General features: G+C 42.0%; 1 protein-coding gene across 1 annotated transcript; it reads right to left on the bottom strand.

Moving 5' to 3' along the window:
• Window positions 1–9,727: 9,727 nt before the first annotated feature.
• Window positions 9,728–104,898, bottom strand: LOC107188398 (LIM/homeobox protein Lhx9). The gene is made up of 4 exons (XM_015576682.1): window positions 104,413–104,898; window positions 94,144–94,352; window positions 12,486–12,629; window positions 9,728–10,102 (listed from the first exon to the last, which is right to left on the bottom strand). Exons 1-4 carry the CDS (start codon window positions 104,779–104,781, stop codon window positions 9,943–9,945), a joined length of 882 nt encoding a protein of 293 aa, XP_015432168.1. The 5' UTR covers window positions 104,782–104,898; the 3' UTR covers window positions 9,728–9,942.
• Window positions 104,899–144,179: the final 39,281 nt, after the last annotated feature.

The raw sequence follows: 144,179 nt of genomic DNA on the forward strand, positions 1-144,179 counted from the left end.
CGTTGAAAATTTAAATTGGGCGGTTTCGTGGTACGTAATTAATTTGACGAAGCCTTTAAAGGTCGAACATTCGAATAAACTCGGTATTCATAACGAGTAAACGTTTAACTAATTATTTCGAAGAAGGTAATATTCTTATCCTCGTGAATAGAACCCTTCTAATGAATGAACTTTATTTTTTTTTGTATACACATGATTATTATGGTATGAAAATTATTTATTATAATATAGTCATGATGCTAGCAGAACTATGTTTATGTTAATTTTGTTGTAATTTCTTAGTGTAATTCGAAAGGGTTTATTGACCGACGATGTATCCTTGTCGGTAAGGTCGGAAACTGTCACTATTATCCAACTGGATTGGGATCTATTTTAGTGGGCTACAATAACGAAGAAAGTGGAAATGTGTTATTTTTCCTGGCATTAATATATAACAGTTGCTAATATCAGTAACGTAATCTTATGCATAAAACAGACTTGATAACGAAAAATTGAATATCTCAGTCGATAATGCATCGGAAAAAATTACAGAAAATCTATATTCCTCATCTTTGAATTGTTCGTTGTCTGACATCACCCACAACTACAACTACTACTACGACTAAATTGTCGATTGTAAATTATAATTCTGATCAATGTTCTACCATGTTCGTCACTGTTCCGACACGTTTCTCATTGTATACCAAATGAGCATTATCGCGCAACTATTATCGAAGACGAAATAAACACACAAATCACTAAATTCGTTTGCAAACAATTGAACGCTTTAATTATTTGGAAGAATTCTGAACGAATACCTCTACATCAAACCCACTGACGACAGTCAGGTACAGCAGCCATAACGATCAACGTATTAATCCTTAATCTCTCTAACCATACTCTAACCGAATTAACCCTTTCGTTACAGCGGATTTTGCATCCATTATACTACAATTATTGGCCCTTTTATTCAACTCATTTCAAATTAATACACAACAAATCCCAAACAAGTGCAATCACCTTCAGAACACAAGAAGCGTTCACCAGTGAGTGATCTGTAGTCACCTTCAGGATGCATAGACCGCTAGATATTGGGGTGACAATAGTTTGGCAATGAAAGGGTTACATACCCAACAATCTCCCCCAAACGTGTTGATGACACTGTCCACAATGCGACCACCGCAAAAAGTTAACGCAAGTTTAGCGAATACGAGAACCAGCAGAGAGATAGTACGCCACCTAAAACTTCCACGCCAGAGACTGTCACTCGGTCGACGAAGTGAAGTGAGGCGAGTATTGTCCCGTAAATCGAATACGTCGTTCGAGGAATGCTCGCCGCCGTCCAGTCCTTCGGTTCCGCGAAAGTAACACGGTTCTTATGCTGTTTTACACACCGTGCGTTTCTCATTAGCGGGACCAAAAGGGGATGGAGGAGAATCAGTTAGTCCCGGTGACAGTTCGCAATAACCAGCGAAAGAGGACGAAAGAGGATGATACGCGTTGCTCGGTGTTCAACGCGTCACGGACGGTTCTCTCTTCGTTCTTCGATGTTTCTTCTTTTTTTATTAAAATTCCCGTGGCTAGCCATGAAATTCGATATTCGATAGGACGCTACCCCCATTCAACCGGCCCGCGAGCAATGCCCGCCACGGTCTCGATAAAATGTTTGTTTACCTTTTATTCGCGGCGACACGCGAGAAACCGTCATCGCTGCTTTATAGCCTGAGTTTTCCACGAAACGAAGTGAAACGATACAACGTTAAGTCGCCATTCCGATGGCCACTGGTTATATTAACCGTACGTTCGTTGCGGTACACGGAAATTAACCGGTTAACCGTGAAGCATTCATCGATCGAAAAAACGTAAACCCTGTGCGTGCAGTTCGAAGTCTGGAGGGACGAGATCATTTAATCAACACGTGTTTGCAGCTTTGTTAGAAAAATGTTGCAACTCGGAAAACGTGTTTGCAGAAACATTGGTAGACTAGTCGTGAAATCTTTAATCTTTTTAGATTCGTAAGTTGGCTGGCAGAGAGCTTTATGTCACTGTTCGAAGTCAGATTGTAATGTGTGACAGTCCTATGCATTTTTTTTTTTTTTTTTTTGGAAAAATAATATTTTCGAGTTCTGTCACTTTTGTAACAAGCGTGCTATATGACAATGTAAATATGATGGTTGCATAGTGGGATTAAAAAACAAGCGATGTATATTGATTTGAACTTTTTTTGTAACGTTTCAATTCGTCTTACAACATTTATATAATTCCTGACCGGGGAATGCCAAAAGTTAAGCAAGACTTGTGAATTTTATGAATGCATGCATTATAAAAGTTTTTGTAACAGGGCGAAGCAATAAAAAAAATAAAATAACTCTACGACAATTTTTAATTAACGAACTAAAGAGTAATAAATTTCTGTTCTATTCCGGTTTTTCGAAATAGTACTTAGAAATGAGAATTTAGTGAATAAACCTTCTATACAAAATATGTTAGGCGTACCGATAAGTGATCCACAATTTTTTTTCAATATATTAGTACCACGGTTTAAGTTTAGAACATTCCACATACATTTTTCTTTTTTCAAAATGGCGTCGAACATCCAAGAACGAGGACAAATAGCATTAAGACAGCATACACTTGTGATTTCCTCGATAGTTAGTATTAAATTCTACATGACTGCACAACAACACTTGAATGCATATATTTACCGACCCTCCAAGATTGTAGAGCGTACTCGTCTCATTTCACTCCCGTCATACGATTACACGAAGTTCACTGTTCATTTTCATTTTCACTGTAACTTTTTTATACAAAAGGGCTAGTATCCGTTTACACACATTAAATAAGTAAATAAATGGATTTAACAAAATATAGTGGATCACTTATTGGTATATCTGATCATATAAATAAATGTGTTAGAATGTTATCGATAATAATACTTTTAATAAACAACAAAACGAAACTTGGTTATTCGAAAGACTCACAAGATGTTTCTTCCAAGGCGGTTCCGGGGTAACTAATATTTGGATCCAACACTGTCCCTTTATTCATCGAAACGACCCCCACTCCGAGCTCAGAATTTTCAGGTACAATATCCTTATTTTCCAAACAACGTCTGGCTGCTTGCCACGTCTAACCTTCCATTAAAATTTTCTAATGCTCTAAAATTAATAACTTTTTTTCACCGTAGCCCACCAGAAGGGCTGTTTGGTCACGTGTACCCTCTTTCAAGATTGCACGTGCATTGACAAAGGAACACAAGGAAGTGACAATCACCGATTTTCATGCAACTCTGTGAAAAAATAATTCTCCTAAAAATATTTGACACGTATATTTATTTTTAGTTGCTATCATCCATATCGAAGAGTGAAGTTAGTTAAAGTCAGCTACCGTTTAGGGCTGTTTTCACCCCTTCATTATGGACGATAGCAGTTAAACAAAGATACGCGTTAAATATTTTTATGAGAATTATTTTCTCACAGAGTTGCATGAATATCGGTGATTCTCATTTCGACATGTTCCCGTCATGAATGTTTCGAAATCTAAATAGCGACGACCCAATTTCATTTTCTAACTCACTGAAAACGGTCTATCCCGAAAACACCAACACATTTTCTATATCCTAATTCGCATCGATCTTGAATAAAGTTGTATATGAAATAACCTAACATTCAAGGAGTTATTGCAATTAATATCTTCGATGTTCCAGACGCGCGTTTCGTTTTAGAATGATTGCGTGACCTTGAAACGTCGTCGCCACTTTCATCCAACAGAAATTGCTACCGTCTCGCGACGCCAAAACAACCTCCGCCTCGAGAAGTTTTCTGCTATCCGCGAAAATGGGGCGCGGATCAATTCGGATGAGTAGTATGAAAAGTTTCGGAAAGCTCGCTCATTAATCTCGCCCGGCGGACTGCAATCGTGAAATTCAATTTCTTAAATTGCCACGGGAAAGGGGTTGGAGGGCGGGGCAACACTCTTACTTCGACGTCAATCCGAAACGTCGCTGGGAAAGCTAGGAGAAAATGTTGCGTCTCGTGAAATTGGGGACATTTTTCCACGATTCATTAGCACTATACGACTTTTAATGATTCGAGTGGTTCATAAATAGATTCAGTGATCACATGAAAATAGTAACGGCAATCGAATAAACGTAGACTAATTAATAGAATAGAAATTTTAAGAGACATTCGTGACGATTTTTACCTTGGTTGTAGTTTAAGGATCCTCTTAGTTGATGAAGTCAATTCCTCTTCTATGGCCTTCTTGTTTTCCTATTTGCGAGAATAACCTCTTTTTTTAAGAACTTATTATCTGTACCAGGTAAGTAGTCCACCTTAGAAGATCTTTGCATTCTCCGCCACTTTGGGTAGGCGAAAGATCGAAAAGCTATTCTGAACTTTAATCTACATTTCCAACATATCGACACCATAGTGGATTATGTATTGGTACATCTAACATATGATTCCGTAGAAGTCATCGTATTTTTTTTAAACTTGATTATCATTTTTTGGACATCATTGGCCACACCAGCAACCTGGACGAACGCGTAATTCGTTGAGCACGGACGAATAAAGTGAAAAGAAACGAAGGCAGGACGATCAGAGTGTGATTTTCTAAAAACTTGTGATTTTTATTAATTAATAAACGTGTTTTGTATGTGTGTCCGTGTATTTTGTATTTTACAAGAGGCCCGCGAAACCGTTTCACAGATGTCGGGGTCCCGGATAAGAAGTCGAGATTAAACCAAATAACAAAATTAACTAAACGCGGCCGCGGACCGTGGATGGATCCGGGGCCCGCGTGTACGCTCCAACTGAGGACCGTTCGCTCTACGTTCCCAGCTCCACTGGATGCGCAAGGCGTGCACCAAACGTAACATTTTAGTCGCGAACCATTCGAACGCAGTTGTGTTCTCTCGCTCTCGTGCCTCGTTCCATTCTCGCGAGAGAAGAAAAGAACAGAAAGGGAAATTGAAGAAAAGAATGGGAAATTAAAGAAAAGAAATGGAAATTAAAGAAAAGAAATGGAAATTGAAGGAAAGAAATGGAAATTGAAGAAAAGAAAGGGAAATTAAAGAAAAGAAACAGATCTCGCGCGCTCGTATTAACAAAAATCGTAACATTTACAGGCGACGCTGAAACACTTCGAAACGAAGTAGATCCATCATTTAAATCAAAGCTGCGCGCCACTGATTGCTTACGAGCAGCAGCGGCTCGAACTTCTCCTTCCTAGTTTACCCCCACTATGGTCGACAGATTGCCTCGCCCGAGTCTCCCCACCATTGGTCTTCCCGCCACGACTCGAGCCAATCAATTTGAGGATCATAGTGGGGGGTAACCCGGGAGGCGAAGATCAAAGCGTTAGCTGCTCGTGAGCAATAAGATCCGCAGCTGTGGTTCACAGTATTCGATCGAACGAGAAAACAACCGTTTTTAACCGTACAAAATAGAAATCAGACGGGAACATTACGAACTTTAATAACGCCTTTAAATGATCATTCCGACGATTGGCCAGAAATTCGTTCGTAGATTCGCTCGAATCGTAAAACGAAAATTTAATAACCGATCCACACCACGCTCTGACATCCAGTGGTCCTGGGTTCTCGAGAAACTATCGCGAACGCGCGCACGCGCGCTCGAAGTCCCAATCGCCGCATTTAATAGTAAATACATAACCATTTATATCACACAAACTTTTAACAATATACAAAATGTACCCTATGTACAAGATTAAATTACACGATCCATCAGCGCCGATTCTCTCACTCTCTCCCTCTATATTCCTCCAATCGGTTTTCTTTCACTCTGTATCGCAGTTTTTTCGGCCTGTACACGCTGAGCGTAAAGCGCGCGAAGTCGATGGAAGGACGAGGTGGGATCGACAGGATGGATCGACGTAGATCCCTTGCCCCGTTAGTGATCGTCTCGTCGAGCACCAATAATGCGTGTGAATCGGCTTCGCGCTGCTTCGCGCTCGTGCATTGCAAAATCGTCGGATATATTGCTCTCCTGATTTCTCGCCTCGGATCCTCGTAAGCGCGCGGTGGCGGTCAGTGAGACAAAGGTTCAGCTAAGAACGAGACGAGTAAACGAGTAACGATCATGTTGCACGGAGCGGAGCCGGTCGTTCGGTCGCTTTAAGTCGAGATCGGTGATCTTGTCGATTCTCTTTCGGAGAATTTACGATAATGATCGTTTATTGTGATCTATTGTAGTAACAAGGCTGCTTCGATTGGCTTCTAGGATCCTACGAATCCTTTATTTTGTCTAGTTGTGCCTGTAAACTTTTTCCGCCGAGTACACATAATCGGGGACATGTCGATTTTTCTAGGAGGAATCAGTTGGTCCTGTTTAGGCTTCATTAAAGAGAGATGCAAAATATGCTTTAGATAGGTCTGTTCGAACCTCTAATAATTGAAAACCAATTCTGGGATATAATTATGTGAAATCTGGTTAAAATATGTAACTATGGACAGGGAACCGTTACTTAGGCCAAAGTTTTTAGTCCTCAAACAGGAGAGGCTGATTGAGAATTTAATCCGGTTTGTAACTCTGAATCCTTCATTTACCTCATTTCGTATCTCAGCGACACGAGTATATAAATAATTCTTACGGTAATAATCGAAATCTATGTATGATTTGAAATTACAGCGCCTAAGATATTCAAAAGCATGATCGTGGAACACCAGGAATGTATTTATGAGGACGTTGTCCCCCTCAGAAAAGAAACTCAATATAAATTTTTTTACCTTCGTGTTCATGTGACTCTCCATTCCCATCAGAATCGACAAGAGAGACTCCACCGTCGTAAAGCGAACCGAGGAGAGCCAATCTCCGCGTGATTTACACCCAAAACATGTGTCTTTAGTTTCGCATTGAGCTTCGAACGTGCCCGAGCCACCGTGTCGTTTCTCGTTCCTCCCGCGATCTTCCGACTTCCGGGACTGCACACCGGAAACAGGAAAAGAGCCAGAGAGAGAGAGAGAGAGAGAGAGAGAGGGGGGGGGGGAGAGCGCGCGTTTGTACAATCTACGGGGGATGAGGAGCCGGGAGAGGGCCGCGGATCGAGAACGACATCGGGGGCCCGGACGATAGTAGATACATCGTAACGTGTTCACGATTATACATTTACGTAAATGTTTATTGCGGATGTCGAAGACCCTGCCACTTAGAAAAAGAGTATGTTACACACGCTCCATCGTTGCCTTGTTAAAACGCAATTACCCGGCGCAGACCCGGTGTATTCTCGTATATTCGTCGCAACGACAGTTTCCCCGGTTGCTGCTCGAGGGGCTCGATTCACATTTCTCGATCGCGAGAGTCCGTCGTCAATTACTTTGCTGGAAAGATTGTGATGTTCGTGATCGATCACGAAAGACGGACCCATCGATGGTTCGTTAGGTTCGCGATCGACGCTCGGGAGACAGACGTCGACGGATAAATCGTCGAATCGATCGAACGCACTTCGTTCGTCGTTGCCGCCATCTTGCCGCTCGCAGCGCCATCTTATCGCTCGAAGACGGCGGGAACCGTTCTCTGTCCTTGTGATATGGCGACACGATACACGCGCGTGGACCGACGTTCGTTGTTCAACGAATTCGCGTAATGAACCGTACCGTGTCGTGGTGTTTCACTCTCGTTTTCAAGATGGCGGACCACGTAGCGTCACGGAAAGAAAAGGGACGACACGGAGCGTTAACAAGGCGGATTCGAATGATAATTTTGCTGGTTCGATGGTTTCACCTTGGGCCGGCTGGCTTTTTTTTTATTCCGTGGCGAGAGAGACTCGATTAACGATCGCGGGAACAACGAACGCTTAATGAGTTTACGGAGCCGGTGGTGGCCCTCCTCCCCTTGGCTCGACGCGACGAAGGGACCGGTAATTTTCAAAGAAAGATAATTTTCTAAGGGCCAGGCAAGGGGGGGCAGACCTGACGCGGGCCACCGCTTCAATCGACGAATTATCCGACCCGGTCGACGCAATTTTCTTGCTTCATACGTGACAAGTTTTTCGGACCCTCGGACTGCAACGTCCGCGGCCAGGTCCCGCCGATCTCGCCGCTTCCACGGTTTTTCGACACGGTAGACTGTTGGATCGGTGGCGTGCACGGAAAAATCAGATTCACAAAATTATATCGATCTTCTTGCCAAATGGTGTTTATGAGATTCTTTTACTCTCCTTTAACATTTAGGCTAACGAAAATTCTAGATTTTGACAGGACAAATTTTTTTTTGCTGGAATTGTTACGTAGAACTCCTTTTTTTAAAAAGTAAATGCTCGAACACAAAATGAAAACGCACTGGCGAAACGGTTCATAGAATATAGAAAATACTATGGGGTTTACCAATTACGGTAATCTTTTTTCTTTGTTTTGTATGATCGTCAGACTTCTTTAACAGAATCTTCTACTAAAGTTCCAAAATATACGTAACGAATGAACGAACCAATTATCGCTAATCGTGTCGTTATTCCTTAGAAAACGATATTTCTCCTGCGCCGAACCAACACACCTGTGGAACATTCGCCCACCCACAATTTCGAAAGATTGCTATAATTTCGTTAACTGCTTCGACGGTGAAATCAAAATCGTCGTTACATCACCCGATAAAATGACCATAATGAAATCCGAAAAAAGAACGTATCAAAAAGATCGTCGTGTCGTCTGAACAATATCATCGGTTCGATCTCTCGCGACAAGTGTGACGCCCGCGCATCCATTAATTAAGAAGAATAACGCGAAAATACGTCGAGGGTTCTGTCTAACATGCGATTAACCGGATCAGCCGCGGTCCGATAATTGAGCGGTGATGAGCATATATCAAAGAATCGAACGAAGCCATGGGAAAAACTGCCGTGTTCACCTGTGACGGCTACGCGACCGACAGCTAAGCACGCGGGATAGGGAACGGCCGGTTGCATTCAGAGACGCTTCGATTATCCTCGATTCTCCGTGATTGAGCAAAGATTATTGATTAAAGGGAGGACCAGTGAAGACACAACAACGACAGCGTGTTGCTGATCTGGCCCGCGGTGCTATCGGGCGCGGGCTACTCAAAACGGAGAGTTACATGCTAGTATCGAAGTTCGTCTCGATCGTCTTCGTGGTGATCGGGGAGGGGGAAGTGGGGTAGGATCGATCGACGGCCCCGCGCGCACACACGCACAAGAAAAATCCTTTCCCTTCGACCAGACAAGGGACACACGTCGAGAACGTTCACCCATAAAGTGATTGTTTTAATCCAGAAAAAAAAAAAAGAAAAAACAAATTCATTCACCATTTCATCCCAGCGGACTATCTTGGTCCCCGTTCATCGGGAATCCATAAGATATATATGTATATCTGTGCATGCACAACACACGTAGCGTCTCTTTCACAGACAAGACATGTCGAGTCCACGCGATCCAGTCGCGATCGTGGGACCGCTGCAAAAGACCACCATTACAGTCATTGTTTCACCGTGACCGGATATGACGACCGAGGGTTGATCGGGGAGAGGGGCCACATGGTTTTGTTCTGGTAATTTTTTTCTGCGAACTAGATGACATTAGCGGTCATCGCTGCTGGGTCGTAGGTCCTCTCCCATCTTCCCTGGTGTCCATAACACGATGCTCAGCCATTCAGACGGCGCTCTGACACACCTCTCGAGCACACTGGTTCGAGACGAGGGTGGCGGCCGGTACCGTTCAGTCGCAGGTGTCCTGTGCCCACGGAGACCAGTCCTGATAGGTCGAGGGCTGCAGGTGTGTCTGCTGTACCGCCAGTCCCGGATGTACGAGGCCCATCTGATGGTGATGGTGATGGTGGTGATGATGATGGTGGTACTGCTGATGACCCGGCGGTGGCGGCGAATAGGGATCCCCACCGACGGCGACGTCCGCAACGTCTACCTGGGACGGTACGACGGCGGGCGTCGGCTGCGGGGAGGCTTGTACCTTCTTCGGGCGACCGACCGGGTTGCCGCCTCATTCGCGGCTCCTTCGAGGCCGACCGACCTTACCTTTTCTGACGGGCGCGCCACCGTTACCGGCCGCCGCCGCGGCGGCTGCGACAGCCACGCTCGAGGACTTGACGATTTTGTGCCAGTCCGTCTCGCAGACCGGTGATCCCGACAGTAGGTAGTACCTGGTCGAAACAGAATGAAAATTGATTAGATTTTTGAGGGGACTGATGGCAATAATAGGAGAGAATAGGGGGGGGGGGGTAATGACGGTCAGTATTGTTACAGTAAAGGCTCCATGAGAGTTGATTAGGAAGTTCTTCGTGAGAGTTTCTTAATTATCCCCACCACTGGGAGAGCAGTGGAATCTGAGGTGCACCGTGAAAGTTCTGTAGCGTTCCCGAGTTTCAAACTCTTATCGAGCCTTTACTGTAATGGGAAATTAAATGTCTAAGGCGTGCAATTTTGATGTTTAGGGTAACGTGACATTTTCTGCTGCACGTCTAGACGGAGTAGGTAAATTTTTGCTACGCAATTCGAGAATAGCAAGCGTTTTTTGTTTTTACGAATGAAAAACGACTAGTAAATGCCCAAATTACTGCCAGTGTCCCTAATGCTGTTACTAAACTTATTTTACTTAATAAAAATGGAGCATATGAAGAAGTTGTACAGAATATTGTATTATTAAATTGGGATTCTGATTTACATGAAAACAAAAAAATATATGTAGGTACTTGTATGTATCTGGTATTTAAGAATTAATGGTGACAAATGAAAGTGCAATTTAAGATGACGGGGAAATAATACTAGAATTGTAATTTTACTATTCAACTTATATCTAGTGTACAAAGTGAACTGTTAACGTACATAATAATTACTTTAGTTTTTAAGGTGACAGTTATAGGGACACTGGGATTGCTCGCAGATTTTAATTATAGATTAATTCGTCATGTTTAATGTATGAAACTATTTCTTTTTAATGAAAAAGATGACAAATAATATTATCTTCCAAAGTGAAATGATCTTTATGTTGAACAACACGTAAAATGATTAACTGAAGTTACGCTACAATCTTAAGGTGGTAGTAATTTTCACATCTACTCTAAATTCAGTATCTGAAGTTTAATTTATGAACATCAAATGGTCTGTCCATGTTACAGTTGCTTTTAAAAGACTCTAATTTTAAAGAATATACAAAGAAAGACGTAATAAGATCCTATTGGTACGACAACGAACCGAGGTTCTTCAAATTGATTCTATTGTCGACTCAATTTGTAGATCCCCTATCACTGTCGATTCTGTCAGATTAAATTTGGAATTCGAGAATTGCCGTAAACACGATTCACGAACAAAGAAAAAGGATTCGCAACGTCGAACAAAGTCCCATAATCAATCGGTAACGCGATTCCGTCGATGCGACAGGATATATACGGAGATCGATGCCCATAAACAAGTTTGCTTCATTACAGACCCGGAATAATTGTTTCCCTCCTCCTTTATTACAAAATCCCCAATTGTAGCCCCCGCACCAATTAACCGCCGGCGGCACGCCTCTTTTCGAACCCTTTAATTGCCGCATTTCCTCTCTCGTACCACTGGATTCCCTTTTGCATCCCCGGCCGATTCAACCGATTTCCCTCGTATCGAAACTCCCCTCCGCCTCTGTCCGCGAAACAACTCTGTTTTCCCCTTCTCTTGGAACCAAAGATACTCGAGACATTTTTTTCAATTGCGTGTACTCGTGTGTAACATGCACAATCATTGAAAACGATACTAATAAGGTCGTAAAATCGATCGAATATTCTAGCTATAAATTCTAAAGAAATTCGAATCATTTCGAATACGTACATGTGACAAACAATTCGAATCACTTCAACACTTATGATCATAAAATATGATTCGAAACTTGAAACACTTGAAAGTCTCGATGATTCAATACTTAAACTCTTGGAAGTCTCAAGAAATTTTGGATGATAATGCTTGATTAGTCTTGAGTGTTTAGGCCCTGAAAGTTTCGGAAGTTTCGGTAAGTCCTGAAAGCTTGGTGAATATTCAGTGTCCTGTCAAAGCATTCAAAAAGCATCAGATTTCGTAGATGCTGAATATTCACCAAGCTTGCAAGACCTATTGAAACTTTAATGACTGGTATTAAGACTCTTGATTTGCTTGACTCTTTCTTCACTCTTCAATTTATCAAACATCAAGGCATCAGTTTATCAAGCATCAAGACTTTCTTGATTGACTTATCAAGACATCAATTTATCAGACATCAAGATTTTCTTGATTGACTTATCAAGATTTCAATTTATCAAACATCGATTCTTTCTTGATTGACTTATCGATGCTTCAACTTACCAGGTATCAAGACCTTCAAGAGTTTCAAGCACCGAAACATATTCGACGCGATTCGAATTTTGCATTGTATTGAAAAACTATGAATCACATCGAAATCGAATCGAAATTGAACATTTAAATTTACAACATTACCACATCGTTTGCGTGGTCTATAGTAATCTATACGAAACAGTCGTGGTATACTAGCTTATTAGATCGCGATCATGATCTTACCTGTCGCCGGAGACGAGTTGACTGCCGCATTTACTGCATGTAAAGCATTTCTGGTGAAACACCGATCCGCCCGCCCTCATCACCAGCTCGCTGGCAGGTATCGCGTTGCTGCAGCCCGCGCAGGCACCGCTGCTTCCGAACATCCTGAAACAATTACGAATACCATGGATTAATTAGTCTGCATACATCATTCCCGTGATATTGTCGTCGTGGAATACAAAGAAATAACATCGACCAAAACGTGTTCATTCCTCTGTTCGATTGCTACTTCATTATATTTAAATAATATTATATTTTAAACCCTTGCCCTATAACATTGTCTCAGACTCGTGTTGACAATTTTAAAGTTGATTCAATAAAGAAGAATATTATTCGATTTTCTTTGAGTCGAAGTGAAATGCAACGTTGCTGGCATTAATATTAAATTTTACAGTAAAAATACAGTTGCGATAACTACAGAAGTTTCTGGGAAACTAACGACAACAATGTAATTCTGGAGCCTGCAGACGTCAAGAAAATCGTAGGGCAAGGGGTTAATTATATTTAAAATTTATTTGAATGCTTGTAACTTATAAAATCATTTACAAGGGAGGTGGGTGGGGGTAAAGTCGTTTTTCGAGAAGAAGAATCATCAAACACGATTAAATTGATTTGAAATTAGAGAATTAAATATTCGTTCGGGTTAATGTGCGAGTCTTGTAAACGATAAGATCTACAGCGAAATATTAATAATCGGACGGTATTAATCCGCGGAAATAAATTATTCCCGGTTTTATCGATGGTTCGTCGCATTATATACATATATAGCAGGGCAGCTGGTATATTCTAATGAGTCCAGATTTATGTCAGGCGCGTATTATGAATTCGTTAATGTTGACTGAAAGCTTGTATCACCGCAAAAACGTAAATGGACGTGTATGCTAAACAGATATTAAATATATATTATCCGCATTATCGGGCACCGCCGATAAAGCAGCTTCCATCCCCCTCCTACCTACCTACCCCTCGAAAGTGATGTGTTTATTAACCTGTCCGATCGATATACCGGTACTTGTTATGACTCATTGAGAGGGTGTACCGTATTTTCGCGGATGTCACCTAACCGTGTGTGCGTGTGTGTGTTTCGAGTATATTAAAATTTTACAGTTGAATATTATTCCGGATAATTGCGTAAAATAGTATATACTTAACGAATGAAACGCTGACTTAATAATACACTCGCGGCCGCGAATCGGGACGCATCATCCGTCCATTTGCAACTTTATAAATATGCAACCAGGGGGAGGAGTGGCAGGTGCAACCTGTTCGGTGAAACACGTTTTTTGTTTTTCATCCGATTCGCTAATCGGTATACGTCTGGTTATAACGTCTCTTCATAAATCGTGTTGTGGACAGAACGTATTAAAATGGATTGAAATGGCCGTCGTCCAACTGATTCTCGGTGGATCTTGGATGGTGACATTCGCACCGTCTTACGAGCGGCCCAGAATCAAAATTCATCGGTTGGTGGAGCTCAAGCAACGATAAATTTTTAATCTTATAGTTTTATTGTGGTACAAGTATACAAATGAATAAATTACTAATATCGAAAAAGATTTCTAATGATTTTTCGGGTATTTTTGTCCCCTATTTTTCATTGAGATTAAAGAAGGTGTTGAGAAGAACAATAATGCATGGGAACCAATCTTCCATAATAATAAGTTTGTTGCGAGTGTTTTTCGAGAATAAAAGAAATCTCATTTTTACCATTTAAACTGCTAAGTTTTGATTCTGCAATAATGAATAGCAAATATTTACTTAATATTCAGCAATCAGTCAGTATATATTTCTATCGATAAATTGTTTTCGTTACAATTCGCGAAACCACCCCTCGAAATTTCGACCCGAGCGTACTACCTCGAAAACCACAGGAAATACATGAAAACTTCTAATGAACGAGGTTCGCGGTCTTTTACGTAGAATAATACGGCGCTAACAAATTATCCAAAATATAATTTGTTTATAACAAAAAACTTCGAGGGATGGTTTCACCCCTTAAAGTCGCGTCTCAGTCGATAAAAAAAAAATACGTGTCCCTTACTTTTTACTGCTCAACAGACATACAAAGTTTCATCAAAATCGAAGCTGAACACTTCCGTGCCTTAAGTAGCTATCGATGCATTTCTTCCGATAAAAGTTACGAGTAAAAGTATCGATACCTTGACGGTATCAGTTGCACTTAATGCAGCCATCGTAACACCATCGAACAGAAAGACACCGTGTAGTGCACACTGTTGACAACGTTCCAAAAAGAACTCGCCGGAACAAGATCCATAAAACTGGACCGGGTCTGCGCTATTAATCCTTATACATACATACAAATACATCAGAGGGGGGATGGTGGTAACGAAACGACTCCGTGAGGTGAGACACGTTTACGTGTGTGTGAAAAGGGGGTCGTCGGAAAGCCCTATAGCGGATGGAGCGAGAAAGGCGACCAATTACTGGGCGAGCAGCGACGGAGGGCTCGGAGAGGATGACATTCTCGGGAGCGGTTTCAGTACGACGACGACGACGGCGGCGAGCCCGGAGAGCGATAGACACGAGGCGTTTCCAATTAAATCTTGCACCGGTCTCGTCGCGCAAACACTTTCTAACTAAATGAGGTTAGGCCAGTAACAGAGGAAGCCCCCGTTGCGGCGGCCGCGTAGAATCCTATATTCAAACCGGGGACACGGGGGTGTGTGTACTCCTTTCTTCTTTTCTCCCTTATTATGCCCAGACCGTAACCGGGTGGTGCCCCCACCGCCATCGTCGTCGTTTCCAGCTGCTTTAAACGAGCACCTCTGCGCCGCCACCGATTATAATAAGGCGTCGCGTATAATTGTCGCGGCGTCTTCGCCAGGTAACACGCGTACACACGCAACCCCGACGCACACACCTGTCCTCTTCCTCCTACTTTTACCTTCCTAAACGGTCTCCGAGTCTAGCCGCGGGACAGAGAAAAAAAGAAAACGAACGGAAAGAAATAACAAACAGCACAAACGGACCACGATGTATGAAGAAGTTCGCGGGGCTTTCAACCGACGAGGACGACGACTTCATTTTTCCGTTGCGTTTTCGTATGAAATATTACGCTCGTGTTACGGTGACACGAGAATGTACTGTGGGTTTTAATAGTCTGTAATACACTGCGCGGTGTAAACGTAAAAGCACCTTAAACGTTTCAATTTTTATGTATTCTGGTTAACATAAAAATGAATCTAGTATGCCATGTTTGAGGTTCTTCAATGTTTCTTTAGAAAAGGATAGATTGTGTTCACTTGAGAAAAGTGGTTCGTTTTTATTTTAATAACAATATGTAAGGATTGAAAATTTTAGGGTGGTTTTGTAGTTGTGCCACGCTGTGTATCGGATGAGATTTCTTTTCGATGGTGGTTAGATTTATTATTTTCGGTGGTTTGTCATTCACGATTGTGGGTCAGTGTTAACCCACTGACGACCGTGTGTTTTTAACACTTTAATTATTGGATAACGATTTGAGGAAATATTGCACTAGATATATTGAACTATCGCTCAGAATTTACCAAAAAAACTGATCGGACCCCACTATAGAAATTAATGGTAGTTGCGTCCATGGGCGTAGCATGGCACGTAGCCCCCTCGCCCTTACAGGGAAAAAAGTGTCCTTGGCTCTACCCTAAAAGAAACGAATTGGACCCCCCCCCCTTCAAAAAAGAAAAATTAATACTATATATGCAAAAATAAATCTAAAATCCACTTAACCTAAAATTATAAAATTTGCCTTAAAATAAATTTGGCCCTCTCCCCGACTGCTAACCTGGCTTGATGTTTTCTTTTTTGCATATACGTGCATATTCTTTTCCCTTGCGTACTGTAGCTGACGTTAAACGTGTTCAGAGATGTATAACGACCTTGAACTGAACTTTAAATCCTAAAATTAATATTCCTAAATACACTATTTAGTTTTCTTTTTAGATTAAGAAACATCCTCTCTTCCAACTCGAATTTCCTCGAAACACAACCCGCTCTGGGCGAACAATCGCGAATCATACTTCCACGGAGAACAATTTCCCTCGTTTCTCAGTGAACCGACCCAACGACGTGCCACCCTATCCTTTCAGTTTTTCAGGAACGCTCGAAGGGCGCGCGAACCTGCGTCAAAAAGACGACTACGATGTCAGAAAGGGTGGATTAACGTAAGGAGAGACACTACGAACTTTCATCCATCGAGAACAATGATTCGTTACTACTGCAAAACGCATTATGAACGTCTGCAGAAGATCGAATGAACCGGAAGACTCAGCACATCGGACTGAGTTTCGAATTCTAGAATGGTTTTCGCGCCCGTTCTCTGTCTCCTTGAACACGAAACGGAATGAGACCAGTGGACCTCAGAGGCGGTATCTCGAGAGATGCCCGAATAATCGGCTTTGTAAAATTTTCTTCCCCACCCCCCATCCAGTTTAAAGCTTTATAGGTTCCTATAATCTTTAAATGTATGCTTCCTCCCCGGAACGCGAAAATGTATGCGCGCGCAAGACGCCTGCGCGTCGTGGTGATTGCGACTGTGTGTCATTAAAATTCCACGCTTTATGATCAGCAGTCTTTTCTGAAATGGTTATTAATAGTCTCGTGACTCGTAGCAATTAAAAAAAATAATCAATGTAAATATTTGGGTAGCGCGCGTGTGAACGGTAGGAACGTCCAGAAACTCTCTCGACGCACGATCGCGCCCGATGAAAAATCAGGTTATATTCTGTCCTCGAATTAATCGGGCGAATTGTCCATCGTGACTAGAAAAATAAAAATCACTTTCGTTTCCCAGATATATATGTCTTCCATTGTTTGGAGACTCTCATGCCGCCATTTGTATTTCCCGCCGACGATATATCGCGGGAATTCCGTGAACATTGACAAAGAACGAATTGGAATCGGTTAAAAAAATCGAACCTAATCACACAAATATATTGTCTATTAAACTACCTAGCAAGAAATTAGTAATCAAAGGCATGCAAACTTCCAAAACATAACGAAATATGAATTATCGAACGTTTTATATTACGAAATCTAAAAGAGAAGTGAGCTCAGTCGTTCAGATCCGCCATTTTGAACGCAGTTTCTCTTCAGTGTATCCTCGATTATTGTCCCAGCATGGAAATCCTTCCAGCATAATTAGCCGCATCATCAATATGGAATCCTTCGCGAAAAAGCACGTCGGTCAGAGCCGGTGTTGTGTTTATCGTCGATGCGTCGAGGATGCTAGAGAGCTTTTTCCCGTATTGGCAGAACTGACAACCGAGCGGAGGCCATCTTTTCGCTTCTGCCCGCCTCCCTCAACCTCCTCCGATATCCCCGGGATTAGTTAAAATGTATTCGCCACGGTCAAATTAATATCCATCCATTAGCATTATGCGCGCCGCTATCTCGGGCCAATTTCCTGGAATGTTCGCGTCAGGTGTTCGATTACGGCCCACGTTGTGGAGGGGGGAGGGGGGCGATCTTAACATTTTAGTCGTTCCCCCTTGACATTGCGGATCTCCCTTGGCCGCGGACGCATCAATACCGCGGGCTTATATCTTCGTTAATGGCGGCTAATGTTTGCCGAGCGTTGTCAGCGGTATACCGGTGCCTCGTAAAGTCCGCTGTTTATACCGCAATTAGCCAATGTAACGATACACGTAGGTATGTCGAATCGAGGCGCGACCCGTTGGCCTTACACACGATCCCACGGGGACGTGTTTCGGGTGAGTCTTCACTAACGGGATCGACGAACCCGCCCCCCCCCCCCCCTCCGCCAAGCAATTAATTCGTTTGGACTTATCGATCCACAGAACGGACGATTCCGTTAAACCGACTAGCTGTAGGTAGTTAATCCAGGATGATACCGAATCGATACTGTCGATACCAGCCCGTGGATTACGATACCGGGTCGAATAGTATCAAACGTAAACGATACCGTCTGATACTTCTACGAAAATATCGATACCATCTGATAGTTCTTCGAAAATATCGATACCCGTTCGATACTTCTTCGAAACTATCGATATACGTTTAATACTTTGTAAACTTCGATACGATGACAGAATTATTTATACGGGGACCGTAATTTTTTTATTGCGACAGTCCGATTCAACCCTTAATTAGAAGACAATGATTATTTGCGACACTTTTAATAAACAACTGAACCTTATTTCTCCATTACCGTTACGGAAATAGTGTGTCACTCTTAAGCTGCGTCCCTATTACGCCGATCGGCCTATTTTGTGTCCCCATTATGCCACGCGGCCTGTTGGGCATAATGGGGACGCAGCTTTAGGTGCTCTCAGTCGAAGGTACCTACTGAAAATTAGAGCTTGAAAATGTATCCACCAAGATGTGATAGTGAAATAAAAATTCAGACTCGTCTCTGTAATTGAGAGTTAACCTGTGTTCTATGAATTTTCGAAGTTTAAAATAAGATGTCATTAGAAACGCAAACAGAATAATTCCCTCTGAGAAACGACACTTTAGCCCGTGTCGTTCACTCGATAGGTCAATGTTGGTTCCGATTCAGGCATAGATAACGAGCAAGTCATACTCTTTAATTAAACGGTTTTACTTGCTGAGGTATCGTGGTTGATTGATGCCGTCTTAAGGTACTTGCACTGGAACGGCTTCGTCGTGAAACGCGTTCGATTTTAATGAGGTAAAAAAGGTAAATCGTTAAATTGCATAGGAGTATGTAATTAAGCCCCCGAAGACGATCAATCTTTCGTGTATTCTATTGAAGATAAGTAAAAACTCGCTGCGGAAATGAGGACCAATTTTTTCCCGCGTTTAATTCACACTTTTAAACACCCTATACATGTATATATGTGCAACTGAACACAATTAACTTTTTAGTCATTATTTCCGATTTCCTACGCGATTCGTTTAATTTGTCTATGGTGATCGATAAACTCTTTCACGGACCTTAAACTCCAACCCGTCTAGTTTTTCTTCGACCAGAAATGATACAATTTCACTCTTCGTTCAACATTCGATTTTTACAACGAAACCCAATTACATTTATCGACGACACAAAACACCGGCGAGAGAACCTTTCCTTCTTTCTCTTTCCAACGGTTCGAGACGGCGTCGGCTCTATTCCGACCGGATTATTTATGCCCGGACGAACAGGGAAGTGAAAATGAGAAAGCGTGCAAGGAGAAAATGAAACAAAGTTCTTGCGTATGGAATATGGCCTCGGGAGAGTGGTTTGTGCGTTTAATTGCATCAGGTACAGCGACAGGGGCCCAGGTTTGCATACAGTCGGAGATCCACGATCGAGGAGAGAACGAAGAAAAGAAGAGGGGTGGGGGAGGGGGTAAAAACTAACGGAGGGGAAGACGGATACTGAAATCTTGACACGGTTGACTTTGCTCCTTCTCCCCCTTCTTCCGTGTTTTCTTTTTAACCCTCTTACATAGAGTGGAGTAAGATGTTCGTGTCAAGAATTAAACAACTTCAATACAGAATGCAGAAAGACTCGAGGGAACTTTTTATTTTGTCTCTAAAGAAGAATGTGAATGAAGAATTCGATACCAAAGTATTGCATAAGAAGTATCGAAAAGTATCGTATTTGTAGGTTTTCGGTACCAATGTTCGATACTTATACTTCTTGACAGCGATACCAAAACCGATACAAGTGCAATATTCGTTTGATACTTCGGGAAGGTATCGATACCCTGTTCGATACTTTACGAAATTCTCGATACATATTTGATGTTTCACCGAAATACTGATGTCTGTCTGATAGTACTTCGAAAGTATCGATACGACGGGTACTACAAAAATGTCGTACATATTTCCAAGATCGATCGTATACCTCAAAATAACGAAATCATGGAAGCAATACAAAATTTTCTCGTGATTAACCATCTTCACGACTCTCTTTCGTCTAATCGATGCGATGTAACTTCTTTGGTGTCTATAATTTCTGAAGGTATCGACTGGGTATCGCAAGGTATCGATATTTTCGTAGAAGCGTCAAACAGGTATCATAATCTTCGGTCTGGAATCGATACTCTTGATTCGATTATCATTTCGATCACTAACTATGCAGTCTACTCGATCATCAAAAACGTCCGTTCTTTAAACGATACACGCAACGGGGGTTAATAATTCGCGATAAAAGAAACACCTGTGATCGTTTTATGGGAACGGCGCATTATGCATTGTCGAAACGGACTTTTTTTTTCTCCCGGGCGGTGAGCAAAGCAAAACGCCTTGCTGAGCAAATTTTCTCCGGAATGTGAAAGGCCTCCCACATTTATATCCGCGCGTGTGTTTGTGTGCGCGCGCGCGCGTAAACCGTTCTACCTTTGAGGCGGACAGGTAAATACACGGCGCAACGATATTGTCCTGTGGAAACCAAAGAAAATCAAAGAAAGTAGCTGAAGTTATCGCGGTCCATGTCGATTTTTCGATAGATTCGAGAGAGATTAATTTAGATGGCATGGGTTCGTTGATTCTTTTTCGCGATGATTGATACATATTTTGTTGAGAACATATGATCGTCCGTTTGAGATTTCACTGGAGAACAAGTGTCTCGAGTGTATATCCGACTGTTTTTTTTTTAAATAAAATTGGAGTACCGATAAGTGAACCACTATTTTAAAAAAATTATGATACACTTGAGATTTCACTGGAGAAGAAGTATCTCGAGTGTATATCCGAATGTTTTTTTTTTTTAAATAAAATTGGAGTACCGATAAGTGAACCACTATTTTAAAAAAATTATGATACGATATATTCTGAGTTGAAAATATTTCCCTAATTTTGCACTCGGTAACAATGTTGCAGGGTGTTTAAGAAATCATTACGAATGTAAATGAAACCGTGAAAATCCTTGATTTTCATACAGACGAATACCAATTTGCGATATAGTTGCGCAGATTTCCCCAGTAACGTACGAGCAAACTCAGCTTCCGCTAGGGGAAAAAGTGGCCTAGGAAAATGACCCCCAACCACTTAATAAATTTATTTCTGGTATTGAAATAAATGTTAAAGCAAAAAATTAATTTGAAATAAACTTCAGTAATTCCTGAAATCAAGTGCTAGGTGACCCTACGCCAATTTTTCCCTAGCGGAGGTCGAGTTTGCACGTCAGTGTACATTCCTCACAACAACCTCGGCTTCCACTAGGAGAAAAAGTAACGTAGGGAAACAGCCACCTATCACTTTGTAAATTTATTTCAGGTACTGAAACAAATGTTAAATCGAATATTAATTTAGCATACATTTCAGTAATTCCAAATACCAAATGGTAGGAGGCCCTTTCCTTACGTTACTTTTTCCTCTAGTGGAAGCCGAGTTTGCACGTCAGTGTACATTCCTCAGAACAATCTCGTTCGGTATGATATTTCCGTTATTAGTACCATCGTTCAGGTTAAAACGAATGGTAAATTCGGTCCCGATTCAGTGAAACGACGACGCACCCGAGCATTTTCCATCTCGTACACCCGGAACACGTGGTTCTGGGGCTCTCTACTCTCTCTCTCCCGGTGCATGCAAGATCGTATCCGTTCAAGCGTAACGACTTGGTCACAGATACTGCACCTGTATGCACGCGCAGCGCCGCATACCGCGAGATACTTTATCGGACAGAATATATAGGCCGGCTACAGGTTGGCTCAGAAACGGGGAACGTGGAGACGAAAGGGGATCAAACCTGTTGATCGCGTTGACGCTCGAAATTCGACGACTTACGTGAATGGGGAAAAATGTCTTACGATTTTCTTCCGTCGATGGAATATTAATGTTGCAATTTGGTTGCATTTGGCGATGGAAGGAACCGTGACTGGGTGGACGAGCAACCTTTTCATCGACTCTTCGACGAATTTCGATTAACACTTTGACTGCCACGTCACCTAAATATGGATGACGCGTATATTGCAAACAAGCTGGATTATTTAAAGACTGTTACAAAATTTTTGCGCAAAATTAATATCGCAGTAGATTAACAGCCTCTGTTAACTAAACTCATATTTTTGAGGATTTATGACTTTAAAAAACAAATATAGTGTGTCTGACTACGCACGGCCTTTTTCACTGTGGCTGTCAAAGTATTAATTGTTGTTCATGACCTAATCTCTTAAATATGTGTTATACTCTGTAGTGTTATATCAAGTGATACATTAAAATATCGAAAACATAGTACTAACACAAATGAAATTACGATTTTGTAATTAGTTGATGAACACGAATATTATTCATGAAATTTTTCATCACGAAAAGATAGGTTAAGAATGACATATAGTTACAAGTTTTATTGTTGGTTATATAGTTGGTATAATACTGGTTACACTACTGATCGAGTTAATCGTTGATGAAAGTTAATCGATGTTGTTCGAAGTGACCCTAAAGGCTCTAATTCAGGGTTGAGTCCCCTCACGCGCCTACTTCCACGTCCAATCCTACTTTTGCGCCGTGTGCCTCCGTATCGTTCATCAACGAACCACATTGCCTACGGAGGAGTCGAATCACATTAAGATTATATTAACCAGCGGCAAGTTACCGTTGAATCTCATTCCGTCGCCTTGCACACGTAGAATCGATGAACGAAGAAACACCTATCCCACATGTAAATTTTATGTTACCTGAAACTGGTACTAGGAAGACATATCTCATACATTACACTTCGATATTTTCATTACAGGAACAGAAATACCATCGAAGTCAACTTTCTTATAATCAATCTTCTGAATCCCCCCAATAATTATTTCCATCCTCTTATAGAACAAAATACTATCCACCATAATATTTATAAACAATTATCATACAGCCTTTCTCCACGCGTCGGTGAACGAAAGAGACCATGGAAGTCGAGGAGGCGAGAGCTCGTGACGAGGGAGGAGATAACTAAAAGCCCAGACGAAACAGACGGCAAGGCAACGGGAGCAAAACGAAACCGTAAATATCGCGATAGAGGAAACGAAGGCCGCGAAGCGCAGGAGTAAAATTGTCTGCAATTTCTGACAGCCTTCAAAACGGCCCGCACACACGCCTGTATGTATGCATATGTATGTATATATCGATCAAGTGCAAGGGAACAGAGAGAAAAAGAGAGAAAGTGAGAGAGCACGAAAGGTTGCTAGGACGGATCGGATTGGATTCGAGGTTTCTCGTTATTAATTTAATTACCGTTTGACAGTTCCATAATTAAATTGCTAATTTATCTGTCCAGGATCTGGCCGATCGCGCGCGGGTGCGAGCGCGCGCCAGGCAACTCGATGATTGCTCGCGGAATGACGTTTCAATTCTTCCTCCAATTTTCTTCCTTTTTTTCCCCCTCTTCCTAACCAGTCGACTCTCCCTCTCTCTTTCACTGATGTTGTTTTCTCTCTCACACTGAGGATCACCGTTGCGCGCCTTTTTCGCGTTGTTTCTCGTCCGAGGCTCGTTCGACCGGTGATCGTTATAAACACGCCGATTTGTTTCGACGAAGAAACATAGAGAAGAAAGTATTATGTTATTGAAAAAATTGAAATTAAAAATAACAAAGTACATTTTTATCTTTTATTCGTTATTCGATAGTTTTTATTTAGATAATGAATTTGCCCATCTCATCCTGTACACCTATCCGTTAATCATTGTGAATTTATCTCGAACAAAAATATAATTTCTCATCGATATTCCCTCCAACCAGAGATGGGCAAATTCGTTATCGAAATAAAACATGTCGAATAACGAATAAAAGGTAAAAGTGTACTTCGCCATTTTTAATTTAAAACATAATATTTTCTTCTCGAATGAGTAGACATTTGACAAACAATTATTTAATCTCATTAACTGTTTTCACGAATAAAATTGTGCACAACTATGCCTCCAACTTCATCGATATCGCCTGAAGCATAACACACAGAAAAAAAAATGAGTTTATTCCCTCGAAACGAAAAGGGGCACGTGAAATCGCCATAACGTACCGTGTACGTAACTGCTTTCTGCCCAGAACTGTTTAATCATGCCCCCATTACATGCCCAATCGCGTTTTCATCGGATTCAATTCGCCGAGGGCCCCGCAACACGCAGAAGAAGTCGCCGATCGGGAAGCGATCCGAGGCACCGTAAACGTTATTATCCGATATCGCGTCGCCGCGTCTTTCGATTCCGACAAATACACACGCGACGACGTGGTCCGTTCCTCTAACGGGGCCGGCAATTTCCGGGGACCGTTATAACGCCACGTGAGAATCGGTCGATCGGTTGGTCGAAACGCGATTAATTATATCGAGGAGCTCGGGAAAAGGCGTGGAATGCTGATCGAACGCCACTAAGAAGATCCACCTAAGCTACTCGATGTATTCGTTCGGTAACGCCTCGTTACTAATGTGACGAATCTTACGATTCGGTTAATGCGCGACGATTTGAGATCGTTGATGGGAATCGTTTGTGATTTTAGCGGATGCGCATAACGGTGCGAACAATGGGAATCTGACGTAGAATGCAATTTTCGGTGACAGAGGTAAAAGAAAGAGGTAGAGATCATGTAACGGTTTGGGTATTTGTATTTGTTATATATCTTTTGTATATGTGATAGTGCAATAGGTTTTGGGTTACCAGAAAAAAATTGGTACATTGTGTTTTTGTTACACCTAGGGAAACGAATTGGAATTGTCTTGGGAATTCTTGTTAGAAATGTTATTCAATAGTATTCTCTATAAATCTCTATAAATCTCATTGCAATTTCCGGCTCATTGTATATCCACTATATCAGTGCATCGCTCTTGACGACAGACAGAAGGAGATAGCATCCTAATGATTCTGGAAATATCTGTAGACCGCGGTTTTTGTTGATCTTTTAACCCTGGAACGCAACCTTGGAGTTACCGTCGACCCCGCAAAATTTGAATCTTGTCTACAGACGTGAAAATAAACATTAAAACATTCAGAAATTCTTAACCTTCCCTTTATTTATTTCTTAACAGAAATCACACTTTGCAGTTATTATTTTCTAAGACGTTTAAAGAAGAATTAACACTAGAACTACAAACGATAAACGCATAACCATGAATTTTGTGGGAACAAAATCTTGCCAACACAAAACTCGCATAGAAATTTAATTGCTAGCTACTATATTTCCATCGAGACAAGGTTCGCCGTAACCTAAAATTAGAATCCCAACGGAACAGAAGGGAAAATCTAACGAGAAACATCATAAATCTGCAAGGGTCTCGAATGAATCTCGAATAAGTAAATGTTTACCGTATAATTAATGAAACACACGGCGATAAAACCGACGCGACAGAAGTAAAAATTGTTGACAGGACATTTATAACTAGACACACACCGTCGATCTGTCCATCCCACCCCGGAAAAACGATCCGGGGTTAACGAAGACACGGGGGCAGATTGATTAATGGAAAATACACGAGTCTCGGGGAAATTCATTCGGGCGTGAGCCTCGTATCAAGGTTAAATACAGATTCTATACGGAGCGAAGGGACGAGGAACGTTTAATAATTTTAACGAGCAAAGTTCAGATGTGCGCGCGCGCGCGCGTGGCTTACTTAAGGAAGTAATTGGTGATTACAGCCGGCGGGTCGATCTTTAACGAGCAATCCGCGCTATTTCTAATTAGTTGATTTCACTAATAATAACGCGAAACGCTTCGTACCGCTCCACCCCCTCCGCCCCTATCCTAGCACTCGTTGGAAACCCGCCTATTCGACGCAACACCCAGCAGCGTCATTCGTCCTGACGCATAGTGGTATAGAACGCCTATTTAGAAGTTCAGAAGCTTAATTTGGGTGTAAAAATCGGAATTTCAAAACCGAACTTGGTAAGCATGTATTTAATGTTCATATTTACTAAACAAAAATATAAAATTAATAAGTAGGGTCATTTAATAATAATTTGGATTAACAGAACTTGTGATTGACAATGATAACTCTGTACAAAAAGGAAGTTTTTATTTTGTTTATGAAAAAATTATTATTAAAAAACATTACTTATTAATTTTCTATGTTTTCAATAAATATGAAGATTAAATATATGCTTACCAAGTTTGCTTCCGAAATTCCCATTTTTACACCCAAATTAAGCTCCTGAACTCCTAAATAGGCGTTCTGTACCACTGTGCGATGCACGGAATTTATTTCTTTTAAGAGTAAACTATTTTATTACAGATTTTAACCTAGTAGACTGTCTAAATGATATTGTCGTTTGAAAAAAATGTTTATATGTCCTATAGTTTTGTAGATATTAAACATACACCACGTGTGTACATTGGGACTCAAGTATCGCATGAAGGGAGCACAAATGAAAGAACGTGAAAAAATTCAAATTTATAAGGAAAATACATAAACATAGAAATATAAACACCTTTCGGAGAACTTGGCATCCCTTTTTAAACCTAAGTAGTGGGGGTGAGATTCTGGAGTCTCTTCTATATTAGAAAGAGATAGCAAGTCCTCCGAAAGTAACCCGTGTCTTTCTAAAGTTTGGACGCCGGCCAAGCCTGACACGCAGTCTATATTTCTATGTCTATGGGAAAATATGGATCTGCAAGACACTAAGGCTGTAATTGTACGAAACAGTTTCTTTCCCCTTGAAGACACAAGTGCACTTTACACTTCCTGCGGTGAATCTTTAAACGGCCAGGACATTTTAGGAACTTGCAGCGACTTGGAGGTCCAACATTAAGACAAATGGTCAATATCGTATTGTATTCCTTCGGCAGAGTGTGTTTGAATTACCGAAACATTCATCCTCATCGAAGTATCGGCGTAGAAACTTCGTGTACACAAACGTGACCACCAGGTCTGAAAGGGTTAATTATTTCCGATACGGTGTCAATCTCGCCGTTGTTAACGACAATTACCGGAACGGTTTGTCGCGGGTCGCTAATTAATACGATCGATTTACATACATGGAACGATCGGCGGGGAAAAAAGGATCGATCGACAGGGGGTGTGTATTTGCGCGCGAGAATCCAGGCCACGGGAACAAAGCTCATAAATTAGGAGCACCGGGTCGTTGGCGCTTTAAATAACTGATGATGTTGGTTGGGGAGATGGCTTGCGAATCCAGGAAGCCGCTGGGAATAGTTTAGAATCTTGCGGAATTTCTAGGGCCTTGTGCCTAGGGGATGAGGAGATCAAGCGCGAGTGTATTTCACCTGGCTTTAGGTATTTCATCTGTAATATTATGTTTGTTAATATTGACGGTTTATTAAGACCTGTCCTGTCCTCAATTCTCTGTGGTTCTGGTGGCTGTCGTTCTGCGTGAAATAGGAGTTTAGTATTTATGTTTCATTCTACAGGATGGTTAATAAAAATGGGGGTGAGTTTCACGTGGGGCGGTTTCTCCATGCCAGACTGAGACGAAAATCAAGAATGACGAAATTGCGTTCGAGGCTTCGTTCACGAGTTATTAATTGTTGAAAATACGGACGAAATACGTGTGACGCGATGGGGTGTTCTACTTGGGAGCCGCGTTTTTTAACTGCTTAAAGAATTAGTTATTTTCAATAATTAATAACTCGAAAATGAAACCATGAACACCATTTCGTCATTCTTGATTTTCGTCTTAGTTTGGCTGCATTAGGTGTACTCCTTTTATTTACGAAAAACCAAAATAAAGTCTGGTCTTGGAAATATTCCCCATTATTTTCTACAGATTTTGAACGAAAACAAAATGCAGAAAGGTATTTTAAATTATTTCAACTGTGTTACCGGTTTACCAACAAAAACAAAGAAATGCTGGATTACTTATTGGTATGGCTAATAGATATTGGAACGTTGCTCCGAGGATATAATAAACAAAATTGGTAATCTCATCTCAGATTGTTCCAGTTCTTTCCTAAACGTAATCTATTCCGTGCTGCCCCCCTTCGCCTCCCTAAATCGGAGCGATTGTACGATCCGTAATAGCCGTAATTACGCCGAAGCCGGGGCCCCATCTGCCACGCAAGACAATTAATAATCTAATCAGACGGGAGTGATTAACACGTTAGACACGGACAAATGCCGAGCGGAGGAACGGCCCCGAGATGAAAAGGCGCCGTGCCAGGGAGCCTCTTTGTACGTCTCGACGGCTAACCGAGAGCCCGAGATCGCTTCCCAAGGAAATCGATTGCTCCGAGAGAAAGCACGTTGAAAATCCCGAATCTAATTTCCAAAACTTGATTCACACAAGAAAACCAATTAGATACAACTTTTCGTGGCAGCAAAAAAAAAAAGATAAAATAGAATTCTCATTGTACATCAAATGGATACTTTGTCCGATTATATACACGTGTTATATATAAAAGAATAGATCTATTCTGAACTTGTAGTATTTATTATCTACTAGAAATTGTTAAACGACCTCTTTCGGACCAAGACCGTTGTAGGAACGCGAAATTCTAAGCACCAAAGTCTCAGAAATACTAATATTAAGTTCAACCGTGTAGTTCCTCACCCGCTTTAATTATCCTTTCATAAAATCTCATCGACTCTCGCCCTCGTTCATCCAAATCCATCCTACGGAAGTTTGAGCGTAATACAGTCTCGAGGTGAATCACAATAGCAAAAAGGGGACAAACGAGGCGAGAATTTAAGTCTTACCAAAACGTGAATAGAATTTTCGCTAGGAAACGGTTCGTCCGCATTGAATCGTTCCTTTCTCCCTTTTGATCCTTTCGCGCAACACAACTCTGCCAGAACTAATGGAAAAATCTATGAAAATTCCCACGGAGCCACTAAGCATGGAGAATTATTCGTTTCGAGTCGTTCTACCATTCGCGCGTTCTATCAAGATCTCACGGAACCGATTTCGACACGATCCTCTATTTGTTGGTTGGCCTGGCTGGCCATTCCGGCGTTTAATTAGGAGTCGAAAGAAATAGGAAAAAGCATAATAACGGCAGAATCGAGAGACGGTGAAAGCAAAAAGGTGGCACGCGGAGGACGATGGGAACGATGGGCGAACGATGGAAGATGTGGCCAACGAAGATTTTTATGCGCGATCCCAAGCGGTCGGGCCCACGGTCTGTGTAATTTCTTCTACTCGTTCTAGCCGATCGACGCGACGGTCGGGGCCTCTCTAATTAGTAATTAAGGAGAAATCGAAAATGGAGCGATTCGGTCAAGCGGCTCGCATCTCCTCGCTCATTACGCCGCAAAGGACGGGACGCGGCGGCGGCCTTACCGATCCTGCCGGTCAAACGTCCGACAGAGAGAACACGGCTCTCGATAAGGTCGGAGCAATTAAAAGTTGCCACGTCGATTTCGTTCGTACCAGGCGCTTTCGAACCACCCACTTTGATTAGGATTTTACTTGATACGGGAAACGATAAATATCCGGAAGAATTCGGATCGTTCAGCTGTCGAAACGGTGCTTGATATACAATTTTGTGCGACGTATCGAAAGGATACGAAACGTTGGAGATTCAGATTTGTCTGATACGAGTACTGCCTTCTTTAGTTAAAATGTCCGTAATAACAAATGATCGTTTTTCAAGATTTTTCGGAACATTTGAAGCCCCATACGTTTTAGTTAAAGCTAGAATACTTAGGGCCTTAGAAGCAGCCTTGTTTATTTCTCCTAAGTGGGTTTCAAATGACTTTGACCGTTTATATTGTTGTATGTAAGATTAAATAAATTAGGTAGTCCTAAGGTATGACTAGACTGCGGATTTTATACATTTATAGCCTATAGGTCTATGTGAAATACAATGGAGGACGAAACTTTCGTCAGATGCAACGAATTTTCTTTTTTTCTTTGAACCCAATAAGGAAGAAAGAAGAAAGAAATTTCTACTTTTATTTTTGTCTTGATGAACAACCTTCTAAAATTTGAATTTGCTTGAAAATCCGCAGTCTAGTTATGACTTATGTATATGTTTCAATTATTTATGTTCAAGGTACGTGTAAAAAAGTAAAATAAAAATGATTTAAATCGTTTTCTATGTATATGTATATGTTTCAATTATTTATGTTCAAGGTACGTGTAAAAAAGTAAAATAAAAATGATTTAAATCGTTTTCTATATTAAAATGTTCTATGACGAAAAACAAGGAGGAAACAAGGAAAATTATGAAACCTGATTTTTCTCGGATGTCTGAATATGTCGGTTAGAACAATTGAGCTAATGAGGGCAGACTAATAGAACTATTAGATCGGTGCATAATAAATGTAATTTCTGAATTCCAGAGCTTCAACGATTACGACTTATCGCGACTTAAAACTTTAACATATTCGCTACCATCGTATGTTTTCGAAAACGTTCGTTACATACCACTTTATAAACAGAGATAATAATAACATAAAGTACAGGTGAATATTGCAAAATACTTGCTTCGATCAAATGAAGTTTGCTGATATAGAAATTGGAGCGTCCACGCATGTGCGACGCTTGGTAGGAAACGTTGTATTTTATGCAGCTTTGAATGTTCCATCTGAATATATATTAAACACTAAATTAAAAAATATAAAACATTCAAAAATAATAAAAATAAAACAAAGAGAAAGAATAGTAACTTTTTAGTCCGCCATTGTACAAGCGAAGAAATTCGTTAATTTATCGTTCCGTGTATTTTTCACCAAGCTGTCCCTTTCACCAACGTGACAGAAATAGAAAAGCACGTTCATTTCCGGTGTAGTTCTAATGTTAACACGAGTAATCTGTATGTACAATTGAAAGTCTTGTTTCTATTTCAAGATGGCAATGGTGGCCGAGAAAAATCACAGAGCTTTCTCCTCCACGGTTCCGTTTTGTCGCGTATAAAAACGACGACGCTAATAACCATTATGTAAATATAACGCCAAAGTGAAATCATATTTCGGGCGAAAATGACTGAACGACATCGAGCGCGCGCGCGACTTTATCCATATTGTATCCACGCGTATGTTATACTATTACGGGCAATTTGAGCTTCCTATTATTACTGGCACGTTCGCCGTGTAATAATATGGCATTAAATCAAATTGCACCGCTGGGACACACCGGTGCGTTTCCTGCAAAAAGTCCCTTTTCTAATTGAAATTTGATTGCATCTGCTGAGAGAGAAAGAGAGAAAGAAGGGGGGAACGTATTTAATTAAGTGCCTCTGAAATGGGGGCTCTCTTCCATCTACGCGTGAAATTCCTCCATTGTGTTATTAAACAGCCTTACGATTAAGGAACACTCTTTTTCACGATTATCCTTTTATCCTCCTCCCCCATGGGGACACATTCATCGCTGAAATTGAAATCGTGCTGTTGATCGGCATCGCGAGAAATTACGCGATCTAGGCTTGTGTAACCTTTATCGCTGGAGCAATTCTAAACACGAAATTGAAAGGAGATAAATACGGAGATATTAAGAGTGAAACGAATAAAACATGACATAAAAAATATAGAGGGTGAAATTTGTATACAATTCGTGCTCGTTCTAAAATAACAAGCCTCTAGATATGGAACGATGTCAAAATTTAAAAAACGAAAAGATATGAATGCATGGCTAAAAACGATGAAATACAATATTTGTAGGATAATATGAGAAAGGAATAATGAAATTTTTAATCGTTCGATCGTAATGTACGAAGGAAGGGGTTTCTTCGAACGTCGCAAAAGTTTTGCGCGAATTCGAACAAACCGATGAATATTTCATGTTCCCCTTTCCCCGTTTAGGGATCGAGAAAATTGAATAGCGAATTATTACATTCCATAGTGGGGAAAATGAGTACCCCCGCTTTCAATGACGGCCGACCTGGGCGCTGGGCGGGGGCTGCGTGTAAAAGGAGGGGAGGCCCGGAGGGGGTTGAGTTAGAACGTAATTCCAATTAATTCGGGCAGACTGTCTGCGGCAACTATTCAGCCCCGTTATATACAGGATGTTTCGAAAATTACGTAAGAAAATTAGTCGAATATCTTGACAGGCATAAATTCATGGACTTCCTTAGCTTTTGTGATACAATCTTCGGGATTTCTAATGGGAATACACCTGTTCGTTACTAATCCTTTTGAGACGGATTTTTTGCTTGTTTGACGAGGAACTTGATAATATAATGGTACGGGTTATACATATACTTAAATATGAAAAACAACGTAAGTTAAGAAATGGTTTTGAAAATGGAGTAGTATATGTATATGTAGTAATAAGAAGTTAGTTTTTGAATGAGGAAGGTCACTCGAGATCTGTAATTTACAACTTTCTCGAAATTTATAACACTTGGGTTATAGTTATAAATATATGTTCCTTTTGTAAATAAAAGCAAGTTTACTTGGAATGTTAGATGTAGTAGATTTGAATTTGTGCTGTACAATCGAGAGTAAAACCTACATTTTCTTCGGAGAGACCGAAATTCCGTGAATCTTCATTCCCGAAGAGTTCTTTAATCGTGCCTCGATTTTTGTAAACGTTTCGCTCAGTAATCAGAGAATCTACTTGAGTGGCTTCATCGATAAAGAAGATTGCAGTGTTCTGGATGCTCCGTCGGTCTATAATATTCAAGCGTTCGATAAAACTGTTAACTTGGCTCAATCGCGTTCCTTAATTGTCCGGAAACTCGATCCCCTAATTCCGTCGAGCACCCCTTGTGGAACGACGATGAAACAAATCGCGACGAGACGACAACGATTTCTATAAATACACGTTCCCTCTCGATTCGATTTATTGGCCCGAGTTACGCGCAAAACACTTTGGCTTCTTACCCAGAAACTCTTTATAATTCTTCGATACTCGGTGGGGGGGGGGGGGGGAATTTCTGTTCTGTTCTCTTAATCTTCTTTCTTCAGCGTAATTGGCAAATGGTATTTGTTATAGCGTTCCTTCTATCACAATAATCAGGCCTGAAGGTTACACTCAGGATAGCAATTCGCTATATAGTGCTTGAAGAAGCGATCTTACAAAGGGGGAACACCACACAGTAGAAGAATCTTGTTATAATACTTGCAGCAAATCAATAGCGTTCAATCAAGAAACACCCAAAAATCACAGATTGTACTCTTGAAGAAACTACCTCACCGTTAACCATAGATCACTAAACTACCCTGTGACTTACGTTTATTACTAACCATTCGCGAAAACCACAACCGTAAGAAGAAAAATATTATTTTTATCAAAATTATTATAAACCCACGTTATAAATATTTATAATAGACTTGAGAATAATGAAAAACTATTCCAACCTTGACACATGATAACCTTGACGGCACGGTGCCAATTTTTGACAATCCCCAATTCGAAATCTTAATCGTTCCCCAACATAATCCACGATGAAAGAGGCTCACCTGATACTTGCACGCAAATCTCACTATATCAGCACGTATTCTTTAACTCCCCGTTTTCACGAACGGGCTCTGTTCGACCTTACCGGCGGATCAGGTAAAATCGCGTCGGTAACGAAGAGGCACAAGTCCCAGGTATGACCGCGGCGAAACATCGGGGAACACTGGTTGCAACAGTCGCGCGGCTATTCATTAAACGTAACGTGGACCGTGTCCCGTAACGAGTATAACGGTCGTACCCTATAAAATCCAGAGGGTGGGGGGTCGGTTGGCAAATTGGAGAAGTCCGTAGAGGCGGTAAACCCGTGCCCCTCTACCGACCCCTGGGTTCCGTGAACTCGGATTTTTAATCGCGCGAAGTACTAACGAATCTATTTAGACGCCGTGGCGCACGGTGGAGAGGGATGGGACCGGCGGTGGGCTCAGTCCCGGGCAATCCTCCTCATCCTCTACCTCCACTCTGGTCTCTCGCTCGATACAGGGATCTTGGATAAACGGACAAACGAACCAAATAATTACGCTAATTAAAGCCGCCCAATTTGCGCTTTAGACAATTAAAGTGGCGAGGGTAAGGTGGTCTAACTCATTAACAGCCCGCCGGCGCAGCCCCCTTGCCGTGTGTGCTCTGCATGCACACAGCCACGTACACGTGCGCGCGTGAGCTCACCATTGGGAATGCGTGTGTGTGTGTGTGTGTGTGTGTGTGTGTGTGTGTGTGTGTGTGTGTGTGTGAATGCGTTCATTTCCAACGCGCCCGCGCGTTTCCATGTTTCCCTCTTATTCCCTCTTGTTAGCGACTGGGGCTGCTGATCTCGCCACCCCTGTCGCGTTTCCAGCTCCGAGGAAAGGGAGGAACAGACGGACGGACGGATGGATGGAACAGTGGTGACCGAAGGGGGGAGGGGAGATGGAGGGGGTGAGCCAAGTTGTTTCGTACATGCCGTGAAACAAGAGAACCCGTACCAGAGAGAGACTTTGTCGGGTTTAGTATATTTCGCGGGAGATCTTTCTGATTCTTTATGCACAGTCCAGCGTGATATGGTCGCGTGAAGTATGGAGGAACGAATTTGGGTCGTGGGAGAGAAAGTATATAACTTACTTTGATTTTAGAGACATGAATGAATTGTATGTTTCTTGTTTGGTTAGGAATTGCAGTACTCCGACGGCTGGTCTATGAATATGTACTTTAGAGATTTGTACGTGTATGAGTTAAGTAATTGATCATTGTCCTTCAGAAGTGGCTGGATCTCTTTAACCCCTTGGGTACGTTTTACGACTGAGACTCGTCGTGCACTTGTTTTGCCTAAGTGCACAATGAGTCTAACTCGTTATTAAAGTTGAGAAAATATTTAACATATCTATTGTTGTTCACTTCAGAGTAGTTTGTATCTGTTGTAGAAAAAAATTAAATCTGTTCGATATGCAACATTTTTTTCCGGTAAATCCGTACGCGAAGGGGTAATGTTGTGGTAGTAACTTGTGCTTAATTTCTTTTGTATATTTTTAGTGGACGATTGTCAATTAAAAATGATCCACTTTACAAAATCATGGTACGTATTGGGATTGTATTTCTACGCAAACAGAAAAGAAACATATTTTTCGTACTGTGACTCTAATAATTTCAACGTCCACTATATGTTATCCCTCCTTCACAAATTATTATAATTACTATTATTATTACTCACCAGCTGTTATTTAATAGGTGTTTCAGTCGCATTAGCGAATTAAATTCATGAAAACTATCAAGGTACTCGAATAACGTAACAATTTCCTCGTTAACCCTGATCTAAGGGTAAATGAATAGAATCCTTATCCATAAATACCGAAAATTAAAAGTCTATTAATAGGCTACCGATCAGTAAAGTGCCAACAGCGAACGTGGTTCGAATTCCGTGAGGATCTTCTTCGAATCGCCCCTAAGCGGAGTCATGGGCGAATATCTAATTAGCGACTCATTTTATATTTCGCCCGAGCGATAACGCCGCTCGAATAAACGGGCGCTCTGTTCCAGAGCGGCGCGTAATTGAAACAACCGGTCCGATGTTTTCCTCGAAACGAAGTGTATTTCCGGTTCCAGCGTGCCAGAAGAAGAAGAAACGACGGGGGCTTCCGCGCTGGTAATTAAAGACACGGTGTATACATCGACGGGACTACGTATTCGTTGATTCTCGTGTTTCAGATCGAGCCCATTCACGATAGGCCCCCCCTCCCTTGATCGTCGTGTGGAGGGGCTAAACGGGTTAATTCCCCCCGAGATAAAACGGAGGCGATTTCGGGCGTCCGTCGAATTTTCGCCGTGTAACGCGATACGGTTCTATAAATTTCGATCGCGCCCACCATCCCAGCAATTTAGTTAATCTCCATATAATTGCCGCGATATATAGCCGGCGAACGGCTGTCGAATGTAATCCAGCTACTTGCCACTTTGACCGTGAACTGAAGACGCCTGGAGGAGATACAAACATTACATTGGAAGCTTTGTTAGACATGGGAACAGTAATTTAAGCGAGCAATTGTTTATATTAATTCGAATGGAAGGAAAGTCAATTTACATAGAAATTTGTTCAAAGTTGCGATTATACGGAATGATGCACGAGGGTCTAAACGGACCCACGCCACCAAGACCATCCGTCATTGAAGAGTTAACCCCTTGACTTAGAACATCGAGTCAGACACGTGATAACAATTTTAAATTGAATTTAGTGAACATGTATATTATTCATTTTTTTTTAGTCGACGTGAATTACTGTTTCGCTGATATTAATATTTAAGGCTCAGAATAAATGTAATGCCACAAGAATAAAATTCCTTTGGGAAAATATTATCGATAAAGTAATTCTTGAGAGTAAAGTCGTAAGAGAAATCGTATGCCAAGGGGTTAATCACCCTAAAAATGTACACCAATACTGTCTCCCATTGGCTTGGAAACAAAGACGCGAATGGTATTAACCAACAATCCCCGCAAATATCGATATTAATAATCGACAGAACAAAAAGAGGACGCGATAAAGGGGTGTAGGTTCTCCTAATTTAAACCGCGGAATTCCATTCCGGAGCGGGGTGGCGCATTAATGCAATCACAAGGCCGAATTTTTCCGGACCCAGGGGAATCATATTAATACGGCAAACAGAGTGGACGACAGGTGAATAAAAGCTGCAGCAACGTGGAAAAACGCCGGCGTCGGCACGGATGGAGGTTGTGAAGGAAGGAAGGGATAGAGAGAGACAGAGAGTGAGCAGTTGGCGTGTGTACGAACGACGGCGGGGCAGAAAGAGCTTAAATGAGGAGGAAATTAAATACCGAGGAGCGACTGCAATCGTGCTAATTTAACTACAAGAAAATTACGCCGCCAATTCTACGAAATCCCGTTCATTCCAATACCGCTAAACAAACCAGTTGAAATATGCGTGCGCAATTCCACGTACTTACGTATGTATCTTGGCGACGGTCTGCAACAGGGGGGTGAGTGGAGGGGAGTAGGCTAATTGCGCAACCGGAAAGCGTCTTCGAGTATGTGCCCGAGTTTTTTTCTTTTTTTTTCTCCCCCCACCTCCACGGCATAATAACGATTAATCGTGGAGCTCCCATACCCGGGACACCAGGGTTTAATTAAAAAGCGACACGGCGTATGACGAACCAGCTCTACCATCCCCTCCGCCACCGACATTTTGTCCCATCCCACGGATTCGTTCTCGTCCGTCCTTCTTCTTCCACCGCGACGAAACGGCCGACCGACGAATTAAATCGAAATTGACTAGGTCTGATAATGAGACAGGTGCCTAGCCCCGTTGAGCTCGCGTCCCAGAAAATGAGTTCCGACTTAACAACAAATTGCCCCGGTGAACTCTTCCTTCCCGTAGCCCTCCTCCTCCTCTCCATCCCACCTGAGTCCCACCCTCTCGACACCATTTCGTCGATCGAGCCAATCCCCCCCCCCCCAAAAGCCTGCCGAATTTCCAATAACTATTTAATTCAGTCAATCAAAATTCCTATTAGCTCCCGAGCGCAATTTGGCCGGATATACCGAACATCGCGCTCATATTAGAAGTTCGCTGAGATATTGGACGGCGGCTAGCGATGGCTACGAGTCGGCCGCGGGGTTGAATTAATTCTCCGTTTCGCGTTTACATCGCCTAGGGAAAGGACGTAATATATGTTTCTTCCTATCGAGCATGGATTGTCGCGATGTTGCTCGTCTGTTTGTTAATGGTTCCATACAAGTCATACTTTGTATGGAATTCTTAAAGAAATTACGTGATTTCTCAGAGACATTACGAATTCCTGAAAGTGAATAAATTACGTGATTTCTGAGAGACATTACGAATTCGTGGAAGTCAAGAAATTACAATAGAATTCCTGAACTCGATTCGATCTGGAATAATATGCGATCAACACTACTCTGATCTTTGCTACTTCCGTCGACATCGCTATATGACTTTCGTTCGCGAACTTTGTATCTCTTTTCGCGTACAATTTCGTTCCATCCAAGTCGGCCTCCTCCCACGTGAAATCGCCATTTCCCTTCGACGGCCCGTTAATACTTTCTCAATCTACCGAATCGCGATTTTACAGCCGACCCCATAAAGTCCAAATCGATCATAATATCGCTCGTGAAATAATTCTATCGCGGGCGACTCGCCTTCGAATTTTCAGCACGCGTCCGAATTTTTCCTGCGAGATGCCTTTCGTTGGAGAAGACGTGTTGTTTCTCTTGTTAGGTTCTATTAGAGGTTCAGCTTCTCGAACGTCGCTCGAGGCCATCGTCAGGCAATTCTGATTGGTCTGATCTTCGACTCATTTTAATGTAATTAACGTTTTGATTGCATGCTTTGTTTCCTCGTCTAACCTTCCTCTCTCCGCTCCGTTCGTCCACCCGCTCCACTGCCCCCCTTGCCCGCGCGCAGTCGAATCCACCCCCGTAACAAGGGGACCGTGCACCAGGAGGATCGATCAGTCGTGACTGGCATTCCGTACATGTGTCCATGTATGTGTGTGGACTGCGCACACACACAAAGAACACGGTACCGTCCGCACAATTTCACTTTCCTATAGTTGTCACTCTACACTTTCGAACGGAATGCCTTCGATCCCTACGTATCTTCGAATGTGTTCCGAGTTAATACTCGAATTCGAGATGTTTGCTAGGGTAGATTTTAATTTAGGATTGTACAAAATATGTCTCTGATTGAGAATAACACGGAAATGTTATAGATAATCGATTGAAATTTGGAAAATTGGACCTACAATGAGAAGCACGATATGGAGTCTAGAAGTAAAGTGGGTATAAAAATTGAAGTTATTGATTATGCTAAGTTAGATCCCAATGTATCTTCGACTGTGTTCGGAATTGATACTCGAATTCGAGATGTTTGCTAGTGTAGATGTTAATTTTGGATTGTACAAAATGTGTCTCTGATTAAGAATAACATGGAATTGTTATAGATAAACGATTGAAATTTGGAAAATTGTACTTACAATGAGAAGCACGATATAGAGTCTAGAAGTAAAGTGGGTATAAAAATTGAATGATCTGATGCATTAAGCGATTCAGTATGTCAAGAAAGTTTTCTTTGCTTGTTTGTGCATAGACTTACTCGAGGGGATTGTTGTCAACAACGGGGATTAAGTCGGACGTCGAAGGAACAGGCGTCCTTCTGTCGGAAGGAACCGGCTAATTTAAATGGATTAATTAACTTGAACCGGAGACTTTCCAAGGTTTTACGAAGTCGAGCAATTATTGCCGGCGCAGGACATCTGTCGCTCCACGTTTCCATAGGAATCGATTTCACGTTGAACAGATTTGAAGGAGGAAAAAGTGCAGGATTTTCGATGGTTATCACGATTCGATCACGATATCGAGACTCTTATACCGTATCGAATCCAAATTTATTAACAACTGATTAAATAGATTTTGATCGATAACACAAGGTACGACGTGATTAAAAATGTTTTAATTAATGTGTTTACCTGAACACACAGCTCGTTTGTCGATGTACAGTATTTTTTTCGTGAGAGTCTCCGGTTCCCTCGAATTCCTTCGCGGTATCGCGTGCAGACTGTACATATATCACGGCCGCTGGCCAGAAAGTGAAAGAAATAAAAGTGAAAGAATAGCCGTTGCTTTGCGCACACAATGTGAAACGTGTATCGAGCAATCTTCATGTCTAACACGTGCGTTCGGGAGAATTAATCGCTTTGCCAATTCGAATCACCGATTTGTTTATCGAGCTATTACTACCCTGTGAATTCACTAAACGGTGGTTTCCTTCTTTCTTTCTTGTAGGAAACCTCGGAAACGGTCAATCTTTAAGCAAATAGAACGTGAAAATTTATAACTCTGAAACATAGAACAATTTTCAAAATTTAAGCAAATTAGAGCTTGTAAAAATTTGAATACAGATTGTTTATTGAAGTATTATTGCACTATTTCAGTTCGTTAAGGGTGGCTTTATTCTTTCTCTCCTGAAAAAACCTCGAAAGCTGCGAAATTCAAAGTAAATAGAATATAAAAATTTGTTACTTTGAAACTCAGATGAATTTTGGAAGTTTCAACATTTCGAAATTTGACAATATGACGCTAACAATTCTCTCCATTAGTTCCCCCTTTTGAATCAAACTTTTCTTTCTCTGATTTTGTGTACGGTCAGGATGATCGCGACTTTGGAACCGCGAATCGCGCGAAAACGCGTCGGAGCAATCAAAATCGAGTTCATTAAATCGCGTGGCCCGACCACGTTTAAAAATCGTTGCCCGCACGATAAATCTGACCCCGCACACGCAGCCGCAAATATTTGTAAACGAATAACGTCCCATAGTTCGCGGCCAGGCCGCGCAAACTCGTTAAATGATTCGAAACAGCGCTCAAGGCGATCGTTTAACCGTTGCAAACGCAACGACGCGAACGCAATCGTGCCGCAATTAATACGTCTTGATTAATTCGACGACAATCTGTACACATTTCTGCGCGATTCTGTCATCCTTGGAAAATCCATAAACGCCGTGACAGCGCGTAATTACTCGAAATAACGATCTCGCGTGCCGATAGGACAATTAAAATATTTTACGAGGATATACATTCTAGTACCGTTCGAATATTAGGTACACCAAAAATAAGTGATCTACTATTTTTTAAATTTGTTTAACGATATTTGTAAATTATCTTCTTCATCTTGAGTAACAATGATGTAGCTGGAAAATAATTGTGAATATGAATTAAATAGTATAGGTCCTTGATTTCTATAGAAACTATCTATTCTGTAGTTCAATCTTCCGAGGGTTGATTAACCACGAATTATTTACAATATGTGGTGATCACTAGACTGCGGATTTTTATGCAAAATAATGTTGTCTGAAGCAATTCATAGAGAGGAGAGTAAATTTAGGAATTTCTTTCTTTTCTCGAGTATCGTATTGAGTTTCGAATAAACTAGAAAGCTTATTGGGTCTGATGAAAGTTTTGTTCTTTACTATATTTTACAGACTCCTGATCATATTTGTCCACTAAGGAAAGGAAGTCCACCGGTTTAGTTTTTCTTTTACCGGTCATCCGTAACCTCCGCCGCTTTCTCTGCTATGGTAAAGGTCAATTGTCGGTTCCAGAGTCGTTCTATTTCCCCACATCTACAGGTTGATCAAGAAACGAGGGTTTTAAGACTTCGGGGACATATAGTACTCACCGAGAGTAGTAAAAAATATGCTTAATCAACATAGGTCCTGAAATCACTCCTTTCAGAAGACAAAGTACAAAACTTTTTCACTTTTTTTTACAGATTGTTCCATATGTCATCTATTTCAATACAAAACTCACATTCACGGATCATAGATCAATGTATATTTTCAAATATTCCTTCCGTATTGCCTATACATACTAACTTTTCCATTTACATTCAACGTGTTCTAAATTGTTTCACATAGATATTAAACGCTCATAAATATAAAAAATTAATTTTCCACCGAAATAATCGATTTTAGGACCTATGTCGATTAGACGTTTTCTCACCCTCTCAGAAAGTATTACATCAGCTGCTAAAAAATCTTAAACCATCATTCTTTTTAATCACCCTGTATACGCCGGGGGGAGAGTAAACCGTATTCTGTCCGATCGAACACGATTGCTCGGCGCATCGCGCGCTAATTGGCGTTGTTTATTGCGAGCGGATTATCGAGCTCGAGAGGCCGCGGTCGACTAACGAATTTACTTACTCGTTGGTGGCCGATTTTTTCCACCGGTTAACGGGCAGGGGGGATAGTAAATAATTTTGCCGTCGTGGATTAACTTCGTTCCGCGTATGAATTCAAATCGGCGAGAAACGGTATTTTTCGTTACCGATCAAAAAACTGTGCGTGCCACTTAAGCCCAACTGGTCGTGATCTGACCTTACCTTTGACAATCGTCGATTGCCAATAGAAAATATTCAAATGTTAGGACCTTTCGAATTGTTCATTATGTGGTGGTAGTGAAATAAAAAATCAGATCCATCGCTAAACTTTACAAAGGAAGTCAAGTCACTTGAGTTTAAAAAAGTTGTTCTGTTTTTAAAGGGTGTGCGAATATTTTCTTCAGCCACTGCACATTACTAAATGCACTAATATGAACGATTCTATACACGAGAAACAAAATCATTTAGGTATGAAATTTTTTCCCACGAAAGTATTTATTCTTGGAAAAGTGAGTTAGTATGTATATAGGCTAGACGGACGCCACACTGAATGCACAATTTTTTTCACGGCGGTCAGTAAACTATACCTGAGTGCTTTTATACGTAGCCAATATTCTCAGTTAACTCCTAAAAAAAATTGCCTTTATGGAATGATTTCATTTTGCACAGGTTACTTCGCTTGCACTCTGACAAGATTTCGTCGGTAACGAGAGCAATACGTTCTAAAAAAACTATTTTCCATTGACATCGGAACAAAAATATAACGATATTTCAAATATTAATACAACATTTGATAGAACAATCAATAAGATCTGCCAGGGATTACGACCCTAATAGCAACGTCAAATACTGACATATCGTGCACGATTTATTCCGTTCAGGTACTGTGCAAAGTGTATAACGAGGAATAAGGTAATTTATAGGGCCAATCAAGCAACAAGATAACGAGGGACGTAACATCTTCGTGTTACACGGGCGCGTAAATCGCGTATTTTTGGAACTTTCCTACGGACGCGTGGCAGCTCGGAGGCTAAACAGCGATAACAGATTTCAGTCAGACCAAGCAGATTGAACTCTTCGCCCGCCACGGGGAACACGATGCACGCTATTTTTCAGCAGAAATTGAAGGTAACTGGAGAGCATCGAGGTCGACGCCAGCGCGCTCGATATTACGATGAACACATGCTTTCCTTGCGCGCCGGGGGTGGAGTACTATGCATGACTCCCTCCGTTTAAAACGCTTCTAGCTTCGCAATAATAAAGACGCCCGTGGATTTAATATCTGTTATTTATATACAAAATGAAATTCAATCCGAACCCTTTGTGATCTACACGCACGCATTCAGCGCGAAACGATACGCGGGCACGAGGAACGTAAGCGATTCAATATTACATTTCGATTTCTTTCCAACTTTTCTGTCTAGCTTATTCGATCCCATACTTTCCATGTGCCGTTCTCAAATGGAAACAACATGGTCCATCCGATTGTATTAAACGTAGTTTTGTTAATAATTATCTGTACTTGATAGAGGCTTTTGTCTATTTACGTGTTTAATCTTTCGTCAGACTTTCGTCTCTGTTCTGAATGTTTATATTGGAGTTATAAATTTATGTAGACCGATTTATAAACATTGGAATGTAATCGCTGTGTTGGAAGGATTCTTTGGGGTTCCAAATGCAATTGAACTAATATTAAACTTACTATGGCCAGCTTCTGGAAATCATTTAAACGACAAATGGGTTGTATTGTATACAGTGCAGGGTGTACTATTTAAATCGATCCACTCGAATATCCTGGAAACTATCAATGATACTAGAAAATACTTCAGTTACAAAACTATGATTAATATATAGGAGATACTTTTAAATTTTTAATTAAAATAACTCCTAAACTAACGGCTTTTTGCTAAAAATGGCTTAGTAATTTTCTATAGAGAATGACAAGCTACATCAATTCGTTCGATAAAAAATATACAATGTCATTGAAAAAATCAAAGTTGACCTTTATGTGTCCTCTACACATCACCTTACGTGCTCTTCTAAACCCTTCAATTTCAGTCTTAAATATTTTTTAATATCATCAAAAGTTTCCAAGATATTCGAGTGGGTCGATTTAGATGGGACACCCTTTATAACTAGAATAAAATTAATCTAAGCTATCTAATATTTCTAAATACGAACATTTTATCAAGATACCTCCTAGATTGTTCAATTTCACATACCCTTCGCAACAACACTTTACCGTTACATTCGAGTGCTTTTCATAATTTTCAATTATTACATCGCGATCGATCGAACTCGTAAACATACGTCTTTTGACACACCGTATCTGCTACACGTTTAAATTTTTCCCTCGCAATATCGAAAATCGTCGCCCGTTGGCGCGCCACTCGACCGAGATCGCGATACACGTCAAGCAAGAAAACGGCCGGAAAGAGTTAAACCGTTGCGAAAACGGTAATAATAATAACAACCGCAAACGGTCACGGCGCGGACTGTGCCTTTCGTTTATCTTAATCGTAAGTGGCGTCAGTCCTTCGCGAACCGCAAATAGGACAACATCATCGAAACGAAACGAGCCCGGCGTTTCACTTATCTCTCCTCCACCTCCTCTTCGTGTCTTTCCCTCGTCGTTTTCAGCGATCCACTTATTTCTCGAGTGAAAACGGTTCCGGGGCGAGAGAGAAACATGCGAGCCGCAGATATCGATCTGTTCTATTAAGTGAATTTTCTCATGGACACCCCCACCCCTCTTCCCATTGCTTCAGGAGTCCATCTTAAAAGCAATCGAAGAACCGTGTAGCTTTCCCGGGATTTGATGGGGTGTCGCGGGGGCGGCTGGACCAAAGGACACTCCGGAAGATCCGCCAGACTCGATTTCACGACACAGAGAGAATCAGATTATCGTTGTCGGTCGCGACGGAATCTTCGTTGATTCACGTAGATTTAAAACAACCTAAGCAACACCATCGAAACGGCCTAGGGAATGTTTTTTCGATGTATCGTGGAGCTGTAGGAAATAAAATTCAATTGTTAGATAATGAAATCTTTCAATAGAATAGGCTGTTCTTGTGGTTTGCACGACCGTGAAAGGTTTATGATCACTGGGACATTTATAGAATATTGTGATTGTTTGAGTATTCAGCGGAGTAAAATGTTTAAGGGAATAGTACGCAGGTCTTTTTTTGCTTGTCGAATGTAACAGGACCGTTAAGATACGATGATATGCAACAAATGGATACGCACATTGAGGTGTACACGTAGCCTGCAGACTTTAACAATTCTAAAACGATTTCCTAATTTTTACAGGCTCACGGTGATTTTTGTATGCCTCGAAATTACAAGGTGTTCCAGGTGTCCAAAGGAGAATTCGAGTAGTTAAGTCAGTGCCTAAAGCGCTCCTACACGCCCAGTTATTCCAGCATCCAACAAATATTCATTGCCGCGTAGCCTTCGAATTATTTCTCCGACACTCGTTTCCCGCCTGTAAACCACGTTCTGTACAAACAACGACAAACGGTACGAAAAGAAAATAGACTAAAGCTCGCTCATGAACACCGTCGCGTCTCACGGTTCCCCAAACTCCACCGCATTTCTTCCAAGCAACACGTATACACATATAATACGTAGCTATATGTAGAGATATATATCGAGAAGAGCAACCTGCGCCCGTCTCGTAAGATCGTCCCTGTGTCCCTCCTCCACCCCTGACCAATAAATTCGCCCAGTAAGAACTGAAATCCCTGGATACCAGCATAGAGGATTGCGCACGTGAAAAGATGGGGGACCAGACCAAGGATGGTGCTCCGGTCGTCGTACGGAAGATAGGTCGCTGGAACAACAGGGTCGTGTGGGGGGTGGGAAGGGGTGGTAGTAGCTAGCAACAAAAGTTTCTAAACGGTACGGTAATAACAATAATAACTTTTGTAACTCTGGCACGCCAGGAGGAGGCAGTAGCGCGCGCGCGCACCCCACGAACGTAGATGGGGGTGGTAGGGGGTGGGTTCGAGGAAACGTTCTCGGGCGGGCTCACCAACGCGTAAATTGAACGTCCAACTTGTATTTATATGATAATAAGCGCGTTTAAATATACCCGGTGTACCAGAACTCGGTACTTAAATATCGGAACGATTACCGGGGACCGTGACTTTCCTCCGACTTCTTCTTTATTCGCGGGGGCTTGGGCACGCTGGGCAACGTACACGTAATAACATTCACTCTGGCCCTCATATTTACATATTTACAGAGCCCACGAGTTCGCGTAAGTTTCAGTTAAACCTGCCTTTATCCGGACGGAAAAGTGTGTATCCTCCCCCCACCCCTGTTGCCCGAGCAGCAACGTCTTGGTTCGCCAGGTCTTCCTCCTCCTATTCGTTCTGTTTCGCGATCAGACTGGGAACCAACCGGTATACCGTCGCGGATGGGGGTAGTTTCGAACTGCGATGACCGTATGAACAAAAGCTTCTATATCACTTTCCGCTTTCTTCTTTCGGGGAAGTTTTTAATATTCTTGGACGCGTGACGGGGGGGACGGTTTATTCGGAATATATTGACGATCACTGTTTAACGAATCATTGTTTTGGGATTGCGGTTTGAGGAGAAAGTAAGTGGAACGGTTTCGTTGTATGCTTGATTCAACTGGGAAGTTCAGATGTAGCAGTCTACCGTACTTTGTGCCTGGAAATGGATTGCTCGAGGAACTCCTCTTGTCTCTTTAGCCTCTGTAGAACTATTGTGTTCCAGACCCTATTTTATTTCAGTTCGCGACACGGCAATCTCGTGACTGTATTCCTTCTTTTGTAGTGTTAGTAACTTGTTATTGATCGTTCTATTATGTACTGTTACCTCTAACTTTACCAAAAACATTGCTGCTCGTTAACCCCTTGCCTTACGATTTTTTTAACGACTGTACGCTCAAAAATTAGTTTACCTTTAACAATTTCCGAGATTCAAAAAGAATTTTATTCTTAGGACAAGTGTAACATTTACTCTGAATCTTAAATATTAATTCCAATGAAACAGAATTTCACTTCGACTCAGAGATAATTAATAGTATACATGTTTATTAAATCCAGTTTGAAACCGTCATCGCGTGTCTGACTCGATGTTATAAGGCAAGGAGTTAAGGCGGATTAAAATTAAATTATTCAAAACAATATCCCTTCCACAGTTTCCTCACCGACAGACAACAAGTGACTTCAGGAAAATTCTTTGCAAAAATCACCTCCGATTCCATCCCTCGTGGCGTTCTTCCCCAAAAACCGTAGATGTCCGATTAAGCGGGAGAGAGAGACAGCGACTGCGAGCGATTCTGGGGCGGCGAGCGGCCCCGAGCGAAAAAGGGGAGGTTATACGGAACAGGGACGAGCGCTCCGGGGATGGATGGCGATACTACGATGGTGACGGGCTATGGAAGGACCGGGGCGGTGGTGATACAGGAGGTTGGTTATAATTTTAATGACGGCGTGTCCGCGCGCAGACTATTAAGAATACGCGTCGCTAGAAACTTTTAACGAGACGCTGCCTCCTCCCTCTCTCTCTTGCTCAAGCTCCCAGCGTGCAACGGGGAGGATGCAAGGCAGAGAGCAACCGTCTGCCGGTCGGAGGCAGGCAGAGGGAAGCACCGTCGTGAAGCCTGGAACCGGTGTGCACCCGCAGAGAAAACGAGAAGGAAAGTAGCGAGTTCGACCGAAGTAGTGGGGGTAGTGGAACGCAAAACCAGGTGAGGGAGTAGGGGGTGGGGCGGGAGGACGGTAGTAGGCGACTCGGCATTATGTATTTTATAATGATCTCACAACAAAATTGCAATTTGCAGCAGGCGATGTCGCACACCCTCCCCCTCCCTCCCTCTCTCCAGCGCCTACTGCACGCTCGTTTTCTCCGCTTAGTACATACACTTTCTCTACGTCCCTCCCTCCCTTCCTAACCGTTTCTCTCTATCCTCCTCCGTGTCTCTCAATCTTTATCCTCCCTCTTTCTTCAGCTGTGTTCTCGGTCCTTCGTATATACCAGTCGAGTCTCACAGTCGGTGCACCGGCGCACACCTGCAAAACCTTCGCTTACCTCCGATTCAAAAGACCTCCTTTTCTTCCAACCTCCCCCCCCCCTCATCTCCCTGAAACAGCCTTTCCCTCCTCTCTCTCCTTCATCGACAGTGTCTCCCGACTTCCTCGTGGCCGCTGAACACCATCCTCGTCGCTCTTCTCCGCGGAATACGAGCCTTTCTTTCTTTCTTTCTCTCTGGATAGACCTTTGCCCGCGCTGTTTCCTACTCCACCTCCTTCTCCTTCCTCTCCCCCCTTTTTTCGGTGCATCGTTATATACTCGTTTAACGCGGCGTGCTCGCGGAATGCCTCGGATCAACTATCGCGTGCGCCTAATGGCGCGGATTCGAGGAGAGAGTGATTATCGCGCGGAGCGCCGCCGCTCGGTTGCTACCCTCCGCGTTGGACGTTGGAGAACGAGATTCCGAGGATGCTGATGAATTTTTGGGTAGAAATTTTTGTTTTTAATTTGTGTTTTATCTGATTAATTATGTCGGTAAGGTAGGGAATGATACACAAATAGTAAAAAACTTTTTTTCGAGTCGCCAAAAATCCTTCTCGCAATCATCATTTTTGTCAAAAAGCAACCTATTTTGAAAATTTCATCTAATTCGGAGCATGGGGGTTCTCCGAAGTTTAGCCCATTTTTCTAACTGCTTCGAAGTACACGATAACTGTTGCACCTATGAACTTCAAGTGTCTAATCTACAAATTATATTATTCAATGTCTGAAGACATACAGTTACATCTTTCAGTTATTGTTTAATATTATCGACAGGGTGATCACAGAGGGAATGTTCGCGCGGGACACCCGTTAGATCAGACTCGCCATAGTACTTCCCCATATTGTTCCCGCGGTCGTGGAGGAGGGACGCTGCGTCGCCCAGGGAATGAACGGGAGGCTAAATGAAGGTTGCGAAACAAAAGTGCGTTGTCAGTACGCGTCATTACTGGAACATTTGCATGATGTTAACAGTTTTCCCCGGCTAAACAGAGTTTGGCGACGTTAATTATTCGCGCGTCGCGTTTACACCGGCGGCCGTTCCTGATTAATAAACCCCGTTAATTGCATATTACACGGCCGGGTAAATTGGCGGTAATTGATCGAGTCACGGGGAAAATAGAACAAATCCCCCGCCCGGAAAATCACTCGAAAACCATCGCGTCTGGAGGTAGCAATATCTTTTTGCATCTTCGAGGTATATTAAACATTTTAATAGATCCACTGGTCTAATTAATATCTTACGGGTATGTCTCATATCATGGCGAGAAAACGTGTTTCTACAGTGATATCGGAGGAAATTTACTTGAAGACCGCTTTCCACTGGTTTCGTTCTTAATTTTCATTTTGCTTTTATCGATCACTTTTTCTCTCTTCAAGTATGGCTTCTGTGGACATTACAGAGTGTACGTGTGTGTTTTCTGATTATTATCTATTCGGTCTAGCAAGACCTCGATCTTTCGACCGTGACGAAGAACCCGAATGGAATACTTTAATCCCGATAAGTGGACTTCGAATGAGCTTTCTCCGCCACATACAGAATACGCATAGATATTTAATCTTACATCACTTAACGACTACCGTATTAATTTACAGGAATAAAAATTTTCTAATATCACCCCCATATCCTGCCAAACACAAATGTGATCTCACCCGTCGTTTCGAAAAATCGAGTCGTCCCCTAAACGATCGCGTGTCCATCAAGCGGCGAAAACGAGCGTGGCACAATCATAGAAACAGGGTGGCGATGGTGCCAGTGTCGGATTTATTATCGCTAAAACTAAAAACCGGAGCCAGAGCGTTACATATTCCAATGACATCGTCAACCTCCTGCCCGAGGGCGCAGCCCATTACGATTCACAACCCTTAAGCAACGTTCTTCGAGCCTTCCCCTCCTTCCCCTTTCCGACCCCCCTCTTTCAAGCCACCGTTGAAACCCCTAACCGAGATAACGACTCCGCTTTATCTCTGCGCCAGCCGCCGAGCATAATACTCACTCGACGCCGAGTATTATATAAACGAGTGCAGACTCGCGAAAACCACGTGAATCCAGGGGCCTGATACCACGGTTGCCTCTGCGTTTCCTAACCTGTCGGTGTGTGCCGTGATAATTTATACGGTACACCTCCCCCATCCCCCCTTCGTGGTGTATATCTGGGCTTTTCGTTTTTACGCGGAAACCGACAGGATAATGGCGCCGTAGTCTTTCATAGCTGACGGCCCAGCTTCCCGCCATTTTGGGGATTTTTGACCGTCAAAGCGCAGACCATTTTCGTGGCCGAACGGAATATTCTTTGTGGGTTGTATATATTGAGGTTTTAATCTCTCGTAGTTGCTCTAGTTGCGTTTCGATGGTCACGGAAATCGAACATGCTGGCGATACCTGTCGGGAACCAAGCGGATGGTATGGATGGAAACTGGTGGTGTACACTAACCTACAAACACGGGCGTTAAGGAAAGAAGTAGCGTAGGAGAGGCCTCTTCTACTATTTGGTAAATTTATTTCAAGTGTTGAAATAAATTTTAAATTGAATGTTAATTTAACAGAAAGTTCATTAACTCTTTCATATCGACTCACCCTGTATATTAACAGTTCAATGGCGGAAGGGTTTATGTGCTTGCAAATACACAACTTCAGGAGCACGGAAAATATTTAGAAACTACTATTTAACTTTCATTCGTCGAACTTTACATACTAGAAAATTAATTTTTCCCTATATTGTACGATTTTAGTTTTCATTCAAGAAAGACGTAGTACTACGTCAACCGACATCAGAATGTTAATTAAAAAAATCGGCCGTATGTATTAAAAGAAAAAGAAATCAAACAAGCGTTTTTTATACTGTATCTGTCGGACAAGTCGTTGGTAGTTGTGCGTTATCTTCGCCGCATTCGTCCGGCTTCAACCCCCCACCCCCCAACGAACGGCGAACCGGGGACGGGGTTTTAAAAAGAAGGGTGGAAACACCACGGTAGAAGGGAAGAAAGGGTGTGCTTGCCAGTCGGGGGATCGCGGTAATGAGGGAATGCGTGCCACCCTTCTGATAAGGGTGTATATCTCGCGGCGGCACTGCACTCGTGTTTACATCGCGACGCACCGTGCGTTACGTAATTGCGCGCGCGTTTCTGGCCCTGTCGCCGCGAGTCATTCTGATTTATTTCTGTTTGATCGGCGTGCGTCGCCCATGGGAATCCGCGATACCGTCGTCCAATAGTGGCTGATTAAAATTTCGTGATCGGCCGGGACCGTTGGGGATTATCCACGAGAGATACGAAAGAGGCGACCGGGTGGTGTGTGATTTATCAAATCGGTCCGTGGGATCGTGCATATTTTAAAGATTATCACCCGTATTTCACTTTCGAAACATTTCTTCATTACTACTTCTTCGAAGTCCTCTGTGATAATGTAAAATGGCGCTGGCACTCAGACACCATATTTAGCGGTTTTTAAGTATCTGGAATAAAAATTGCAGGAAAAAATAATGATAACATAATTAGGGCCTTAAAGGGTTAAAGGTATAATTTATTCGTTAACGGAGGAAATGAATTTATATCTGATTCTTGTGAATTACTTCGTAAAAATATGAGCTTGTATGAACATCCGTATTTTATTTTTCATTAAGACAAGAAACTATGTTACCCATGAAATCGAACGAAAATTAATTTAATTTTCTTTTTCAAGAATGTTACTTTTTTAAATTGTTTTCACGCAAAAAACACTTGTTTCCTAATTATGTAATCAAATCTCGCTAATAGATCAACTTTATCATATCATTTAAACAGGAACCTATAAGCAAACGAACGAAAGGTGAGATATTCAACCGAGCAGCTTTTGAACCGGATCCCAATTAGAAAAAAAAACGAATAAAACCCTCGATATAGCGATATACAACAGCCACAGCCTGGCAAAGTCTATCCCGCGAGGAATATAAATAAAGAAAATGGTGCATCCATAGAGAAGAAGCTTGGTTCTAGGAACAGCGCAGAAGAATTTAATGGCGCGTTAAAAATGTATCTTCGCAATTTTATCGCCGGTACAGACGGAATGAATATAGAATATGGAAGGTAATTGTCCTCCCGTTCGCCAAACCACACACGCATTTTCGTAAGCCGTTTTTCCTGACCTGGTCTGCCCTGACGAATCTCCCCTTCGCCCCTCCGTAAACCGATGAATTATTGCAAATTGGACGTTGTATATGGTGGTAGGATCGCGCCGAGGCGACCGGTGGCGGTGATAAAACACAAGGAACTTTTGGAACTGGGACAAGTGCGGTTTCTTGCGAAAACAGCGAGATATAATGTAGCGCTATTATAGCTTGAATTACAGGTCTCGTTGTGGGGATGGCTAGCGATAAAAAGCAGTCACGCGTCGTACGCCTTCCAAGCGTGGGTATATGTAATACGCTCTATCTCTTTCATTCGTCGCAATTACACTGACGTTCCTTAATATTAGAACACTTATCATTTGATTTTTTTATACCTTATTTTGTTTTGCATGATGGTCTTAGAAAAAAGATGCATTGACCTTGAAAACATTTAAAGTCACCTTGATATCTGAAAGAAAATAAGATATGAAAAAAACAAATTATATGCATTCCTTAAAATGCTATGTAATTCATTAAAACGTTATTTGAAATACATAATTAGTTATTCTAGATATTAGTTCTTATTGACTCATTCTGTATAATTATACCAAGACCAACAACCCCTGTAAACTAAACGCATATAATTTCCACGGTTTATTACTTAAAAAAAAAAAAAGAAATATAGCGTGTCTGACTACATACGGCCTTTTTCACTGTGGCACTCAACGTGTTAAGGGGTATTAAAGCTCGACGGACAACCGTTTATGTTACTATGAAATAACAACCATGGCCTGAAATACACTATCGGCCAAAAGTGTGAAACCTGGTCTGATAATTAAAGAAAACGAAAAATATTCTGCTACAGAGATTTGATAAGAGTAATATGCTAAAACTGATTGGAGATGATTTGTATACATACGTACCAATTCCGCGACTTTCATTACATCGTAACAGAATAATGAATTACTGTTCCATCAATCTCTAGTCCCATATTTTTGATTGGTACCTGTACAATTTCTACGAAACATCACATTTTCTTCGTACAGAACAGGTGTCCGAATACCTAGGAGCGATAATGTAGTTCCGAGCAGTTTCTCATAAAGTTCAGAAACGATCATCGATTAAAACGCAGTCCCCTCCACGGGAATAATTAATAATTCTGCGTCTTTTTTTCGAATCGCAATTAATTCCCGTCGTTCCTCGGCCGAGTCGGCGATATTAAATTGTTACGATCGAGCAATTCACCGCTCCGATTTCGTACGCGCGTCTGTGCCTTTTATTGGGGCCGGCCAAGTTTGCATCGATAACGCTTTAAACTGTTATTAAATGGCCCGGTTCGGTCGGTCTTCTGTTTTTTTTTGTTCCTCTCCCCCTCTTTTTGCCACCCCACCTGCACTCATGCGGGCGCGAGGCACCTTGTTATCTTCGAACACGAAAAATCGATTCGGTCCGGACGCTGGCTTGTAAAATAAAATATCGACGTTTGTCGTGCAACAGAAGGCGGGACGACCACGATTAGGCACGAAGTAACGTCGAATTGTAACGCGTGACACTGAGCAACCACGTGTAAATTCCTTTGGTCAGATCCCCGTTGGAAGCTTAATCGCGATAAAAATGGAATCGATCTTTTGAGTATCGATTTGTTTGAAAAAAATTTTGCACATGTAACAGATTTAATTTTTTAATGCTTGGAGTAGTATGTAGAAGCAGTAGATTTTATGTAAAAATTCATTTACTTCTAGAAAATCTTCAGGTAATTAGAATTGCAAAACAAATTTTGAAAAAACAAGAATGCACGTGGTAATTATTGTCTCCACTCGAATGACGATTTAGACTCGTCATCTTGCGCTTAGGGAAAAGAATGCATGACGAGTCTCAGTCGTCAAATGTACCCAAGAGGTTAATAACTTAAAGCGGTTCTCGATGGCGGGGCAAGGAGAATAAAATTTCAGTCGGCACGACGATACGTTCTACAATGGTTATTTCCATTTTGTTAGAAACGTGTGCATATACGTTATATTTCATACAAGTATAGACACATGGATATATGTATATATATATATTTTTTGGTTTCTCTTCCGAAGGGTGGAAGTAACGAGGTACTCTAGCTGAGAGCCCATTACATTTATTATTGCCCCCACGCATTCGTTTTTGTTACCGGCCACGCTGAGAGAAAAGTTCGTTAATGAATTTACTATAACTGCTCGGTCGAGGCTTTATAATTGGTATTGCCACATTCGCGTTACATAAAACCACTCGGTACAGCATCAAGACACGTACAATATACGCGTTCGCTCGCTCGCGAGAACGTTTTCCTGTATCTCGGTGTTCTCTCTTCTGGTACCTCCCGTTTGGAACAAAAAAGAACCTTTGACGATAGTCGGTTGTGTTATAATTAATTACTGAAATGGAATTACGATGAAAATCAACGGCGTGTGGCCCACGAGCATGGCTTACATAACAATCTACGGGGCCCGATACGAGCACCGGTGGAATTATGCCGAAATTTTTATTCCCCCCGCGTGTTTCATACGAATCCTCTGTGTCGTCCTGCTGTTTCATCATTACCCCTTTTCTCGTTTACGGATTAACTGTACGAGCAATTATTCGAAATTGAAGCATAGAATGGAAAAAGAGTTACCTCTTATTTTCATAAGCTGGCGACTGTTCGTATTATGAAATGGATGCTGGCACGGTTTTGCCACCCCTTCTTTGAAATGTCATTTTTGTTCAGAGATACGTTTGAAGCATTGTATAAACAATTGGACAGAGTTTCGACACATCATACAATACTTTTCGTTTGTTAAAGTGTCGCTATTGAACCTCGAAGCCTTTGTTCAACTTTAACTTGGAGTTAGTCGGTCAACAGTCGGTTACGGTTTGTCGAGCACCTTTGACAAGCATACTCGATCGTCTATGAGCCGCTTAGAGCGTCTCTTCGCGCCGGATACTCCCGTTCGGTTGTTCGTTCTTGGGATGTATTCACACGATTCCCGTCTTTGGTGTTGGTAAACTACTTAGAAACGATGAAAAATGTAGCGTCCCACCCGTGGAAGAGGAATTTCCACTACGAGAAAGTCCAATGTGATCGAACTATCAACGAGTTTATTAACAAGAGATATTAATATATTGTGCAATGGAAAAAAATATATTTCGATCGCAGATTTTATGCATTTATAGTGTGCTCAATTGTATGAAATTCAGGGTACAAGAAACTTCAATAAATTTTCGGATGGTTCGCAGTTTACTTATATGGAACCTGACAGAACTTTCGATGCGGTTAAAAAATTTCTTTTGTTTTATCAAATTTCTTTCAACATTTTGTTATTTTTAACACAAAGCCTTTGCTTAGCTTCCGATTACTCTGTTTTGATTGGTTCCCGAAGGGGACAACTCCAATATTAGGAATAACGCCGTTGTTTGTGCCACATTCATCGAGAAATTACTGTGTTTTCCATAAATATAATCTTTGAACGACAGAATTGAAACCATGAATATTTTCTTTTATTTGCCTAAAGTTTCAAAAATCATTACTCAAAACTTACTCCATTGACATCCCCGATGTGACCCACCCCTCGAAATCCCAACCCTCCACCCATTTCCGTATCTATCCTGCGCCAATACATACAACGATCCGCATAAATCAGCAACCACGTCCCGACTGTCCCGACCCGGCGAAAAATCCGGTTGAAAAATTAAGTACGAAAACACACGCGGCTTCCATGTGGCTCGCCTGAGGGGCTCGAAAAATATATCGCGTCTGCATTATTTATCCCACTCCTGGAGCCTTCCCCCATTTGCAAGCCTGACCAATGGAAATCAGGGTCGCAGTAAAGGTTTCTTTTTAGGAAAACGGAAGAGAAGCGTGCTGATAAGACGATGTCAGGCAGGTTGGAAAATGGTAAAAACAAAAAAGAAAGAAAAAAGAGAGTACTATTACGCGTCGTCGAAAATCAATTCGCCGAGTGACCGGCAGCTTTTACGATCGTCCCTTGGTCCCTGGTCCGATATCGTCCAGCCGGTTTCAGGATCTTCCCCTCTGCCGCCCCCCTCCTCACCTTCACGACTCCTTTCTTTCGTTCTTTCGCCGCGAGGCAATTATCCTTAATTCGGTCCTGTGGACCCTCCTCCCCCTTACCCTTCCCCTCCGACGTCGGTCCAGAGGACGGTTTCGCGTCCCGTCCCACCGATCCGTGGCGGTCTGCGGTCGCGACACAACCCTGGGGTCCGTCGTCCCCCACGGTAAAAAGTGGCGCGTAGACGCGACCGACCCGGAATGTTCCACCCAAGAAATGTCGTTCAATCTACATAATCATTAACAGAAAGGAAATTTATTTAATCCTGCCCGGGCGGCGTAGCGGGCCGAAGAGGACTCGTTATTTCCCCTCCGGCTAATTTGAATACATTTCGCCCCGTGGATGGTAAATTAGAATCCAATTTCGGTGTAATTTCGTGCTATTAAATGCGATTGAACCCCTGGGTCGACTCCCTTGTCTCTCTACCAGGGCCCCCTTCCCCCCTCTTTCGTTCCTCCTACAGCCCTTCGTTACCATTAACCAACCTCCCCCACGGGCCCCCCCCCTTCACGTTAACGATTCGACGTGCGGGTCCTAGTCGAACCTCTTTTTTCGACTTTAAATCACTCCACCCCACCACCCCGTTCCTTCCCCCCCTTTTGTCAGGACTTTTTTTCTACCTTTGAAGGTTATACGTGGAGATCTACCCCCCACCCGTTCGCGATCTTGTTTGACGGGTCGTTCGTTTGACTTGGAACGAGGTCTTCAAAGGGCTTTGACACTTTCGAGGTGTATCAGTTTTTCTTTGCTGTTAATGAGACAGTGGGGAATGAATATGAAGTATTTGGGTAGAGTACGTGTGTAGATTCGTTAATTCGGGGATTAACGAATCTGGGACGATGTCTACTAAGGGGAAATTAAATGAGAATAATCTAGACGCCTATGGTGCAAAAAGTTTCACTCGCAGGTGACGTGTGTTCTTAACTGGTTATTTTACTTTCTTTAATTTCAATCTAACTTCCTAAAATTTTACGATTACACATGCAACTACATTTGGAAATTCTGATAACAGGAACAATTTACCTGAAACAGGCGTCGATCGGAAAAAAAATTTGAAAATGGAACGGTCAGTCCCACAAGTTCGGGAAGTTATGCGCTAGTTAGATCGTCCGAAACATCACTGCGCGCCGTCCGGTAAAGAAATCTCACCTAGTTTTTACGCGGCGCATCTGCAAACGATGAGCCGACGATCCTAATCACGGTCGATTGTCCACGCATTGCAGTTCCAGCCGGATCATTAGGGTCACGGCGAGCAGATATACGCGATCGTCCCGAAGGATAAACGAGTCGACGACGAAAAAACCTCGTCGAACGGGGGAAAGGGGTCGGCACTCGGCTCGGAATAAGAGAGAAAGAGGGAGACAGACTGCATAATTTCGAGCGTGCCGTGACGCCGCGGCCGCAGAGATTACCCGAAGGGCTACGTAGAATCCGCGCCAGGTGAAATCCTGCATCGTGGCAACGCACGGACACAAGCTCGCACACACGTGCGTTGGAATAACGGAGGCTTCTCCTCGAACGAGGTATTAAATAATCGTCCAATCAACGGTTCGAGCAACTCCCAAAGTCTTTAGGGGGCAATCTGCATGTTAAGAGGCTGTTAATGCCTTTTCGCCTAGCGCTGCCCACCGATTCTACAACCGCGACGCGTATACACAACAGACTAACAACACCAGTGTCCTGTAACACGGTGGCATAACCGAAAAGGTGGATATTACGTGGATATGGGAAAAGAAAAAAGAACGTACAAACTGGAGAGGGGGGGGGGGAATGAAATTGTTTCCTTAAACGGGTTAAGCTAAGGTAATTTCGAGCGGTTTGAAACGCCACTTAGCCGGGGGTGTGTATGTCCATTACCGTGGTCGCTTCTCTCTACTTGCTTGGATGTTTATGAATTCGATATATAATAACGAATTCTTGTCTGGGCGCTGTAAATATTATCCTTGTTGTGACGGTAATCGTTTTCTGCCGATAATTTTGTGTAAATAGGGAAGAGATCGTACGAGAGATTAATGGGATTAATTGTAAATGCTATGAAAAGGTAACGGTGAATAATAGAGACCGATTAGTCAGCTTTACGATCGAGGAATTTTCGAATATCGATTTATCTTCGGAAATGTGATATAAGTATTATTCTGTGATTCTTTCTTTTATTGTTTTAAATATCGAAAATATCAATGTTAAACAGACCTATTTTTATTCATTTTTTTTTTTTATTTATTTTTGGAAGGAATACTTAAATTTCTCAACTGAAAACGAAGAGATGTACTTCGCATAAGTGAATCTACGCATCCTTGCTGATAAAAGTTAGATATTATCTGACGACGGAATTTGACGCATTTTTAAATTGTTGCACCGGTGCAGTATGTGGGAGTTAAAGGGTTAAATTGTCGTTTTCGAAAAATATTTTAAAATAACCATTATTATCCGTCTCCGATTTGAACCACCAAGTTACAGGACACCTTGTGCACACGATCAAGGAGGTGGTACAGAGCCTTTTTTTTCTCTTGTCGACGACAATCCACGCGTAACCAGTTTTTCCCCTCTTTCACCGCTTTTCGTAGTTCTTGTTTTAATCCACCGCCCCCTAGACAACGCGTTCATCGTCCTCGACATCGTCCAGCCAAACACAGCGTCGGTCACACTGCGCGAAAACTGGTTCGAGCAACAATTTATGCGTGAGTCAGTCAACCCGGTAAATATTAATTAACACCTTTTGCCAACCCGGATAACCGTGTATGTGTTCTCGTACGACACGAACGTGCGTTACTTAACGCGAGAGGAAAGAACTAGGGACTTTGACCCCACGGGAGAACGTCAAAGAGCCACGTCTTTCTTGCGTCGGGATCGTCTTGCTACCCTGTCTACGATGTCATTATAATATTACGTATTAAAAACAATCTATTTCCTTCCCTCCTCTCGACTGATTCGCAAAACTAATCCCGTCTCATTTTTACCATCAAACCATCGTCAAAGGTTGTGAAATCCTTTAAGACTGGAGAGGAAAGCGTTGGAATCAGAGACCGGAAGAAAACGCTCGATCCCGAATACATATAATCGTCGCGTCGCGTGGGAAATTTGAGGGTCCGCGGGATGAGACACTTCGCAACCACCTGTTGGCATCGGCCGTTTCGAGAGGCGTTCGAATCTTGCGGGCTACCGACCGCCAGGGAACGCGTATTATCGAATTTCCACCGGTGCGATCGAAAGACTCGGGGAATGTCGGCTCTCGAGATCGTCGAACGGAAGCTGAGCGTGAAACCGTTCGGTGGCTGGAGCTGGGTTGGGGAGGGGTGGGCCATTGTCGTTTGACGAAACGGCCGTGGGGAAGGACCCGCGTGAAAAGCTGATCGCGCGCGCGGCCTATTAAATGCTAACTTTTGAAGCCTCGAAAAGGGACCTGTTACACCGGATTCGCCTGTTCCGCGTCGCCGTTTTGCTGTGACGTCGTGTGGTTCCGACATGAATTTTTTTCACCCTCTGTGAATCATGTTAGATTAACCCCGGCGGTTTTAAACCTTTGGATTTGTATTTTTTTTTAATACACACGGGGTTTGTTTATTTTAACCTGCATTTTGTATTCAAATAATTTCTGTATCTGTAAATGAATTATGTTCAGGGTAACATTAATTCTACATCGTTCAGGGTGATTTTTGTTTACCTGATTAGCGGAGGGTTAATGCAACAATCGATATTTACACGTGACGGAAGCAATATCTTTCTAATGTCGAAAATTCTGTGGAACAATTTTTTGTTATTGAAAAAGGATAACCTTGTTTTGTGAAAGAACTTCTCGAGATAAAATTACTCTATTCCTCCAATCGATACATCTCTAAACGATTCTCACGCCGAAACCACCCCAAAGATATTTCAAATACAGACACATTCCTTCTCGATCGAATCGGAACAGGGTGGTTTATGGGGAAATATTTCGTGTTCCGTTGGCGTTCCTCTTGTTTCCCCGAAGTTCCATCAGAGTACGCTGCTTCGCAGCTCTCTTCCCTCTCTCCACTACTTTCCATCCATTTCGCTCTCCCTTAGAACTCTCTCCCACCAACTTCATCCCTCTGTGTTTGGGTTCATACAGGCTTCTCCTCTTGTTCCCCTTCTCTCTTTCTCTCTGTCCAACCCGTTTCTCCCACCGTTCGCGCTGGGCTCCCTCGTTATACAGGTACACAGATGCGTCTCGTTTCATCCCTGGTAATTGCTTATTAAATTCCTGGGGGATGGGGGGCGTCGAGCTGCCCACCCTGCGCCCCACCGCGAACGGCCGTGCCCGCCATTTCTCTACCCAGTCGGAGGAGTAGGTATGTGTGCACGTACCTGGGGGGAGAGGGCCAGAAGGGAGACGTCCGACAGAATTGTTTTCCCGTTACCGTGAAAATATGCCGGTGGGCGGATCTTGCCGGGCGTAATTGGATTATTAATTACATTGTTAATGAGACAGATTCCCCGTTAAAAGGGAACTCCTCGGGCGGGAGGCGGATAAACGCGCGCGAGTGGAACCAATCGTGTGAAATCGTGGTCACGGTCCGTGGACATTATTATCTATATACAACATGAGGAATCCACGGAAAGAAACTGAGGAAAATGGCAACCTACGACGATCATCATTCTAGAATTCAAATTCTGTACAGAATCAAAATTTAGTAGCTGGTGTAAGCTTGTTTAGGTAAAGCAGTAGAAAATTTTGATGTTTATTATTTTGTTTACGTAGAAGTAGGTGAACGAGCAGATTTTTATCAATTTTAGGGAGTCTCTTTGATGGCGACGTCATTCAGTAATCTTGAAAGTATCAATTTTTAGGGAATTTTCGTTTATTTTTTATTTGCGACCCATGACACGGTCTGAAGAGAAAAATAGTGTGTGGGGCAAATCTTCTATGGTTAATAATAAGTTGCTTTGGAGGTATTTTTTGGAAAATAAAAGAAATTTAATAACAAATAGCAATACTGTCGCCTGACATTTATCCAAACCCGCCCACCGTGGATCCACAAGTTAATTTTAAATAGAAATTGAAAATTTTAACACAGAAATTTTACCAATTCTATCATAGAAGGAAATATCTTGTAGCTAATAAAATAGTTACTCTACATTACTCTACAATCAACCCTCCAGCGAATCTTCTCCGCAATCCGGACATCCTTACCAGTCTCCACCGTGTCAGAGTGACCAGCACACAGGAAACTAATTAGAGGAAGGAATAGCTGGGGATAAATCGACAATCGTTAAAGCCGGACGGATCTTCGATGGTCGAATCCAGCGACATCGATCGCCTAGAAATCGAAAAGAGATTCCTCGGTTTGTCCGTGTGTCATTATCCGGACGTACGCGTGTACACGAGCAAAGGCCGGGTCAATTAAATACGAAAACGGGCTAGTTACCTCCGTATTTCCAAACGGCACACCACTTTTCTCTTTATCTTTCGACCGATTGATTTCAATGGGGGAGGGCGAGACAGAGAGAAGGCCATGCCGCCCTTGTGACTGCTCTCACGGTCTAGAGTGTATCGATGAGCGCGTAATTGGACGCGGTGGATAATTGTTTTGCCGTCCAGCGTCTCGCGTTGCCCGAAGCCTTTTTAGACGGTGCACTCATTATCGTTAAGTGGCGTGTCGCGTCGTTGCCTCGATTTTCGGGGGCCGATTCGAGAGAAAGAGAACGCACAGTCGTTCCGCGTTCGTTAGTCGTGCCCCACGGTTGTGTCATTTTGAAAAAGAGTTCTTATTTCTTTTTGATCGAACGGAGGATTTTAGGATCAACGAGTACTTTGAATTCTGACCTGGTACTAGTGCTGTCATAGATTATACTGTTTCTGTATTTTTGTTGTCCGTCATTTCGCAGAATCTGACAATCTCAGAGTATCTTTGATATTTCCTACTTGGATAGCCTGTACGGCAATTGTTCAATATGAAAATTTGTTTCACAGTTTAGACCGTGGAAGGTTGGGTACTTAACTCTCGAACGGTGGTGTGTGCGTCCACTTTGGACCAAGATTTCAGAAACTTTACAGATCATTACCTACAACTCAGAGAACCTAACGAAATCGTACTGCTCTTTGTATTAGCATTTTATAAAAAGACCGGAATATTTTGAAGAAAATTGCTCCAAACACATCTGAAGGCAGGTGAGCAGGGATCTATCAGGAACCAGGTATTACTTTCTATTCGATCATCAAAATTAGTCACCCTCCAAAGGTTAATGCCATCGATTACCTAGTAGATACCATAATTCGAAGCTTCTTTCAACTCTCCACTGCTTAGAATATCCTAGCCAGCTGTATATGAAATTTAATTTTCGCCTGTTATCCACCCCAAGGGAAGAGAAAACAAGCGATGTCGCGAGATCCAATTACACCGGCTAGTCTCCGACGGATTTTAAATTGCGTAGCTCAACTGCGTAAACATTAGCAGCGGGAGTATCATTAAGCGTCGTCAACAACCACAGGAGAATTCTAAACGCCCCTTCAGACCATCTACCCATCTAGAGATCGTCCGAGGATTATCGCTCAAAATTTTCATCTTCGTCCTAATATCAACGTATACAAGCTTCGAGTTGATTAAGAAATTTTCGTAAAACTATACAATCCGTTCCAGAACCTATTTCAAAAGTTTCAAACCACAGACAGATTTTGTTCTCAATCGAAATCGATATTCTCAACTATAATCACCGAAACACTCGATTCCCTGATTCAACAAAAGCAATCTGCTACTTTTTTCAATTCCAAAACAGTTCGAAACCTTCATCTAACGGCACTGTATCGAGAGTCGAAAAGACAGTAAAATCCACGCAATCATTTGATCTCGTCGATTCTACTAAAAACAGATTTCTTTCTCGTTCAAAGTCGATATTGTCACCTATAATCACCTAAACACTCGATTCCCTGATTCAACAAAAGCAATCTGCTACTTTTTTCAATTCCAAAACAGTTCGAAACCTTGATCTAACGGCACCGCATCGAGAGTCGAAGACGACAGCACATGGAATCATCGACCACATAAGATAAATAAACGTGCAAACAATAAAATCGATTATTTCTCGAAACATTCTCAGGGACTAATTGCAAATACAACATTCCTCCTCGTCAGACGGAAACGATCCCCCCCGTTTTTCGAACGTTAACGCGTGTCACCCCAGAAAAATTACCAATTACAATTCCCCTGCCTGTTTTGAATTTCCCGCCGTAACGGGCCCCGCTCAGGGACGACCGTAACGAAGGTACATTGCCAGCGTGGACACACCACGCACGCACGCAAAAACGGTGAAACAATTCGAAACGATCCCTCGTTAGCGAGAGGTACGACCACCGTCGGTTGTCCCCGTTGCGGGGCAGATTTGCCAATTAATCGAGCTCTCCCACCTCGATCCGCAAATTTCTTTCCATAATTCATGCGCGATCACCGCGGCCGTGTTTGTTTTTAACCGGGATTCCCTGACCCCGTAAGGAAGTTGGCAGAACGAGCAAAAGGGCTTGGACGCGACGATCCGAACGGATCCCCATCGGCGGATTAATTAATCGGATGGACCGAACTTCCAGATCGATTATAATTCGACGACCGTACCGAAAGTCCAGATGGGAGGGGATTCAGAACGATCTCTCGCGTCGGAATGCCAGGGTAATTAGAATTCGATGGGTAACGACCAAGGGGCCACGACTACTATTGCCTTTTTTCTTTGTACATTGTAATTAGTGCCTGTAAGAAAGAAGGAATTACGTTTCTGGGTGTCCGGTAAGGAGGACACGGTTCGCCGCTAATTAAACAAATTCACGGACCGCAAGAAATGTTGTTAATTAGACAGTTTCTGGGGACTTCTGCGGGAACCATTTTAGGTGCTAGATGCTCTTACGTGAGACTGATCTCCTTTGATGGTACAATTTTTTACGTTGTGGATTGGAATGCAATATGGGGGAAATATTGCAGTTTCTTCCTGGAGAATCAGTTTCTTTAGTGCCTGTCGTAATTTTTTCCGCGATAGAATCGGTACGGGAGGAAAATATTGATTTCGATATTTTGTTACGGGGACCGAATCTTATTCTAGATCAAGAGTTCCGAATAACGAATAAAAGATTAAAAAGTACTTCGTCATTTCAAATTATTTAAACATGGAAGATCCAGTTTCTATAATGAAATAATACCTACTCTTTCTTGAATGAGTAGATTTTACGAAAACAATTATTTCCATCTCATTAACTGTTTGAAACTAGTATTTCGCTGTATGTATATTATTCGAATAAAATTGTGCCCAATTCTAGTTGCAACCACCCAAAGCCAGTATATTTTTACAATGATCAGCATACGTATCATTCGATTCCGATCGACAGTTGCAATTCGCCGTTCCTCGGCCAAATGAGGGTATCTTTTAAATTAACGTCAGGCAACCTTCCTTTCACGGGCCTAATTTATTCATTTAACACATTGACTGCCAGATCACTTTACATAAAAATGTTAACAAAGTCGAACCAATTATTTTCACTAAAACAGACACTTAAAAAACACTAGATGCGTCACAGTACACCATCTTGAATCCCTCGTTTCGTTCACTATTTTACGATAAAGTTAAACTTTTATTTCTATAAAAAAATTATGTCACCCATATCTATGTAACATGGCAATCCATGGCAATTCCATTCATTCAATTCTTTCTTTCACTTTGGCCGTATAAACTGGGTCGAACAAACAACTTCCGCAAGTAAATGATTCAGGTGTTCAACCAAGAGGATAGTTCATCCTTAAAGAATACTACCCTTCCCGACACACAGTCTTTTTCACCCTAACCACCGACGATCCTTAAAATTTCCATCGTAAACGAACAACGTCCCAGCTAGAGGCGGCTTCCTCTCTATCTGCCAGGATGGTTGGGCCCGCTCGACTATAATAATAATCCTATTTTGCGGCCACGAGCCGCATAGTAAATAGCCCCGCGACGCGAATTTCCACGGTGGTGGCCTGGATCGCCGGGCATGACGTTCGGTTCTGGAAAGAGAGAGTGAGATGGTTCCACGGGTTCCTGTTGGCTCTCTATGTATGCAGCATAGTGCAGGAAGGGAGGAGGGGGTGGAAAATCGACGCAGACGACGCTGAGGGTGCAATAGAGGGAAAGAGAAAAGGGATGAAGAAAGAGGTATTGCTAGAAACAGAGACGGCGAAGGGTGGCTCTGGGGCTGGCGGGCGGACGGAACGGGTCAGGGGTCGCTAGAATGGGGTACGGGGGTGGTTATACCGTGTACCCAACCTAATAACCGCGATCAGCCGTCGCTTATGTGTACCTAATATATCAAATTATGGCGGCGTGCCTTGAATGACAAACCACCAGTGGTGCGCGCCTAGACGCGGAAGGGGGCGGCTGTCGGGGGTGGAATTCCTGGACCGGCGGTTGCACCCCTGCCTCGCGACATGCCTCAATCGTACCGTTTAAAATTGAGCCTCGTCTACGTACTCGGTTTTAACCGTTGATTCTGTGGAGATATTTAACTTTTTAAGTAAAATTAATTGTTCGGAAGGGGTGGTTTTTGTTTGGAAGGAAAAATATGTTCGAGAGAAGATTGCTTATTATGTGGATGACGGAACCCTCGAACGAGAGTTTCGAATTGTGGAGATAAGCTTGTGACTGATATTTATCGTTGTGTAAATATTCTGCGATATCTACCTGATTGGATATACACTGTTGTTTGTAAGGATTAGGGCATTTAATATGCAGTGAATGGTGCAAGGCGTTACGAAATTGTTGAAGGTCTGAAATAAATATTGTTTAGGAGATATTAAAGCTCAATGAACAACGCTTGTGATACTATGAATGAATAAACGAGACTTGAAGATTCCCTGGGACTTTCGTATATTTCAGCCATATCGCCGAAGTGATATCTTCGTTATACAGAGTGTATAAGAATAAAATATTAGGAAAAATTAAAATTTAAAAAATTTAAATTTGCGGACGGTTATCGGTTTATGTTCCAATGTTAATAGAAGCGAAAAGTATACAGATATGACAGGTGACTTGATGTAAGTATTTTAAGGAACGCAAATAGCGGTGGACACCGATGACCCCTATGATGTTCAACGTGATAATGATTGCATTGTAATGTGACTTTATTGTAGGATAGTTACACTGCAGCTGTTGCGATATGTTCATATTATAACGAGAGTGTGTATTGTATATGCCTTTATGGAATATGGAAATACAATAATGCAGAGGAACACGGGTAGGAGAAAAATGTTGATGGTTTCCGGCCACAATGGCCGAAAGTCAATTTCCGTTTAATTTCCACGTCTGCAAATCGAACTGCAAAAACACGAACATCTGCAGTCTAATTACAGCATCTGGCTCTGTACTATACCTCACTGTGCAACACCACCATACGAATGATTTAAGATAATAGATGCAATCGATCGATAAGTTAATAATCTGTAGGTTGCCCAACCAAGTAACTTTCATACTGAACGTGTACAAGAAACGAATGGAAATTTTTCCAAAATCTCCCAAGACAGGCATGAGGACAGATCTACCGAAACCTGTAAATCGAAAACCATAAACTCGCGAAGGCTAGCCATGAATACATCGTGGTGCATTTATCAGCGAGCCCTACCGATAAAAAAAAAAACAAAAACTATTAGACTGAACGGAAAGTTTCTGTGTTTTGCTTGGCGTTAGATACGATAAAGTATTTCAATAATATATGATTAGAACACATTAACCTTCATCACAAATACTCTAGTAATAATATAACTAGCAGAACAATTGTTGTACGACTTGACACAAGTGCCATGACGGTATCGAAACATTGGAAAGAAATCGGCCAAGTGAAGAAACTCCAGAAGGGTTCCTCATGGACTTAAAAAAAGAAAACGAACATTTCACGTAAACTTTAGAGAGGCTTTTTAAATTTTACATTTGTATAGCTAAGGCCAGGTTGATACCGATATAACTGCCCCTGACGCAAAACTGATGCAATTACAAATATGCAGATTTAGAAAATAGAAACGTAAACCTTGTATTCAATAAAAGCAAATTTGAAATTTTTTTAAACTGTGCCACTGAAGCAGCGGTATATTACGACCAAATAAATTTTCTATCGTTTAAAAGTCAGATCTCACCATTACATACTCGATCCACAGACACGCATGGGATGATCTCTAGGACGAAAGGACGAACCAGAAGAAGCGTAAATTCGCGGGGTAACGACCCTCCACTTCGATCCATCCAACGAAAAGAAAAATCAACACGAACTTTGGCCCGACCGAAGGGTGGTGAGTGGGCGGCGTTAACGAAACATCCAGAAAAAGGGGTGACGAAACGGACGGAAAAAAAAGAAACCAAATGGGGGGTGGAAACACCAGGAGCATATCGGCGCGCGGATTAAGAGCGGAGTGACCGTTAATTCGAGGTCGACGGTTTTTTTCCCCTGAATTCCGCCGTTAGACGGGACGTTATTTTTACAAGCAAACGATACACGCGGCCGCAGACTAGGTTCTCCACGGGTAAACGCGTCGTTCCCCGACGGAAAGGGGTGATTTACCCCAGGGGTGTCGCGAGAAAGGCTTTGACGTCGGCGAGTGTGTGTGTGTACACGTCTATCCGGCGTCGTTTTTAACCTTCGAAAGAAAAACGTGGTGGGCCTTAACTACTTGTCGAGAGCTCTGTCTCGTAGATATCGTTTTAATCGAATGACATCGTGGAATTTTTATGACCAAGCGAAATAGACTTCAGTGGGATTTGCTGCGAATTCATTTTTAACCCTTTCGTTACCACTGTAGCTATATGACTATGTTTTCTTTTTGGTATTTTGTATGAAAAGTATTTTTACAACCAATTGTCATTTTGAGACTATCAAAGACATTTTTAAGAATATTTTTTTCATGAACAATAGTTTCTTTTAGTTTTGTATAGATGGTATGGCGGAAATTTGAATGCGTACTTGAAAGCTGATCTGTAAAATAAGACATTATTGGTCTTTCGATTCTTTCATTTGATGAAATTCAAAAGTGCTGAGCATTATTACAAATACAATAGAAACTTACAAAACTCTAGTTTCTTTAAAACATTTGAAGATGGTTTATTGATTGAAGGTAAGAAAGATTTGGTTTTATTATGTATAATAACACCAAATCTATAATATATAACTGTGATAAAAGTAAAACAGATGTAAAATAGCAACAAAATATTTCTCTGGTAAGTTTTACATAATTTAAGAATAAAAGGGTTAAAGTGATTTCATCCAATCGAAAGAATTGAAAATGGTACTATTAGATTCAGAGATTTCCATGTATATTTAGAAATTATTGTATAGTCCATAGAATTTTAGATAAAAACGTATCCAACGATTAACCTGGATAGCTTCGAATGGTGGGAGGGAAAAAAGTGGTTTTCTTGTGTTCATACCGAGAGGACGTAAATTCCCCCTTTCACTTTTATGAGGCGAAAAAATAGGGAAGAAACGAGTTAACGTCGATCGATGGAAAAAAGAAAAGAAAAATGAAAGAAACGGCTGATATTTAATTGAATTTCTTGTCGAGCCGAGGGGGTACGCTCCGCGATTATGAAAATGCAGGATTTATTAGAGAAGTTTTACGACGCGTTCGATGCAATAAATCTCCCCGGCAATAAAACATTATAGTTGCGCGTTTATCCGGGCCGGTTCATCTTCCTTTTCTTCATCCCCCTCCGATCGGTGTCGATTTTAATCTCGATTCCGTTTTAACTCGTTGACCGCTGCGCCCCCCGTTATCCATGCATGGATAGAGAACCTTCGATTCACCGAAGTTATGAAATTAATCTTGTCAAATGAATTGTCGGAGGATTCATCAAAATTCGATGAGGTACAAAATATATACACAGCAGACACATGAAGTACTTGTGCACACAACGTGACAGATCGTTAGGTTGTTCCTGGGTGAGTATAAAATTACCGATTTAATATAAAGTTTCGCGAAAAGTTGTTACGAATGGTTATGCAAAAAGTTGGGTTCTATAATACCAGATCCATAATCAGGTAAGTAACTTGCAATTTTCTCAATGAAATTCCTCTGTTACTTGTGCCTAATAAATAAATATGCACCGATTGCAGATTCCTAATTTAACGATTATTGAAATTAGGTAATATCGGTTCTGGCGAAATTTATGTTGGCTTCCAGTTTACTACACATTTTATGTTGTACTATATTGTACTATATATCATGTATATCACTACTGTATTATACAATTTAATTCAGTAAACATCCACTGCTAGTGGTTCCAGCGTTAAAGTGTCACATATGTCTGTGATTAAATTAAAGTAATGTCTAAGCCGTGTACTTTTCATTTCGAAAATTCTTTCATAATATCGAAATAAAAATCTACGTAACATAAAACTAGAGAAAAACTCAATTTTTTTTATTATTCGACTTACAATCACCGGTACACATCAGTTTCTCATCGCCTCTAGATCCTCAAATTATCGTTCGCGATTTTCATGGACAACTCATCCGACGATGAACGCATTAAGAGAGTCGTGGTTTATTTGCTTCGGCTTGGATAAAGTGTTGTTGGGACACGGGAACGCCGCATAAAAGCGTATTATTCCATAAACTTGATCATTGTTCGCCGAGCGACGAAAATGTCGTGCAACTATTGTGAGGGAACAAAGTCGCCGAGAGAGAGTTCCTGTCCTGGGTTGGACTGTTTTTTTTCTTCGCCCTTTTTTCCTCTTCTTCTTTTTCTCTCCCTCCCCCCCTGGCCATCGTGCGGTTGTTACCGACCGCGCCGCCGCGCGCCCATGAATTTTAATTCTTCCTGTCGGATCCGACGAGAGAGGAGAAGAAACACCGCCAAAATGTCTTCTTTCTTTTTTCTTTCGCCGCTCGGATCCGGGATAAAGAGAATAAACCCGCGAGCGTCGTCGAAAACGAGAGTGGTTCCGTGACGGTCGGTACAATACTCGGGCGAGATCGTTAGCGACTTCTGATCGATACACCTCGTTCTACCCGATTCTCATCCTACTCCTCCATCCTGGTCTCTACGCTTCGTTGGCATCGAACGGCGAGCAAACAGCGGAACGAAAATCGATCATGTGCACCGAAGAAAGACACAGAATGTTATGTTTCGGATTGTTGTACGTGTACCGAGCGCGATTTAAAGTATGAGATATGCGTATGCACACGGGTCGAAGACCGAATGCTTGAATAATTTTTATGAGGAAGTTTGAAAGATGTTCTTAATGGAACTCCGTCTGAAATACAGAACTCGTGATCGGAAGCGGATGATACTTTTACTCGTGAAAGTCAATTCTACTGTAGTTTCTTACGGGACAGTTGAATATGGATATTTTCATTTGAACATGTGGATTTGAATATTTTAATTTGAGTATTTGAATTTGAACATTTGAATTTAAACATTTGCATTTGAACATTTGTATTCGAATATTAGTATTCGAACATTTGTATTCGAATATTTGACTAATCGAATAGTTTAGTATTTGAATATTTGAGTATTTGAATATTTGAATATTTGAATATTTGAATATTTGAATATTTGAATATTTGAGTATTTGAATTTGAGTATTTGAATTTAAATATTTAAATTTGAATATTTGAATTTGAATTTGAATATTTCAATTTGAACATGTGAATGTTTGAACATTTAAATTTCAATAATTGGAACATTCGAAAATTTGAACATTTTAAATTCTGAATCTGAATATTTAAATTCGAACATATGAATTCGAATATTAGTATTGACGTGTTCAACCAACCAGTTCAAACAAACCAGAATTCACACTCGTAATACCAAATATCAAATCTTCCAACACTCGTACCTGTATACTCCACGTACCCGCGTATCACACGTGGGAACACGGCACAGGAACAACGAATAAAAGAACCAAAAACTTCTTTTCACGGCAATCAACCCTGGGGGTCGCCGGTAATGTACGTCTTCCCAGAGTGTCAAAGGTTGTCGCGTAAGTTTCTCCGGGCTCCCTTAATTAGTCCCTGGATAGTCGCGATTCCCGAAGCTGCAGCCGGCTGGGAAACGCGTGGCACGTGGAAAACGCGGCGTCGCGCTGGTATATGCCTTCCTATAGATATATCCTCCCTCTGTCTGCCTCTCAACCGATGATCTCACCGCGAAGAATCCCGTGTCGGCGGTGCAACCGTTAAAATCGCTCCCCGGGACCGTTAACTTCGATTATCCCTGGCAATTAGCGAAGTTCAGTTCAGCCGGCTGGCTTCAATCACCCTGTCAACGTTCACAATCTGTCCCGCCATTACGGGTGTATTGATCCGCATTGCGACGCGATCCGCCTGAGCCGTAGCAGACAGTCGTTAAAAGCGATATGTATTCGAGCGTGCGTGCCTATTTACACAGAGAGATTCCTGAGACGTCACCAGGTGCGCGTTAACTTCTTTTATTTTCGTCCATGACCCCTGCCCCCTCTACCTTTTTCGATGAAGAATACGTTCGTTAAAGAATCGAGAGCACGCGACGGAATGGGGGGCTTCGAGCATGCATTCGCGGATCGAAGCTTAAGCCGCGTTCCCACGTGCTTGGGCCAGCCCTCATTCGGCAGTAATCCTTTCATCTAGGGCTGAATATTTGAAACTTTGATTTTTTGTAAACATCTGCAGGCAATGTGGATGCAAAGACCCATTTTTCTCGAGAGATCCTCGGAATTTTTATTTCTATTAAAAAAGTTTTAAACGTTCGACTTAACGAACGGTTGCATAAATTGGTGGAGACTTTAATAAATGTTCTAGGATTTTCTCAGATTTTTTGGAATGTCTAAGAGTCAAGGAATCAGCTTTGGACACAAACCACCCAGTTTCCCCACAGAGGGTGAGAAAATATGTCTGCCTATGGCGGATTGTCACTAATATTTTGAGATAACGTGGTCCAACTTTCAACAAATTATATCTGTGTCATTCCAACTCCCATTTTTTCGTTCTTCTCTTTGCTACCCTTGTTTCATTGTCCTAATTATACACCAGAGTTGTGTATGGAGAAACTCGACAGAGTGATGCACTGGAACAACTAAAAAATCATGACATAATATTCGTTATGATTAAAAGAAAATTGAGATCACCTCGTAGAGACAATAATTCCCGAGACAACAAGGGACATCACTGTTGTCCAGAGCCGGAAGAATAATGAGGAAGAAAGGGGTAGTGAAAGGAAATGCAAGAGATTCAACTATGCTGCACTCTCGGTCGTGTCGGTTCCATGTTCAGTCGTGTCGGTTCCGTGAACGGCCCACCATCGCCGGGCCAGGGCGAACGACGGGCGGCGGTTCAAGCTATTTCCGATATGGGGGTGGGGGGACGGCATCAAACGGAGCCACAAATCACTCGGAAAGCACAGATTTGTCGGGTCCACGATTTAATTTGGCCCTGGATTAAGTTGCCCCGCGGCCGATCCCGCTTGTATTCCGTCTCGGATTTATCGACGCTTATTTGCGGACGGGCGCGCGCGCTGAGCCCGCCTTGACTCTACCCTTGAAGCTGACGGCCAAACTAGAAATGATCTCTCGGTTGGGGAAAAGACCGTGTACCCCGAGAGAGCAAGCTCTTGCTGCTTAAAGTTTTGCGAACTGAACCTCGTGGACAATTGTCGAAATATTAGGGAATCGAAGAGACACTGGACAAATTAAAAAATGTTTGGCTTGAAGGAGGATGAAATTGGATGAATTGGGGATAGACAACGAGTTGATTGATTTAAATACAAAGAATCAGAAAACAGTGGAGCAGTTCAGTTTATGAGAAGAATATATTTTTTTATATCCCGTAGGCAAACTGGGTGGTTTATGACCAAACCTAAACTTCATACTGCCTTAGGCTTTCGAAAAATCTGAAAAAATACTGGGATAGTTATCGAAGTCTCTACTACATTATAAAATCGTGCGTTAAATCAAACGATTTAAACTGTTTTCAATAAAAATATAAATTCAGAGGAAATTCTAGGGCAAAATGGGAGTTCGTTTGGGTCGTCAGCGATCCACATTGCCCACGGAGGGTTAATATTTAGAATCAGATTTAAATTCTGAATACTCGGTCGATCTTTTGTTCAATCGAAGTCGAGTATAACGATGAAAAGAAACAAAAAGAATATACACAAAAAATGAAGTGAATTACTCATTGGTACATCTAATAAGTAAGGTTGTATTTCTTTCCATTTTTCATAAAGTATCAAGGAGTTTGTAATTTTATCGTGCAAGGTGATCAGGATCATATTCGAGATATCTACAGAGGCGCAAGCTAATATTCCGCGCGACCGACGAGAGCCTTAAATCGCGAAAATCTAATTAATCGCATGCAGGAAACTGCGGCGGATGTTCGGCGCAACGCCCAGTATCTAATTAACCTTCGTCGATCCATCATTCGTCGTTTCGGAGGGGAGGGAAACGTGGCAATCACATCGAGAGACGGGTTACACAGCCAAGAGGAATATTAGAAAACACACGTGGTGCACGACAAAGGAACGAGAAATCGATTGTTCGTGGTTCAAACTTCCGGTTATCATTTCCTCGATAAATTTTCACCGGCGAGTTTTATTTCCACCTCTCATTTCATTGAATTACATCGCTGATTTCTTTCTATAGCTGTTGAAAACGAGACATTTCATTTGTGTGAAATGTCCCATGAAAAATAGAAGGAAATATTTAATATTTAAATTGAACACGTCAATATTGTATCTCCTGCAATATTGGAAATTGTCATATTTGTGATATTCTGGAAATTAACGAAATTTCAAGGTAGTAGCTAGAAACAATAATAGATTGCACGTATTATGATCATTGATTATATATAGGATAATAACAATTCCTAAACAAAGAAACAATTAGATGTATTAGATTTAAAAAATGTATGTTTCAATAATTACACTATTATTCACATATATTTGTCATAAATGTGAATATTGCAGAAGACAATGCAGTGAAAATTTTCGTAACGATTGGTATAAATTATACTTCGCTTCGGCACCTAACAAAACCTTTAATAAAGGAAACAAATCTCTGGCAGAATTTCAATTCAATAAATTGATCTATATGAAAATCTAACAGTATATCCATACAAAGTGTGTTAAATAAATTAATGTAATCCAAAAAAGATTCAGAGAATGATTTTACTTTATATTCAATGAAATTGTTTAAACTTTCCGCGGCTAATGCGATCAGCACCCTTCCAATGAACCTTGACGAAGACAATGTTAGTCACGCGTGTGCCAGTGTTCGAACGGCAATGCCTAAAACATGACCTGTTAGTTGGTCACCAATAGCAACACGAATACGCGGTGAACCTAGTTCCAGCGGGATTCTGATTACTTTCGGCAGTCCACTGACACTTTTGGAAGCCCATTGACCTTCATTTGGTACATTATCTTGTCTTACTACGATAAACTATCGAAGTTAAATTGTGAATATGTAAAATACATCAGAGTAAAAATTTACGAAAATATGAGTATGCATTTTACTTGACTTCAAACCTAACGAAACCTTTAACAAATCGCTTGGTATAATTTCAATCCAGTAATCTATACAAATTTGAATTTACAGAAAAATTCGCAGTCTAGGTATCACTGTTGAGAATTTCGATTATGAATGGTGTTCTTTTGGAAAAATAATCTCAACGTTACACCCTGGTACTGTAATAATTTTTCCTGAACAACATAGTTGCTACCGAGTCTCCAATATTGCAACTAAAAAATATTTCAATCGTTATGTCTCCTAGATTAGAAACAATGATATCTACTATCAACCAAAAACAATTACTACAATATCAAATGAATATCTTCCACAAAACTTCAACACTGACAACGATAAGGTTATATATAATTGTCTATCGAGTTTAGAATGAAAATGTATACGACGCTTCGCTGATTCTTGCCGTTCCATAACACAGCTGCTTCAGCCACCAAGAATCATTCAACTCCTGTAATCTATCCGACTGAAATTTGTTGTACAGAATTCTGACTACTTGTCGCGAACACGTGTATATCCAGACTCGTTGGACAATGGTTTCCACGGTACGCGTGTGAGAACAAGAGTCCCATCCGAGGCCCGTCGAGATTCCCCCGTGGTACGTCCAAGTTTTCAGACAGTGTATTAACCCCTTAACACTGTGCCGCGTATCGTTTTCCTTCCTGAAACCGGTTCTCGGGCTCACCTCTGCTATTTCGTGACTCGGGCAACATTTTCGTCGGCAGAGTGGGATATTCCCTCCGAGGCACCGATGCATAAATTCGGTTTCGTTTCAGATCCGAACTGCCGATATACATAGCTCTCGGGGCCAGTATTCCCCGAGATTCTTCTCCCTTTTGATCGAACCACCGAGCGACGGCATCAACGAACTTACGCACAATATTTTCATTAAAAAATAACCATTAATGATTCCAAATTCTTCCATAATCGACGAAAAGTTACTAGCAATACGAAGTACAAGAGACTTTCCTAATGGATCTTTACGGTTAATAGACCAAAATAGTTAACAGTTGTTGGATTCCAGGTGAAAAAAAAAGGATCTTTTGTATTTTTAGTGATGAAATTCTAAAACATATTTAACTACTTGAATAAAAATAAAACTAAAACCATATCTCAACTGTTTTCAAGTATCTGGAATAAAAATTACTGTAAAAATCGAGATAACGATAGTATAATTCTGGCCTAAAGGGTTAATAAAGCTTCTATTCATCAAATCAGTACCTATTTGTCGTCAATACACAATCACTTAACTTCTTGAGGGACAACTTTATGAAGACCAGAAAAAATACATTCTTTATTCTAATGGAGATATATTTGTAAATATTAATCAATTGGTCGAACATCCATTTTTTTCTCGAGGAATTTTCCACTGATCATAAATTGACAATTTTTTGAAATGCTGAATGAAATTGAAACTAAACGTACACATACATACCAGTATCCCTCAAGAGGTTAAACATTTTCCAACCGTTGAGTTGTTCCCCCGCCAGACTTCGGCAGAATTTTATTCGAATAATACCCACTGAAAAGTAGCAGTATCAAAGGGTGTCGTTCTGAGCTTTAAACAGTCAATCAGATTAAATAATCGTTCAACAAATGTCGATTCATTCATAAAGAAGTATTGTTTTCTTACGAAAATTGAAAAAACGACGAAATACTATTTTGTACCTTTTATTCGTTATTCCAAACTTTTTATTTAGATAATAATTATGCCCATCACTGTCCCCCACTTGGTCTAGCAGACTCCAAAGGCAGCTAGCGGAATTTTCCGAAAACCCCAGCAAATCAACCCCCACCCGTTCTGGGTCCACAATTAACATACCGCTAATAAGTTCACGGAGGTGCACAATTTTGGTTGGATTTGTTGGATCCACGACGGGTGTTCACGATGTAAGTATATACGGTGTGTACTGTCTCTTTGAGGAACCGTGTTTCACGAGGTCCAAGGAAGCGACTCGGCTACGTCTGTCGTCGGTCACATATTAAGCTGGTATTTACGCGTAGTCCGCGTTGACAGGCTCCCTTTGAGGTTAATAATAGAATGGTGGAGGGAAAGGGGAGGGCTAAGCACGTTCTTAATATTTCAGTAATCGCCGCGTGGTCTGGGCCCGTTCACCGCCGTAACACGACGACCTCGGCAGCCACGATGCCGCTTATCTTTGATGCTTGGAAATATCTGGACACCGGTGTGTACGTTTCCCTTGTACCGGGGATCGTACGCGTGAAATTCGTTTCGGTCCCGTGGACACGATGATCTACTCGACAGATCGTGCGCGTTCCCGTGATCTCCATCGTCTCTGGATATATCTGGACACTTTGTGACCGTCTTCAGGTGGCTGGGAATCTCTTGGATGCTACCCGGAAGAGGGACAGTTCTTGTTTTCAAAGACGATTACGATACGAATAATAAGAAGTCTATTATGGATGTTTCGATAGAATTTGTTGAAATGTTTTTGTTTCTAGCTCGTGTGTCGGGATTGGTCTGTTGAAGGATATTCAAGGTGTCCTGAATTTGACGGATGGGTTGCCAAATGAATTCCTTCTGCAGGAGTGCAACTTTTCTTCTGGAGACCTTGTTTTAGACTAGATGCTGTTAGAAGGTTTGCTACCTGTTCTTCCATTAACCCCTTACCTTATGATATAGCGTGGGACTTGTGGTGACGATATTCAATATGAGTTTTATAAACATAAACATTATTTATTTTCTTTGAGTCGAAGTGAAATACCGTTCTGCTGGTATTAATATTTATCATTCATAATTCCTTTCGTTTCTAGGAAGCTAGTAATAGTAAATTATTTCCGAAGACTGTGGACGTTAAGAGAATCGTAAGGCAAGGGGTTAAAGAGGATTCTGATCCAGAATCATTGTTCTTCGACACCTAGTGGACTGAATGATGTCTGTAGTTACGGTGCTGAGTTATATTTTGAAGTATCGAGTTATACTTTTAGCATCCACCAGAGTATCCGAAGACCGACAAAGAAATTACCTTTAGTGTTTCGCAAGGTAATATATTCAACTGGATGGTAGATGAATACCTTGAATAGAAATGTCCCGTTTACCTTAACCTGGACTGCAATCAACGAAGTTTGCCTTTGGAATCGTGTAAGTGTTCTAGGACCTTGACATAATCTGATCAGTATTCTTGGATTGCCCGAAACTTATGGTAGAAGTGGAATTATGGCCAAGTACCATAACGTTAAAACTATTCTCTGTCTGTAAATACAACCTGGACGAGAAGCGACTCGAAACGACTGGGAACTATCTCGGCTAAGGTCCTGGTACAACTATGAAAACAGATGACAGTCGAGGGTCACTGATTGACCGAACGGGGTCCCGCGTGTGTCTATGCAAATCCCTGTATGCACCGATCATTAAGTTATGCGTGGTGCTCCCGTGGACTCGGATGAATCGTTTATTACTCTATTCCTCGCTATATTACGACCATTCAGTGTGCACACGGTCGACGAAAACAAAAAAATGAACAAAAACAAAATAGAAGGTCCTTCGCCGTGCAACGTTCCATAATTCATGCGGTGCCGGGCAGTTTCTGTGAATTTCTATCCGCGCTCGCGTCGGTTAAACGCACTCTTTATTCCGTTCGACGAAACTTTGGGAAACAGGGATTTTTCGAAATTCCCGCGCGAACGTGTGCGCGCCCGCGCCTGAATGCGGATTGCTGTCTGCGCCTTTGTGATTTTGTCGAATAGATTGAATATCTAGATAAAAAACGATTAAGTATCTAGATAAGAAATTTAATAAAGAGCTTTGAATAACAAATAAACGATTAAAAAAAAGTATTTCGTCATTTTTGGATTTGATATTTTTTTCACTTGACATAAATAATTATTTAATCGTAGTAATTGTTTAAAGACCAAGATGAGGGTCTTAGACACTGCTGCTTTTCACGTATTCGAATAATATTGCTAAGCAACTCTGTTCAGGGCGTGGCATATTCGTTGAAATCGCTGGATCACTTACTTTTTATTCACTTAACCTGATTGTCTGTTTTATGTTAATCACGTTTATTTCCGATCTTTGACACCGTTCCCGAGAGGAAAGGACGAGAAAATCTTCCCCAGATCTATGGAATTGCAAGGGTCAGATATTTGTGTTGTGGAGCTCGAATTGGGGGATGGTTTGATCGTGGATGGTGATAACACTATTTAGTAACGACACTTAAACTTCACTAGTGCACTAATTTTATCCGAGTGATCGATGTGGTCCCTTTGACTGTTGAATACGTTCTGTTTGACTGCTGAATGTGTTCTCCCGAAAATTGGTGTATCTATTCGTTTATTGACACCACTGACGAGGTATAAGAATAGGCCTTTCATCTTATGGGAGTTGGTGGCAGACTTAAACTGTAGTACCGACACCTTAAAAAGCCCATGATTTTAGTGACCTCTACGTTTTAAGAACGGTGAATTTGCGGTGGGTAGTGACACCAAAATGGAAATGGGGTGCGCAACCCCAGAGAAGTGGGCAGCAAAAATACACCGGATGAAACGTCTACTCCTATATCTCGTCTGTGTCGACACTGTTTAATTCCAGGCTCGGTTATATGTATTTGTGTGACGGTGAAGAAACGAATAGAGACTTCTCATCGGTGTATGTTTCTATAGGTGTGGCATACAAGACGAAGCGTGGGGCTCGGACTTGTATTGTTTCTGGGATTCCAGGTAATCAGCCCGCAATAAATAACTGTCTTAAGGACACCGAATATTTACACGTGATGTGCAGCTGTCCAAAAATTCCCCCCCCCGTTTATGACGGTCTGTCGGCCATATTAACGGGCCCAAGACGCGACCGTTGCCTACCTGCGTCAGGTCGCAACAGTTTCTAAACGGCATCAGGGTCCAAGGAGAATTAATCAATTCCATAAACGAGGAATTGTGTTTCTTTGTTGGAATATTACTCAGTTTCCGTGTTCTCACACGTGCACGTAAAAGAAAAGGCCCCCGTGTCGTTTCCGCCATCGTGTTCTTTCCGCCATCGAACAAGAAGCCGTCGACTTGAAATTCATGTTGTTCCGAGATTTAATTTGAGATTAAACTTAATATTTAAATTTATTCCGTCGGGAACATTTGCCCCCTCCACCCCCTCCCTGTATATTAAAGGAGAGGACCCTGCTCTCTACACCCTCCAACGCCCTCCTCCACCTTCCGATCGGTCGCACGAACACCCAGGACCCGCGCTCCAGTCGATATATCCGAACGAAACGTTGTTTCCATCGATCGATACACGCACCACCACCCCCCTGGCGTGGTATATCCCGAGGATTGCATGTTAGCAAAACGATGCCATCGATGGTCATCAAATATTCAGTAGTCCCGGCCTACGAAAATTCACGCATCTGTTCCGTAACGCGCGTAGCATAAAGCGGATCGCCACGATTACAGAGAAAATCAGCTGAAACCAACCCTTTCGATACGAAATTGTTTTTGCCCCCACCGACCCAACCCCCTCCACCTCGACGAATCGCCGTCGTCGCGACAGGTGGCTCGTTGGTTCCCAGTTCCCTGGTGTGTTCATCGCGTTAAATAAATATCGATATTAGAATCCTCTGCGACCCCGGACGTCACGCGTTGCGTAATTATTAATCCATTGGAACCCTCTGACTTTGTTTGCAAATAGAAACGTGTAAACGGGATTGAACGGAGAAACGATTCTGGTTTTTAATTGGACATGTCGTGTGCAGACATAATAACGGGCTTCGAATGTAAACATTTATTAGGAAACTGTTCGGAATGTACGAATATTTAATTAAAAGTTAATCGATTTAACGGCTCTTATGTAATTACATGAAAATTATACCTTCTTCTGTACAATCTGTATAATTTATATTTTTAATGTATTACTGTCCTCTGTCTCTGGGATAAAAATTTTGAAAGGTCGTGAATTTGTATAATGATCGAATTGATATTCTTAGTACCTGGGTGTGGTTTTAAAGACATCGAGTAATAAGAAGAGTCAATATAAACAATTGCTTCAAACTATCTAAAATAATAAGCTTCATTCGAAGGATAAATTGACCTTTCTGAAATCAAACCCTTCGATTTTAATATGAAATTTAGTATTAGAATCTTTTCTCTCTTCACTAAATAAAGAAACAACTAGCTGCTCCAAGAATCTGTTCAAACCTCTTCAATCTACAATTTCTCCCAACGGTCAATTCGCTGTCCAAAAGTGTTCAGAAATTCAGCGTGTAATGCCGATGTTTTCGTGCCAGAGTACTGAGAAATAAAACACCGACTACTTACTCCAAACTTAACAAACAAAAAAGATTCGAACGCTCCCATATCGATCTGAACGATGTAATATCATAGCTAGACTCTCCCGAATGCCTATGCAAACATAGACTTCTATAGTCCAATTCACAAGAACTGGAATCGAATAAAAGTTTCCTTACTTTCTACGCCATTCAACCAGATTCCAAACACAATACAAACCTCCTCAAACTCCGTCAAACTTAACTACACCGAATTCTACATAATCAATCGTGTATGCTATAAATCCACAAACTCCCCAGTTCAGTCATCACAATGGGCTAGCCTCGGCGGATTAAGAACAACGAGCTGTCGCTTCCTTCATGTTTGTCCAAGGAAAAGAAAAATCCGCGAGTTGAACGAACACATACAGTTGTGTCCGCGATACAAACGTGGGCAAAGCAAACGCGATCTCGTCGCGACAGCTTTATTTCCATCGCGTACAGACAGGGAACGACGTTACTCCCGCATTGATTATTCCCCGAATCAATTCCAAGTGAGCCGTCCTGTCGGTCGTCGACGACGACGAGTATGCACACAGGCTGGCGCGCTCTTGCACGGTCGCGAAAAACCTAATCGTTAAAGTAAAGCCCACATTACGTTCCCGGGGACGTTTACCTACGATCGAACTGCGCACACACATACACGCGCGAGCGACAGGGCGGACCCTTTCGAGCCGCTGAATAATAAATGCCACCGCGATCGTCGTGCCTCGAAACGTATTTGTCCCAGCGTTGGCTCGAGCCTCCTTTCACGTGGCCACTCGATAACGTCGATACTCATATTCCCGTGTACCAGGCTGAACCGTAGCGTGAAAGAAATGAGGATAGGGGTACAGGCAGCTTTTTGCTACTGGGATACCTTTGGGAATGAAGCTTGTTGCGTGGAAACCTAGGTGTGGTGTTTATGAAATTGAAAAACAAGTCAATGTTTTGAAGGCCAGTATTGTAGAAGTGTAGGTCGATTACTGTGGAAGCGATATCTACAAGTAATTTAGTCTTATGGTTTGTAACGATGATGAAATCAGTGAAACAGGAAGAGCCTTTTCCTACTGGGCCCATGGGAATGAAGCTTTTGTTGCGTGGCCACCTAGGTGTGGTGTTTATGGTATTGTGAAAATACTATTGTCAATATTTTTTAGGTGTAAGTATTCTAGAAGTGTAGGTCGATTACTGTGAAAATGATATCCACAAGTAATCTTGTACTATGGTTTGTAACGATGATGAAATCAGTGAAACAGGAAGAGCCTTTTCCTACTGGGCCCATGGGAATGAAGCTTTTGTTGCGTAGACACCTAGGTGTGGTGTTTATGAAAATGAGAAAACACTATTGTCGATATGTTTTAGTCCAGTATTCTAGAAATCTACTATGGTCCGTAACGATAAAATGATCATAAGCTGCCCTGTTGGATTTAGAATCGAACAGGAGTTCACAGTTGAAAGAATCAGTGAAACAGAATGGTGCAGAAGAACTGTACACGAGGAAACTTGCACAAGGTGTCCAATAAACTAGACCTCCGAATAAAGACAGACCAACGTTTCAGCCTTCGAGCTAAGCACATGCGCGATGGAACCATCACCAACGCTCAGTCCCCCCATTGAATAAACTTTTTTTCGCAATGCCAAAATACAAAAAAAAACCTTGTTACTATCGAATCGTGACGTCAATTTACACATACACCCTAATAAACCTTCGAATACTCGACGGACAAGTCAATCACTCTCTCTTTTTCAACAATGTTGCGCATGTATTATTTTTCTTTTCAGCCACGTTGAACCTCGGTCGCAAATTGCCACAGCCACTCGATACGATACCGAAACAGCCCCCCCAAGAGGCAATTAGCCGGTTCTGGTACCTACCTGCGGGGGGGATTCGAGTCCCTAATATCGATTTTCATACGTTTTACACAGTCGTCAGGTGAAACGCGCGACGAGTGTGTCCGGGGAGGGGAAGGTTTCCACCTTCGTGCCGGCGTTTTCTGAAACGTTCCCGATCGCGCAGCCAGATATACATCCCCCTCTCCCATCGCCCCATTGCTGCATACACTCGTTGTTATTGCTCAACGTTCGGCACGAAATACGGCTTATGCAATTACGGCGGCTGCGAGTGCCACGAGAGAGAAAGAGAGAGATACACAGCGTCAATTAGTCCGTCCCGCGGAACGTTTCAATTAGCACTGGGCGGCGCGGGGAGAACCGACGTCCCCTACGTAAGAATTCGTTAGAAAGTATCGACATTGTTGCGAGGTGAACAGGCGATCTCACCGTTATACAAGACGCGCCAGAAAGACTGGTCGAGGTATTACGCTCTGGTACTTATTCCCTTTTTGCTTGTGTTTTCCAGGTTCCGGTCCGGTGTCGAGCTTATAACGAGTCGGTACAGCGAGTCACAAACGTATTTATACCCTCGCGAGCAAACTCGGCTTCTGCTAGGAGAAAAAGTGAGGTAGGCGAAAGGCCATCTACCATTTAGTTTTGGGAGTTACTGAAATTTATGCCAAATTAATATTTCAGTATTTGAAATAAATTTATTAAGCGGTAGGAGACCCTTACCCCAACATTATTTTTTACCCTAGAGGAAGCCGAGTTTGCACGTCAGAGTACCATGCTCGATCATTGACTTTGAACAGTCGATTATTTTTCACGCATTTTTCGCATGTTTTTCGTAATGTCTGTACTTAGAGTAGAAGCAGATTTCTAAAAGAAGATTCCGTATGGAAGCGAAAAATTGCTTATTGCACTGTACAACGATGAAAAATCAAATTTCTCGATGCAGACCCGCGTCAGCCCTTGTATTTCACTTCTACGGAAATCATAAGCGGCGAGCAGCATGCTTTTTGGTGTGGCCTGTATATACACACCCACGATCGAAACACAGGGCACAAAGCTTAACGCCGTCAAAGGTAGAGTAATAATGTCGTGTTTGTTATCAGCCGTTATTAGCCAGACGTCCGGAATTTCGAGCTAAATTACCGCCCAGAAATTCCGGGCCACTCGAATCCGCGTTAATATCGAAATCCGCTGTTTCGTCCCCCCTCTTCTCCCGATAATAAAATCAACCTTTCCTATCTTGTCCATAAACGCCCGATCGCGAACCATTATCTTGCCTTTACAGCTGGCTAAACGAGTTGTTTTGCAGCTTCTCCGCGAGTTTCCATAAAACTCTCCCTCGAATCGCGTTAAATAAACACCGACAGCATCGGCGTGTGTTTCTTTTCAAATCGAAATCAGGTCACGTATCCTCGTAACGATCTAATAAATTCTTCTTCATTAGAAAACGATATTTCAAACCGTGAGACTTTGATTAAAATATGTCTTCCGAGATCGTATGCATTCCCACTTCGTTACAAGAAATAGGCAATAAATCGAGATCCCTGATTATACCGTTCCACTGGAAATCCTGATTTACTCGTTCTTAGGTTCGATGCAATACGAAGAAAGAAAAAGGAATTGCTATTATACGAACATTTGCCGACACAAGTGTAGAGGGGATATGAGGGTAAAAATTCCTGCAAGTCCATTAATTCCGTGTGAATATACCTGTTTTCGCGAACATTAATTTCCGATAATAAAGTCGTGGCTTGTATTTTATATGGGCGACATTAGGGATAATTTGTAGGCCGAATTAGAATAATTTCACGCATGAATAATAGAAAACGCATCGACTACGGGACGGCCAGGGGAAACGTTAATGCCAGGTGCCATTAATTCGAATTACAATTACACCGGTAACGATTGACTGTTATTACAGGATCCTCGTAAATTACAAACGCGGCGGGCGGACGTTATTTGCTAGGCACTGAAATATTACCTTCATTAAGACGACCGTTTCCAAGGATTACTGGTGCAAGGAACAGTAAAATTAATTACGGATACATTCTACGTGGATTCGCGTTGTTTTACAGCGGCTTCGGAGCGGAATTCACGAGCGATCGCTGAGACTTCGTGAAACGCTCATAACCGGAAATACGGGAAAACCTGGACGCGTGTGTACAGAATGACACGGAAAAATTGTGTAGAAAACTTTCGAATGTAAACTGTTCTCCATAGAGAATTTTTTCGTTTATAAAAAGATATAAACATAGGCTTCTCGTTGAATTGTGAATACAATTTCATTCAAGTAAGTTCTGACTGTCGTACAGTGGTACAAAATCAAAATTTTGCAGCTCAGACGGTCAATAATAAGTTTCTGTTGTTCTCCAAAAAAGAAATTCAAATCAACTTAATTATTAACCATGGAAGATTCGCTCTATACATTATTGCTCTCCTCGGACCCTTTCGTGTTATTGATCTTAGTAAAAAATAAAATCAGAATTCCCTAGAAATTCATGCTCTTAATGAAAAAGTGAGTAACCCTGTTAGTGAAGGATGACGTCATCGAAGAGGATCCTTACTGATAAAAATTTGTTCATTTATCGACTTCTACGTAAATAGAATTACGAGTTTCCAAATGTTTTTATTGCTCGAGCTAAATAACTGTATCAGCTGGTAAATTTTAATTCTGGACCACTGTGATGTAGATTTCTAGAGAGTAAAGATCAGATTTTTTTTAACGGAACATCCTATAGAGAGATTTTTCGAGATTCTTTATTTGATTCTGAAGCCCAAAGAAGTTCGGAATAATATACTTTTTACAGAAAATCTTTTGTGACAGAGAGCTTGAATCGATTCAAAGGACACGAGCTCGCAATTCGCTCTAACAAGCATCCTGCTATGCAAATGACACGCATCCCCTACGTAATTGAATGTAATATTGAGTCAGAAAGTATGAACAATTGGACCCATTAATGGGGAAATGTTAAATGTTCATCGAAGGTTCATCTGCTCGAAGCTTATAGGGTTTCTTCGCCGAAAATAATGTTGAAATTTTTCTATACCATTTACGTATGACATACTAAAAGTGGAAAAAATTTCCACGACCAATTCTATATCGTAAAATTAGTAATCATAAATTTCACACATTCACTACCAAGTGTACACAATTGCTGAAGTTCACACGTTCAGTAGAACATTAACAAAATATGTAACTTTTATCAGGTGCTGCATAATTAATTCTCATTTTCCAATTCACTTCGTTTCGGCCATCTTAAAATCGTTAAACACGGAATTAAGCAGCTGGTGTCATTCGTCGGTCGATTCAGATGGATTTTACTTCGACCAACAATATTTCTCTCGCTATAACTGATAATAATCGTTCAAAATCATAAGTATCACACTCCACAGATTTGCCTAGTTTTCCAAGTAACCAACTATACTTCGTTACCAAAATTAAAAAAAACCACCTAACAACATCTAATCTCAGTTGAACCCTAATAAAACCCAACTCTGACATCCAAATACTTACATAATAGCGAATTATCCAAAGGAGACGACGGAAAGATGGGTGGGCAAGAGCCAAAGAGGAAAACTACCACTGGTGCGCGTCGAGGGGTGGAAAATTTCGCTCTCTCCCAATGGTGGTCCGAGAATTAAGCGTCTAATTGTTAAGGCGACACGTGCGAATGCACGGACCGGGTCGGAGAAAAGGGCGTCCATAGGGGTAGCTGTAGACCAGGCCAAAAGAGGGAGAGAGAAGTATGGACACGGTCGAGGTGGGGGGATAGGAGGTGATTCACGCAACGGTCGAAGCGGTGGGAGTCGAATATAGGTGGGTCGGAGGTGAGAAGGTGGCGGAGGTGGAGGTAGCAATTAACTTCTCCTCGTGAGATTAGAGCGAGATATTACGAGATATCGAGCGACTTAACGGCAACACGCGAGAGACTTCAAAGGCAGTAATAAACTGCCTCTAATGAACCCCTTATCGCTGCTGCCACCACCCTCCACCTTCTTCCACGACCTACCATCTCACCACCACCTACCCCGAGGACGTAGCCAGCCAGTCGGCCTGTATGTGTACGTCTGTGTCCGCGTGTTCCGAGCCGATACTAGGCTGAATCGAGCCCTGAAATTCACCTTCTTCGACTTCGTGTATGTATATGCACCTGCATCGACGAGTCCTTATTATTCTCACCCTGTCCTTTTCAGTTTTCGCGTCTTAAGAGGTGCATGTGTACTTATATACCTTGTAGATTTTCAATCAGAAAATACTTATTCCCAACGATTTTGCAATCATGGCTCACCATCTTAGACCGCTTTGTGAATCGTGCAATATTTAATATTTTGAGGGTTTTTTTTATTTTAACCCTTTCGCCACGACGGAATCTGACGGGGATGAGCCACCCGGGTGAATGGGACTCTGAGTCACGAGTTTGTGAATATTAATGTATTTAATAAGTTTCATACATCTCGAGGAAAGACGGTCATGTAGATTGGAAATTATTGATACTTTTTTAAATGAAGATATTCTGTATCTATATCTCGAGGTTATAATATCGTGCGTATACAACGGTTAGAATATTGTAGTATATGGACAGGGTTTAGGGGAGAGCGACTATAGTCGCTGGTGATATGTGAATAGTAGACTATAGACATCTATATTAGCGAAAGGGTTAAAACACGTTATATCCACAGTGAAGAATCGAAGGTGCAAAATGTTTTGTGGGTATCATTCGTTCTTCGATCGAATCGAAAAGAATATGTATATCCCGTTAAGAAACCGTTTTTCCACGATTATCCATATTAAACTGTTCTCTCCCACTTGTCCTTTTCGCAGTTCGATTCGCCTGGCCGCGTGTGTCGCGTCGAGGATCGCGATAAAACGCCATTACCGCGGCGTCGATCGCGATTCCTGTCATACGAGGGGAAACTCGTCCTCTTTCATCGTCGCGTGCCAGCTTCCATTATAGTCGCGCACTGTAAATATTTTCCTTGATCGAGGGATGGATCGTTCGTCGCGTATTACGACGACATTGTACGCGATAGAAGCTCGCGGGATCGGATGGTCAGTGAAGAAAATAATAACGTCGCGTGATGCTTTTATGTAAAGCGATCGTTGCTTACTACAAGGAAACTAAAGTGGAATAATCTTGTAATCGACTTCCTTATAATGTGTTCAAGGTCGAAAGAATATGACGCTTATCGAACTGTTTTAATTATACCGCAGGAAACCCATTTAGCAACGACCTATTTCTCTTCGCCGAATCGATATTATGTCTGACATTCAAATTTATGAACTCACCACACTAATAATTACTCCAATGTGTGTAAGCTACAGGCCTCAAAGGGAGAATCATGTTGTACAATGTTATTCTCTAGGTAGAGGCCCCAAAAAGATACTCTTATATAGATTTATTCTCTAGCTAGAGGCCCCAAAGAAATAATCACCATATTACAGGGTTATTCTCTAGCAAGATACCCTAAAAAGAGACTCACCTTATACGAGGTTATTCCCTAGCTACAGGCCCCAAAAAGAGTATCCCCTTATATAGATTTATTCTCTAGCTAGATCTCCGAAAGAAGGTATCACCATATACAGGGTTATTCTTTAGCTACTAGCCCCAAAAAGAACATCCCTTCATATAGTTTTATTCTCCAGTTAGATGCCCCAAAGAGATAATCACTTAGTGTAGGGTTATTCTCTAGCTACAGGCCCCAAAAAGAGCATTCCCTTATACAGATTTAGTCTCTAGCTAGAGGCCTCAACGAAAGTGTAACCGCCCAGATCCATAATCCGACGATCGGTCAACGTCGTGACATCAAGGGCTTCTGTGTCATCGACTACTACCGCCCACGGAGTTGGCTGTGTGTGTCCATATCTATAAAACGAACAACGATGGTAATTCCCTTCGGGGCCTCTAGCTACAGAATCACCCAACATATATAAATCGCGTCCTGTCCCAATCGAACCGTTTCTCAGCAGCGTGCGCGTTCGCGGCACGTCAACACGATCGGCTCGCTCGCTAGCTCGCCCTTTTCCGTTCGCGCGAGGACCAAGTGACAACGTGTGCACGCGTGCGGTTCCGAGGCGGTCCGCGTCGTCTTCTCTTAATGGAATTACAACCGGCAAACCGGTCCATCCGCAAAAGGGTTACGAACTTCCCCGGGCCCAGAGAGTGAACGAGGGAGAGAAGGAGTGAGAAAGGCGTTATTCCGCGCAGCGACGTCGTCTTCCAGCCGGGCCGACGGAATCGCGGGCGGACGGGCGGCACGACCAGACGAGAAGCGCGCCCTGTCGCCGGGCTCCGTCAAGCCCAATCATGTTGATTCAACAAAGTACCCACCTACCAAATTGCTGGAATTTGGTATTCGGCCAGAAAGACGGAGCGAGGCAGACGCAGAGAAAACGACGGCGCGGCGGGCAAGGGGGTAGGAACAGGGAGGAGGAGAGACTCGGAGACAGGGGCTGAGAGAAAGCGAAAGAATGAACGAGAGAGACAGAGATAGGGAGAGAGAACGAGAAACCCGGACAGACAGATCGAGACACGTCGAGCAAGAAGACAGAGAGAGACAGAGAAGCTCTGAAGCGGTCTGATTGCACATCTAGGCCAAACCAGCACCACGACGACGTCGCTCCAGCGGAAAGCCGAGCGATGATTGGCCGCTCTCTTCGCTCCGCAACCCCAGCCCCCCTTCACCCTTCCCCGTACACCTTCAATCCCTTCAGCCCTCGTCCGTGCACCCGAAACCCGATGGCGTTGGAGGCTGGGGGTGATTGGACGCATCTCGGTGATTGTGGCACCCGCCACCCTCGCCACCCCCTCCCCCCACACCCCCTTCCACCCACACCCCTCATCCGTACCACCCCTCCCTGCACACGGCTGTAAATCGAGTTTACCCTCTTGCCGTGGCTCAGCCCTTCAATCAAACTGATTGAAACATTCCTTGAATCCAAAAGAAACGAACCACTACCTCCTCTCTCCTACCCCTATTCCGCTCTATCTAACTGTCTCTTTTCTTCCTACCCGTACGTGTGTATATGTGAGTTTCTCTTCCTTTCCCTTGTGGTACCCTAGTCCCTTCTCTCTTTCGTTAGCATCGTCCGTGTCTCCGGGATCGTGCTTCTCTGTTTTGCCTACGGTCTCATTTTCTCTCTTTCTGATTCACTCGTTCGATCGTAGAGTCTCTGTCTAACCGGTCGTCTCTCTTGTTCCTGATTCGCGTGTCTCTTTCTTTTCTCACATATGTGTGCGTATATACTTCCATCTCTTTCGTCCTTTCTCGGTTTTATCCATCACACTAGACGGCACATCATCCCCTATTCGCAAAGCTAGATGCTTCTGTCGCGTCACTCCGCCACGGAGTGCTACTTCTCCGCGATTCGGATAGCGCGGCTTGTTTCCCGATCGAAATTTCGGGCTGCAAAATCGCGACCTCGGATCGTGGCCCGCGAACGTTTGGCCGGGACTGACACGATTTTACGCCACGCCGTCAAAGGGTCCCACCCCCACGGGCCGTTTAACGGTGTCTTAAGAAGACGAATAGGGGGTGGTGCGGTGGATGAACAACGGAATACACATCGGGGTACGCTTGATTTTGTTTGTCCTCGCTGGAGTGTATTTTTAAGGTAACGCAGACTTTGTATCGGAGGATTTGCCTAATGGAACATCACGGTATACAGGGTGTCCCGAAAATTGTGGGATTTTATCGAGCAGGGTGTGATGATTTCACGAAGAAAATAAATTTCAAATGAACGATGAAAATTTGTTTAAACGAATGTTTGAGAGAATCGAATTTGATAATGTGTATTTACAGCGAGTATTGAATACTTAAAAGGAAGGATTACCTTATAATCTGAAATGTCTTGGAAAGAAGTCTTGGAACCCAGGATTTGAGATTTTAGAATACTAAAACGAAACTTGTTTCAATATAATAAAACTTTTGAAAGTAAATATTTCGTCTTATTAAATATTTTTCTCACCTCACATTGATAAGGTAGTAAATTCAATAGAAAGAATAATATATAATCAAGATCCATCGAGTTAAGTGCACGGCTTACCTTGGTACATTGACAAGCAGGCTCTATTCAACAAAATTGTATTCTTCAATATTCGATGTCTTTTTTTCCTTGAAGGTATCATATCTCACTATTAGATACTGCTGATTATCACTGCATATTATCCAAAGAAAAAATTCTGCCCAATTCTAATATTCTTTGAAATCCCATGGCTCTGGTCCCCGTTTTTTCGAAAACACGAGGTACAGGGATACGAAGATCGGTCGCAATTAATCGGACGTTTTTGTCGCGTTGTGTCCCAGGGATCGATTCTCCATCATGACGTCCGATTTCTGGAAATACGAAGGAGGCACCACCCCCTACCCCACCAGTGGACATCTGGATGGACGATTCCTGTCTCCAATTCCGGGATGCGGGACGGAGACGCCTCGTAATCAAATATTGATACTACGCTAGACTAAATCGTTCGACTGTGCTAACAGATTAGGGCGTACGTGTGCTGCGGGAACCCAGGTCCGTCGATCGCAACCGACGAGAGACGGAGAGAGAGAGAGAGAGAGAGAGGTAGGACGGTGACGAAGAATACAAATGTCTGGGGAAAATCTTATAACCATCCTGATACGCGGAGAAATCGAAATTATTCGCGATTTTTCTATCTCGTTCGTATAGATGTGGATAACAACGTCGAAATAGTGATAATATTGAGTTGTTCGGAAAATTTGTACTGTCTTGAGTACAGTGTCTTTGTTACTATGTCACTGGATGAAGGAAAAATCGGTTGATCTGGCGAACAGGAAAAATATGTCACTACAAGACAAAATGTCCACAGTCTAATTATTAGACTGCGGATTTTATGCATTTATAGACTTCAGAGCTCTGTACAATACAGTAAAAGACAAAAATTTCGTCGGATGCAACGAGTTTTTTGTTTTATTCTTAACTCAATAAGATGCTTAAGAGAAGAAAGAAATTCCTACTTTTGTACTTGCCCATAAGAGTTACTTTATAAAATTTTATTTTGCATACAAATCCGCAGTCAATTATGAATATGATATATTCCGTATATCAAATAAGCGATTCACTATTTTTTCAATTGCGAGGTGACATATTTTAAGTATAGATACTCGACTTATAGATATAATTTCAGTATAGATACTCGACTTATTTTTTGACGAAATCAGAATTATACTGTTTAATTTATATTCATAATAATTTTCCAAGACCCTGCACACCATTTTTACTCAGTGTAAAATCGAGAAGGTACTTTGCATTTGAAATGTATTGTCTCAGAAATAGAAGAAATAATCGTCCACTTATGGGTACAACAAATAATTAAGTAGAGGATAACGTAGGCATAATCATATTGTATATTAAATAGTTTAATCTCAATTTGGAATATTTGATGTCTTTGATTTCCGAATAGAATATAAGTAATTTGTTATCAGCTCTGGGGACTGAGAAATGCAAAAAATCGATTTTTTTTAATTAGTTCAATTCACTTAAACGGATTATGTTGATGTGCATATGAACAAGCTGCTGCACAAGACTTCGATAATTCTTACCACTCATAACTCAGCGCCATATGGTCGGACCGGCAAGAATCATTAAAGCCTGTGTGTACACTTAGTCATTAGTCTCGTACTTTGGGAATGTTGATCTAGCGCTGAATGCATTTGAAAGATTAATGTAGCCGTATAATGGTACATTTATGCTGGCATATTAATCAACTGCCGTCCACGTCATTAATGTTACAGCATTATATTCGGAGATGTTACAAAAAAGAATATCAATTAGATAAGAAATCAACAATTATATCCATTGAAGACGATAGTCATCTAATCACCTTATCCTTCTCCTACATTCATATTTCCTTCTCGATCATTTTTCAATATCTTTCAATTTTCACCACCTAACAATGCACACCAACTAGAGAAAATTCATTACATGAATGTAAAGCTTCGACCACCACGAATATTCTTCCTGATTGTCGACGAAATTAATTAATTCCTTGCATCGCTAGCAATCGTTTCCGGTTCACCGTAACGAAACTCGATCGTCTTCAAATGAAAAGTCACACAGATCGACACAACTTTTTCTACCTTTACCATCCCCTCCCCCGTCACTTTATTACCTATCTCTCTCGCGGCAATAATGACACAAACGGCCGGAAGATCGACGATCAACCGTAAAAATCAATCGAATCACATTTCGTTAACCGACAAATAAACAGATTCAAGAAAAAGTCTCGGGGTAACGGTCTCGTCGTGCTCGTCCCCGAGACCCCTCGTATATTTCCCCGGTTTTAATCAGAGACGAAAAGGAGCCGTCGGTTTCGCGGCGAGTTAACAGGTCGATGAAGAAGAAGAAGAAAAAAAAACGAAATATGGACAGACCCATTAGATTCCGTATACACACACACACGGACCCGGCCAGATTGTGCCGATCTATTTTCAGAGAACGGGCTAACTAAGTTCTGCGTCTGTTTCTCATTAAATTGCGCTTTGACCTCGAATCTTCTAAATTTGGAACGTGGTCCCCACGCCGCGATTAGGTGTATATATCCGCCGTGTGCGCTCGCGCGGCAGATTTCAAAAGTTTTGTACCGCCATCAGGGAAGAGCGACGATGCTCGCCACCTGGGATAATGAGCTCCACGCGGGTTCAACATGGAGAACACGAGATTTTTTGAACATCGTGAGAAACATGAATGAATCGAAATGTAATCGGTAGTTCGAGCAGGAAAAATTTTCAATGGATAATTTTAAGAATTTTGGATTGTTTTCCGTTGTCGAACAATCTGGAGCTTCACTGTTGACTTTGGAACCTTTAATACTCCCCTGGTGAGAAATATTAATATTGTACGAGAAATTGACTGCTTTATATATTTGTAGTTTCCTGTTAACTTGTGACTAACGACGCTTTAATTAGAATGAACGATCATTCGTGAGCTACGAGTGATCGAAGATAAGAAATCGATTTCAGACGCTAATATAAGCCCTCCCACACGTTTAAAGAAGCTATTGCAAAGAATATTTGTTCACCGACGCTTAATCGGTATTAAACGACAGCACCCTAAATTGTAGCTACTCCGTGTGTCCACGGAATGTTGATTATACTCGATACTCGCTAGGCCAGCGTGCCTTGACTTAATAATAAGTAACACACCGGAAGTGTCTAATGGAACCATTTATCGCTAATAAAGGTTCGTTAATTCTGAATAAATTTCGCCTATGTACACGTAGGTACAACATCTATGAATCCAACGGAGCTTTTAATTTTGTACTCACCATTACCGTCCTAGAAACCGCGAAAATGTTAAATAACTGAGAATCGATTGAAAGAATAATTGTTGAAAGTTCTCCACGGTGTATTTCCTTTGGATGGCATTTTCGTGCTTTGAAAAAATTGAAGTCAAACCGTATTTTTAATTGGTGGTTTTCAAGTGGTCTACGAAAATCGGTATGCTAACGATTTCTTGTGGAATCACTCGATTGCCGAGTACCATTTTGCGATCGGAATGACAGAGAAATCCTACCTTCTGTAGTCGTTTTTGCAGAGGATCATGCCGCTTCTGGTGTAGCACGAGTGGCCGATTTCCGCCAGCGCCGCGCCGCAATACGAGCATTTCAGGCAACCGTTGTGCCAATACCGATCCATCGCGAACAGGAGCCATCTTTCGACTATTTGGCCGCCGCAACCGGCGCACTGCTGGATACCCGTTGGTCCGCTTGGACCGCCTTCTTGCTGTAACAGAGACGGAGACAACAAACGTTTCAGTGGAAGTTCAAAATTTCTGAAATTTTTTTTCTTCCTAACCCACTGACGATCACGGGTTTTAAGTAGGGCTGGGACTTCTTGTCGAATTTTTCTGTATTCGACTATTCGAATACTTCAGTTGTTCAATTCTTCACGAATATAATTTGAATAGTGTTCGAATTTCAGAGTATCCGAATACTATTCGAATATTTAAGTATTTGAAGATCAGAGTATCCGAATACTATTCGAATATTTAAGTATTTGAAGATTAGAGTATTCGGATACTGTTTGAATATTTAAGTAATCGAATATCAGAGTATTCGAATTGTGATCAAGTACATATGTATTCAAATAGTATGATGTTGACTGTGAATCATTAGCTAAGAATGATAAATCGAGCTTAGTCCATTTCACTACTGTAAGCTAAAACTAAAAAGAGGTAAATATTGTGGAGTGTCTTAAATGACAATAGAGTTTGAAAACAATACTAAACTTAAACAACTTGATTTATAATTCATATCATACCATCAAAATGCATACTACGAATCTCTGAATACATACTTAATCACTATACAACATATTCGAATACTTAAATATTCGAATAGTCTCGAGTTAATTCAAAAACTTCGAGTTCCTCGTGAAATTCACAAAATAAAATACAGGAAACGTTGTTGGAAGCGAGTGGACGACACGGTAGACTCATCATAACAGAAACAGAATAAAAGGTGACACACACAGTCGAGATTTACGGCGCGCGTCCATTCGCCGATTATGCAACGAAAACTGTTGCAAATAATAACAGGTTGCGGGGCCAACGACGGACGAATAGCTTCTATTAAGAGGAACCGCCGCGGCATTCCAAGCACACCGTCAGGTGAGTAATCTCGGCGAACGCTTCGGTCGTGATTATGTAAACGCCGGTAAGCGTGAGTAATCGCGGCCGACGTGGCTGATTATTAAAATATACGGTTGTTCTTTGATAAACGTCGTTGGAACTGTCGCAGTTTTCTTCGTTAACGTTGTCCTCCTTTTTATCGAATTAGCAAAGGTCGATGGTGCAACGAACGACAACACGTTTATAATCATATACACACATCAACCCTTTTGCGTCGCCAGAATTTGTCGATACGAGTGACTGATAAATTCGTAAGATTAATTTTTGCTATTTCTCTTGTGAAAATTAAATGTGTTGTTTTATCAGAGAACCATTTCAAATGTGCATGTAATTTTTTTTTAGTCGAGTGTAAGGGGTTACTGATAATAGAAATATAATTTTTTCTTTATTACATAATGGCGATATTTCGCTTTCGTAAGAAAGTAATCACAAAACAAGCAGAAGTAGATATGGACTACTGGTTGGTCCTTGAATCTTTCGTCGACGAATACGAGACACACGTTTCTGGACGTCAAATACTAATGTAAGAAACCTTGTTGTTACAACGCATTCGAAAAAATAATAATAACCCAATTTAAACGAGTTTAATATACTGCTTTCAATTTAATCCAGTAATATACATAACGTGCATACGTGGATTTTATTATATGTTGTACAGTCTGTTCACCACTTTGTCGAAGATGCAACGGAGCTGGTAAAGGCATTGCTTGAGGGTAATATTATAGTTTGGATTACGTTTATCATCGATATGATTATAGTAAATTTTAACGTCTGAAACACGTGAACACACGGATCGATGCAAGGTCTTGAGCCCGTTCATTTTTGATCTTACATAAGCGAGCTCATTACTCATTTACCTCGTTATATCGAGAGAGGGAGGAGGAATTCATCAGATAGCAGAAAGAAACTCTGCGTGCAACCATAACAATATGGTTAACGAAGGCGTTATTGCAAAATGCTTTTCGAGCAGCGCCACGGTGATTTCAGTTCGCGAGGTAGAACAAAAAAAAAACGAAAGAAAGAAAAGTGAAACGGTGGATGAAGCGAGATTAATGACGGTGATACATTCACGTTAATTAAAACTAAATTCACGATACACCGCGCATCGACGACGGTGGGCTTAATCTAATTCCCTTGCGTTTCACGGGGTTCCTTTGTTCGTTACATCGACTATAAATTAATCGTGACATCAACTTCTACTAGTATTAACTATAACAGATCATTTATATCCATCTATAAATTGTTCGTAAATTCGATCGAATCACAATTTTGGATTCTCCGTTGAAAAATGTAATTCACACGTTCTCGTTGTATGAAAAATTTTACAATGACTAGCGAACGAAGAATTATTTATCACACGAGAAAAAGTTCGTAAAGCAGTGTAATAGTAATTTACGAAATCCGAACAACGATTTACGTTACGAGAAAGTCTACGTTGGCGAGATTCGACGAGTGTCCGTTCGTTATGAAAGTCTTATTAGAAAATCGGAAAATTAATGCAGCGAAATGTTACAGAAAATTACAGTCGACGCGAATGAAACTCGACCGTCATTACCGACGACAAAAGAAATCGCCTTTCACTGCGGCCAACGACGCGGCGGGACTGGCGGGTTTCTTTAACCACGTGACGCGAGTTCTGTGTTACAAATTTCAATAATAAACTGTATTATTTAAAGTAATCTGGGACTGTTTGCTATTTATGTTATAGCAAAGTTGTTAGACGGAGCAAAAATGAAATGGTAAATAACCTATTGGTTCCTTGGTATTCTGGGATGGTTGAATCTCTTTGATTAGTTGTTTAATAATTAAAAAGTCTTGGGTCAGTGCAAAAGTTTCGATGGGTTTTCCTCTAAAGAAAAATAGACTAATGATAATTTTAATTATAATCAAATGAAATACATAATAATTCGTTTTGAAAATATATATTTCCAACAGAATTTTTCGTTCTAATAAACAAATCTTTAGATTATCATTATTATTTATTGAATTTCTATAATTAAATCGTATTAAAAGGTTTTCAGTTTTTTACGATGTTATTCTTTCCATTTTCAAATTTTCTTGCTCTCATATATTACATTGACACGTAATATATTAACATAATTGTTTGTTATTTCTACAAAACCATGGACAATCGTATCATCCGTAAAGAAACCCATCGAGACTTTTCTATTGACTCGATACAATTCATCCGAAATGAAATGTATCAATGAAGATATTATTATTCAAGCGAGCGCGCAGTTAAACAAGCAAGGAGGGATTCCCCCCTGTGGATCGAATGGAAATTTTCAAGCCGTGCCTTTGTTGTAATTTGCTCACAGTCGTGTAGAGCTTATCAGTCGGCTCCGATCTCGCGAAATATCGCGCGAGGCTATGGTCGATACGAGAGCAGCCCGGAGGAAAGGGTTCAAGGCGGCCAGTTTTTGTAAACGCGCGAACTGTTGTACAATGGTCCAGAATCAAAATTTGCCAGCTCATTTTGCTCAAGAAGTCAAAAATTTGAAAAATTATAATTTTATCTACGTACAAATATGTGAGCGAGAAAAATTTCTGAATCTTAATGGATCCTATTCCACGACGTCACCTAACACTTTCTCGACATCTTCGTTAAAGGACGAATTTTTAAGAACAAAGCTAAACAGTGGACATTATTTTCTTTTGTAGAATTTTTCTCTATTTTAATCCACGTTTGTAAACTGCGTTTTATCAAATAATATCACTATTTATGAAAAAAAGAAAAGAACAAACATTTTGGGGCGAATCGTCCGTATTTTAAGTCATGAATTTTAAAAACTTGATGAAGAATTAAGAAAATTTTTCAATATGTATACAAAGTTTGTAATACACGAAAATAACTAAACTTTGGAACGTTTGTTTTTCAAGGGTAAATTTTTCGAAATGGTTTACAGATAATAAATTAGGAACTTGAGAATAAGTCGACGCAAGTTTTTTTTGAAAAATAAAAGAAATTTGTTTGGTAGATACTATTCGAGCTGCTGAATTTTTATTCTGGACCGTTGTGCGTGCGGCTGACCACGGAAAGCAACGCGTGCGCCGCCGTCGTGTAATTCATCGAGGGGAAAAAACCGTTTCCCCTCCCCTTCGGAGACTTAATGACACTTCTTTCGCAATTACTTCGCAATTACGGGCGGAGTTACTATAATCGAATGAAACTCGTGGTAATCACACCACCGGCGCGGCAGAATCGTTCATCGTTCGATTGTTCGTGGCGCGTCGATCGATTCGATACAAAGAAAAAATGTCGCAGAGAAGTTATCATTAATGAAACGAAATCTTTTTGTATTTCTCATACAGTAAACTTATTCGATACATATACCACTATATAAGTAAAATACCTATGGTGTAAAATATCAAATCAAAATATTCGGTGTACCTAGATAACTTCATTATGTTCACGATAAGGGAATAAAATTTGAATTCAGAAAAATTATCCAATCTTTCTTTCAGTCAAATTGCTGTAAACTGTTGGAAACAAATAAAAAACATTATTCAGGTAGCATAAATGTTCGAGTTTCATTCGAAATAAATACAGAAATAGTGCCTCGTTTATTAACCTGCATTAAACGAGATTTATCGAAGAGTGCATATGTTAAACGTAAAATATCCGAGTCGAGCGTTCGACCGGGCTCAAACACACGAACCCGTACTAATCCTTGAAGCACAAGTTCAAACAGAGATAAAATATTTCAGATTTCCAAATCTTATCCACAGGTGTTCAAACGGAATACTACTGCCTTGTATTTCTAAAGGCTTCGAATTTCTTAAAGATTCCGTCGAGAAAATACACAGCCTTCAAAACGATCAGTAATACCCGAAAAGTACATGTGGTCGTTATGAATAGACAAACACAAAAAAATCTAATCACAGTTTCACAAGTGAACTATCCAACCACAGAAATGGTATCAGGTTTCACGAGGAATTATTCGTGTCTCTCCTTTCGCTCTCTCCACAACCCAGACCATCCTCTCGCGTCGTTCCTTCCGAACGAAGAGGCCTACTTTCGCGCTCGTTTAAACAAATGATAACCCTCCTCTCCTGGAAGAATATCTCTGGATACCAACGACAGTGTGTATTAAGTCACAGTATTAAAATTTCAGTATTGAAGAACCTTGTAATTCTGGAACCATTTGATAAGAATTCAAGGAGAAACAATCACTACCTTCGAATTATTGAATAGAGACAAGTGTCTATATGTAGAAGTGGTGAATCAGAAGATATCGCTTTAAAAAAATTATATTAAAAATTACACGGATTAGAACGAAAGAATTTTACCATCAGAAAGAGTGATAAATTTGATACGGGAAAAATGTAAAATGTCATTTTTAAAAAAGTCGATTTAATAGACTTTGATTCTGGGGTCCAGATATAATCCAGATACGAATTTATCGGAACCACCGGGGCGCACCTTTTCGGTTCCTGCCTCGAAATCATGCGATCAACGTAAACACAAACGTACTACACCCAAGTGTATTTGTTTCGCAATCGTTCCGACCGTCGGGAAAAATTTAATTAGTTCAGCACACTTTCACACTGATAAGAAATGTCTTGTTGAGAGAAAAACAGAGAGTGAGAAAGAAAAAAAAAAGAGTGTTGCGTTGTCTTCCATTGAATAAGATCGGCCGATGAATATGTATTTCAGCGTGGGGCACATGCAGAGAGGGGGGCCAGTTGCGAACTTCGATCGGCGCTGATACCATTAAACGCAACGTTGTAGTCGGAAACAGTCGAGTATCGAGACAAATCAAGTCAATCGAAGCTACCGGAGTCGTTTAAGCAATTTACCCCGGCCAAAGTCAAATCCGATTGGGGACGGACACGCGTGGTGGTGGGATTTCGACTACGGCGGTTCCGAATTTCTCTCGTTGATAACGGGGTTGAAACGAATAAACGTGCGACAATTTGCTCCGTTTCGCGACGATTTCGGGTTGTTGTATCGGAAAAATTTTAGATAAATTTTCTGTGATTGGGGAGTGGAGATTTTGAAAGATTTTTGGACGTGGTCAGTAAATGGTAAAAACTAGCGACAATTAACGTGGATCCTGTTTTTATCAGAAGGGTGATGGGTTCTTTTGAAAATTAAATTAATAGGTTGGTTTATGCGATTTGAACGATTTTTGATCAAAATGACAAAATAAAAATTACCATAATTATATTCAAAAACATTAGTCACATATTACTTTGGATTTTTAGTATTCTATTCAATGGACTGTCCTTGTCTCCTTGATCATATATTAAAAATACTCAAAACAGATATTACGACTGACATAAAATACAGGTAAATATTGCGAAGCGCATTCTTCTTTTACCTAAGAAAGTATGTTGACTCGAAAGTCGCACGCATATGACGCTGGTAGCGAACGTGTTAAAGAAGATTAAAATAGGTTTCGACCACTTAACAGACATCCGCCGAACCTAGCATCATCGCTCCAAAACTATCCAATTCATCGCCTGAACCTACTAGATTCCTCGATGAATAAGGAAACAAGAACATCCAGGTCAATCCCTAGCACCGCTCGAATAATATAATTCAAAGTACATAACAAAAACAAAGATTCTCCATGCTTACAATTTTATCCCCGGGGAAGCACTTCATATGGTTCATCCGCGACGCGATGGCGTTGTAGTGATGCGCGTGAACCTCCATGATCCACAATCGGTCTCTCACACACTATCCAAAAAAAAAAAAAAACAAAAAGAAAAACTCGAAGACAGCCTTTTCTCGGCTGTATTCACCGGTCCAACGATCTCATTCGTCAGCACACAAAGGCCACACTTCTGTGGAATCACGTATATACGTAGGCACCAGGTCTCGTGGCGAATCACCAAACTAAATATCGGCTCTTAATCCACACACGTAGTATCCAAAAAAGGGTTGGAAAAACCGGTAGATCATTCACTGAACACCAAACTCGAAATACTCGGTCACAAACGCGGAGACAGAGAAGTTTTACGGTTCCTCCCGTCGGCGACGACTAGGTATCGTTCGTGCAACGTCTCTCGCGTGGACCATCCGTAACGGACCCCCAAGTATACTTCGATCAGAGACGTTTGGTATACACCCGAACGAACCACGAGTGTATCCAGTCGTCAGGGTCACCGAAATAAAGAGAACAACAGATACACAACACACACATGCATACACAGATAGAAGGAGGGCGACGCGACAGAGAGAAACACGCGGCGCGCGATGCTGAGAAAAAGGCGAACCGGTCGCGACCGAAGTCAACAGTGAACTGACTGGTCCGTCGTTGCTTTGGGCCTCTGAATGCCTCCTCGCGAGGCCCCGGGTTCAGGTACCCCGGCCCTGCCGTGGAGAAGCGGTGGGGAGGAGGTTAGGGGGGGGGGGAGAAGGCCCCGTGTGGTGGGGGGAATAAAAAGGTGAGCCTAGAAAGGACCTAACTAACGTTGAAAGGGGACGGGACCCATCCATAGCTACGGCCAGGCCTGACAAGGACGGCGAGACCATTGGTAGGGAACGTACGAGAGAGAGACAGATAGTGTATTATGGAGTGAAACACGGAGCGACGAAGGGAGGAGGGGGAAAGTGGGGACCGTGGTAAAGGGGGACCCCTGGTTCCTCGTAGTCCCCTCCGCCCCTATTCAATTATATTTCTCCATGGTAAATGCCTATATTGTTACGTTTGTCAATGGCGAGCTAAGTGAGGGTCACGTAGACGGGTAATGCCTTCTGAATTTTAGCCTGCGACCCTGCGCGTTCATCTTCTCTCTTTCTCTTCTCGTCGCGATGATCCTGACCCGACCTCCCGTTAGAGGCTAACTCTCACCTGTAAGAGAGCGAGTTGTTGTCCACCGAGGGCGGAACGCTTTTTCGATTCCGAGAACCGTGTCAATCGGAACGGTTTGTTGGGGTAAGGAGGTTTTTCCGGTGGTATATGTCACGTGGTTTTTGAAAAAGGGTTTCGTGAGGGGGGATTGTTTCGTTACGCGGTTAGTGGATTTTAATGATACCGAAGTGGCTATTTGTTAACCCCTTGTCTGACGATTCTTCTGACGGCCTTATTCGGTGCAGTTACTTTATTATTGGTACTTGTTCAGAAGCAAAATCCATTCTGTTTTTATCGTGAATGTACACTTACTGGAGAAAGTTGAATATTAAAATCAGTATAACTGTGTTGCTCTTCGATTCAATACTAGAACTACTAAACGATTCAGAACAGTCAGTTATACAATTTACTGCACATTTCAACGTGTTAAATTGAAAATTAACACTGGAATTAGCAAATAAGTGAAAATTAGTTGTCAGTACTCTCTTGTAACGATGATTGGAATATAATTTCTCTGATCATTTGCAACTTTTATTATAACGTTCAGTTAACTTTATGTAAATTTTCAGAAGAAAATGAATAGTGAAATGAATAGTGTTCATGTTTATTAATCCCAGATTCAAATCGCCACGACGATTCTGACTCGATTTTACCAGGAAAGGGTTGGTTAATGAATCTAGTTCGGTCTCCGAGAGTTCGGTGGGCATAGGAGAATTTTTGTTCGAGAGCAGTGGCGAATAAACGTACGTGACCCGGAGCGAGGAGGGACGGTCAGTGTTGGAGAACCTGTTTTCAAGGAAACGCGTTTTGAAGTCGAACAACGCTGTTCCTCCTTCGTTTTCGATTTACGCCTGCTGAATTTATTCTCCTATTTCAGAACTCGAAAATTATGTCTCTTACGAATCTTAAAAATGATTTCGTTGGAATGATCCTTTCATTGGTCTCTGACGAAAAATTAATTCAAGCTCGAATTCCATCTAATGTTAGACGATTATTCGTAACACCTACTAGGGTAATTCATAATTATTTCATAAAAATTCAATGCTACAATATCCTCAATGGCGCGTAGAATATCTTTCGATAAAAAAATCAAAATTTTCCATTTTGACACTTACAATGTTTTCTACAAGCACCCCAATTATTGATACACTTCACGCTCTCCCAGAATCTCCAAATTTATGAACTGAAATCTCGCGATATAATTAGCTACTATTATATCTGCTCTTTCAAATTAGGACTAATTCACGTACCTATATTATTTGTTTCTTCTGTGTTGCAAATACTTCTAAAATGGGCAAACAAAATAGACTGACAAGTAACATTTATGAATCACTCTAGCACGTTGTTCGATAACTTTCAAACTACATTGTACCAGTTCCAAAGTGTTCAAACATTAGTCCCACTCGATAATTGATATTATCGACTACAAGCTCGTTGTTAGCTTCGCTGTTCGACTTCGGTACACTCGTCGATCGTTTATGCTCTCATCGGGAATGTACCAACAGAGATTACGGACACGTTTCTCTCGTTGGCCGGGAAATCGTCGAGCGAAGTGAGCTTACGTAATAAACGACCGACACTGGTTATTACGCGAACAATGCTGTACGTACTCGTTCCAGGTGCTTCCGGTTGAAAACTTTTTCTCGTGACCATCCTCGCGCGACGGCCCCGCCGCGTAGAAAGTGCATTTTAATCGCGCACGGTGAACCGTTCGTGGCGCTAGAGGATTCGTATATGTACGTAAGTATGCGTGTATGTGTGTGTATGGTGGACGACGAAAAATGGCGGAGAGCCGTGGAGACGTTCGGGTCATTACGAAAGGGGGGACGACCCTTAATTTAATTTGTTCCGTTGACGCGGTCCCTCTGGCAGCTGACGAGCGAGAATGGGTGAATAATGCTAAATGGGCCACTAAATAAATACGAGGGATGTAATAATAGCCGACGATTGATTCTTTTTCTTTTTATGGTTTCGTATTACTGGTCGATCAATTAATGTTCCAGTTGGACAATATTTAGTATCGGAGGGATGTTCAAATCGAATGGTACTCGTCAGAATTTAATTGTATATGATCTGGACTGCGAAAACGTGGTCGACGTGCGAAAAGAATTTTTTCTGATAAGAGTATTTCGCTGAATATAGTGTGCTCTGTACGGATGCAAGACATTTCTCAAATTTAACGTATAATTTCTTATTTTTAAGTAATAATTTTTAGCGGTTACCAATATATACCTATATTTTTTATAACAACCTCGATGGGTGTTCGAAGATCCTCGACATTGAACAATAAATATTTCAAACGAAACAAATAGGCTCCAGGAGCATTGGTAAACGATACATATCCACTTACCTTAAGCGTACAATTGTTGTTGTGATTAACCGGTGGATAAGCGGGGTGTCCGGGTAGGTGGGGGTGCGGGTGACCCGGGTGATGGGGATGATCGGACATCATTCCGGCGGCGCCGTGATGATGCCCGTTGCTGCCCATACCCTGGCCCTGTTGCATCGATGCGTACGGTGCGGCCGGATCGATATTGGGCCCGTGGGGTGGCGAATGGGGGCTCGGCAGGTCCGGTGTGGTGGTTGTGCCACCGCCGCCCCCGCCGCCGCCACCCCCGCCGGTATTGTAACCGTGATGGGGCCCAGAATGATGGGGACTGCTCGAGAGCGAGGGATGATGCGGGTAGGCTGCAGAGTGGCCCGGATGGTGGGGGTTCATACCAGCGGTTAGAGCGCTCGCCAGCTTGACCGATGAGAGGGTGGGCCCGACGAGCCCACCAACAGCTTCCCACGACGAAAAAACAAAAGCTCTTCTGGCCCTACCGAAGCTCGAAGCTTACTGGGGCCCAGCTCGCCTCGAACCGGAGGCTCTCGTCTTCCGGCTCTCTGCTGATATCTGTAACAAGAGAAACATGGAGGTTAGATTCTGTGTTTCCGGGCTGGTTCTCGTTAACGTGACAAGCAGGTGCTATTTCAGGGGACAGGACAAGTGAACGGTGATCGGAGAAAGTGTTCGACTGAGATTTGCTAAATGTTTTGTGGCTTGTGGGCCTAGATATACCAATGGATTAACTTGGACGTTAGGGACTTATCGGTAGATTTGGAAATACTCTGTGTAGGGTATTGCGTTTGTTTTGATCATTTAAATAGGGAGGAATACACTTGGTGTTGTAAGGTTTGCAGGTTTATTACAAGGTGTATAGCAGATGCATTAAATTTCATTAACAACTCTTATATAGTTCTTATGTATATCATCACTATTAACTTATTATCGTCGCGGGTTACACGTACGTTATTTCAATTCTATGAATTTTAGTAGTGTTACTAGTAGTAGTTGTAGTAGTTATCGAAAGTACTATCTCGTAAACCAGAGGAGATACATGAAAAATGGATGAGGTTTGCGGTTTTTTATGTAGAATAATATGGTGCTAACAAATTGTCCAAAATATAATTTGTTTATAACAAAAAAAGTTCGGATCAAAACTTCGAGGGGTGGTTTCACCCCTTAAAGTCGCGTCTGGGTCGATAAAAAAAAATACGTATCCCTTATTTTTAACTGCTTAACAGACATACGAAATTCCATCAAAGTCGGAGGGGGATCTGTCTTCCCTTGGCAGAGAGGAATTCGACTTTCCTTTCACTATCACCACCTAGCGGAGAATTCTATACAAATGTATAACTGAAGTGGTCCAAAAAGGGTTAATTACACAATGAAGGGGAACAAAATAGCATTAAAGCGCCGTAACTCTTCGTGTAAATATCTAGAGATCGATGGACCGGATCGGTGGACAGTTCAAACAGCCTTCGAAAAACTTCTTTCATAAGAAAATTCCTCAAGGCAACAATATTTGTCCGGCCAGGTACCAGTTCGGGAATTGATCGTAAAGACCGACCGCTCTGCATTAGATCCCGCGATGAAACTGTGCCAGGTCTGATATTAATTTCACCGTCGGCGGTTTGAGGGGGTGGGGGGGGGAGGTTTCGGTGCAATTTTATTGGTCCTCAAGACCGGAGAGCGAAACGATTTTCATAATGCCGTTCGTGAATCCCATAGAAACACAGAACGGTTCGTAGTCGAAACGATTCGCAGATGGGTTACGAACCTGGCGAAGGATGGGTGGACACCTTTTACGACGGGGGCAATTCACGAAAGAGTTTGTCGGCCGTGGAAATATTTAAATTCAATCCAGACCCGTGTGTGGGGCATTAAAGCAGTGGATTGTGGTACGGCGAACGCAATCTTCTTCACTGTACAACCCCCCACCCCGAACCCCTTAGATTTTTCTCTGTTTTTCTTCGGTGTTTGTTATCCACCGTTGGATCGGACTCGCTTCGATCTACCCTTCCCTTTCTCTTCGTCCACGCGATAAAGATGTACTCGATTGTTACTGTAAGGGGGAGAGAGACCTACCTAGAGTGATTGCCGTAATAAACATTTTACGACAACTGCACCACGAACTGGTTTATTTGTTTATCCGGGTTCCGTGCAATTAAATCGAGCATCTACGAGCCGACCCAACGACTGGATTCGTATCACGGAAACGGGCGAGCCGTCTCGCGGACGAACGCCAATACGAGTTTCTGTTGCGGAGGCGAATAAAAGGTTCGTAAAGGGGCTGTGTGTGACGTGGGGATCGAGAAACAGGGGATGATTCTTCGAATGTTTCTTATACATTACCTTATCGGATTTTATCGTTAGTTAAATGTAAGTTTAATCTTCTGAAAGAAATTTATAGAATTTACGTTCGAAGTTGATAATAATAGGTGTAGTAATAGGTTCTATTATTCCTTCGTGAGATCTGTATTCGTGGAGAAAGAGGGGTTGATACCTCGAATGTTTCTTATACGGAGAGCATCAACATATTGACTTCTGTCGTTAATTAAACGTTAATTCAGCTATCAGGGTAATAACTAATCAACTAACAAGCTCAGTTAGCTGATTACTCAGCTGCCTCTCTGTGTGATATCGCACATATTTCACTGACTTTGCTTTCTCAGCCAGCTGAATAGTCGGCTACACCACAATCTAAACCTGCTCGCTATGTTTTTACCATCAAGCAGTTCAATCACAGTAGTAAATTAGATTCACGAAAATTAACAAGAACTCTAACGCAACAATTACCTCTTATCTATAAACACTGAAATTTAAAAGCCTATTAATAGATTACCAGTCGGTAAACTTTTAACACGAATAAACAGAATGGGCCCATAGGTCTACCTTGCCACGCAGGTTGCTCTCCTCGAAATTTTCCACCCCCACTTCCCCCTGGAAAACGGTCCAGCACCGTTAGATCCCGGGTATGCACCCTTAATGCCAGAGGGGAGGAGGACCAGGCGAAATAAGGCTGCGTTTGGGTACACCGGACGAAGAAAAGGTACTCGTTACCCGCCGCGGGGACAAAAAGACAGAAGTTTTCGGGATAGGTCAGACCCGAAACGGCACCCGCTGAGCTACCAGGAAGGACGATCATTGTTAATTAAGGTGGGCGTGTACGGTGCAGGTCACACGCCAGGTCTCTCACGGCCCTTAACGAACGAAGGGACAGGTCAGCCCCGTTTTATGAATTCTAATGGGGACGCATCCCCCCGGTGTGTTCGCCGGTTGACGAAATTCCTCGACGGTATTTGCATTTCCACCGGTTGGCCTGGACCGAACGACGACGACTTTTAACCTCGTTCGGCCGCTCTTGATGTAATTAGCCCGGCTATTCAACGCCAGCCCACGGTATTATTGGGTGTTGACAGTCATGTGGTGTTTGATAACCAATCGAACACTATTGTCCGCTGAATTCTCTCTACTTCTCTTAATGACTTCATGGAAACGTTCCGATTTTATTATAGGCAGTGTTCGGTTGGAATCAACTGTTTGTCCGTGGTCCTTTTTAAGGGGCTAGAAAGCAGACTTTTGATGGTATGGCAATGTTTGTCGTTGTGTCTGTGTTCTGTAGTAGGGTTAATCAGGTTGGATTAGAGCGATTTATGAAATAATGAATGTTTTATTCTTTGTATGAATTACAGCGATGGCCGACGTATAAGGTTTTAGAGGCTTTTTGGATCTGGATCTACCCTATCGGTATTGATTACCTTATTCTGTCTTCGTTAGGTCCTTATTCTATTCCTACGCGTACAGCATCGTATCATTTTCATGTGCACTGACAAAATATGGTGTAACGAGGGGACAGAGAAGTTATGCGAATCGTTATAAGACCAACATATTTTCTACACACGAAAATAAATAATACAATTCTCTCCGAATATTTGTGATACAGTCTTACATTCTTATATTCGGTTCATACGTCTGCTAAAATCGTACGTAAACTAAGGATATACATTTACTAAACTTCACGTGTTTACTGTGACATATACAATGACTTACTCACGATCAAATTAACTTTCGTCCAGCCGCAGCAACACGAACGAATTGATCACAGATGACACCATTCAACCTCTGCCTTTCCGCCGACGGAATGCAGTGCCGAGGAGTTAACCGGGTTACCGAGCGGAGGAAAACGAGGAAATCTGATTGGATGCCGGAAAAGATCATAAAGGGATGTAATTAGAGCTAGGCTTTGTCAGGCGTCGCTGCAACGCGCACATCAGTTCGTTTCCGGTCGTTGTCGGAGGTCCCGTTACCGTGATCGAGAAGACGATCTCACCTCCTTCCCCCTCCATCGATCCCACTACGGATTCGTGGTTTCCGGGCGGGGGGACCCGGCTGATTCGAATTAGCGGCCAGAAAATTGGACCTTTGATGTCGTCACGCCTACGCCGACCAGGAAATTAAAAAAAAAAAGAAATCATTCCGACACTCTGCGGAAACGTAAATTATCCGGGATCCCCGTCCTCGATTTTCCTTTCTATTCCTAGGGGGAACGTTTCGTAATGCTCCCCACCGTTGGATTACGGGAAACAGGTAATTATGTACGACGGGAATATTAAAACAATTAGCTGCCGATGAATTTAAATTGGATTTTTCCATACGTTGGTGTATTTATATTTGTAGGGGGGCAGTGTATACAAGTTTTTCATTATGTTTTTATGACGGATACAACCGAGTGTAAGATGGTGAAATAAAGAAAGTTTAATAATGTGTAACTCGACTTTATTTACTTCTTTAGCCGTGGAAAAATCCATTCGTTCGGATAATGAACTTCTGTTTAACTCTTGTGTTCGTGAATTAGTACGTGAAAGTGCGGGTTTAAAGTGAAACATTCGCGGTCTGGTTATGATATTAACATGTTAACAAGCGAAAATGAATTCACACTTTACTGACCGGTTGCCTATTAATGGATTTTTAAATTTTAGTGCTTTGTAGATAAGGAGTCTCTTAATTTACCCTTAGATCAGGCTTAAAGGAGAAATTATTACGGTATTCTGTTAGAATTCTTGAGATTTTTTATGAATATAATTTGCTACTGCGATTGAAGTGTTTAACCTATTACTACCTGTATTTTGAACATGTACACTAACGCTCGTAAGTATTAGGACACCTGATCTGTATGAAGAAAATATGATATTTCCTCAAAATTAATTATTTTAGTCTACTTTTGTTACTTTATAGCGTCATAAGCGTTGTCAATTAACCTTTAACCCTAGATTACAATACTTTACTATGAATTACGTTATTTCGAAACTTTTGTAAAATTTGCTACTCAAAGAAAACTCTGTGTAACTTTAGAGTTATCGCTAGTTTTCATTAGTCTGTTGTTGGCTGCATTAGTTGTAACTAGTTTTCGTGTCAAAAAAATATTTAGACACTTGTTATATTTTGCAGTGAATAGGCCCGTTCGGAGCGTTTGGAATGTAACAATCGCGACAGGGCGAGAGAAAGAAGCGACGTGTAACAGGCGGCGACCGAAATTTCATTCCGCGTCGCGCTTTGATGTCGCGGCGCCACGAAGTTGCGGGCTTCAATTACAAATGGACGCGTCGAAGTTGGCGCGGTTGTGTTTGGAAGCTTCGCTTCGAGTGTGCACGCGGTTACAAACAAGGCTGTCCTGGATTAATGAAAATGCCGCCTTAATATCGCGGGAACGTTAATAAGATCGTATTAAAACCTCCGCCTTGATCTATGTGCAATGCTGTTTCTTTTATTCTTCTTGTTTCGACCCCTGTTGCTGCGTTTGTTCCATATGGAAGTATCGATACTAAAATTCTTGATCAGACTCAACGAATTATTCGAAGCAAAAACATTCGAGCAGTTGATCATACATATACTTGTGGAGCATAAAATTCAAGATCTTTGAAGTTTAGAGAAATATATAATTCGATAAAGTCAATTCTGTTTTGTTTAAAAGAGTATTGCGAATAATGAATCTTAGGAAAAAAGCATTGTATATACAGGGTGTATATCGTCTAAGATTAACCATCATTTTTTAAGAATTTCGGATAATATGACAAAGAAATGATTTGTCTGCTACATACAGTGTTCTGTCGATTATTGTCAAGAACTCGGGTCCGCGTAGCGACAAGCATCGTACAGGAGAAATGCTTCAAACCCTTGTAAAGTTGTTTTTTTTTCCTTTTGTCAATAAAAACGAGGGCTGGAGGCAACAGAGTATGAGCTTGAGAGGTTCCACGACCCCTCCTCCTTAGTAGTCGGGCTGATGCCGTGACAAAAATCGTGTAGAACCAATCGGACAGTGATCGACGGAATACTGTATTTACATATTCAATATATTCAATATTTCCACAAATTTTTTTTGGGAAATGACACTATATATTGTTGACTTCTCCACGCTTTAACCGATAACAAGACAAATTCAACTACTTACTAGACTATGACCTTCAGATGACCTTGAATTCAGATATTTAGGTTCGATCGACAGATCGTTAATTTTTTTCGATTTTTGACTTACTCCACTCTCATAATCCCCAGCATAATTATACCGAAAGAGTATCTTGCCGTTCCCACGTAATGTTTATCGAATCAGTGACGTAACCCAGGCTAGGAAATGAAATTCAGAGACCGAAGACAACGACATCGAAGGAATCGGCGCTCGCGTTCCTGTCGCGAGCAAACCACCTGCCCCCCCCCCTTGGCCCCTGGTGTGTTGCGTCCAATTAAACCTGGCTGGTGTTATGCGCTAATTTCCACTCTTAATTGTTAACCGTTAATTATTAATTACCGGTTCTGCTTATCGGTGGGGCCATCTGGACGACAGGCTTTCACCGAACCGCTCGCTCACGGCGCCCGACGCTAGCTGCCGCCGATGGAAATTCAAAAGGGAGGACCCATTTCATTACCGTCGACGACAACGGCGACGACGACGACTACAGAGAAAGAGAAATGGAGGGGGAACTGTGACGGGCAAGATATTAAAGTTCTGATATGCAGATCGTTCCAACGACGATAAGATTTATTTGTATGATACATGGTCTAATGAAAACGTTTTGAGACTTTTAACATGTACAGTTTCTAGGTTTTCTCATTGTCAAGCTGTATATGTGCACACTCTATCAATTAAATTTGTAGCTATGTATGCTTAAACAAAAGCTTATGTAACGGAGAATTTATGGTTATTTATAGTTTTGAAAAAGAGATCTTATTGTGACTTTAGTATGACTATGTCAAAGTAAATCATTCGGGCTTGTTTACTTTATGAATTCAAATTGGTCACCAGCGCTTTGGAAGCCATTAGGGAAATATTCTCCGCATACGGAGATGATGCAGTAAGTAATAAACAAATATTTACGACGTCGACAGGGAGTTGAAGCAATTTTTTCATACCAGGGTGGAAAACTTGAATAAAAAAGTTGTTAGATCGCTGAGAACAGGTAATAGAAGTCGAAAGTGACTATTTTCATGAATAAAATATTGTTTGATCCACTTAGTATGCCATTTATCTCTAATGATTGAAACGGCACAAACATTCTTGGTTACCTGGCATAAATCATTGATTACTAATCTTAACAATAATTCCACAGGATTGTCTTGAAGGTAATCCTCTTTCTGCCCTTGGAAATCTTCTTTCCACTTTCCAAAAGCGGCATTGTGAGTGGACATCGGAGTCTGGTCGTTAATCAGGGTTTCAAGATATTAATTAAGGAAAGAGGGGCACACACAAAGTGTAGTAAACGCGTCTTCTGAGGATTACAGAGACTCACGAACGTTTCAGGGCTGCCGTTCCGATATGATGATCGCTGTAACGCAAAGCTCCGCAATTACTCGCAAAGCAATGTCACGCGTAGATCGACGAGTATAATAAGAACCAGCGCGTACAATCTGGTCCAATTAGTCGCGAGGATTGTTCATTACGATCGATGATTATTCGACCGGATAAATGACCGGTTGCTTTCAGTCTGACGAAGGACAGCCGAGAGAGAATCATCGTGTACCGTTTTTACGTGGAGACGACGACGTATCGCTTCGGAGGATCGGAGGAGCAGAAAATTTTAGGAACGATCGGTGCAGATTCATCGGCCATATTGTGTGCGTTCTTCAATTGCTACGTAATTCACGAAACCACAGTTGGAAAGGATTCGATTCTTTGTCGAACGCTCGAAATAATTAGACGACTGGGAAATAACAGAACGATCACGTTCTATAGAATGTGGATATTTTATCGTCTTTTTTTTCAGCAGAGCGGATAAATCATATTTCGAGGAAACGATAGTGTACCGTAATTGATGGTATTGTCGATTGTACTGCGAAAGAAGACGGATTGCGTAATTTTTTGTCCCGTTTAAAAGGAAAATATATTCACGTGAAAATAAAAAATAATACTAGGTGTATCGATAAGTGATCCGCCATTCCGTTTTTGTAAACTGGTAACACAGTTTAAATTTCAATAGATATTCATCTATCTTTTTCTTCGTTCAAGATGGCGACGAACATTGTAGAATAAAGCCAAATAGTCACTGAATCAGGCATAGGCTTCTGAATTCCGTAAAAATAAGTAGTGAACTCGACAAAATATAATAGATCACTTGCTGTTATGCCTAATATACTGTTTGTAATGAAGAAAAAAAATCTGGTGTTTTCCATTTCTGAAATTTCTGTCTCATTTTGTTTAGGCTCACTGGGGGATGTATACTTTGAAAATAACTGTACACCGTCAAGGATCGCCGATGCAGAAACAATTTAAGCGAGAAACAAGATTACGAAATTTATGGATTTCCTTATGGAATTTTGATTTAGTTTCTGCCCGTAAACACGAATGTACAGGGGGAGCCGATAAAAAAAAGTCTTCGGCGATTTCAAGGTATTTATTTTTTACGAGACATAAACGTCACGTTTAACGCGCTAATGTTTACCGCTTCCCGAAAAGTCATAACGAGTCTGACTCGTTGCTTTTATATTTAGACGTGAGTTACGCATCACGAGTCTGAGTAGTTACGTGGTCTCAGCTGGTTAACGTCGTGCCACGACGATATACACTAACGGCCAAAAGTACGGGACCAGATTCGATAATTAAAGAAAAAGAAAAATATTGTTCTACAAATAATTAAATGGAGGCAATATGTTCAAACTAATAAGAAATGATTCCCATATGTACTGAGTTCGTAATTTTTATTAATACGATAACAGAATGATGAGTTTACTGTTCCATCTATCATGAACTCTGGTCTCACACTTTTGGCCGGTAGTGTACCTGCTGCACAGACATTTCCCGCTCGATCTTTTAATTTAATATCCATAAAGTTTTATTTCTGGACAAGTCCTATGCTAATCTTCGTTACAGAAACCTGTACGCTCTTAATAATTTATGTTTATATTTTTCTCAAATGTTAATCCTTTCTGCAAAGTTTCACAATCGTAATATACCGTTTATTCTTATTCCTGTGAATTTAACCCTCGGGCGCAGTTAAATAAAAGCCAGTAACTATTTCTTGAATTAAATTGGACTTGAATTAAAATTGAATTAAGGAAATATACATATTTGCCTACTGCTAGAGTATAATATATGTAAGCTATTGGAGTCATATAAATTTCTATAATAACAGAATATAAATTCACCTGAATACTTGCAAGAGGACTAAAATAAGTGTAAGGGGTTAATCTATGTTTTGATTCACTAGAAAGTATTGTTCATGCGTAATATTTCAACGTAGATTTTCGAAACACGACGTTCAAACCGCAATTAACTTGATTACTCGGAGTTTAATACACGATAAAGATTTTTTTTTCAAGAATAAAACTCAAGATTCAGTAAATTCGATTGAAATCGAATAAAGATTAATTACGTTTATGAGTTTAGCATGCACTAATGTGAATGGACTGAAACGAGTATATCAACCTGACTATTTTTCTTTTTCTTTACCCCCTCCATCGTCCCTCGAAAACATTTTTTTTCAGTAGGAACCCGACATTTCGTCGGAATATGATTCCGTGCAACGAAATTACACACCATATGCCGACGGTGGGATATTCATTTGGATCCGATGAGATCGGGGCTAACGCTATACTTAAATCGAAGTCAGAGTGCGTATTAGGTCGAAGTCAGGTCGATCATTCGCGTTATCCTAACCGTTGGGGCGTACCTATCGTTTCCCATTTCAACGAAACGCTTCGGGAATAATTGACGGCCTCGTAAGAATTGTTCCGAGGCAGCCCTCTTACTCCCATGCAAACAAGGAATAGAAACAGGATCGATTTAACGTACGCGAGAATGTCAATTAATAATATCGATCATAATTTGTAGCACGCATAAGCAAAATTCGTGTCCAACAGAACGAAGAAACACACAGGAATTGTATAATATAGAACTAAAAATATAAATAATCGAACTGTGTTTGGGTTAATGTGAAGAAAAATGAGATTCATTTTTCCAAATCGTCGACTAGGAAATCGTCGACTAGAAAATCGTCGACTAGAAAATCGTCGACTAGAAAATCGTCGATTAGGAAATCGTCGACTAAGAAATCGTCGACTAGGAAATCGTCGATACAGGTGGGGAGGTTAGCTGGGGCTGTCTCTCTCGTCACCAACGAAAATCGCGCGGGATGATCGTCGGTGTTTACGACCTCTACGAGCCAGGATATCTCTTCGAAATTCGATCGGCCGCGGAAGCAGGACGGTCGAGCGATAACAAGATGATAACGAGGGAATACACCGGTAATTACCGGAATGATAATGACGAGGAGAACGACGACGACAACAACGGCGACAGAGCGACGAGAAGCTGAACGGCGGGGGAGGGACAACGACGACGAGGGGGCGGACCAGGTTGGGGGTTTGGGGTGGGTGAAGAGGAAGTGGAAGAGGAGGACGACGATCAGCTGCGATAGGGATAATTAACGATCGCAATCGTACGAAAATGAGGACAGGGCGAGTGCGACGACGACGATAACGAGCGGTCCAGCGATCTTATTAGCGATAAGCGACGATAACGAGGACGCCTCGTTCCATACAATAACGACGCCGTTCCGATGCTTGTAATGGACGAAAAGAATCCTCCGCCGCTGCTTCGAGGAGTTGCCGAAGGGTGAGTCCGAGCGGGCGCAGGTTGATTCGCAGCTCTGGGATTATTATGCTTCTGGTGGATATCCTTCGAGAAAAAAAAAAAGAATTTGGATGTCCTCTGTGACTCGGGGAAGGGAGAGTGCTGCATCTTCTGAATGGGGGTGGAACTGGGAAGTGATGAACCGATGCGAGGACAGTCGATGGATTTCGTATTTTCGACGATGACGAGGATTATTAAACGGGTGCGAATTGAGAATGAAGATCGACAACATGTGATCAAAAAGAAAATACAAGGAGTGAAATGGGAGTTTCCTAGATAATATTAGATATCGTTATTCTACGAAAATTTATAAGGAAGTATCTATGGATAAAGTTCAAGAAAGAGAAGTCAGTGTTGGATCAACGAGTCGCTATAAAGTCCAAATGGATTTGTTTAGAACCTAATCCAGAAGCGACTTGGGGTAATTGAGGACTGAAAAACTTGTATAGAACCAAAATATAGAATCCTTCGATGTGACTTGGGCTTCGGTTCTTGCGTTCTCAAGAACGGACGTGTGAGTCTGCAGAGCTGAGGAAGATCTGATTTCAGTTCCTATGTTCATAAACCTATATACACTTTACAATCTCTGGCGGTACGACAAATTTGATCTTGGAAAAAAAATTCGAAGAAGCTTAGACGGTTCCTGTGCCCTTTTTTAAGAATCCAGAATCTAAATCTGACTTGATCGCTCGCACAAGTGGAAAACATTCGACACAAAAGGAACCATTAAGTCCAAAACCGTGCTCTCTAAGAGACGATTATCGCGAGATTTGTTGCATTCAATGCATAGCCAAGCGCGATCGAGGGAAGCTTTCTCCCGCTGTCGAGATTCCAACATAATTGCATGCCGGGATCGCGGCCTTTGCTCGGTGTTTCTCTCCCGTCCGGGTTGCACACGGCTGTCCCGAGGGCACCACGGTTCCTCGAAAAGGAGGCCCCCGTAAGAGTGTACACCTTTTCATTTGAGCGCGCTCATAGTCGGTGTATACCTGTAATAGGTAGGCTGGCGGCAAACATGGAACTCGTCTTCGACCGAGAGAACTCGGCTTCCCCCTCTTCCTTGCATCTAATTACTATAATCGTCCTTACTAATAATTAGATTATTTTCAGTGTCTTCGAGCGCTGTCCTTCGCTGGTCATTATACCAGGGATCCAAGTTATCATTATATCTGCTCGGCCCGATTCCTCTCAGGATCGGGCTTCCCTCTGTCCTGCCGCCGTCTCGACCGGCTTCTTTTGTTTTGCGTCTCGTTCTCTCGATTCAGAAGGTTTTTTGTACGCTCCCCCCTCGTTTTTCTAGTTTCTCGTCCGTTCTAATGCGTCAGTCCGCCTCGATTATGGGAGAAATTCAGATTCGAGGAATCGATGCGTAGGCAGAGAGAGATTGTCCTCGAAATTCCAATGAATCTTCACGTTTGATAATTAAATGTCGAACAGGAAAGACTCTGAACTTTGGAATATGATACATAGACTCTTAACATGCTTGGCCTAAAGCTTTAGACTCGCAGAAAGAACAATTTATCCTTTCAAGAAAATATTTTTCGTCCTGCCCTTTAATGCTTCATCCGATTGAGCATACTTCTCTGTCACACGAACAATTTGTTCACACGTTGATCATATTTCCTATTAGCTCTCTCGAACAAAGTTAAATAAATCGATACATTTTAAGTTCAACCGTTACGATATAGAGAAATAGTAATTCTAGTAATTATTTCGTAACGCTGATGGGGCCTCAGGTCCGAGGAATCTTGATCAAGGACTTGGACCAAGGTGTCTACGGTACAGATTACTAAAACGACCTCCTATAGATATCCTCGCCATCGTTTAACCCAATGTTTCCTACGCAATGAAGCTCGTAGACATTTTCTAGCAAGGCGAAAGCGAATCGCAGTAAAGAGTACTCTCCCAAGATGGCGGCGGCCCATTCCTCCAAGGGCCCGGGCGCGTTCGTTCGCCGACAAGCGTTTATTACTGAGAACAAATCTTCCCGCGAGGATGAGAACGTCCACGCGGAGGCGCTACACCAAGATAGTAATGTTTTATTTTATTGTCGTTCGCCGGTTGCTCAGGAATGCTACGAACGATACACCGGTCGAGAGTATTCGTTCGCGATAGAGGTGGAGGAAGAACAGAGTCTTTACCATCGTTATGAACATCCCCCTCTCCCTCCCTTCCTGAAGAGCTTACGTACCCGGAGAGTATTTCGCAGCTGGGTCCGGGTTGAATAAAGGGACAGAACGATATCTCTTGTGAAAAGTGCTGCAGCGGTTAATTATCGTGTAATTTTCGAGGAAACAGTTCTTGACCTCGGGCTAGAGTAAAAATTTAGGGAGAAGTTTTGGTCTTACGTGTATTGGATGTTCGACTGAAACATGATTTTTAACTGTAAGCATACCAGTATGGATCATAGCTATCTGCCATTTTTGACACTACTGTGTGTACCATTTTTGCGTGATATTTAATATTACAATATAATCTGAAACACGACCAACAGCCTCTGTTAACAAAACGGATACATTTTCAACGATTTATGACTTTAAAAAGAAAATAAAGTGTGTCTGGTTAAATACAACCTTTCTCACTGTGGCAGTCGACGTGTTAATATTTTTGCCCCCCTGATTGATAACCTGGTTACGCCCATACTCCTGAAGTAAAAGTGCTAGCCTATATATAGACCATCTCTACGTCTTAACGATGATCGTCGAATTAAAAGTCCCCAAAATTCACCAGCAACACCACACAGCAATTCTCCGCTGCGTTACATCAACAATAGACACCGTATTCCAATCTCCCTCAAACTAATCCCACGCTGAAACCCCCAAAACTTCACAATAACACCAAATTCCATCCCCTCCAGCAAGGAATGGCTCCCTTACACCTCGAGATTGCCCAAAGTTCTCGAAACGACTCGAAACCCGGTCGCCCCAGAGCGGAAAGTAATTACCAGATTCTTTCCTCCTCCCTCTCTAGTCGCATGGGGAGGGGCGAGGTGAACACCTCCGAGGAAAGTAATCATTCCGTGGACCGGGGTGCGCATTGTCCCCCCCCCCCCTTTCCAGCGCGGTTCTAGGTGAACATATATTACCCCACGATACGGCCGTACATTGGAACACACTCAGGCCCCTTAATACGTATTTAATTAAGTATGCCCAGCGAAAACGGCGGAGGACACAGAGGGAGAGGTCGCTCGCTCGCAAGGGGTTTATAGTGGATATCAGTACCGGAGCCACCATAACTCTTGCGCGCCCAGCATCACCCGGTTACCAGCTCGCGCCACTTATGTACGCGTACCTACCGCGATGGAATTTCATCCTGGCCGCGTTACGGCATAAATCTTCGGCGCATTAACGCCCTGGCATGGCCTCGTGTCCCCCCACCTTCTACGGCGTTGCGGGCCCCTCCCCCTACACCCCCCTTAATACGGTCACTCCGCGAAACCAACGGACCCCCTTATCGACTTTCGCGTATCCCGCGGTTCCGACCATTTCTACCACCTCGTCCACCTTACATCCAACTAATTTTAAATTTTTCGCGCGCGGCTGGTTCGTTATTCCTCGCGGATGTTCCACTTAACCCCCTGACCCGGGAAACGAGGATCGAGGGCCTCTACGTGAGCGATAAATCGTTGGATTTGGGGACTTACGGCGGATTCCCTGTGTGTATGGCTGGTGATAAGGGATAACTTTCAACTTTGGTACTGGTGTTTCTTTTTTTTTTTTTTTTTGGTGGGAGTCGTCCTCACCGATCCGCGGGATTGGACATTGTACTGTGTATAATATATCGGTTATAATCGGGGATAATGAAGGGATTGAATTAAATCGGATGGCTGCACACATTTTGTCATTTTTGTTGAGTGTTATTTTTTAATGGTTTTTTTTTCAAGGTTACCCATGTTTTTCTTATGTATATGCACATAATTTTTCCTGTTGCATGTTACAGCCAACATTATTATGTGTAGTATGACCTTAAACTTTAAAAATTTTTTATTTACTTATATAATATTTTCCATCATCTGATTCGTCTTTTGAAACCATTTAAATTACGTAAAAAATATTCCCCGTGTGGCCTGATTTAAACGGAATACCCTGCATATCGAACCGTGGTTATAAAAGCGACACGACTCCTGAAACGTGTTTTTTTTTAATTATAAGTTTCAGAAACACTTTTCGAGCAATCATCAAAAGTGTAATTCTTTAGCTTCGCAAGTTAGTTGGCAAACAGAGTTGGGTAGTATTTTCATCGAAGAATACACAGTGAAAAGCAGCTGTATCTAAAATCGCCATCTTGACTTTTAAACAGTTAGTGGGATTAAATAATTGCTTGCCAAATGTAAGCAATATCTAGGTGCAATTAAAACAGTCGATGCAAGTTCTAATATGTACCTGCATTGCTGCAAGATGCCACAAGTGTAACTAAGTAATTGAAGAAACGAAAATTTCTTTTAGTTTCTCCAAAACGAAGCACAAACGCGCAAATCTCTAAAAGAATTTTTTCTTAGTCTACCCCTACACGCTCTCGAAATTTCGACATTTAAATTGTAGTCACCCTGTATATTGAATATAAGTCACAAACACATACTTATTTCCTTTCTAATCCTTGCCTTTCGCCTTTCAAAAATTCACCAACATCCCCTACAAATAATTAGTAGTATATTATTTCACTGGAACAATCTCACCACAGAAAACCGACATTTCGCACGCTAACGTAATAATCGAACCGTTGCCCCCGTAGAATTAAATAAACATTCCCTCGTGATACAATCCCACCACTCAACGGAGTCCTTTACCGGTTCCATTATCCACTTTCCCGTACCATTAATCTCGCCTGTGGAAATCTACTGCGTCACCTTCGACGACCTTCGGCCGAGAAAAGGGGGATGAAGAGACGCCAGCGACGACATCGAGGAGAGAGAGTCCTCGTTACCAAAGATCACGCTCGTTTGTCCACATCCCATAAATCACCGGAAGAGGGGGGGGGGCGCACGGCCCGGAATTTGCTTACGCGAAGGAAAATTGATTTTCGAGGTGGAGGGTAGTAAGGTGTTGGAGAGAAAAAAAAATTACGGGAAGAGAAAGAAGGGGGGAACGTTCGCGAGGAACGCCGCTTTAAAAGATAAAATGTAAAGGTGTTATATACTCGGGGCCTTCTCGACTCGCTTGCAAGTTGGCCCTCGCGTATTGGTCCGGCTTACTGGCTTCGACCCCTGACGGCCCCCATAAATATCCGGACGGTGGCAGCTTGTTACTCCGCGCCATGCGAACTTCAAACCAACCACAACACTCAATAACCCCCTCCCAACCCCTTGACTACTTATCCCGTCACGTTCCTTCCGTCGTTCAATTACAGAATAATCCTGAAGGAAGTTACACCGCAAAACTATTCCTCCGTGATCGTCGGACCACCACGTCTCTGCTCTCCATGCTGAAAATGACTTGTCAATACACTCTTACAAAGACGATTAAAATGTTATGACAATAAATTTTCTCAGATCTTTTGCACCTTTCCTTACGATATGAAAGTGAGGAGATTAGTCAATTTCTAAGTTTCTAAATTTTCAAAAGTTTTTCACGTTTATCCACCGATCGAAACGAAATATTCGAAAATAATTCTTTCGAGCAGTGTACATAATGCAATAAAGTACGAAAAACTAATTTTTCCCCAGTAATGTGTTAAACTTCCAAACGCCCCAAGTTAAGCACAAAAAACGATAGAAACTTCCCAAAACAAAATTACCACAGACCATGAAACGTAACCGACCAACACTATCCGATTTGGTGATCATCAAGAACGACGTTTACTGGCAACAATTTTCAAAAAAAAAAAATCCCAGTCGTAGCCGCCATCGACGGGCGTCCCTCGTTCCGTCCCAGAACGAGCCCGCTAGGAGAGTGTATTTATTATTACGACCTAGCAGTAGGAGGATGCTCCACGGCGGTAGGGGCGTAGGAGGAGGAGGAGGCTTGCGAAACGCGAGTGCATAAATTACGAGGGTGGACGGGCCAACGATAATGGAGCACTTCAGCGCCGATAGGAAGGGTGCATATTCCAAGCCCCTGGCCGTAGCGCCGCGGTCGCCGGACAGCTGGATATTAACTTTGTTTCTAAAGCTAGCTGGTTGCCACCAACATCGATTGCTCGATCCCCATCCACCATCGCCGCCACCTATATTAAAACCACCGCCTTGCGAATCAACGAAACAACACAAATACTAAACTGCGCGAGCCGTGGAGGGGTTGTTCACGTCACCCGACACCCCCGTTCGCGGATCGATCACGAAGATATCGGATAGCGATCAATTCCGTCGGGGCATAAAGCAAAACTATGGGTCCAACAGTGGCCTCCCTTCAGGAGATCTAATCAAAGGTCAATCGATCATCCGTGTGGCCTAAGAACACGTTCGATCAACCCCGTCTCTGTCCCCTACCCACCCCCGGTGTCAAATTAGCTGGAATCGCGTCGAACACGCGACCCATTCCCGTTCCGAGTTCTTGCAGGGTAGGAGGGAGGGCGCAAGGTTCTGTTTAATAAGAAAATATTTAATCCGCAGCCAGTCCCGCACTGCGCAATGTACCGCGAAATTAGAAGCGGGGCGTCGTCGTCTCTCTATCGGTCAAGGTAAATGCGGCGCGCATTAGACGACGGGCTGCACACTAGTTGGCTCGAGCGCAATGAGGGTGGCGGTGGTAGCTGGAGGTGGCAAAGGGAGGGGGGGGGGGGAAAAGGGGCAAAGGGGGGCGGTTGGAGCCTAATTGGTCGAAATTAGCAAGTTTAGTCATTAGTGGAGTTTCCGGCGGTGGCGGCGGCGGGTCCACTTGACTCCACTTCCTGGGAAAGGAAGGACGGAAGGAAGGTGTGTACACCTACCCATCGGTTACGCGGTGGTGCCTGGATACTGCTGGCCTCTCTCCGTGTGCGCCGTGTTTGCGCGTGCATATATGGCCCCCCTGACTATACCACGGGCGAAGTTTGCACGCGCGACCAAGCGAGCTGGCGAACGCAGAGGGGGGCAGAGGGACACGTCACGAAGCACTTCGTGACCGCAAATAACTGTTTCCATTGGAATCCTGCGGTTTTACACCTTACCGTAGCCGCGCGCGATATCAACACCTTAACGCGTCGTGTGTATTTAAACCGTGTTACCGCAGTTTCGAGAGGATCGTGGTAACCTGCACACCGGCGGAGTGCATCTCTTCTCGTCGATGTTTCGGTTTTTTGGGGGTGGAGGCAAGGGGGGAGACTGGTTTGAGGAGGATACACGATTGCGTTTAACCCGTTGTCTTACGATTTTCTTGACACGTCTACTGTCTTTGGAATTAGTTTACTGTTACTGGTTTATTAGAAATTAATGGGATTCTGTGTCAACCCTCACTTGCCACACTGGGGGTGGTTTACCTGGACCATTTATATAACGTTTCGTAATTTAAAACGATAGGAAGGTGACCGTGGTGACTCTAGGGGGAAAAAATGTTTGAAGTTTTTACTAATAATTCTTATCCACAGCAATCTTATTCCGTTTGAATCAGCCGAGATATAAATGTCGCAAGTCTATTCATCAATTTTTGATTCGTCAAATATTGATCGATTCGAGATTGGTACCATTAGTATATAGATAAATTATAACCGAGAGAGATTCTAATGTTATTCTATAGCTAATCCTGGAAGGACTATACACAGAGATAGGGAACAGTAAGTCCTAGTAGACACGAAGATTGGAACCATTTGTTTCAGTTTTTTTCATCAGTTTTGTATTATACCGTCCTGATATAGAGATATCTAGATTTCACTTTGATAGAATCGATAAAAGGAACCACAGCCACTTTAGGTTATTACATGAATTATACGTAAGGTTCCGAAATTGATCTAGACGCAAGTGGAATGAATGTGACCCAGAATCATCTAACAGTTTTGTATTATACCGTCCTGATATAGAGATATCTAGATTTCACTTTGATAGAATCGATAAATTTTTCCTCCAAAATCAGCTTTATTTTTCCTGTCTCGAAACGATAGTATCCACTATATTATCCAGTATTTTCGATGTGCACAATGAACGTGGCACAAATCGATGATAGAACGTATCGGTGACTCCATATTCTGTGACGAATGTTTACAACAAATCTGCTGTTCGATCAACTTCGCGACGATAAACCGTATTCAAACCGTATTATCGCGGTCTAGTAGAGTCGGGATGCAAACGAACGTGTCCCCGATCCCTGTGTATTTTACCGTGAAAACTCTTAACCAACTTTTGGACCAGTGCCCGCCACGATGAGAACGTTTTACAATAACACCACTCTGAACTATCCGGACCATCGACGAATTTCTCCTTCACGACCGGGCATATATTCAAAGGGTTATCAACGGTATCATATCGAACATACTCGATACCGTGTCTCTGTGTGTAGCACTATTCGATTAGAAAACTATCTGAATCCATATGTAGGTCGATTGTGGAGAATCGTTGTCTACTCGAAACCGAGGAAGGCACGAATCTCTATTGTTCCAATCCGAGTTTAACACAAAACTAGTATTTCCATATTAACAATAGTATTTTTATATCTTTGCGAATCTTAAAGAGGTTTTTAGAGGAATCACAAAAGAATTTAAATTAGTAGAAAAGATGGTAACGAGTGTTAAGTTAATTACTTTGTCCCCCAGTGTCCAATTGACACAGCGATAAAAAAATTAGTACAATAAAGAGACAAATAGTTAAATTTGCGAATTCTTTAAAATAAAAGTCAGGGGCCTCAACTAAATTTACCTGCTCACGACAGAATAACGTCATTTTGCAGAAGAAAAATATGTCAAAATGGTACAAGGGACGGATGAGGGTTAAGTACCGTTTCTTCATTATCTTTACAATAAAACAGAAGTGACAACATAATCAAGCACAATACACTTTCAAGAACACATTACTTCCTCGTGTGCATGAACAGTTCCATTGATCACGAACGAGCTCCTCGTACTCGAGAGACAACTTTCACTTAAAGCCGACTCCTCCAACACACGCTGCTAACGGTCTCGCTCGAAACTTTCCTCAAAGGTACCAATCACACCGACACTCCGAATATCACTTCGTGGTTCTCGAAACACCCTACCAAAAAGGCCATTACAACGTGTGAAAAAAAAAATTCTAATTAAAAAACATTTCTAAACCTCGTTCCCATGCAAACAAAGATCCTTCGCGTCGAAAGGATTGAAAATCACACCACGACACGGGATTATCCCGACATCCTTTCACAAAGAGCATCAGTTCCAACAAAGCAAGCCATACCCCCAAAGAAACGAACGGGTAAACATCAGGAAATCGGTGGAGGGGAGGCTTAATCGCGGGCCACAGTCTAAATTGATCAATATCCTTCAACACGCTCTCCCCGTGTCTCGAAGAACGGTGGCAAAAAAAAAAAAAAAAGAGCATCCGGATGGATTGATCCAGAGGCTTCGGTTCCGTTTCAACGCACAATACCGCAACTCGCATACAATCACGACCAGACAGCGTCGTCCTCCCCTTCCTCGGCGATCTTCTGTTCGGTAAAATAAATTTATGGTTCCATTCAGCGGTCGTACTTACCCCCCACCCCATCCAACCATCCCCCTAAACGCAAAATCTATGTGTCTCTCTCTACGCGTATGCACACGCATCACAATAAGTCCGCGGCCCTGTTTAATAGAATAATTAAGGGCCCTCCGTGAACGGCAGCTGATGCCCCTTGTTGCGTTTCCGTCGACGATGATACGTGCACGCGCGCGCAACAACCCCCGTATTAACGTTAATATGGCGGAGGACCCGGTGAATGCGCCCGGATAACGGCGAACGGAGAAACGCATTGTTGATTCGTGGGGCTAGCAACGGACCGGACAATGGGGTCACCGGGGAATTAACGCATTGATTTAAATTCTTGCGCGGGATTAGCTGTGGAAAAGTGACGCTTGGACCGCGTGTAACAACCCCTATCCCCACCCCTTCATGGGAAGGAAGATGTGGATCGGTGGATCGTGTGTTTTTATTACGATGTAGGAGAAACGTTAACCCTTTAATTCCTAGTGTTGGATTAATGTAACAGTGATTTTAAAAGTGTGTCAAATTCTGTGCCGGTTAATGTTTAATTTTTTGTCAGCGAGGATCTGTAGTTTCACTTATTCGAAGTCGATCTCCGTGTTTTCCATTAAGATGTTCAAGTCTATTTTATTCTAAACTCTTCACTCTCGTTCATGCCCGTTTGTAATAATTCCGACCTCAAATAGCCCAACGATAAGAAATCCGCGATTCGGCCTGTGCGCCGAAATTGGACCGGTTTGAATTGGCCAGCCCCAATTGGATCAATTTCGGGGACGCGGGCTCGAATTACGCATAACGTCGCTTTACGAGGACCGTAAAACCGCTTCCCAAAAATATCGTTTCCGCGTGAATCGATTTATTTAACCATCGGGGACGCCGCTAATCTTCGAAGCCGCGTGGAGGCCCGCCGAAACGGCCAATAAATGGAACAATTCAGTCGCGGGCGCGTTCACGTGGTTATCGCGGTCGTGAAACCGACGCGGTAGAATTTTAATTTCGTTTGTCCTGAAATTGAATACATTCACCCAAGTTGTCGGAGGATTCGACTTTGTGCACATTGAAACGGAAAAGAAATCTGGTCGATTTTCAAGTACATGTACAATTCCTTTTGCTTCTGGGGACTTATCGATGAAAAAGTAATTTTTGAAACTGCAGACATCGAGAAAATCATAGGGCAAGGGGTTAACGTCTTCCAAATATTCATCTTAAAACCTCCAGGAAGCAGTTAGGTACAGTTTGGGACTTTAAGGGATCCAATGGACAATGCAATAATTACCAGTTCCCAACTTAAGAAGAGGTCATAGTACATCTCTGGAAAGCGTTAAGAAACACAATAGGAAGCAGTTTCGGTACACTACAGAACAGAGCCACAGAAGTACTTCAAACTAACAATACGAGACACGGCGCTTTAACCAACTCTGCTAGATCGCTGTAATCTTCATTCTTTCAGATGTTTTACTATGTATTCGAAAATCTCGAAATCTTTATTCTTAATTTTCTAAGAAAAAACGAAGGTTTATAAGGTGAAAAGCCAACAGGGTTCGTCTGTGTATAGTCTATATGTATACTTCAACTGACAAAACTATGAAGAACCAAATCTGAGACCTCAACTTTAGGGTATTCTCCTTACAAACAATAAAGAATTAAACTAGGATGTATATTTTTTGTCCCTAAAAGAAACGTTCCACTTTCTCATCCGTTTGGAAATCTTCATAAAAATCGAAAACTCCACGCGATTTCCTCCCGAAGCTCGTTCCAACGACTCAATTTACATTTCCAGAGGCTGAACTGAAGGAATCGTCGCAGATCTGCGTCGCGAACTGGGACCCGAGCCATACAGGCCAAAAATCAGGGCGCCAACGTGTAAAACAGCGGTCGAAACTTTCTCGAAAGAATGTTCTCCAGTCGACTTCGAAGCCTGGAGCAGTTGATCCGACGAAGCTAAAGGCTCCTCCGTTGGAGGAGCCAAGGGGGTTGCCACCGGGGGAAGATCGTTTTACAGCGGTGTTTCGAGTGGCGTTGCAAAATCACCGTGCAATTTTCTTTCCTTCCAGCGCGTAGAATCCGCGGTGGCGAACAGGAACAACGGAAAGCGGGGAAAGGGAAGAGGAGGCAACGGCGCGCGTTCACCGGCCACGTGATTGGTCGTAAACGCCAAAAATATGCGCCGATTGGCCGTCCGACTAGCTTTATGGTAGCGCGCCGGTATGCCGGCTCAGGGTTTTATGGTTAATTTTTGCAATTTTGTAATTGCTTGGTGCCCCTGCGGGCAACTGCAACCCGTTCGCCGGTCTGTCCTTCTTCATCCTTCTGTTTCTCCTTTCTCTGGCTAACAGGCGCTTGGAACGGAATATATTTCACGAATATTCCCTCAAACCCCTTTTTACAGGAATGTTCACTTTTAAGAAATTCTTAAAAGACCTTTGAATGCGTTGCTCTGAAGATAGAAAGTGGAGGGAAGGTGGGACCGATATGGTTCATTCCCAATAGGCCCAGGTTCTTTGATGCAATCGGAAAAATTGGGAACATATATTTTCAATATTAGTAGACAGGAAATGGCACACATAGAACCAAGTGGAATAGAGCGATTTGATGCATTTCAAGCTAGGGTCTCAGACTGTTAACCATTGGCGGAAGCGTCACTGGCGGACTTATAAGGAGGGGACCCCAAACTGATGTCTCAGATTTGGTCCACGCTGTTCTGGATTAAAGTATAGACTATACACAGAAAACCCCTACTGGGTTTCTCTCCCATAGGCCTTCAGTTTTGAGAAAATAGAGAGTAAAGATTTTCAACTGCAATATAAGCCATAATCTGAAACACTGAATACAACGTAGCCGAATCGGGAAACCCTACTGGTCTCCACACTTATGCTTCACGTTTGCATTCCTTTCAATAAAATTACTTCAAACTGTGAACAAATTTGTTCTTAAGAAATGAAAAGTACACAAAGAAGTAGACGTAAAATTTAAATACGTTGAACATTAAAAATAAATATTTAAAACTATCATACCTATCGAAATATAATCTTCATTTCGGGGCATATAAATTCGAGGAGACCAGCAGGGTTAAAAATTCTTTTTATTATTTTTCCGTTAAAACTACTTTCAACTAAGAAATGTTTCTAAACCAGAGTAACCTTCATGAATTACATGAATCTGTTTACGTCTTCGATTATTTCCTTTTTCGCGATGTTACTAAATTAATCAGGTGCAAGCCCAAATATTCCACGTGTTTTACTTCCCGAGTATGTAATGGATGATTTTCGAGCAGCGACGATGCACGTTTGCATTGACTCGCGTCGGTAAATTATTGTTTCGCCCCGACCAGGTTGTCCTGGGTTGTAGTATGCGTATCGGCTGCGGCGGACTGCAACGGTTCGGCTGAAGTAATTATGGCAAGTCAACGCTGCGCGCGAGAGCAACACGTGGCCGCTGATTATCGAAATGTCCGGGCGTACTTGGCCCGCCGATGGAATCGCGTTTCACGCGCTTGCGGTTTCTGCGCTTGCCGCCACGGCCCAAACGGCGATGCCCAATTGGATCGTTTGGCGATTTTCTTTTCTTTTTTTTTGCTCCTGGATCGATGTAACGCGTATCGTTGAACGTGACTCTGTAGTTTATCGCGATATTATTGGATGGCAGATTTTATGCATTTATCTCGTGCACACGATTGTCTGGAACAAAGTACCGTTCAAATTTTAACGAAATTACCATTTTTCGTTGAATCCTATAGAAGTGGAATATGGGACTATCGAATTCCCATTGGATTTTCAATTTTTGTAAATTAGTCCAGAAAAATCGATATTTTCATACATTTCCATGATTCAGTAATCACGTTTTTCGAGAAAAGTGGTCGAAGTTTGACGTTTTTCTACTGTTGCGCGTCACCTGACCATTTATGCGCTTCTGTCTGTTAAATTTTTAAGTTTTTATCTTTTCGTTATCCTGAATGTTTACGTAAATATGTAAATATGTAACAGCGTATATTGTGTGACGAAATGACGAAATACATCGAGGAATATAAAATTCATTACAACTGACGATTTAACTTTTGTTCCTTCATAATTAGTAAGTTTCAATTTCGGTTATAATTGGACTCTGAATCGCCGTAGAATATTTTAGGTTATAACGCAATTTTATGTCCTTCAATCGGGGTTTATTTAACTTCTTTTAATTAAACTTTATGAATATTTTATTTTACAGGTTTCAACTCCCGTGTATTACTGTGAATTCATAAAATCTGTAATATAGTTGTACCGTTCTTTAAATGAATAACTGTAGAAGGGACATTTATTCTGAAAAAGAAGAAATAAGTCGGAAAGCATTTGTATCCCAAATAAACATTTTAATCGAATTTTTTTCTCCTGTTGCCTCAATTTAATATTCCGAGGGAGTTCGTTAATCTGTTTTTAATAAAACTTCCCGCTAATGCAGAGCACAGTGAAATAAGTTAGAAACGAATTCTCCCTTTTTTTCAGGCGGAAATTCGCTCAAAGAGGGATGACGACGCCCACCCCCCCTCTCCCCAGAGGTTTTATGTACTTTTATATCTCTTTAAATCTTATTAAATTTTTCTTTCTACGCGGCCATAAATCTTTCAAAATAACACTGTCTTCGTATAAAAAGTTTTCCTCTATCTGTTACGGCTGATGAGATCTATCAAGGAAAAGAGTAAAAGCGCGTGGACTTTGAACGTTGATTTTACGCCCCTATTTTTCCTTTGGATAGGGCAACGCAATCTACGGCTCTGGTGAAATTCCACTCGGATTAGAATTCTTCGATCGAGAGAACGTCGATTCTTTTCCTTTACGAGTATCGTTCACTCGATCGGTAGAGTATACATTCAATAGGTACAATGACGATGATCATTTACATAATATCAAAGATTCATTAAGCACAAGCACAACGATAAATCTAAACTACTGTAATAAATCTTCACCATACACGTGTCCGTTTAACCGCCATTTTTAACACTTCAATTATATTGGGGGTGTTAAAAGACCTCAGTCTCAAGTTTCACGTGAACCTCGATTTTAGAAAACAATTTCTTTCCTCTATAATCTCAACCGTTCTACCCGAAAGTACAAATATTAAGCTTCCAAAAAATGTATCAACAACTTTTCTTGGAACTTCCGTAGTTCAGGAGATATTTCCAGTTTTAAATCACTTGGGGTCACTTGTCGCCCCCGTGCATTTCAAAGAACACTTAAAATTTGTGCCCTTAAAGTGTCAACAACTCCTCAACTAAAACAAAAACCAAGAACGGAAAAAAGAAGACTCTCAATTTATAAACAACACAAACACCAGCACAATTATTAAAAAAATCATACATATTCCCAAGCACCTAGAGTAGCAGAATCACGACTAAAATTTCATTTTCCTCCACAGCAATCTCACCAGAGTTCCCCGTGTCTAGAGACACAAAAAAATAACGAAGATCTCGTTACAAAGGGCTAGAAGTGGGCCTCGTTTCGCGCGCCTAGTTTCAACGATCCCACGAGAGAAATTGGTGGAGGTTTGGGGGTGGGACCCCCTCGTATTTCATCAAGGGGGTGGTCGAGCTCGCGGCGACCCGGCAAATTTCGTCGAATTACGCGGGGCGAAATGGGCCGGGAGCCAATAACCGAATCATAATCCCTTAGTTTTACACGGAAACACGGCAGCCCCACCATCGGATAGAGAACAAAGAGGTGGGGCGAAGGGGGAGGACAGGCGACGGGGTGGGGGAACTTTACGGCGCAAATTAAGGCGAAGTGGCAGTCAGTAATTTTATGTGCCCATCTCAGCCACTGATATTGAATTTCCTTAGTCGCTTAATCCAAATCCTCGAACGGGCACAGCGTAAAGAGAGAGAGAGAGAGAGAGAGAGAGAAAGGAGGCCGTACTGGGGCGAGTGGGGGGTGGAAAGACCGCGTGGGAGAGGGGTAAACCCTTGGTAGCCTGGCGGCGATCTCGCGAAATTGAAATCATTACTTTACAGGGGGGCTGCCCCGGCAAAATTGGCTACACCCGGTGGATTCTCCCGATGGAATTTGCAAAAAGCGTCGTTCGCTATATACACGCAAGGGGATTACTTTTGTTAATCAGTAGCCAGACTTCGCAGTGGCGATCCGTCGATACCGATCGCCTGGATTCGTCATCCCATTAACTCTTTCGCTGCGACAGATTTCAACGTGAAGGGTGAAACTTGTCGTCAGGAATTTAACCCCTTGCCATACGATTGTTTTTACGACTTCACTCTCAAGAATTACTTTATGGTTAATATTTTCCTGGATACAGAAGGAATTCTATTCTTATGGCAAGTGTTACAATTTATTATAAACCTTAAATGTTAATGCCAGCGAAACAGTATTTCACATCGATTCAGTTTCAGTTGAAAAAAATTCAGTTTGAAATCGTTATCACATGTCTGACTAAATGTTGCAAGGCAAACGGTTAATATTGTAAAAAATTTAAAATTACACTTATGGGAATAATAAGCTATTTGTAATAGTCGTTGTTACGACCATAGTAACCAACATTTGAATTGCTAATTGCAAAAAGGGGATGCACACCATTCTTTGGATTCTCCAATTTCTGGGGAATTTGCTTCTGAATGGGATGTGATTTTTGTTGGCTGAATACACAGTTCACTGCGGGAAAAGGCCATATTTGTACGTTATCTCGTAAGATATGGATGTAAATAATTTAAATTTCCTACAGAAATGGGATATGTCCAAGAGACATAACTCCTGAAAATTACAGGATTTTGACATGTTTCTTGAAAAAGTTAATCTGCGTATTATTTCACGTGAATTGACCACGGGTGTATATTCGTTTGAACTATGCAAAGTGGTCGTCGGTGGAAGCTATCGATGTTCCTTTTTTTTTAGGGGATGTAAACCTAAGAGTGATATTAGTATTAGAGAACGTGTACTATGTCACCACGAGAACCATTTCTCACGAGCCACTTCTAGAAGATCAGGTTATCGATGAATTAATTCTGGGGTAACGAAAAACCATAATGATGAACCGGAAAAAGGACACTGACACTTAAGAAACGACTGAATTTTATAAGCGTAATACTATTGAATCACAAGTTGGTAGTACTGGGCAATGTGTTCAACATTCTTTTCCTCGAACCTGGTACTTGTGAGTAAAAGGGAACGGAATAACACTCGAAGCGAGTGAACTAACTTCAAGGACCACCAGTGGGTTCGTCCGGAGGTCTCCAAGAAACAATAAGGCCCTTCTCTCCGGGTCTTTGAGGACCAAGAGGCCCTTCAAGATGACCAAGATCCTTTCAGCTGTCTCCAAGGTCGCTGGAACCGTTCAAAGGCCAGATTGTTCTATTGGTCATCAACAACCACGTGGGCCCCCATCAAGGGCCACCAAAGACCATAGATTTCCTTTCAATGGTTTTGGAAAGCTTAACAAGTCCTTGTGCTTCTCGTACCCATGACAACGTGGGATTTTTATTGTACGTACCAAAGAAGTATTGAGCCATACTTATTATTTATTTATAATTTCTCGTTGATCATAGATCAAGGAATGTATATATCTGAAAACTCCATAAAATACTTTTCGTAATCTTCAAATACTTCCAGAATTCATTAAACTGTTCAACCTCTATTAGCCCCGAGTAAACACTTTCATTGCTACTTTCTAAAGCCCGTACAGATCTATAAACTTTGTATATTGTACTTGTTGTAGCTTGACTTGTTATATTTTAAATTATCACATTTTATTATTAGTCATTGAGTCGCCCCATGATTAGACGTTTTAATTCGTATTTCGTATCCTTCCTTCAATTTTCCGAAGCAACATTTTTGTAATACACATTCACCATCACATTTTGACTATTTGTATAAAATTCCTACACCCCAAGCTGCTCTTCTAGGTTCAGTTCTCGAAAAAGGTTGCTTCCATAATTGCTAATCGATTGAAAATTCACGTATCCAGAAATATTTAATATTACGTCATTTTTTTTCCGCAAATTGAAAAGCAGATAATTTACGCAAAATTACGTCAGCTGTTTCTCATTCCACGATATCGTTGCAGACTAAAATATCAATTCAGACGTGGGCACAAGACACTACCTGCAAATATATGTATAGTACTCACGCGTTCTGTGCGCGTAACAAGTACAATACCAAGTCAGTACAAAGTCCATGCGGTCTGTACTGGCTTTCACAATCATAATTACCACCGTTCACGATCGAGAACCGAGAGAAAAAAAAAATGGCGTTCGTCACCGAACGAGAAACAACGGCAGAACAAAGGGGCCAGAACAAATCCAAGAAAATTAAGTCTCGCTCGAAATCGCCGTGACTTCGACACGACCGTCGTCGTCGCGGCCAGCCAGGACAAAGAATTCTCACGAGCCCTGTGACAAAAGGTTCGACGGAGAGAGAACGAACGAGTGTTACCGGCAATAAAACGCGTCAGAATTCGTCCACGGCGATGGTGACCGAACACGTCGGTCATTTACAAACGTAATGACGGTGCGACGAGCGCTCGCGAGTGTCTCCGGGAAATACGTCCATAAATCGGAATTTATAACCGAGCAACCCTCCAAAAACCTTCCAACGAGGGGGTGTAGACCACGTGCGAAACAGAAGTTTTCCCTCTAAATTCGACTCCAGAACGTCGAGTATGTATTCCGAAATTTGCGTTTTATTCCGTGCAAAAAAAAGAAGGAAGAAAAGAGGTGGGGTGTAGATGTGTGCATCCCTGTAGATCCCAGGCATGTGTCACTTCTATCAGTTTATCAGATGCTGAGGGCGGCTGCGACAGCTGTTACACAAAGGTACAGCAATTTTACAGCGACGAATAAGGGCGGGGAGAACATACACATTGGGGCTGAGAACGAAGAAACACGAGACGAAGCGAGAAGAAAACGAGAGGGAAACGGTGGAAGCTTATTGCGGGGGACGGCGGGAGTAAGACGGCCAATATCTGTCAAACACATATTTTTTCAGATTTATCACGGTCTCTCGTTCGTAGACCGAACCCAATTTAATTTCCTTACCGCGTGCCCACGCCCGAACGATCAACCCTCCTCCACCCTGCTTCGATCCGCGACCGCTTGTTTTTCCACGGGACACGCGGCGCGCGCGCGCGCGCGCGATCCGGTGAATTCAGATTACAATTCGGTTTCGGTTTCCGTGGATCGCGAGGTGAAAGTAAACGGGAGACCACTGCAGTGGCTTGTGAACCAGGATTTGGCGGCGTTGGAAATATTGGATTATACGTTGTTGAAGAAAATTCTGAAAAACCATATATGTAAGGATTTTTTCTTTAATTTAACCCTGAAGAGCATGGACTAATACGCTTTTCCTTTTCTTCGTAATTTCAAGGTAGCTTTGGTGTATCTAAGTGGGGCTCCATATGGCGGTTTATAATTTTTATCAATTTTACCAATTTAATTTGAATGATCAATATTTGAAACTACTTCAACATACTTGAAGGGTAAAAAAGTGTACAAATAAGTGGAAAAAAAAACAAAAAACTTGTTCCTAAAAAGCAGCATCGTATTCAGCACCCTCTAATTAACACACAAAACCAAGTTTTATATATTTTTTTCGAGCGTTAGTGTCATGGGGCCGATAAAACTTTCATGTCAGTGGAAAAAAAATGTCTCGGCCGATATGAAGACTGTTTTCAAGGACCACCGAGGGGGAGGGGGGAATCGGTTCCTTAACTCGCGAACAGCTCAGAGAATCGGGTGTTTTCGTTCGCGGAATTAATTAAAGCGTGGTTCGAATTAACTGAATTCAGGTCGTGCCCACGAAGTTTAATTAAATTTCAGCCGAAGAAAATATAAACTTTACGCGAGCAATCGAGTTTTAATTGTCGGGGCGGAATGGGGCGGAGATGGTAATGATTTCGAAATCGTAGACCCATGTAGAAGCGATGTAGGATTAGTAATAGCGGTTTAGTAAGGAACGATACAAGAACTCGTTGAAGGTCGATCGTCTTACCGAAAATCAATATAAAAAAAACCAAAAACTAAAATACAAAACAAATCACAATTAAGAAGATCCTCCTTAAAATATAGCCATCTCGGTAGTTTCTGATATTACATAACAAATTTCCGCAATATATCGTCAATTCGACTCCCACACCCCAATCATCGGTCCGTCATTGACCGAATCCGGTAAGATCATCCGAACCGCGCGTAAATTCGATGACAAGCGAAACTAACTAACACGTCCCAGCGTCTAATAAACCTGCATCGTGCACTAATTGCATCCCTCCTCTTCCACCCCCTAGCCCCCAATGACACGCTAATTGTAAATCCCTCTAACGATGCTCGAGTGGATTCACGTGATCACCCCCAGGGAGGGGTAGTGGGGCAAAAAGGTCCTCTTTCGTTGTTACCCCTCGCAGGATGAAGAAGAGAACAGGATCCTTAACGTGCCTTCATCGAATTAATTTGCCCAGCGACGACAAACGACCGAAGTCCTTAAAGAGTGAAGACTTCCTCCGTTCCACCCCCTTCCCTCACTCGCCCGTAGCAACCACCCCATCTAAACCACTGTTTCTCTTTTTCTGCACTCTCCCCTTTCACTCCCTTTTTTCATTCCTCCACTCTTCTCCCTTTCCCCTTTTTCAACTTCGTCTCTTTCGTTTAATACAATTCCCTGTGTCTCTCTCTCCCCTTTTCTCGTTCCCTACTACCACCGCGATGCGTGTACTCTCCCTCATCCAGAGTGTCTCTTATCCCCTCTCCCTTTCTCCCACCCCTCGTTTTACATCTGCCTCGGCGGGAATAACGAAAAGAGCTCCTTTCAGCAGATGCAATCCGGCATGACGTTGCTCCTCGATCGCTCGTGGCTTCCGACATTTGTCGGTTCTCAGCTTACGCGGCTGCGGTTTCGCGTGCGCGCGCGTATATGCATACGCGTGAAACACGCAGAACGTGATTTTAAGGGGCGGGGATATGTATGCGCGACGTGGAAATGTAACGAGATGCCTGGCTACTAGTAGGATATTGACTGCCGGTGAATAATCTACATGGTGCTGTTTCTTTTTTATCTTCTCGGGGAAATAATGTAATGGGGTGTTTTTGATTGATTTGTCGATTTTTTTTTGGTGGGACGGTGTGGATGTATACAGTGTGGTTCATTTATTTCGACAATCGTGTAAACGTATCGAGCAAGCGTCGGCAACCTGTGACCCATTTGATAATTTTAAATGACCCGCTTGAGTTCCGCAAATAAAATATAATATATAAAAATAAATTATAACACATAAACATGAAATAAACACTTTGAAAAAATATAAATAATAGATTAACATAGGTTGCCGATCAAAGGATAGATTATATTCTATAGAAAAATAGTGGTTCGTTTTTATTTTAACCACAGTACATAGGGATTGAAAATTTTCGGGTGGTTTTATAGGTGGGACACGCAGTGTATATACAATAATATACTTTCATAGCGACCACAGAACTAAACTATTCTGAAATGTTCTATTGCAATTGTACGCTATCTGATTCATGCACTCGTGTAATGTCTTATATCGTGAAAATATTCATAATAAACAATATCTTACTGTAATTTAATTTCGGATTTCGAAGTCTCCTCCTTTCAATACAAGCTATGGATTTTCTATTCAGCAATGGAAAAATTTCTGTACACTACAATGCCTCCGTACTTTGCAGAAAAGTTGACAATTACAGTTACACGAATTGTTTTATAAGTGCATACACAATTCCACCATATCGTAGGTTTAGTTGGTACTAAATAGACCTTGCTTCAGCCTTAACAACGACAAATAGAGAGAGATACACAGGGAGATAGTTGTCGGTTCTAGCTAGAGAGGTCTGATTCTTCCCCTGTTGTTGCTCCGTAGGTACACACTTAGATATTGCCGCAAAGTTCGAGCCGCTAATTCTCACTCTGTGTACGTGACTCGAATTGCCGAAGTTTGAATATTTATGACGCGTAAATATGCGCTCGGAGCAAAGGTGTCGCGCGCCGCGATGACGAATATACTTGTCGCGCGACTCGGGAGAAGCGAATATTGGCACCGAAAATCTTTAAGTAAAATCTGTCGCGTCCTTTGAACATTCTGTAACTGTAACCACATGAACAATGAAATTGAATTATTGTCAATGACAAAATGAAATTTTCAACACCAGATACAATTACTCACCACCTTGCTATTCACTCTACATAACACAACTAAAATTTAACGATCAATATTTCTGCAAGAGCAATTAGTAGAATGCAGATTTCATTTATTTATAGTCTACGTTATATTGCTCTGTGAAATAGAAAAAAAGTCTATTTTATTTCTAATTCTATTTTACTTTGAACCTAAGAAGATACTCAAGATAACAAAGAAATCCCTATATTTGTTCTGCATAAAAATCCACGGTGTACTAATTAATAATCCCTATAGATTATCGAGTATAAAACCATATCAAGACTCGGATCTAGAGAATAAAAAATCAGAGAAGATCGAGGAGAAGAACGGTTAAATTCTTTTCAGTTAAATTGTATACACGTAAAACTGTGGTATTCGTTACGTGAAAGTAGCGAGATCCAAGGGGCGAACATTTTCGCAGAGGGTAGTCGACTACTCTCACCCCTCCCTCGATCCCTCAGCCGTCGAACGTCTCCTTCAGATCTTGAGGAGTTAAATCGCGGTGGAATGAAAGGGACAGTAAATAGAGGCGAAGAGGCAATGGTAAAAGGTAAAGCAAGGAGGTAAAAAAGGGACAAAGGAAGTCGAGGAAATTGAGAGTGCGCGAGGAGGAAGGAGGAAAAAGGGGTGGAAGCAGAGCCAGTACAAGCGTGCACGTCGAGGATGCATTCTCGCCGTATCCTGTAGCCGTACGCTTGCGAAACAGGAAATAATAGAGCATTAGCGAGTGCAGCTGCGATATTATCCTGGATTGAAATGTCATTCATGGACCCCGTGGAAAATTCGAGGGAGAGAGAGAGAAGGCTGGGGGACGTGATGCCAGGGGTAGAGGAGAGACTCGAATGATGATAGTTTCGTTTGGACAGAAACTGAATTAATCGCAGCGATTTGTCGCCGGGTGAAATATTGCCGTTTCACGCAAGGATAATGCAACTTGCTGCACACCGAAAGCTTATGGTGAAGTTTAGTAAATTGTAACGGCCAGGCTATAGACGCTTCCCTAGATTTGGTAAAATAATAAATCGTGACTTAGTAATTGAATTTTATTGTATAGTAGAAATCTAGGTTATTGAAATACCATTATTTTATTGGAACGTGCGATTATCCGAACAATTAATATAAACATTTTTTATATAATTATTACTAGCATTAACCTCTTGCCTTATAATTTATAACATCGAGTGGCGATATCAACATAGTTTCAACAAACATAAATATTATTAGTTTTCTTTGAGTCAAAGTGAAATACTAGTTTGCTGATATTAATATTTGACATACAGAGTAAATGTACAATTGCCACAAGTACAAACATTCCTTTTGATTCTGTGGAATTATCGACGATAAAGAAATTCTGGAGACCGGAGACACAAAAAAAAATCATAGGGCAAGGGATTAATATACTTATATTAATTAATATACTAATATATTATATATTATTACCTTCGATATAAATACGATCTGACCAATCCATTTGATCCTTCTCGCCAATTTTCTCCCAAAGAAACACATCTTCCACAATACTGCTCCACGTGCTAACCAAACACTCCCTTCAACATACACACACAATGTACACCAAAAAACCGACACCGCTACAAAGACCGTACACCATGAAGATCATCACGCATGACCGCGAGAGCGTCCCTAGGGCGAAAAGCCAACGTCGTTATCCCCGCGAAGAACTCGAAAAAGGTGCTCGAAAGTTGGCCCCGGTAATAGGAACGGAAATATAGCGAGGCTTATCGGACACACGGCCGCGTCTGTTTTGTATCACACGCCGCTTTTCCAACCCGAGGCCGTGTTTTTATTTTTCTTCACCCTCCCCCTCTACCCTGGTTCCTCCCCACGACTACCATCGTTCCACGATTCTACGAGCCGTACGAGAAACGCAACCCCCTCTCTTCATTTCCCCCTTCATCGTTGCGCCACGCTCAACTTGGAAATTGTTCCCGGCCCCCTCCTCGATCCCCTGGTCCGGTCCTTGTCGGCACTCGAACTAATAAGCTCTCCGGATTAATTAAAATTTTGGCCGATGTTACTGGCCGAGCGCGAGCACGACCAAGACCCGTCGAGTTTCCGACGTATATAAACAAGAACGCGCCTCCCTTGTTCTTCCTCCCACCCCCCTTCACTGTCTCTCTATGGTTCCCTTGTTTTCTAGTTTTTTTCCTTCTTTCGCTTTTTTTAATTCGTCGATTCTCCGACTAATTACGACGCACACTATCACAGTTCTCTTGTATATGTGTCACGAAGTCTACGCTCCCGACGTGGCTCGTCGTTCCAACCCCTTCACCCTAGACTATTTTTCGGGATATTTTTTTCCTGTACGTCCAACCCACCCCACGGTAATCGCTACTTGCTGTTCGAACGCTAATTACTCATTAACGTGGTGGAATCGTAGGAATCGAGGGGGATTTTCACGGATATGCTCGATAATTTTCATAGGCTAGAGAGAGGCTCGCGTAGACTCGCTGCAAGAGGGAGACAGCTCGTGTTATCGGGGTGAAAGGATCTTTTATTTAGTAATAGAAGTTCGTGTGGCGGAATGGGTCCGAAGATAAACATCGTTACGTGCTCACCAGGCTGAGACGGATAATTATTAACCATTAAGCGGTGGGAGGGGGATGGACGTATAAGATCGTATTACGAGACCTCTTTACCCTTTTTTTTTTCTTCTTTCTCTCTCTTGCCTGTTAATCAAATAGGATGCTCCGCGCGCGGAGAGCGATAAATAACTCTATCTCGGTGTAATTTCTGCGATAGACGTCATTCGCTGGTCGTGGTCCCTTCTAACACTACACTCGACGAGATAAACTTTTCACACCGTACGTTTGTTAATTGGATTCCATTAAAAAATCTTTCGTGATCGTGGCTTCGAGAATACATATTGCTGGAATCATTGTTTATTGAATAAATGAACGGACACGTAATCGTTTTACCCGTAGAATGCTGAAGAATATAATAATTTTTTTAACGAACTGTGTTATGGTTGCATTATCTATTATGTATATTTGTAATCTGTAAATGTTTTGAAGATCTTGTAGAAGTTAGTATAATATATAGTTTTATTTTTATACAAAATATTTCAAAAATGCTGTAGTTTCATTTCACAACAAACGGTAACATCCATTTCGCCGAAAAAATTGGGATTATAGAAACTTTGATTCACGAAAGTTGTGTACACTTAACATATTTTTTTTATAAAGTTTAAGGAATGTCCTAAAATTTTGCCACGACACTTACATGGGATACCCTGTATATTCCAATTTTAATTGGATTTGGTCAGCCAGTCTCTTGCGTGCCACTATGTATTGCTCGTATTACCCTGTATTACCCTTGCGAAAAGATGAGACGAAATATTAATAGGGTCTATACTCGTAGCATTTATTGATCGTGTATAGTATAGTAGGTCCATTGTAAACGCTCCCTCGTGTGGACAGCGTCACTGTCGGTCTTTCTCGTTTCAATAATACTTCATGCACATTGATTTCGAATGTCCGTTTGAATTGTTCGTTGTTATTAAAAATGGTTTATTTACATTCATTACCAAGGATTTATAATAACCATTGTATCGCAGACACCTTAATAAACTTCAACAGGTTTGACGATATATTTATGGTAATTATACAACCACATCCTTTGTACCACAAATCCTATTTCGACGCGACAAATTATTACACAAAACAGAAATTTCATACTTTACTAAAACTTGTTACCCTTCGGTAATATAATTAAAACGTGTTCTATTACTTTTGCCTATTTTCATATTTGAGTGATGATACTACCCCTCAAAATGCACAAGAAGAGCTACAGAAACTCCAGATATAAATTTAATTTACGTCTTAACATCCTGTTTTACGAGAATTCAATCTTCACACAAAAGGCAACTTACATAATTCCTTAATCCCTCGACATCTTTAACTGTAATCAACACAGCTAACAACCACTCGAGCTAAACTCCGTTCCACGTAAGAATAACCTCACGGTCGGACGAGTTCTCGGCCGATCTGCGCAACCCGTACTACTGCCGACCGATTCGGACGCACGTGATTGCTCGTAGCTTGTTATCTCTGCCGGACTCCTGCCAATGAACGGTGTGGCCCGAGCGCGTGGCGTCACCGACGCCAACGAAATCACAGGAAAAGTGGAGAATCAAGCGTTGGTGACGCCCTCTTAGATCCATCCCATGCGTGCAACGAGGTTATTCTTACGTGGGACGGAGTTTAGTAGCTAAAATAGAATGACGTTTTCTACGGTTCGGATGACGATCTTCTACACATCATCGTTAAGACAAAACAACGTCGCGTTTGTCCACATGTCCAGAACGTGTTAAAAAAAAAAAAAATAAATAAATACAGTAAAAATCAAGTCGAGTAGAATCCCGGAATACATACGCGGAGGAAAGCAGTCCAACGAAGTGGAAATAACGTATGTATGTATCTAGTGGCCGAGGAGAGTCTCAGCCTTGAAGAAATCGAGGTGATCTTTCTCTCTCTCTTTCGCTCGCGGGATGACGAAAGGCAGCAGGCTCGGTCGAAGGAAACCGAGCAGGCGAGCGAGCAGAGTCGGCGGACGATTAACGAGCGTCACATTCGTCAAACCGTGCCCAGAGCCACCGGGTGATACGTGTAACGAGCTAATTAACTTAATTTATCGCCGTTTGACGGAGATCCAATCGCAGATGCGCGGCACGTTAATTGTACGTCCATTAGCCGCCGATACGATCGTATATACTCGTGGCCCGTTACTCTCTAACGATCGCCTTTACAGCTCGTTTCGCCGGTCCCCCTCGACGCACGTCTCTTACCGCTGCGCGGAACGATCACCCCCTCTCTGAGATTTTTCCATTTTTCGATTTCTCCGTCCGCGAATCCGGAAAAATCGTCGTCGCTGGACATAACGATACGATCTAACGTTGTATCGTAACGATAACCCTTATTTTCTATGTCCTTGGTGTAAATTAACCGGTTCTGGGTTTTAATTACTGTTTAGAAAAACCTCATTTAGGGGTATAATTAGAAAAAGGAAAGGAGGGTTAGCCCACTGGCGATTGCGCGGGCTTTTAGCTGCCTCACGTAGGTACCGCCATATTTCAATGAAACACTGAGAAATACGTTATTTTTGAATGTAACAACAGGTAATATTATTCCGATGAAGTCAAATTATTATTTAACCTAAGTGACCTATGTATATAATTCAAAGAAACGGAGTATTTTAATTAGTAGTGCCAAAAGTGGCGTACGTGATAATACTTTGTCAGTTTAGTGACAATATCTGGAACATTTTTTGACGATCGACAGTACCAAATTTTTTGTTAATTATCGTGCGCAGACACATTGTTTATGAAACGAACATTTTTCTGAATGCTTGCGAGAATTATCAATCGTGTCTGATATTCACAAGAATCGAACGGTAGATTATTCTTAGCACTTTCATTGCAACCCAAATGCCTTTCGTTAATTATCTCGATTTCATTTCAGTGATTCTAAATTTAGAAATCCTGCTCAGATTTTCATGCTTCTAAAAGTTCACTGAATTATTAGATGAATCTTCTTTCCACCCCTTACAGAAACCTAATGCAATCGCAATCGTACAGTAACACGGAACGACGGTAGGTACCGCTGAATTAATCATCGGAAAATCCTCCACCGCCGACCCGAAAGCTCGACCACCGATATCCCAAAATTAAATCACACCCTCGAGGTCCTCCTCGGCAACAATACCGCAAAAGGGTTTCGAAACCGGTCCCCCGATCAAAGGGGTCAAAAAGAACCGAAAAATAAAACGCGCACCGTGTCGGAGCTACTACCCGTTCGCCCTAATCGACCATAAAACAGCGAGGCAACGTTGAAGCTGAACATCCGTCCGAGTACCGCAACGATCAGAGGATTAAGACAATATAAAGTCCTCGTAAACCAATATTGTCCCGTCATGGCCGCTAAGTCCAGGGGACACCAGCCCGATCGACCAGGGTCCGACGAAAAAGGTTTCGCTTCCTACCCAGCAACAATGTCCCTCCAACAAACACACCCCCAACGAATCTCCTTCTCTCCCCTTTCGCAAAATCAGCTGGATCTCGACAGGACAGACATATAGATACATCAAGATTCCCCGTTTGTATTGTCACAACACTATACAATTTGGACGATGAGGATCTCCTCTCCTCCAGGTATCAGGGACACCTCACCGGGTATTTACCTGGAGACCAGAGCGTCACGGCTGGTCGGGCACGGGTTACTTAAATTCTCCAGGAATATGTACACGGTACTATAGAGAAACGTTGAGAAGAGCCTGGCGCGAGTGAGGCCGACGAGAAGAGGCCTGCGCGGAGGGGGATGGACGGATGATGGTGGATAGGGGGTAGGCCACCGGGAGGAATGGTACGGAGAGACACCCGCAATTTCGTGATTGCTTTTCAGACGACACTTTGTACACCCATGGACAGCACCAACCAACTCATTACGGTAATGACACGTGTGCATCAATTCGCATTAATATTCTAATGGACGTCGGGGAGGAGGGAGTGCAACGGAGCGGGTTCACCGCGCGCGCGCCTGCAACAGAGAAAGAGCCTAGCAAGAGCAGACGTTCGAAAGGGGTAGGGAAGTGAAACCGGGGAGCCTACGAGAGAGAAAGAGAGATAGTGGATGATCGTGGTGGGGAGAGAGGGGTGACACACCGAGAGGAGACGCGTGGGAGACATAAGGGGAGGAGGGACTGGGGTGGTCGACCAGGGTGGGGGCTGAAGGACGCAGGGGGGAAGGGAAAAAGCTTCCCCCCACCCCGTCGCACCATCGCAGAAAAGGAGGCAGGCGAGATGAAGGGAGACGGTACGCGGTATCTTGCGCATAATGCCAATTAATTAATGGGTACTGTGCCCGTGCCTCGGCTCGATATTATGTAACTGGTGCCTAGGACGGCTGTTATCGATTTACGGTTTCGTTGCCGAGGTGAACGTAAGTCTCCTCGCCGACT

This window comes from Dufourea novaeangliae, unplaced genomic scaffold (genome assembly GCF_001272555.1).
Source record: "Dufourea novaeangliae isolate 0120121106 unplaced genomic scaffold, ASM127255v1 scaffold124, whole genome shotgun sequence".
NCBI lineage: Eukaryota > Metazoa > Arthropoda > Insecta > Hymenoptera > Halictidae > Dufourea > Dufourea novaeangliae.

What these genes read in the sequence shown, in the direction of transcription:
- LOC107188398 (XM_015576682.1), bottom strand. Translation starts at nt 104,781, where the DNA reads ATGAACCCCCACCATCCGGGCCACTCTGCAGCCTACCCGCATCATCCC. An exon ending in TGCAAAAACGACTACAGAAG is followed by an intron (nt 12,630 to 94,143) that starts GTAGGATTTCTC and finishes TAATTGTTTCAG; the next exon opens with GATGTTCGGAAGCAGCGGTG. An exon ending in CAACTCGTCTCCGGCGACAG is followed by an intron (nt 10,103 to 12,485) that starts GTAAGATCATGA and finishes TGTTTCGACCAG; the next exon opens with GTACTACCTACTGTCGGGAT.